This window comes from Chlorocebus sabaeus, chromosome 23, assembly GCF_047675955.1.
Source record: "Chlorocebus sabaeus isolate Y175 chromosome 23, mChlSab1.0.hap1, whole genome shotgun sequence".
Classification (NCBI taxonomy): Eukaryota; Metazoa; Chordata; class Mammalia; order Primates; family Cercopithecidae; genus Chlorocebus; species Chlorocebus sabaeus.
Genome location: NC_132926.1, coordinates 12,099,288 through 12,243,466, shown reverse-complemented (window position 1 = coordinate 12,243,466; position 144,179 = coordinate 12,099,288). Strand labels below are relative to the sequence as shown.

The following is a 144,179-nucleotide window of genomic DNA, read 5'->3' as shown; positions in this document are numbered from 1 at the left end:
CAAACACTAAATAGTAGCTATTTTTCTTGTTGTGTTTTTGTCACTGTTAGGGAATCTCCAGTCTTATTGAAACATCTTCCATGAAAGCCTCAGAAAACCCTCCTGATAAAATTTATTTTAACTTAAGAGTTAGACCTACACCTTCCAATAGAGGAGGAGGGAATATCTCCACAATCCAAAGAAACTGTAGAGGAGTCAGTATGTCAGAGCAGTGGGCCCTGTAAACAGCATCTTGATCCTCGCCGCCCTCATTTCACCAACAGGGAAACAGCAGCTCAGAGAGGGAAAGAGCTTGGCCAAGGTCACACAGCAGGGGCCCAGACCTCCTGACTTCCCAGGTAATACAATCCTAAAGCAAAAGTGTTAAGAGTTAGCAATAGACACAATTCGGTTTTCTAGCTGTCAAACATCGGGAAGAGAAGCAGAAGGAGGTTGGAGAACACTAAGCCTAACTTGGGGCCAGTCCTTGGGGAAGACAGGAAGATGACCCTCTCTTCTACTCGCCCTTTTAGTGTCAATTTCTCAGTTCTCCTAAATGACCTATATCCTCTCCCTACTCACCCTCTAACGTTTGTTCTTAGGAAAGAACAAATTTGAGTTGCAGGGATGGTGGGCATTTTAATTTTGTTTATTACAAAGAATATGCTTGGATGGTAGAAGCTGATGCATCAAGGATCTGAGTCGGATAGCTACCCTTTAATTACTTGGTGGGGTCAATGCCTATTGGGATCTGCTCTATGCCCAGCACTATGACAAACACAGAGTGTGAAGACAATTAATTTGATCCTGCATCCTGCCGTCATAGCACAGAGTCTAATGAGGGACAGAGACTCAGGAATCCATCACTAGAGCTCATTAGATGCGAATGATTATGGAGGTGTGTTTACAGTACCAGAGGAAGGCGGTGCAGGAGTGAGGCCTTCTACCTCGGGGGAGGTGAGATCATAGAGGAAGGGAATCAAGGAGAGACGAAATGTGGGATGGTATTGAGGAGGGGATGAGGGACAAGAAATGACCTAATGGGTACAATGTATGCTGTTTGGGTGATGGTTACAACTAAAGGCCCAGACTTTACCACTATACAAAATATCCAAGTGAAAAAACTGCACTTCTACCCCTTAAATCTACAAAATTTTAAAATATATGTATTTTTAAGAGATAGGAAATGACACAAGTGGAACCTCAAATGATCAGAAGTGTGGCCCCACTTTGGGAAGCCAAGGCGGGTGGATCACCTGAGGTCAGGAGTTCGAGACCAGCCTGCCCAACATGGTGAAACCCCATCTTTACTAAAAATACAAAAATTAGCTGGGTGTGGTTGCAAGTGCCTGTAATCCCAGCTACTCGGGAGGCTGAGGCAGGAGAATTGCTTGAACCTGGGAGGCAGAAGTTGCAGTGAGCTGAGATCATGCCACTGAACTCCAGCCTGGGCGACGGAGCAAGACTCCATCTCAAAAAAAAAAAAAAAAAAAAAAAGAAAAGAAAAGAAAAGAAAAAAAAAAAAGAAGTGTGGCCCTTCCTGCCAAGTGGAAGGACCAAAGGGAAGTTCTCTCCAGGCAGAAGGAGAGCAGGAGCAAAGGTGAGAGGTGCAACGCTTGGGATACAGCTAGGGAAGAGGGAGGCCTAAGTGTGGGGACGGCAATGGGGAGACTGTGCTCAGGGGGCCCTTGGAGGCGACCCTGATTCCCTTACCCTCTCTGACCCATGCCCACCATCAGGTAGGTGGAGAAAACATTATGGTAGCCACTGTGGCCTTAGGGGGCCTAGGGCTGAGCTGAGAAGACGTTTTAGAAATGGAAGTCTGTAACAAAAGTTCAGGTGTGGTAACGAGCATGGGGCAGGTGAGAGATGCAGAGCTTAAAATTTGGAGAAAGGGCTTGCCCTCAGTCTTCCTCCCCTACTTCCTCTCTCCCTTCTACTGTCATTCCTTGCTTTCTTTCTCATTCATGCCCTCATTCATTCATTCATTCATTCATTCATTCATTCATGTGGCAAATATTTAGTGAGCACCACTGTGTTCCAGGCATCCGGCAGGGCTTTGAGTGGCAAACAAACAAGACATGGTCCCTGTCCTATCAATTTGGGCAGACAGGTGAGAAATAACACAACACTGACACACGTGAGGGGTGGTTAAGACTTTCTACCTCAGCTCCCTGGACCTGGAAGTTCCTAGAAGGCAAGGGTGGGTGTGTGACAAGGCCCTATCTGTACCTTAACCCAGGCCTGCCCCTTTTCCCAGCACAGTGGTTCAGGTGTGGACTCTGGAGATGAAGGGCCTGGGTTCAAATCTTGGCCCAATCACTAGCAGGTGTGGTCGACCACTCTGAGGCCCTGTTCCTTCACTTATAAAATGGGAATGATTTCATATGAACCTCATGGAATTGTGAGCACTAAACAGACGATGCCAGTCAAATGGTGGCTGTGGCTACAGGGTGAGTATGAGGGCTTTTTCTGGAGTGCTGAGGGTATTCTGCCTTTTGATCTGGGTGCTAATTACACAGGTGTGCTTGGGGTGTGAGCATTCATTGAGCTGCACATTTACGATATGCACACTTCTCTGAAAGTATGTTATACTTCAATGACAAGTTTTGAAAGTCTTCGTCCAATGCCTCTTGTTGAGTTCTGCTAACAACAATGAATGCTAATGATTGTCAGGGTCCTGTGGTCTTGCTCCCAAGAGATGCTGAACCAGAATGTTCTGAGTCCAGGAGCTTGCTGCTCTCTGGAGCTCTGGAAGGGCAGATTATAATGGGGAAACTGAGACATTGAGAGCCAGAGGCTCAAGGTCATGGGGCTCAATAAGAGCCAAGTCACCCAGAGCCCAGCAGCACCCTCCCCTTTTACCCCCTCCCCTCCCCTTCGCTGCCTGTCAGCAGCCAGCAGGGGTGTGGGGGCCCATTAAATCCTAGGCAAATGGGCTCTGGGCGCGTGCAGTCCTCAGGTCCCAGGACAGCTCAAACAGGCCTGGACTGCCTGGTGCCCCATGGCAGCTGCCCCCTGGCCTCTAAATGATGGTGTGGAGCACTTGGCTGTTTGCAGGGTAAACAGGAGGGCTGGAGCAACGGGAGGCGGGTGTGCTCCGCTGCCAAAGCAAAACAGAGTCAGTGCAGGGCTCCCGCACACCCTGGGGGGCCACTGAGGGCCTGCGGTTGCTATCAGGGTGAACACCAGTTGTCATTAGAAGGGGAGGCTTTGCTTCAACCACCTCCAGCAAGTTCTTGCACAGTTCATCCTGGCAGCCTCTGGCCTGGGTGAGATAGCAGGGTAAGGTTAACCCTTGCCTCCCCAGCACAGAAAGGAAGTAACAGGCCTGCAGAAAGCACCGAGAGCCTCAGGCTGCCTCAACCTCTGTCCCTGCAGTACCTGGTACAGTTCTTGGCTTCCTGACCAGGAGGCAGCATGGGGAGATAAATACACACAAAGCCAAAATGCATGGGTTCAAGTCTGGGCTCTCCTGTTCATATTTGTATGACCTGCAGCCAGCTATCTAACCTTATTCCTAATTGCAGCCGCTGTGAATATTGAACACTCAGCAACTTAAATAGCTAAACAGCTCAAGTAGGTGAGTATTGTCTTGGGGGCAGCCCCTAGCCAGTTCCCAATGAATGTCATAATGTGGGCCTAACGCTGCCAGATTTGTAGATTTCTCAGGAGACACACAAAACCTAGATTCCTATGTACAATCTCCTCATTTGTGAATGTCGGCAGCTAACCAGAAAACACCCTGTGGCCTATAAAAAACAAGTCTGGCAGTTGGGTTTGACCAGTGTCCCTAGTTGTGGACCACAGATCTAATCGCATCCTCAGCTTGTTAATGAGAAGACTGAGGACCAGGAAGGAAAAGTGATTTGGCCAGCCTGGCGCAGTACTGACTGCCAAGACACCAAAACACCCATTGTGGGTTAGGGCATCATGTATGTACACAGCAGCTCCTTCTCAAGGTAGGCTGTATAATCCCCATGAAAACTCAGAGGGGTTGAGCGATTTGCCAAAGGTCACCCACTGGCAAGTTCCTAGCTCTGGATTCAAATTCCAGGATAAGTCACACTGTCTCCCTAGCACCGAAAAAACTGGAACCCACACCTGTTTCCTGCCCCGTGAGGATGGCACTGCTGTCACGAGACCCACTCTGCCACACCGTGGAGGGCAGCCACTGCTCCTGCCTGCTCACCTGAACTGTCTCCCAAATGCCCAAAGAGGACACCTTAATGCTTGCAGGACAGTGAGCTGGAATGTCAGGCTGTCTTTCTTAGAAAAGTCTTTATTATTAAGCAATATATAAATATTTTATCATTATAAAAAATCAAGCGACAGAAAAGGTAAAGAATTTGTCTCCTCTAATTCCACTCCCTTCTTAGGTACAATACTATTGTTAGTGGTAATGCTACCTCCTTATAGACCCCCCATTTTTTTTTTTTTTTTTTTTTGGAGTTTTGCTCTTATTGCCAAGGCTGGAGTGCAATGGCACAATCTTGGCTCACTGCAGCCTCCACCTCCCAGGTTCAAGCGATTCTCCGTCAGCCTACCAAGTAGCTTGGATTACAGAGGCGCCCACCATCACACCCAGCTAATACTTTTTTTTTGTATTTTTAGTAGAGATGGGGTTTCACCATGTTGGCCAGGCTGGTCTCAGACTTGTGGCCTCAGGTGATCTGCCCATCTCAGCGCCCCAAAGTGCTGGGATTACAGGTGTGAGCCACCGCACATGGTCCCTTATAGACCCTTTCTTTGGAACGTTCTCAAAGTTGCTCCAGGAGCTGGCTGAGGGCCTGGGCTGGTCTGAGACACAGTGGGGCTGAGCTGGCCATCACTGGGCAAGACAAGTCCTCTGGCCAAGAGCATTTCCCAAGAGGCCAATGACCATAGAAGACCTTCAAGGGGTTGCAAGAGCTGCGTAGATAACACCCGAGCATCAGGGAGGAGGAAGATGTCCAAGGCGGTGCTTCCCATTGTGGCTAGGTCAGAACTACCAGCCCTAGGCAGAGGGAGGTGTCTCTAGTTCTTTCTCAGTTCTTCAGGTAGTATCAAGCTGAAAAGTCTTGAGAGCTGCTAGGATGTCTCAATACCTCTGCAACACTTGCTCTCTCATTTTAACAAGCAGAAGGCAGGCCTGCTAAGTCTTAGCACTTCTGCAAGCCACAATGCCCAGCTATAAGTGAGTGACTTGGTTCTGTTTCTATCATCTTCATTTTACAGTAGCCTTCTATTTATGGCAAACCGTGCTGGTTGTCCACTTATAACTGGTGATGGAGATTTCCTCTTAGAAATAAAGTTTGAGGGTTTCTTCAGTTTAAATTAAAATAGTAAATAAATAATGTTTCAGTTGATTGATAGAAAGGACAAAAATCATTCTGTTGGAAAGGAAATGGCTGGATTCTGGCACCCGCTGTCTTAGATGAGGACGGCCTTCTTAACAAAGCCCTGAAAGAGGTTGTCCAGCCACCCTGGAGGCATGCAGCATCCCGCCTGAGCTGCACAGTGACCGGACTTATGAGGAATAAACAGCAGCAAGCCCAGGAAAATGTGAAACCAAAATGCCCTGTGAAGACCCAGAGAGGACCAGAGTCACTCCTGGAAGCTCCGTAAAGTCGGTCAGGGCAAACTCGAGGACACAGAGTGAGTCTCTCAGCCTCTCTCTTCAGGACTCTGTTGTTTCTGAGCAAGGCCTGGGGACTGACATAGGTCTGGTGTACTGCAAAGAGCCCTGGACCAGAGTTCCAAGACCTCAGTTCCAGGGTCAGGGCTGTTGTAATGAACAGCTCTGTCCTCCTGGGGGTTGAAAGGGCAGGTGGTACAGTTAAGACTGTGTGGGTTCAAAATCCTTCTCTTCACTTTCTGAGTTTGTTTCTTTCCTCAAATTACTTATCTTCTTGCGCCTCAATTTCCTCATTTATAAAATGGGAATAATAATGGTTCTCATCCTTGTGTCCTTGTGAAGATTAATTGAAAAAAATCATTTGAAATACTCAGCAAAGGGACAGCAAGGAGCAAAGCTAAGACTCAACGGATATAAGCCGTCATAACTATGTTAACGATGATCATGAGTGTTTTCTAAACAGAAGTCTGCTTATATAAGGGGACTTTGGAAGCTTTCTACTTTGTCTTGATGTTCATGGCCCTCATTTGCATCCAGCTCAGCTTTTGGCTATGGAACCTTAGGCAAGATGATCATAAACTCTTTAAGCCCTAGTGGCCTTGTTCATAAAAAGAAGTGAATTGAATCCCTGCAGGACTGTTTTTGTATTCAGTGCACTGGTGTGTGTGAAGACACCCAGCATGTTGCCAGGCACACAGAGATGTCTAACTTGATACTTTTCTCTCCTCCTCCCCGCAAACACACACACACACACACACACACACACACACACACACACACACTCTCTTATTTTGATCTTGGCCTGAGGCTGACAAGCCCAGATTACTGATCAGTGACAATTTCGGCTTTATCAGCTCCACTCAGGGGTATTTGCATACTGGTAGAGAATCTGGAACAGGAAAACACCTCCTGTCTCAAAAGAGTGAATTGCAAATGGTAGGATTATCAGATTTCATTCATTTACTCATTTCATTCACTGAGGACTTGTTTGTGCAGTGGCCTTCTAACAACTTCATTTCATTACAAAAAAAAAAAAATGATGCATGTGTTTAGAAAAAAGTGAACAATTCAAAGACAAAAAATACATTGAATAGACTCTTTTTTTTTTTTTTTTTTTTGAGACAGAGTCTTGCTCTGTTGCCCAGATGGGAGTGCAGTGGCATGATCTCTGCTCGCTGCAAGCTCTGCCTCCCAGGTTCATGCTATTCTCCTGCCTCAGCCTCCCAAATAGCTGGGACTATAGGTGCCCGCCACCACACCAGGCTAATTTTTTGTGTTTTTAGTAGAGATGGGGTTTCACTGTGTTACCCAGGATGGTCTTGATCTCCTGACCTCGTGATCCACCCACCTTGACCTCCCAAAGTGCTGGGATTACAGGCGTGAGCCACCACGCCCGGCCTCAATAGACTCTTAAACCTCATTTCTCCCATTCGTCTCTTCCTTTTGTACCCACTCAGAGATAAGCAAGGTTGACACTTGGTGTGAATCACTCTGTACTTCTCTTTAGGGTCATGGAAAGATGTATGTCCACACATAGGAGAGGAGGGAACAAAACATGGTTTGCTTTTTCTTAAAAGATCATACTATAAATATATATATATATATATATATATATATTTCTTTGTATGCTTTTTCACTGAATGCATCATGCCCATCTCTCCAGACCAATTTTAAAAACCTCATTTTTATAGCTGCTTAGTCCGATAGAGTAGAGTGCCATAGTGTATTCAGTTTATTCAGACTCTCCCTTATTGAGACACATTCGTCTTGGGGAGATTTTCCAGTTCCCTCTTGACAAATACAATCAATGCAGCAATTATCATCGACGTGCATATGCATTCTTACAAGCTTTCATTTTTTTTCTGGTTAGAGTCCCCAAGGTGCCATTTCAAGCCAAAATGTCAGTACCACTTGTACCCTTATTTGAGGAGTCAGAGACTTGTTGCCTACAATGTAACAACATTCTAGGGAGCCTGGAGGTTTGTCAGGAGGATGGAGGAGCACACATCGACTAAGTGCCAAGCACCCTGCCTCTAAGGATTATCTCATCAAATCCTCCCCTTAACCCTGAAATTTAGGGAACAGGGATGGGAAGTGCCCATTATACAGGTACAGTGGAAATGTAGGCTCAGAGAGAGGAAAGCATTTGCCCAAACTGGGGGATTGTGAGAGTTCAGCCTGACTCCGTGGAGCTGAAGAGCCATCGCCGTCTCACAGTCGCTGCTGTGGGTTGAGCCATATGCTGATGATGTCTTGTGTGGGAAGACCGGCACAATTTCAAAAATGAGAGGTGCCTGGTGTCAGGGCAAGTAGATGGCGTTGCAGGGCCACCCCTGCTCAGGAATGGTCAGTGTTATTAATGGTGCTGTCTTTTTTTCTCCCTGTTACTAATCCATCAACATTCTGGCTAAATGGCACCTTTAACCAATGAAGGAATTTGCTTGTCTGGAACTCTGAGAGGCGCTCATAAGTCTTCTTTCCTTCTCTCCTCTCTTTGCAAGCTGGGGAGCACACTGATGCCTGTAGACAAGCTGCATGAACCGGCTGAAATCTTAGGTGGTGAAAACACTGGACAGAAGGCGGTGAGAACTTTGGCTTTTCTCAATCAATAGAGGCCCCTCTCTCAATCAATAGAGGCCTGACGGAGGGGCCTCTATTGAATGAAAATTCAACGAGTTCTGGGCCGTGGGGCCTGGGAAGAAACTTCTGACTTCTAGTCATTCAAATAACTAATTTGAATAGTGAAGAGGTGAGACAGATTAGAGATGGAACGGGATGGGGAGACACAATGGGGGAGAGAGAGAGAGAGAGAGCTCGCGCACAGGGATCATTCAAATAGACTACTTGAGCCTAATTTGACTAGCAGGATCCAGAGACAGTGCAGAGAATCCCACTGAACTGATCACAATTTCTGAAAGCCAGAAGCACTCAGCAGTTGTCCCAAGTAATTACTGATGTTCATACTGCATATTTGGGTTCCTGGAGCTCCTTTCTCCCACGTGATTTCACAGAGTCCTTGCAAACTGCCCTTGCAGCCAGAAGCAGGAGACCCGTTTTACAAATAAGGAAACTATGGTTGAAAATCCAAGGGCAAAGGGAAGCAGAATTGGAAGGCCCAGCATCTGATAGGCTGAATGAGTCTGAAGACAGAATTACCAGGGATCCCCAAACCCAGCCCTTCTCCTCCCACTCCCAGCCCCTTTCCTGCCAAAGCGTTCAAGGTACAACAGCCATGTGGACTCTGGTCTGATCGGGGGACTGAGCCATCTCTGGAAGAGGCCAGGGTGGAGGAGAAAACAGAAGGCTTAGTTCTCCTGTCTTACCAGTTTTGTTTTGTTTTTTAAGTTTTACGTGTTTCAGTGTTCAACAAGTGCCAGGATACAAGGGGCAGGGTCCGTGACAGGCACCGCTCTTGAAGGCCGGGGGTATCCCAGTTTCTTTCCTAGACCGTGGGCCAGGTGCCAGCCCTGCTGCCCTCTCCAGTTCCACACCCAGTTACTTGGGAGTGAAACTCCCAGGCTTTAGAACCAGACGGCCCTGGGTTCTGATCTGCCTCAGGTCTGGCAGCTGTGTGCCCTTGTACATGTTACTTCACCTCTCTGAGCCAGTGCAGTCCATCGTCATAAGAAGCAGGTGCAGGAGTATTGTGAAGGGGAAAACGCAGAGAGCAATATCTGTGGAGCACTTAGCTCAGGGCCTAGCAAGGAGTAATCAATACACAGTCCTGATATTCCCTCATGGCCCTTTTATTGGATTTTTTTTGTCACCAGCACAGTTATTAGATGGGAGCCTGTACAGAAATCCTCTGAACTGCTGGCCAAAAAGACAGAAATTCTGACTCAGGGACTTGGGGAGGGTCTAGAATAGGGCACCCAGTGGGCCCCAAGGTGAGCAGAGGCCAGAGGGGTCCACGCACAGGCCTAAGAAATGTCCTGGGCTCTGCGTGGCCCTTAGTGGCTTGGGAAATACTCTTTCAGCCAGATTCCATCTGGCATGACACCGCGCCCCGCCACTCCCCAGGCTGCACTGGGCTCCCCCACTCCCTGAAGGTCTGGAAACGCATCCCACTCAATCCCCTGTGTCGCCTGGCCATGTTCAGCCTCTATGTGCCAAACGGAAATAGTGGGGAAAGGGGGTTGCAAGGGAGGCGGCCAAGCATCCTAATTCAGTGTCCCTCTGGTTCCTTCTCTTTCAAAGCCGAGCCCTGGCCTCAGCTCCCAGCACAGGCAGCCTGGGACCCAGCACGCCAGCCCCTCCCCAGGCTCCCTGGATCGCCTTTGGATGCACCTGCTTCCCCGCCTGAAGCCAGCTCAGCCCAGTGTCTGCAGCCAGCCTGGGGTTTCCAGAGCTCATGCTGCCCCCTTGAGGTCAGCTCCTGCAACTTTTCTTCTTAGTGTGGGACAGTCCCAGAGGGAAGAGGGTCAAAAGGCTGGGAATGGCTTTGCCCCTGCACATGGCACCTCTGGCCAACACGCACCCAGAGCCCAGCTAAAGCCCACCTGGGTGGCAGTGTGTGCAAGCAAAAAGATCTATCTATTCGAGTGGCTCTGCCCCTCCCTTTGACCTCCCTATCTGTAAAATGGGAACCATGATGATACCGCCCCCACACAGCCTTTGAGAAAACTGGCTGATGACTTGACTAGTAGGAGATAATCATCACTGTGATGATCATGGCTGCCATATTGAGTACTCCCTGTGAGCCAGGCACTGTGCTTTGCATATATTATCTCATTAAATCCTCTCAAAAAACAAACTTCTGAAGGAGGAACTACTAGTGTCCTCATTTCACACACGAGAACACTGAAACTCAAAGAGAGCTGGTGACTTGTCCAGAGTGACACACTAATGCAGAGGACAGCCAGGTTTTCAGCCCAGGTCTGTGGGACACCAGACCCTGTCCTTCACTGACCATAGTGTCCTGCCTCCTGGAGTTCAGATTACTTCCCGCATCTCTCTCCCATCTCTCTCCCATGCTTCTCTTCCATCTTTTCTCCGTTCTCTGTTGCCTTCAACTGATTTGCTTGTCACAGTCTCCAGGTCACTGTCCAGCACCACTGTCCTGGATGGCAGAGCCCCAAGTCTTTGCATGAGGAAGCAAGCTATTAGCCAGACTGTGAAGTGGGGAACAGTGATGCCCAGAAGGCTGCTCTGGCCCTGGATGCTGGTGCAAGAGATGCCTAAAGTCACAGCTTAGTCTCAGTGCAATACAGACTCTGGGTGAGGCAGACATAGAATATTTCAGGTATGGAGTCGAGGGGGCTCTTGGAGGACCACCTGGAAAGTAGCAAGGATGACAGCTCCCAATTATTATGCACTTACTGTCTTCCAAGCATCGGACAATGTCGGCGTTCATTGAATCCTCTGAAGTAGCACTGAGGTCGGTTGTACTGGCCCCACTGGACAGGTGAGAAAGCCAAGGCTTGAAGAGATGAAAACCCTTGCCCAAAATCACATAGCTCTTCAGTAAAAGAATCTGAGTTTCAGACCAGATGGGGGTCTGCCTGGCATGCAAACCCATCTATCATATTGCCTCATGTGTCGTGCAACCCACCCTTCCCACTGTGGGATGCTTGGGTCCTGGTTTAGTGAACAGTCACTGTGCACAATGTTAAGGGGTCCAGTGGGCCCTGGCCAAGTGCTCCCAGGATGGCTGAGATCCACCTGAATCTTACCTTCACCCTCTATAGCTTCTCAGCCCCCTCAACCTCTCAGAGGAGGCCCACTCTTTCAGGATGCTCGGAGGAAGTCAAGGACCCTAGGTTCCAAATGTGTCTACAAGTGCTCTTTTGACCTCAACAACTTGCAGAGACTGAGAAAATTGTATAGTATAGCTCAGTGGCTCAGATGCCCCAGCCCTGCAACTTCCTATTGAGATGACCTTCTCTGAACACTGGTCCCTACCTTTGTGGAATGAGGATAATGGTATAACCTCCAAGGGTTGTTGGGAAGGTCAAATGAGCTAAGCCCAGTCACATGCTTTCTCAGCAGAACACTTGACAGGTGGTTGGGGCTCAGTCAAGGGCAGCTATCATTAGAACCATCAATTCCCTGACCATCTCACACTGATCCAAAGCTTCCATTTGTCTTTAAGATAAAATGGGGAAAAACAATTTGTGACTGATGAATACAGACAACTTAATAATTACCCTTTCAAAACAAAGGGTGTTTGGGGCAAAATAGTAAATGAAGTCCTTGGTGCCACTGGGAATAAAAATGGGAAAATTCCAAAATGGGGATTTCTGCTCAGAAGTACTTGGGCCTTAGTGAGTGAGGATCTCTTAGGTCTTAATAAATGAGGTGTCCAAGGGAGTAAGGAACCAGAATCTCACTAAATGGTCGTTCTGAAATTGTCCTTGAGTCTGCAGGAGGTCACAGGAAAAGAACATGGTGTTTTGCTATTTTAAAAGTGTGGTTATGGAAAGGTCTCCATTGACGGGTTCCCAGAACTCTGTTCTTTACTCTGAACTCGGAATACGGAGGCAGATGACTTGGAATTAGCCTTGTTCCTCCTTCTCCATTTCCTTGTTCTGGCAACAGTGCCTCAGTCTGTCCCTGGAGTTGGGTGCTACAGCAGTGAAGAGCTCTAACCTGGGAGTCAGGAGCCCTGGGTAACAGCTCTGGCTTTGCGGCCAGCCGCCTGTCACCTGGGCAGATCAGATCACCTCTCTAGACCTCCATCTGCTCTCCAGTAAAATGAGGAAGTTAAATTAGATGGTTAAGTTATGGATGTCCTGACATTCTTGGATTTCTCTTTAGTAAATATTAAACTGTTGCTTTTTCTTCCTGGCCACAAAGAACTCAAGTGTCTCTGAATTATTTTTACAGCCTCTTTGCTTAGTCCAGGGCCTATTACAGTGGAAAGGACCTGGCATTCTGGCCCCAAGTTGGCTATTTACTAACTGAGGGAATGTGCAAAGGCATGCCCCAGTGAGCCCATTTCTCCATCTTGAAATGTGGCCCAATGTTCCTATCATAGAGCTTTTGGGAATGACAATATATATAAGGCATCTAACACACAGTAGATACACAGGGATCTTCTGTTGAATAGGCCCACATAGAGGTGGTTTTAACTTAACTAGTGGCTTCCAAAATGAAATGCTGTTCCTGTTCCGCCAGTGACTTGGGACACATTTATCCCCATTAACGCTCCAGTTCCCAGCAAAGGACATGCTTCGTCGCACCAGTCAGCACACCCGGAAATAAGGAGCTCTGTTATTGTCCCTAATGGGGTTGGAAATAGCTACAGATTTAAGCCTATGGATGCAAAACACTGGCTTGATCTGGAAACTAGGGGCTGACTTTCTTTATCCATGAAGAGAATTTTCAGAGCAGTCAGTTGTTCTCGAAAAAATCACCCCAATTTTTCCAATGCTGGAAAACCAGACAGGCCCCTTCTCTCTTGCCCCACAACTTAGAATCCAAGAGGGTCCAAGATGGAAGGCAGCATAGAGAACTCTAGTTCAACCCCTCACCTGACAGGAACAGAAACTAAAGGTCCAGGAGAGAAAGGGTAGCACAGGCAGTTAAGTCAAGACGGGGTGAAATTAAGTGATGAAGTTGACCATCAATGTACCACATTGTATTTTCTGCTCTGCACAGCACCTTCACACACACAGGCCCCCTTAATGATCCTTTGAGGTAGATATCAGTGTCTCCATTTGACAGAGAAGGAAATCAAAGTTCATAGTGCTAGAGGGATTCCTCCATGATCACCTAGCCTTGCCCCCTCATCACCGTGGCCGATCCAGAACTTCTCCCTGTGGCTGTTGGAAGCATCAGTACGACTCTGAACAGAAGCAGATGTGCTTGGGTTTGCTGGACCCAGAGGTTTAACTTGTGGGGTTTGGAGAGAAGGGCTGCTGTGTGTGTCATGGTGATTGTTGAGTGTGGGGACACAGTCACTCCCACACCCTGGGTCAGATAAGATGGAGTATGCCACCTCCAAAGTCAGTTATGTGTCAGACTCATAACCAGTGTCAGACTATCAAGACATGTGGCCCCTGCCCTCAGGAAGCTGATGGCTTGCCTTAAGAGACAGAGGTAACCCCTATGAGCCACTCAGAAAATAGTATCATTCAGCAATAAATAGGAGCAGACTACTGATACACACTGCACAGATGACGCTCAAAACCCCATGTCGAGTGGTAGAAGCCAAGCACAAAAGAATGCCTACCATATGATTCCATTCATACAACGCTGCAGAAAAGACAAACCCAGTCTATAAGAACAGAAAGCAGATCCATGGCTGTCTGAGGGTGGGGACAGACTGAGAAGAGGCACCACGGAGCCTCTTCAGGTGATGGAAATGTTCAGTACTTGACTGTGGTGGTGGTGGTGGTTACACAAACATAGACATTTTTAATAAGTTTCTAAAAATTCATTGATTGGTACATCTAACATGGGTGTGTTTATTATACATAAATTAGACCACAATAAAGCTGATTTTGAGAAAACACACAGTCCTGACTCTCATGAAGCTCTCATTCTGGTGGAGAATACAGATATTAATACAGCCACTGTGTAAATAAATGCAAACTAATTATAACTGGGATGAGAGTTATGAAGGACATCTCGTGGAGTTTGAGAGTGTAATAAGGACTTGGTCAATTCAGATTGATCAGGAACGTTCTCTCGAGGGGTAACTTTAACCTGAAGCAGGCATGAACCAGGGAAGATGACTTGGGCCATGGGAACAGCATTTGCTAAGGGCCTGTGGCTGAAGGGGATTCTGTCAGAACCATTGAAAGAAGGGGCAATGAGGATGGAGTAGAAGGAGGAGAGTGGGGATGGAAGGGGATGCTTCCCCGGAGATGAGCAGGGGTAATGCATATAGAGATTCTTAGGCCCAGATGAAAGTCTGCATTTTTCTTGAGAGATGAAAGTCCACTGAAGTGTTTGAAGGGGTGGTGGTAAGGGAAACGAGTAGCGAAGTTGTTGGGACAACACCATGGAGTTAGTACTCACCTCTCCCTTGTTCTGGCTATAAGGTTCCTGAGATGAAAACCGAGCCTCACTGACTTGTGTAGCCCCCGAAGAAATTTCAGCAGCACTGAATATAAAGTGATGCCCAAGAACTGTTCTGAATGAGCAAATGAATGGATGAATTATCTGAGGTTCCAAATATGTGCTTATCCAAAGTCATCTGGTAAGTGATAAACTTAGATGAATTTAATTCTTCTCTCCAAACTGAAGACGTGATAACACAATAACATATTGGGCAATATGGAGATACGGGCCTGTTATTCTCTGTGACCCATGAACTGCTGACCACACAGGGGACCCACTGCCAGGGAGCCAGTCAGAGTTCATCTCTTCCCCTGGCCCTTACCCTTACAGCATGTCCCTCAGCTACTCAGCCAAGACCCTCTGGGGGCCATCCTACCTGCCTAGTGGCCTTATTGTACCAAGTCTCCTCTACACACACTTGAGATCCAGGTGTTGCCACCCACCAAGCTCGCTGAATGCACAATGTGCCTTCTCACGCCTCTCTGCGGGTTCTTCCCTCTCCCTAAATTCACCTTCCTTTCTCAGATCCACTGGGAAACCACTGACCATGGCCTTGAAGACCCAACTCAAGTATCTGCCTTTTTGGAAGCCTTTTCTTTCTGCCTCACCCCATTAGCTACTACCTCATACCTGCCTCAGGTGCTGTACTTGCAACCTGATCCATTTACCTGTGTTCCTTCTTGTTCAAACACACAACCTTCTAGCACTCTTATCTGCACTGTTTTCTTCTCTGTACTCCTATTTCCTAGCTTGAGGCAGGATGAGGTGGTATGGGATGGGTTATGGTTGAGTTTAGGTTGATCCTTTAAAAAGATAGATGACCACAGGGACAGGGAGAAACACTTTTACACTGCTGGTGGGAATGTAAACTAGTACAACCACTATGGAAAACAGTGTGGAGATTCCTTAAAGAACTAAAAGTAGAACTCCCATTTGATCCAGCAATCCCACTACTGGGTATCCACTCAGAGGAAAATGCATGATCATACAAAAAAGATACTTGCACATGGATGTTTAGAGCAGCACAATTCGCAATTGGAAAAGTGTGGAACCAGCTGGCATACCCATCAATCAATGAGTGGGTAAAGAAATTGTGGCATGTATATATATATATACACCATGGAATACATCTCAGCCACAAAAAGGAATGAAATAATGGCCTTTGCAGCAACCTTGGGTGGAATTGGAGACCATGATTCTAAGTGGGAGGGGAATGAAAGATAAAACACTACACAATGGGTAGAGTGTACACTGCTCAGGTGATGGGTGCACCAAAGTCTCAGAAATCACCACTGAAGAACTTATTCATGGAACCAAACACCACCTGTCCCCCATAATCTATTGAAATTTTTAAAAAAGAAAAAATATATTAACTCTTTTCAAGGAGGTAACATTTCTGAATGATATGGAAGTCCGTAAACAGAATTTTCCCTCTGTTTGGGCCTCCACTGGTTGTGAATCAGTTTCCCCAGACTTTTAGCCCAAACCCTGGGCAGTTGGCTCACACCTCTTGGTTTTCATACTGAGATCCTTGGGGCTCTTCCCCACATGCTGCCGCTTCCCTGCGCTTTGTCCTCTGTTCATGACCTTCTACCCTCCAGCCAGGAAGAACCAGCACCCTCTGTGTAAGGAGGCGAATCCTGTCACATTCCCAGTGCAGAAATCTGCAGTAAGAGGTACATACTGGCTTGACTTCACGTTCCAATCTGAGGAAGCCTAATTGTGAAGGCGCTTTTTGGTTGTTTTAAATCTAACGTTGACTATGGAAAGCATAGGATTTTTTGCTTTTACACACTGCAGAAGTTTGGACAAAGTTGCAAAATCCTACAAGAAGGGATATTTTCTTCTTCCTCTCGTGTCCTTTGAAACAGATTCATTTCTCCTTTCATCTTTTAATGAAAATTTAGCTTTTCTTTCTGGCAAGACCTTAGGGTGAGGTTTAGAACAAATTTCAGTTAGGCAGAGAGAGTAAATGCAGTGTCTGGTTGTGGTATAATCATTGGCTTTGGAATTAGATTAATGTGGTTTCCAATCCCAGCTCTGGCATATCTGTGAAAGCGTGACTTGCAGATAGGTGACCACAAACACCACAGCCATAACGACGATAACGTGCCTCATGCTGAGGTTGGACTATTTGCAAAGCACCTAGCTCAGCCCCTTTAGGCTCAAGCTTCATTTAATCCTCACAACGACCCCAAGAGGTAGTTTATGTTTACAGAAGAGGTAGGTAACTGAGGCTCAGGCCCAATATGGTTAAGAAATGGAAATGAGTTTCCCTCCAGGCGAGGTGGCTTTGAAGCTGGAGCTCCCAGCCACTCTGACATATTGTTGTGTAATTATTGCTATTACTCTTGACAGACTAACCTCTCAGATAAGACCTTGCTACTTATATAATGCAGAACCTTCTCTTCCCAACTGGACTGTGATTTCTTTGATTAAAGTGTTTGCATCTCCTTCATCTCTGTATTTCTTATCCCCCCAATCCCAGTGGAAAGTGATTTGTACATTCTAGAGGTTCATGAAATATCAATTGACTGACATAAGTGGGCTTTGGAGAGCCCCCAGCTTTGGTTTTGCAACAACAGACCTCTCTTTCCCTGTCTACTTGTCTTTTAAAAAATCGTCTTACATATGATTGACCCTTTATAAAGATAAACATATCAAATGCAGAACATTCAGAAACTCTAATGAAGAAAAAAATGATTTATAATTTCACTACCAAAAGGTATCATTTTGTCTGATGTCCTTCCAATCTGCCTGTGCAGAGATTTATGTTATTGCTCTTTACAAATGTGTATTTTTTACAGTAAAAATAGTACATTTGCACATCAGGAATGGGGAGAAAATCTGAAAAATAATACAAGTTACTCAGAATATCACAACCAAGAGTTAGCTGTTGTTAACATTCTGACACACATGGACTTCACTTCATGTTCCAATGTCAGGGAGCCTGATTATGAAGGTGTTTGTTCAGTTATTTTCAGTTTAAAGTTGAATATGGACAGTATAGGATTTTTTATTTATTCTTAATGGCCGCATGATATTCCACTGTGTGACTGAACCAAAAATTATTTATCCAGTTCCAAGCTGTTGGGCATGCAAGTTGTTTTCAATCCGTCGCTTTATACATATCAGTGAAATAAACATCCCTGCTGTTGCTGCTGAAGGATTCTCTGGTCACGGACCATGGGTAGAGGTAACTGGAGTGGGCCCACATGGCTCTCGGACTCCACAATCTGAGTTTCATCTGCCTTCCACTGTTGTTCTTTTCAGTAGGGGTCTGCCTGCGTCACCTGTGCATCTGAGCCCATCCAATGCACTGGATTCATCTGGAGGATGAATAGGTTTCCGGCAAGGAACTGACTTTGTGGGTTCCCCTAGGAATCTCCTGCAACTTTTCTAGTGTGTTGGCTTCTGATTTCTCCTGTAGGTAGACACACAGAAATAGAGGGCAAAAGATAGAAAAAGAGACTTTTAAAAACTAATTTATGCACATAAAAAACATTCCAACAGTTTAGAGAGAGCAAAAAAGAAAAGTCATCTCTCTCTCTCTTCCTCAGATGCCTTATTCCCTTCCTAGAGGCAGCTGTTGCCCACAGTTTCTCCTGTTTTCTTCCAGAATAGTCTGCAGTCACCTCTCTATCCACTCACACAATCATCTCTATCCACCTATTCATTTGTTCGGTTATCTTTTTTTGATTTATGTATGTAACTAGCTATTGATCCACCCAGTCATCCATCTGTAGAAAAATCAGGAATGTTTAAATGAGTAGTTATCACAAATACAGCATTTCAGAGGGGGCTTTAGAAGGTAGGAGTGTGGGTCCCCAGCTCACCACCAACCCACTTTGTAACTTTGGCCAAGAGGCTCTGCTGCTCTCAGCCTGTCTCCTCCGGTGTAAAATGAGGCCGACAACACTCCCGGGGACGGTGAATGTGCCCTGGAAAGTGGAGACATGGAGTGGATGGAAAGGCCTGGAAAGGCCCGTGGAGGGTGCTGCTCTCCGCTCAGGCCTGCAGTGAGGGAAGACCCAGCGTGCTTTTTCACCCAAATGAGGGGAGCAGAAGAGGGCAGAGGGAAGCGAGGAAGGTGAGGGAGTGCCACCCTGGCTCCCCTACCGCCTGGTGGAAAGGACAGGGTGATGTTTCATAAACATTACCTCAAGTGTTTTCAGGGAGATAAGGTGTTTAGTAAACGATGTTGGAGGAGGACCTGGCCTGGAGAGTCATCCGCATGACCACCACCAGGACACACGGCTGCCTGTGCTGCCTGCTTGGACTGGCTTCAGGGGCCTCCAGCTCAGCTTGCCCAAAATACAGGAACCAGCAAGTGGAGCTGGCTCTATTTAGTGTAAATAGAGGCAAATACTCTCATGCTGAAGGACAAAGAGGTTGTGCAGGAAGAGGGCTGGCGGCCTCCTCTGGTCACGAGTCAAGGTCTATGGGCACCGGGAGCCCAGCACTTCCATGTGGGGTTCAACTCTCTGGAGCTGGGGTTTGCCTCAGGGGTTCCATGTAGCACAACCCCACAGGGAGGCATTGACATAAAACACCATGGGAGTGGTGCCCCTGGAGTTGTGTAGCGGGGTGCCTGGTGCAGGCACAAGGAAGTGGTCACTATTTGCTTACAGGGCCGACCATCTAGGATCCAAGGAAACCTGAACTGGCCACCAAGTCCGCTACCGTCCACCATTTACCCTCCTGTCAACCACAGGAGGGCCCTTGGCTGCATCAGGTTGGCACTGGGCAGTAATGGTGTATTCTTCCTTATCAGAGCAAGACTTCCCTCCATTCCCACACAGTCGAGTCAAGGGTGGCAGCAGCACAAGATGCTTTCCCTGAGCCAGTCCTCTCTGGACCCTTGCCAGGGAGCAGAAATGTCACAAATGTACCAATCTGAGCTCAATGAGGAATGTCTTTGCTAACTCTCAGGGCCCCTAGGCATGGACAATGGACCAGACCCCAACCTATTTTCTTTTTCAATTAATGTTTCCGACACATTAATAAATGAGGAAATTCTAATACAGATTTGCAAAAATTGTGATACAATTGAAACTCTTGCATTTAACAATTTAATGCTTTCAACATACACTCACCCAAACACACTGACTCGGCAATGATATCGAGTCTGAATTGGAAAGCCTTCATGAATATCAGGCCCAGGGCAAATTTCTCTCTGGCTCTACTCTGTCAAAGGAAATGAGAATTTAGCTTAGTAAGTGGTGCTGTCCTCCTCACTGGAGGCATGTAAGCAGAATGGATACCACTGAGGGAATCACTGCATAGGCCTGAAGCTGTCAGGGAAATGTGAACTGCAGGACATCGCCAGCACCAAGGTATATTTGGTTCCAAATCTAGTTGTAGAGAGGTCCTGGCTGGGCACGACAGGTCATGCCTGTAATCCCAGTACTTTGGGAGGCGGAGACGGGTGGATCACCTGAGGTCAGGAGTTCAAAACCAGCCTGGCCAACATGGTGAAACCCTGTCTCTACTGAAAATACAGAAAATTAGCTGAGCATGGTGGTGCACTCCTGTAATCCCCCTACTCAGGAGGCTGAGGCAGGAGAATCGCTTGAACCCTGGAGGAGGTGGTTGCAGTGAGCCGAGATTGTGCCATTGCACTCCAGCCTAGATAATAACAGCAAGACTCCATCTGAAAAAAAAAAAAAAACAAAAAAATCCTTCCTGCTGAGCCGAGCTGACTTGGCTGTGAGCAGAGGCAGAGTCTGGGAGGCACCCCACCCTGAGCAGCTTTCCTGGAACTGCATAGTGTTTGATGAAATGGATTGAAAACTCAATTTCCAGCTCAGTGCCAATTTGGGGTCAAATGATATATTTCACTTTTGTCAACGAGCTTTGTTTTTCTGACCCTCAGTTTCCTCATCTGCAAAATGGGAATGATACTTCCTGACTTGCGGGGCTGTGGTAAAAACTAAATAAGATAGTGTATGTCTGGACCAACTCAGTCAGCATCAGACACACAGTTAGCACTCACATATGGGGCGTAAGAGGTGCGAGGCACCCCCTGAACTAAAACACTAAATCAAAAAACAGATATGAAGCTGGGCATGGTGGCCCACGCCTGCAATCCCAGCTTCTCAGGAGACAGAAGCAGGAGGATCCTTTGAGCCCAGGAGCTTGAGTTCAGCCTGGGCAACATAGAGAGACTCCATCTCTAAAATAAAATAAAATAAAGTAAAATAAAATAAAATAAAATAAAATAAAATAAAATAATTAAAGAAAAACAGATATGAGGAGGAGCTCTTTCTGGCTTTCCCTCCTGATTCCAATTCCACAGCTCTGGAATCTGCACCTGGCAGGCCCTTTAGCTCTGAACTCAAATGCCTGGCCTTATTCTGGCAGTGTTAGAAGCACAGGCTTGGGTTCTGGGGGATGAATACAGGTAAGTGACCTCCCCTGGGATTTCACTGTGCTTCTGAGCACATACAGATAGACAGATAGTATCCTTATAATAATAACTATTATTTATGTGGCTCTTATTATTTGCTAGTTACTTTCTGTGTGCCCTTAAGCAAGGTACTTAACCTCTCTGAGCCTCAGATTCCTTATCTAGAAATCAGAGAAAATAATAATGCTTATTCAGAGTGATTGTGAAAATGAAATTAGCTCATACATGTAAAACAGAACAGTGCTTGATGCACAGTAAATTCAAAATGTAAATATAATTAACACTGTAAATGCATTGAAACAATATAAAATTAGTTGTTATTTGCCAGGCACTGTGCTATACACATATGCGTGATTCTCAGAACAACCTTCAAGGTATCTACTATTATTATAATTCTCATACAACAGTGGAATAAACTGAAAAGTGAAGTAAATGTTGCCCTAGACCACTTGGCCAATAATTGGCACATCCAAAATTCAAAATTGATTGGCTCATTCCAAAACCAAGCTCCTAATTGTTATGTGCTTATTAGTGTGGAAGTAAGAGATTGTCAAATATTACTTCACACCCCCACTTCATTAGTTAAAAAATAGACAACCATAACCGCAATGATGCCAACAATTACAAAACTCATCTCCACAGGACCCCTGTCAAGCTACAAGCAGATGGCATCGATCCTGACTTTGCTGCCATGAAATTCCCTCAAGAGAACCCCACATCAGGGGTCCTGAGTTTGCAGACAGTCATTAGAGACATCCTTGCTTGGGAAACAGCTGCCTTCCACCCTGATTTCACAGCTGGGGAAACGGGGCCTGGAGAGGAGACTCATCTGATCCCCTCCGTTTTATGCCACTCCTTCCTCTTGCCCATGACACCACACCATGGAGCTTTGCCTCTCGGGGCCTATTCATCTCAAATCCTTTTTCTGATTAGCTCACTGTGCTGCCTGCCACCGAGGTTCTCAGCAGAGCACTCATGGGGCCTTGGCTATTTAAAAATTCTGTTAATTCGAGAAGTCTCTGCCACTGCCCCTGCCAGCACCAGCTCACCCATGTTTGGCTTTTGCATTCTGTGCTTCCTAATCCCATTTCTGGGGCTTAATTATGATTACACAGCTTTATTATGTAGAATTGATTTTAAGTAATGGCCCTAATTAAGAGTGAATTTTAATTAAGCTTAATTCAGAGCCTGCCTCCGATTGCCAAAGATTTGCAGCCTGAGAAGAGGAAAGGCTGCCCGTGCACAAAACTCACACGTGACTTTGCTCTTCAAGCTGCTGGGATGTTGCCGCCAGATGGGTTTATACTATTTTCTGGCCTCAGGGTGCATTTCTTCACCAGGGTGCAGGGGATATCAGCTCTAGTCCATCTTCCTTTCCATCCAGAAGCAAACTTGGAGCCCTGGCAATAAAAAAAACAGAAGTGGGGAGCCTGCAGCTTTGGGATGAATATCAATCACACCACCCACCCTGTTGTAGAAAACGAAGCTCATTTGCTTTCTTCCACCTGCTCATGAAACCCGTTCCGCAGGTGAGAAAACCAAAGCTCAAGAAGGCCAGGACACACAAGGTCAGTGAGGGCAGCGGGAGGATTGGAAATCAGCTCTGCTCCCAATGCCTGTGCCCACTCTGTTCCAACACAGCCTTCTGGTAAGTGGCAATCATCTCTGACTTTGGCAGGAACCAACCTCCTTGAATTTCCTGCCTGATCACCTAAGCCAACTGCTTCCCCAACTTTAGAGGCTCATATGCTGTGAAGGTGGGTCTTTTATGTAAAAGTGAAAAAAATCTCAAATCAACTTGTTTCCAAATGAAAATTTTATCCTACCTTTAAAACTGCTATAAAGCAAAAGTTGTCATAAAAATGTTAAAAAAGAAATAAAACAATGTGATGAAATCCAAATTGGAAACTATTACCTTCTAAAGCCCTAAGAGTAAGGCTTGATCTGTCTGTCTTTAAAAAACAGAGATGAGAAGGTAGTTCGACACAACAGCACCAGACTGAGACTTTGTCCCTGATATAATCGGAAAGACCGAAAAGGAGTTGGAAAGACAATCATTGTGTCACTCTGTGATACAGTGTTATTTAAAGTCGTGTCCAGGTGCCAGTTAAAATCGACTCTCCTTTGTCCAACACTTTCAGGGACACTGATCCAAACCAATTTAGCACAGGGTTCCGGGGACCTCTGAGTAATAACGCCTCTCAGCTGCCCTACAGAGGACAAGATTCTGGACAGAAATCCAGCTCCCCTAACCCACAGCCCTAGCCCAAGGACAAGATATGGGCATTCCTTTGGTGTTTCAAATAAAAACACAGTGAAATCAATATGTTCTCCAAGACCGGCTGGTGGAGGCTGTTCATCTGTGGAGGAGGGGCCTGGCCATCCGGTTCCTGAATGCCTTTGCCGCACTAGAATGTTTTATGATTCTGAAGTTCCCACCTTAGAAAATCACCCACTAAGAAGCCAAGCTCTGAAAACGTTTTGATTTTTCTAGAGGGAAATGGAAAGTGAAAAATGGAATTCAATTACCTTGAAAATAAAAGGGGCAATTTCACTCACAAATGTTATACTTAAAAGCTCAATATGAAACAGGCATTCAAATAAGTCTCAGGCTAAGTTAAAAGAAAAAGGGGAAAAAGAGAAAATCATGTATTAATCCTCTTCCCTCTACTCCTGCTGACCGAGTCTTCCTTAGACTCAAAAAAAGTTAGATGGACTTAAAACGCTATTAAATAAGCATGTTATGACTTTAATAACCCAAGCCACAGAAGTTTTCTATTAAAAGTTGGGTATTTAGAAGACCCATTTGGTTAACCTAACCAGTCTAGTGACACAGAAACCACCACGTGCGGGGAGCTCTTCTGAGCAGAGCTGAAGCAGAGACTCCCTACTTTTCTCTTAGGGATTTGGGGGTAAAGTTACCATCAGACCCTTCAGTTCAGCTGAAAACCCTGAGATACCCAATACACTCCCATTTTCTACATCTAGGAAACTTCACTGAAAGAGAGGAAAAGATAATAGCCTTGATTGAAATAGAAAGGAGTTACAGAAGCTGACACCAAACAGCACAACAGACATCATCATCCATCATAGCCACGATGCGCCCATTCTTTCTTTATGTCTTCATTCCTGCTAGGTCAAGGCAAGCCGTAGAAGTGGTTTTGTGACCACCATGATGGTTTCCCAAGGCAAATTTAGACAGCATATTTTCTCCTGCCACAAAAAAACTACAGCCAGACTCTCCAGTGGCTGAATTCCTATTCTGCAAGTTACCAGCTGTGGAACTCTGTGCCTCAGTTTCCCCATCTGTAAAACGGAGATAACAGTAGCATCTACCTCATAAGATTGCTGTAAATATTAAATGAGATAGCACTTAGCACAATGCATGGCACATAGGAAGCGCTTGGTGGCCGATTAATGGTAAATACTAACCCTGGCTCGAGCTTACTGACGTGGTTTATCTTAGCAGCTCCTGACTTGCCTGTTGAGAAAAAATGCTCCTACACTCAGAAGTATTCGGAAAACCTACAGCAAGGTGGTGAGAGACTCGACTCTCCAAACCTCTGAGGTGCTTTTCTGTCCTCATTCCAGTTTTCTGCCCATCACATTGGCCAAAGAGCTCTAGCCAGAGCTGAAGCCAGTGCTGATCACTTTCCTGAAAACCTGGCTGGCGGAGATGAGACCGAATGTAGCACAGGGAAGAGGTGTGTGTTCAGACCTCTTCCTCTTGGAAATCCATTTTGACTGTAGATCCAAAGAAAATTCTTCCAGGCTTCTTGTGCACATGCCAAAACCTGCACACATGTATGCATTTCTTCCTCTCTGTGCATCTGTCTTGCACATCTGGGCAAAAACCACTCTCTGCAGGTAGCATCTTGTGCATGTAGCTGTCTGGCCCTATGATAAAATGCATTGTTTCTCTCTGAGTGAAGCTTAATGCACCTCAACCTAGGGATTTATACTAAGCAATAAAATCCACAGGATAGAGAAATGCAAATAGATTGTAGAATATAATATTATCATTGTCAACATAAAAGACTTTTATTTACTGCCCCCCAAAAGAAAATACACCATAGTGTCATTTGTTTCAGGGCATGCAAAAAAGGTTTCAACAACTAACAGGGCATGTTTCTGAGCAAAATATACCCCGTATATAATGTTGGAACACATATTGTCAGTGGTCACTCGTGTGTCTGTGTTCTTGCAAACAAACCTGTGGAACTGAGTCATGGAAGGTCACTTCCAGCCTCCTCTCTGAGCCACTCGGCACCTACCTAGCTCTGTTCACAAACAAACCAGACAATCTAGAGTTATTTGAAGGGAGAGGCCCTCTGAGGCAGGCCATACTCCATCAGCACATCTTAGAATGAGGCGTTTGAGCGGTTGCTGACTTGGCTTCCTGAGGCACTAAACAGAGTTGTGGTGGAGGTTGATTAAATGGATGGTCTATGCTGCTTTAGGCAAAGGGAAAACTTAAAGAGAAGATGTAGCAGAGCACACGGGAGGCAACAACTCCATCTTTTCTCTAGGAGGTATCCCTACAACTCCCCCTAAATGCTCAAGGTTGTTCCACCACCGCTTTTGTTGCACAGGATATTGACAACTTACAAGACCAATTATTTTTACTGATTGGTTTGAATGATAAGTCTGTTGTTTTGTGTAGGGGTTTGGCTGTGATATCTGATCCAGTCCCAGCAATTGTTTCATTTCTGTCTATGAGGGCAAGATCTAAGTTTGTAAGGCTTAAAACAGCCATAATTACCTGAATGACATTTTATGTGAAAAATATATTCTAACTGGTTCTCCCAATAGCCCCAGGAAATATACCCTAGGTATTACCATGGCTAATTTACAGGTGAGGAAAAAGAGGCTTCAGAGAGGTGAAATGCATTGTCCATGATCACCCAACCTGTAGGAGGGTGGCTCCAGAGGCCTTGGTCCTGAGCCCGAGCCTGTCCTGCTTAAGCTTACATCAGGGAAGCCCTTATGTGGCCCCTGCTGGGTGCTCTGTCATGGGGACATCTCACAGGCTTGGTAGGTTTTATCACTCCTGCTTTACGGATGAGGAAACTGATACTTAAAAGAGGAAAAGTGTCTGCCCAAGTCACACAGATGTACATAGCTTGACTGGATTTGAACCTAAGTCCTGACTCCACCTGCTGTAGGGTATAAAGGAGAGCTTGAAGGTGTCATGGTTATCCCTTTTACAGACCACCACATACCCTATCACTGAGTGAGTTTTATAAGTTTCAGCAACCACATCAGTAATCTCATTTTGCATCCACAAATTTCTATTTTGTCCTTGCAGCTCCCTTGGACAGGGACTGTCCCACGTGTTTGAAAAGATGGTTCAGAAAGGAGCCTTTGGCAATCCCCAGGGCTTCTGCACCCAAGATGGACTGGACGGATCATGACAACCAGCTGCAATCAAAGAAGGAAAACAGCAAACCATATCCTAGAGTGGAAGCTGTTTTCTTGTTTTCAGAGATCAAATGTCACCACCCCCCATATTCAGTCCTAATGCATCCTCCACAGACATACTCTTGAGCTTTCACAATCCACCCTTCAAGTCATGATGGGGCTCAAGGCCTTCACTGGGCTTCATTATCACAGAGCACACAGGGAGAAGAGGATTCATTTATTGAAGCAACAGATATTGGTGCCCAGTGAAATTGATGACCACCATGACCTAGGCTGGGCATTCAGTGGAGAGTAACATGGACATCTTCCCTGACATCTGGGGCTTACAGATAATGGAGCAAACAGAAAAGAATCAGATAAACAGATAGGCCAGACCAGAGAGTGCTAAGCAGACATTAAAACAAGGAGGTCAACATTAGATGTAGAGCCCAGGGAAGGCTTCCTTGAACAGGCGACACTGAGCTGAGGCCTGACTGGCCCTGGAAAGACCTTAGGACACATTCCAGGAGGGAGGGTGCTGAGCCCTGGAGAGCTCTGTTTTGGGCAGTCACTCTCATCAGAGTTTCCATGATGACACAAAGGTCACATGGATGCCCAGAGTCTAATTTCAATCAACAATGAATCATGGCCACCCTGGGAACACCAGCACCCCACTCCCCAGACCTCTACCACACCCACCACACCTACAAGGGCAGTTTGTTTGACCAACAGAGAAAAGATTATTCCAAAATACACTTGGTAAAAACATCCATGGGGAGGGTGAAGTTTCTGGTTTCCCCTTTAAAGGGATCTTTGGATGTTCAGAGCTTCTCACAGGATAGCACCTCCTGTAAGGGTTTTGCTGCTGGAGTTAATGTTCACAAAGTGTGTATTTCTCTTTTGAGAATTTTGTATGAAAGGGACACTGATAAGGGAAATGGAGGCCTTATTGCTAAGAAACTAGTCAGCATTTGCAAGAGGAAGGGGAACTAGCACTGACTGCACACTTCCATGCACCAACGTTGAGCAAGATGCCTTATCTGGTTTATCTCCTTCAATCCCAGGAAGAAGGTATTAAAAGTCCCACTTTTATAACCTAGGACATTAGGTCTCTGAGAGGCAAAGCAACTTTCACAAGGTTATACAGCAAATAAGTGACAGAACCAGAGCCAATTTATTACATGAATCGAATGTGGTGATTACTTACTAGGTTCCAGGCACCTTGCTCGGTTCCTTCGGATCGTGCATGATTTCACTGACTTCTCACCACATTTCATTATATTACTATACCCATCTAGCAGATGGAAAGACTGAGGTCCAGGGAGGTAAAGTAGCTTGCCTGAGGTTTTTCAGCTCCGAGGTGATAAAGCCAGGATTGAAACCCAAATAAGTCTGATGCCCTCTTTTTCCAGAGAGGCTGATGTCAAGAGAGGGAACGATGGAAATGTTCCATGTTAAAGGAGATTAATGAGACATGACTACCAAATGCAAAGCCTGATCATAGACTGGAAACTGTACTAAATGGGAAAATGCTATAAAAGATATTTTGCAGTCAACTGACAAAATTGGAATGTAAATCGTAGGTCAGATAACAGGAGTTGTATCAGTTTTGCATTTAGGCTGTTGATAACCCTACTGTGATTATGTGAGAGAATATCTTTCTCTCTAGGAAGCTCATAGCATTCAGGGATGAAAGACTATGGTGTATGCAACTTCTTCATGTGTCTCAGAAAAAGAAATTGTGTGTATGCACATCTGTGTGTGCCAAGAGAGAAAGAACAGATGGGGTAAAATGTTAACATTAACAATAGATTAATCTAATGGATATGCTTACTTTTTTGTAAGTTTGAAATTATTTGCAAATAAAAATGTTTAAAAGAGAAGGAGAAAGAGAGAGAGAATTGCCAGCTGTTGTATGAGCTTCTAGGTATTTCCTGAGTCCTACTTCAAGGTTGGTTCAATTCCGTGTCCTAATTCTTCCCTTCTGTATGAAGTTTCACCATCACTCATTCAATCTTTCACATGTACCTGTCCAGTTTTTGTTTGTTTGCTTGTTTGTTTGTTTTTTGAGTGCAGTGGTGTGATCTTGGCTCACTGCAACCTCCACTTCCCAGGCTCAAGTGATTCTCCTGCCTCAGCCTCCTGAGTAGCTGGGATTACAGACATGTGCCACCACACCCGGCTAATTTTTTTGTAATTTTAGTAAAGACGGGGTTTCACCGTGTTAGCCAGGATGGTCTTGATCTCCTGACTTCGTGATCCGCCTGCCTTGGTCTTCCAAAGTGCTGGGATTACAAGCGTGAGCCACAGCACCTGGCCACCTGTCCAGTTTTTAAATGCATATGCCATTAGAGTTATTTGTCATGCAGATCATGAGGAGATGGAGCTTGAAGTGTTTTTATTAATTGCTGACTGAGACCCTATTGCTGAGCAAATCTGCTTAATGAAGAGAGAAGAGTATTTGTGGCATGAAGTGACGCCAAGTGCAAGGTATCCCTAAGAAAGCTGCTCAGTGGCCATGGCATAGCACAGAAAGTCACTGGGTACTAAAATGTGTCATTAATAGAGCTGTGGCGAGGAGGAAGGGGGAAACAGAGAAAACGAGATAGCAGACTATTATGAACAACCTTCACCTCTCAAGTCATGTAGGGCTGGTCCAAACATCCTTCTAATGGGTAGTAGTTCACATCTTTTTTTTTTTTTTTTTGGTCTCCTCTGACTAGGTATCATGTCTCTGAAATATGAACATACAGCCTTAAAAATGAATAGCAAATGTTGCTCCAATGGTTACTAAACCCGTTATCACACTGTATTTGTCTTTGGGTTAATCTTGGCGGTTCTAGAAAAAGAAATAAGCATAGATGAGAAATAACTGTATACCTCTATAGAAGCAAAAATTATAAATAAGAATAACATCTAATATTGATAAAGATGATTTTACATGTTAAGAATCAGACTGAAATTTTTAATTGTACTCATTATGGAGGAAATGGAATAAAATGAGTAATGGCTAGGTGTGGTGGCTCATGCCTGTAATTTCAGCACTTTGGGAGGCCAAAGTGGGCAGATCACCTGAGGTCAGTTCGAGACCAGCCTGGCCAACATGGTGAAACCCCATCTCTACTAAAAATACAAAAATTAGCCAGGCATGATGGCAGCCGCCTGTAATCCCAGCTATTCGGGAGTCTGAGGCAGGAGAATCAGTTGAACCTGGGAGGTGGAGATTGCATGCCACTGTACTCCAGCCTGGGTAACAGAGCGAGACTTCATCTCAAAAATTAAATAAATAAATAAATAAATAAATAAATAAATAAATAAAGTAATAAAGTAATAATTTTGTGTAGATGAACTAACAAAAATCAAAGGTAATGATAACCCATAGCATTGTGGAGGTGCATTCCTTCAGTGCTCATGGCAGGTGAATAAATAAGAGCTTCTGGGATGGCAACTGGTGATATGTCTTAGGAAAAATGTTCACAGTGTTCAGCATAATGGTAATATTTCCTAGAATTAGCCTAAGTAATTCATCCGAAAAGAGCAAACAATTAAATACATGAAAATGTGCATGCTAGTATTCTTTACGTTCTTTAAAAATCTGGAAAATAGCCTAAATGTCCAAAAATAAGACAAAAGTAAATTATGGCATGGACAGTTGATGGGGTGTTAAAATAACAACTACAGTGAATATACTTGCTATGAACTGAGTTATTTTCCCCTCAAAATTCATATGTGGAAGTCCTGATCCTCACTGTGTCTGTATCTGGAGTAAGGAAGTAATTCAGCTTACATGAGTCCATGGAGTGGAGTCCTGATTCCATAAGATCCATGACCTTATAAGAAGAGACACTGGACAGCTTGTACTCTCTCTCTCTCCACCACGTGAGGACACAGCAGGCAGCTGGCCATCTGAAAGCCAGGAAGAGCTTTCACATGGCCTGCCTCATAAGAAATTGAGTTGATGTTGGTCTTCCCAGCCTCCAGAACTGTGAGGAAATACATTTCTGTTGTTTAAGCCACCTAGCCTGTGATACATTGTTATGGCAGGCTAAACAGAATAATAGAATGCTCTTATGCTTAAATGTTAAGCGAAAAATAAAAAATCTTAACACAAAGTGGTATTTGTGATGTGCTTACAACAATAGTAGGAAATGGAAATTCAGGTTTCCTGACTTGCTCTTTTCACGATATGAATGTCAGGTATAGTGACTGCCTGAAGAGTGATCAAAGTTCTCAGGCTCACCATCATTGACTGAGTGTCAAGTGCCAGGCACCGTGGAAAGTACTTTATGCACACTGTCTCACCTGATGGGCCCAAATACCCTAAGGGGTAGGCATGTCACCATTTTAGACCCTCTAACCCTGGACACAGAGAGGGTTGTCATTGGCCCCAAGTTCCTCAGTAAATAGATAACTAAGCCCAGGTTGGAACTGGTACTTGTCTGAGTCCAAAGCCTGAAGTCTTCAATTCTATGAAAGTACAATATTTCAAACAAGTAAACAGTTTGTCTTTGCAGCAGAAAAATCAACCAGATAGAAATGGCTATTGCAGTTTGCATTTTTCCCAAGATGCCCACCCAATTTCCTAATCTTTATTCAATGTCCCACGCACTGTTCTCATGTGCAAGGGCAGTAACCTTATTTTCTGGTGAAGCATCTTTAGAAAGGCATCGTTGATGGTTCTCTGCCTTGGGGCATCAGCTGGCTTTTGAGCAACCACAGGAAATTTAGAAGTCATTTTCAACAGAGCAAGTGCTGTCACTAACATCATCAAGCATTCTGACTTTCTCAGGGTGACCTCCTTAACAAATGGTCTGTCCCACCATCAGACCACAGCGCCTCCTAAGTGGGTTGGAAAAGACTGACTTCTGTGGCATACAGCTCCTGATAATTCCAAAAATCGTAGAATGATCTTTGGAAGGCTTCCCCCACCCCACCAGAAATCCGGTGTTGTATAAACTCTCCCACAGCATATAAAGCTCCAGAATAAGCTAGTCTTTAACTCTCCAGCTTCAGCTCTGGCTGCTCCCACCCCATCCCCAATTCAGATTGTACTACATTTCTTATATTTCTCTGAAAGTGTCTCATATTATCTCACTTTTGGGGTAAGTAATTTTCCCTATTCCCAGAATGCCCCTTGTCCTAACTCCAGTTTTTCCTGATAAATTCTAGTGTGTCCCTTTTTGTCCCAACCTAGATGCCACTTCGTCTAGGATGCCTTCCCTGAATTTTAAGCCGCTTCCTCCAGGAAGCCTTCACCGAATCCTAAGCTAAGTTAGAAAGTCAGTGGGCTTTCCAGTCACCGAGGTGTTAGCTTTGTCTGGGTTTTTCTTGATCTCCTTATAATGGCACGTCACTCTCCCTTATAAGCTCTTTGTAGTCCACAAAGCAGGGTCTATATCTTATTTCCCCACCTTTTTTCATGAGTGAATGAAGGAAAGAGCACCAAGGAATAATCTTAAGCTGAATTGTGCTGGCTTCTGCAACACATATGCTGAAATTAAACTGAATTTCCACATGAAAGCCTAACGAATGAGAGTTTTGATCTGAGCTCATGAGTCTGTAACGTGAGAGGCAGTTTAGAAAATTAATTCAGATCCCAGTCAAACAGACCTAGTTTCAAACCCAAGAACTGCAACTCTCTGTGACTTTAAGCAAGTGACCTAGCCTCTTTATGCTTCAGTTTCCACATCTGTAAAATACAGCTAAGCTTTATTTATTTCCTAAGCTGGCTCCATAGTGTTATTTTGAGGATGAAACAACATTAGACACATGGAGCTCTTAGCACCGTCGCTGGCCCTGGTCAACACTGGATAAATGTTTACCATAATGATTAGGATTTGCTATGTTATTGTAATTATTAAAGCCATATTTTAAAAAGCAAAATAATCGAGCATAGATGTTCAGAGGGCTGCTGCCATAGAAACCTGGCTAAACACACAAAGTATAATTGGCTCTTCAGCCAGATGTTGCATGTACCACAGCATCTGTGGGTCCTCAAACAGAATCTACGTCTACAAATAAGATTTTTGTTTCCTTTGTCAAGATCAACCCTGATAAGGGAAAAAATAAAGCATATCATTTCAAATTCCTGGTTCCCTAGTGTTCAGAATATAACAGGTGTATTTTGCTAAATCTGGTAGGAAACATTGAGTGAGGCAAGGTCATTCTTGGGTCTTGAAATTAACTTTTTGCAGGTCTCAGTTACATCCGGTACCGTGGGCATCAACGTCGCAGTGGGAGAGGCCCAGGGATGCAGAGGAAATGTGGCGTAGTGGTCAGACACACAGATTTCACACCCCAGAACCACAGCTGACTAGTTGTACCACCTTGGCAAATTACTTTACCTCTATTTACCTCAGTTTCATCACCTGTAAAATGGGACTAATAAGCGTATCTACCTCAGAGGTTTTATAAGAGAATTGAGTTAGCATTTGCAAAATAGAAGAGAAAACTGTTACGCGTTTGTGAAATAAAGTAAATAATAGAACTGTGAGGCCAACTCAAACAACAGAGAAAAATTATAGATTGTCACTTCAGAGCCTTGGGGATTATCGATGTGTGTATTTATTTCTGTATTTTTGTTTCAAAAGTATCTGTTCAGAAGGGCAAGAAGGAGGCAGGAAGAAAATCCTTTTTATTCTGCCTGTGTCATCGGCAATTCCTGTGGGGAAGAAATCAATGAGAATTTGATAAACAGTTTGCAACCCTCTCTGACAAATCTCAAAAATTGATTCCGCTAAGATTCCTTGACTTTCAAGTCCTCTATAAAAAAAGACAAAAATAAACCCAAGCTTTTCTCTGAGGTAGAAGATGAAATTGTATTATTTCCAACAACAGTAATACTTTTTAAAAAGGTAGACTGGTTACATTTGCGCCAAAGCAACTTGATTTTATGAGAAGTTGTTCAAATGCAGAATATGGTAGCAGCACTCAAAATTAACAGCAACAAGTACCATGCATTTACATGATGCTTTAAAGATTTCAAAACTTATGTGTATATCTTGGTTGCCTCCCACATATGTGCCATCCCTCTTGTATTGCAGAATAAAAAGCAAGTGGCCTAGAATTAGGTAAGTTACATCATTCTGCACAAGCTTCTATTCATAAGCAAATGATTTCATGTTTTCAGGCCTCAGTTTCCCTGTCTATAGAACAGACAAGGTAGGGGTAATATTCCTGCCATTCTGGTGTATTGTAAGTATTCTGTGAGTTAACTATGTAAAGCCCCTCGCATGGCGAGTAGCACATATTTTTAGTATTATTGCCTCACATGATAGATTCTAAAGATTAGATTATGAGACTAGAGTGTGAAAACTAAGTTACATGAAAGTGCTTTGAAAATATCACACTGAAGGAATTTATTTTAAATGGGATTCACATATTAAGGAACGATTGTTTAATTTTTACATATGATAATGATAATAAGGTTCTCTTTTGAAAAGAGGCCCTTTCAGATTGCAGCCTCTAAATGTCATTAAAACAAACCAAGCCTGCCTGGGAAAAACGGCGAATTCCAGGTCTAGGGCAGGAAATGTGCCATCTTGTCACACCAGACAGCAAAGGAGCCATCAAGGCCACCAGGGCTGTGACAAAAGGACTCAGAAGACAGCCTGGAGAGACTCCTACCGACCAAAAATAGGACAATGTGAGCCTTAATAGAGATAATAACTGCAAAGAATTGAAAAATAACAACTATGCTCAAATCCATGAGTATAAATGATATGGGGAAAATCAAGTATTTATTCTACTCCTTCCGTATAAACTGCTCCTCTGCATAATCAAACAGTTAAATAGGAGATGTTGCTTTGTATGAGAGGATTCCAGTTAACAAATGCAGAAGGAATAGTAGAATATCACCATTTTGTACACAGCTAATGAATTAATGGATCTAGTCGATGATCATCTATGTCTGTTCATGTCACCATAGAGAGACAGTTGGTGCCTATGAAGCAGGCTTTCTCTTCAAAAGAACAAAACATAGACTCTTGTCAAGCTTCTAGATCTAATTGTCAAATTACAGAAAATGCAAGAAACAAAGGATTATGTCAAACACCACCACACAGATACAGGGAGAAAAATTAAGAATCTATGGCCAGGCATGGTGCACACACCTGTAGACCCAGTTACTCAGGAGGCTGAGCTGGGAGGATTGCTTAAGCCCAGGGATTTGAGGCTGCAATGAAACACGATTGAGCCTCTACACTCCAGCTTGGGCAGCAGAGTGAGACCTTGTCTCAAAAAAAAAAAAAAAAAAAGAAAGAAACTACAAGACATTTGTCTACTACAAGACATTTGACTCAGTTTCTTCAATTAAAAAAATTGGAAGAGAAAAAGAAAGGAAGAAATTTATAGATTAAAAGAGATAAAAAATATATCAAACATTCAGAATTTATGTACCTTATTTGGATGCCAGTTGAAGCAATCTGGTTTTTGTTTTTTGTTTTCTGTTTTTAAGAAAAAAGACAGGGAAATTTGAATACTGACTGGATATTTAATATTAAAGAAACTACTCTTAATTTTTTAGAGTGAAAATGGTATTGGCTTTTGAAATTTTAATTCAGGTGAAATTCACAAAACATAAAATTAACCATTTAAAAATAAACAATTCTGTGGCATTTAGTACATTCAAAATGACATGCAACCACCACATCTATCTAGTTTTAAAACATTTTCATCACCTTAATCGGAAACCTTAAGGTGCAATGTACACTACTTGGATAACAGGTGCACTAAAGTCTCAGAATTTAACACTATATAATTAATCCATGTAACAAAGAAAACGCTTGTACCCCAAAAGCTATTGAGTATTTTTTTTTTTAAAAAGAAAACCCCATATCCCTTAAACGATTTATCCCTATTCCCCTCCCTACTTCCCCTGGCAAGCACCAATCTGCATTCTGTCTCTAGGATTTACCTATTTTGAATATTTCATTTGTGTGGATCATACAACATACGACCTTTGTGTCTGGCTTCTTTCATTTAGCATGTTTATGAGATTTATCCATGTTGTAGCGTGTATCAGTACTTCACTTTTCTTCATGACTGAACATCCCATTGTATGTGTGTGCCACAATTAGTTTATTTATTCATTTCTTGATGGACATATGAGTTGCTCCAATCTTTTAGCTATTGTGAATAATGCTGTTATGAATATGAATATGTGTGTGTATGTACTTGAATACCTGTTTTCCATTGTTTTGGATATATACCTGGATGTAGAATTGCTTGGTAATTCTACATTTAACCTTCTAAGAAACCACCAAACTGCTTTCCTCAGGAGTTGTTCCATTTTCCATTCCCATCAGCAGTGTACAAAGATTTCCATTTTTCTTATTGTAACCATCTTGCGTGTGTGAGGTGATACCTCAGTGTGGTTTTGATTTGCATTTCCCTGATGACTAATAATGTTGAGCATCTTTTCATGTATTTGTTGGCCATTTTTGTATCTTCTTTGGATAAATGATCATTCAAGTCCTTTGCCCATTCTTAAAACTGGATTGTTTGTCTTTTTATTATTGAGTTGCCAGAGTTCTTTACATATTCTATATGCAAGACTCATTAGATATAGGATTTGCAAATATTATCTCCCATTCTGTAAGTTGTCTTTTCACTTTCTTGAAGATCTTTGACACACAAACATCTTTAATTTCTCAATTTATTTATTTATTTATTTTTGCTCATATTTTTGATGTCATATCTATAAGTCATTGCCAAAGCCAAGGTAATGGAATTTACCCATATGCTTTCTTCCATTAAATAGTATTGGTTCTTATTTTTGTGTCGTTAATCCATTTTGAATTAAATTTTTGGTATATGGTGTGAGGTTGGGGTCCAATTTTATTATTTTGCAAATGAATTATTTAATTTTCAGAGTCTTTATCTTCTAAGGAGACATAAGGATATTTACAAACTGAAATGTCTAGAATTTGTTTCAAAATAATCTGTGAAAGAAAAGAATTGAATATAGATAAAATAAAATTGCCCATCAAGTGATTATTGTTGAAGTCAGATAATGAGTAGATGGAGGTTCATTTCAGTAGTATATATACTTCTCTATAAATTTTTAAATGTTCCTATTAATGATAACAATAAGAGCTTTATACATAAGAGCTTTATATTTTAGAGAGATGAATTGAAATATTTACAGATTAAAATATATGATGTCTGAAATTTATTTCAAAACAATTGAGGGAGTTGGGGAGGATATAAATGAAAGAAGATTGGTCATGAGTTGATACTTATTGAAGCTGTATGATGGTATATGTAGGTTCATCATACTGATCTTTTTGATTTTGAGTATATTTGAAAGTTTTCCATAATAAAGTTTTTTAAACATAATACATAATTAACTGCCTAAGATTTTACTTGGTAAGAATGAGAATCTTTCCAAATGAAAGTAAGAGGAGACAAGCTATAGAACAGTATTGGCAGCTGATGTTTATTATTCTCAAGAGCCAGCCAACATCACCACTGGATAAAATGAATATAATAGGTAAGCATGTTTAAGTAATTCTTCTGGAATAGGAAAGTAGGCAACATTTGAATGGGTCTTGAAGGATGAGCATAGGTTTTCATCAAGATAGGAGAGGAAAGGTGGTCTAGTTACAAGTTCTGGAGAGGTGAAAAGGTTAGAATACTTGAGAGGAATGAGAAGTTGAGTGTAAGAGGAGTCCCAGCAATTAGGCATTGAAAATTAGGGGTAGTCTGATTCTCACGAAAAGGATGGATTTTCAAGTAAGCCAGAGTTACAAGAAAATTGATGATCCATAGGCTGACGTAGCCTTTGGCCTGTTAGTGTGTGTGTGTGTGTGTTTTAATTATTATGTGTTTTAATTGACCCAACACCAAAAGAAAAAAAAATGCAGGAGACTTTACTTCAGAATCTGAATGTCTAAATTTCTTGAAAAATTGGAAAATAGAGCAACACAGAGTCTGCATCTGCAAAAATTGACCCAAGCTGAAGGGTGGTGGACATCTTTAGATGGGCTAGGTCTCCTTTAATTCATCCAGCTCTCCTAGCCTCTATCCCATGCCCCACAGCAGGCCCAGTAATGGGGCTATTAATCACCATTGTTTCGCTGGAGGGTTTTTTTGGATAATAAAGGAATGTTTACCTACAACTCTATCAATAGTGAGAAAATGAATTGTAGACACAGAAGTCTGAGTGTCTCAATAAAATATTTGAGAGAGCACATTCCTCTGTGGCAGTAAAGACAGCTCTATTTCCATCTGTTTAATATACAGAGTGTAGCAGTATGGGACAAATACAACTTAAGATGCCAAAGTAACAACAAAAACAGCAACAGCAACAATAAGAATAATAACACTAAACTAACTAGTACCTACTGAGCACCTGCATGCATAAAATGCTCTCCTACTGCCTTTCAGGTATTGCATCATTTCCTCCTTACAAAGACACTCTATCCCCATTTTACAAAGAAGGGAACTGGCCCAAGGTCATATTGTTAATATACTCCCAGCCAGGAGGTTATGATTCAAGGCAGTCAGACTCCAGAGCTCCAGGCCACCATGCCAAACAGTGACAAGAAAGTGATAACTATGTTTGTTTATGAATAGGAGGTAAAAGGAGTTCCACCCATTGAAGGCAATGGCATTGTGTTACTCCTTTTTATATTGAAGACTCCTCCCCAGTATCTAGCATGGTGCCTTGTACATAGTGGGTATCCAATAAATACACGTTTAATAAATTAATTGACTAGATGTTGTTATCTGATCGCCTTAAAGTTTTCTTTCTTCAGAGTAAACAGCTCTTGAACATTTAACATACCTCACTTCTCAGAGCTAACTCCAATGCACCTAGGGCTAGAGCTAGGTGGAGGCAACAGAGACACCCAGGTTGTAGCATGTGAAAAGGACAGTAGGTCTCAGGTGCCCAACTTGCACTTGCAGGAGCCCAAGAGTGAGGTCCTCCTTATATTTTGCACACTGAGTACCTCTCTTGCTCTACCCTAATCCCTGCCCAGTAAGGCATTTCTCTTTTGCATCTTCCTGTACTCGTACTCCAGATGTGATCAAACCAGAGTGGACTATGGGAAGGGCTGCCATCATCCATGCACTGAACACTATACTCCTGTTAATTCTGCCTAGGGTTTCACTTCTAATTTACTAGCAGCTCCTCTCTCCACCTTAGGCCAGTCTGTCAAGCTGATTTCTTAAGACTGGGAGCAGGATTTCATATTTAATCTTGATCTTGTTTCTTTCAACAACGACTAAAATTGAGTATCATCTTTTTTTAAGGTCCTTATTGATTATTCAGCATAGAGGTTATTTTCCCAATCCTCGTTTTCATTCACTTACTCATTCATCAATGCCCATTCCCTGAGCACTTGTTCTGAGGCTTAGGGCACAGAAATGAATGACTTGGTCTCTGTCCTTGAGGATCTGTGGGATGGTCCAGTGTAAGAGACAGGCTGATAAATAGTTGACAATTGCACAAGGGACTGAGTGTAGAGAAAAATGTCAGTACTGAGGGCATAGAGGGGCACCTAAACCAGACCAGAGGACCAGGGAAGGCTTCTGGAGGAGGTACCAAGGATTTGGAGGTCAGAGAGGGATGACCAAATATTGTGCATCATTAAACCTGATAAATGAGATTCTATGTCTCTCTCTAAGTTATTAATAATCATAGGGACAGAGCCAAAGCTAAGTCTTGTAGCAACCAGGAAAACATTCCCACCTGAGAAAGAAAGTTACCCTGATGAAGAGCAGACATGCTTTAGAAAGCTGCTGCTAGCTTATAGGGGGTCTTTGTGCATTTTTTAATGCACCTGTGGGCAGAGGAATTAGAAAAAGGCAGCCGGAAGCAGCCTCAGCACTCCTCCTCCTCTCCTTCCTCCCTCCCCCGCAGTGTAGCCTGGTGAGAGAAGCAGAATTCAAATGCATTTGAAGGGTTCCTTGAGGTATTAGGGTTGTGTTTCTTTGCTTCTCTCCTTTCATCTATAAATATGGACAACTTCCCTTTATGCTGTAATGCATGAGAGGGTAAGTGACTAGCCCACAATCCAAAAACCAGCCAAAGACAAAAAGAATATTCACGGTTCCAAACGCTGGAGTGTTAGTCAACAGATTTCTGTTCAGTACTTACACAGTTCCTGCCACAAGAAACTTACTGCCCTTCAGGCTTCCAAGTGAACTGAGCTCTCAAATGCTGCATCGGAGCTACTGGGAGCTGCTGCAAGTTGGCTGCCTCTTTATTAAGGAAACAGCGTCCCCTGCTGTCACTCCTGACTACATACAGATTTACTTTATATATTATCTGAGCTGTGTCAAGATTGGATTGACACCCCTTCACTACACCTCTGGAAAGAAGTCCACCCGGGCCACTGTTCATTTCTTTTGTTTGTTCAACCTATTTGAAATGAAATTGGTATTGAGAATTTGGGGATACCATCTGACACATTCTTATCATTATTACTAATAATAACAACAATTAGCAATTAGCAAACCAGGTATTACGTCAACCACTTACATGCATTATTTTATTCAAATTTCTCAACCATAAAAATTACAATATCCATTTTCCATAAAATGGAAAGTTAAGAAACTGGAAACATTGATCCTTTGGCACAATTACTTTTATTGAATAATGTAATATTTATTCACACAACACACCTGTATTGGGCACCTGCTGCATTTCAGGCTCTAGAGGCACAAGGATGAATGAGGCATTGCCTTTGTCTTTGTAAAGTCATAACAGAGAAAGGAGGGAGAACAAGAGGAGAAAAAAACTAATGTTAATTAGACATCTAGTCTGTGGCACTACACCTGGTGTTTATAATTGGGCAATTTCATCTCATTCTCCAACAATCCTGGGAGGTACGTTTTTATACACCCATTTTACAGGTGAGAAAAACTAAAACTCAGAGGGTTCAAATGACTTGCTTAAGATTACACAGCTGGTTGGCAGAGCAACTGGAAGTTAAACTCAGCTCTCCTTGATAGCAAAGCCACACTTTTTGAGAGGATATATTGGAAGAAATTATTACAAAAAAGAAAAAGGTTTATTGAGGCCCCAGAGGGGGTCAAGAAGATGAAATAAGCAATTCGATATAGAAGCAGTCAGGTAATTCACTACAACAGTTGCTGATTTGGGTGTTTTGTCAGTTACTCATTTCCTCAGTCATCAAAGGAGTCTAAAACATGTTTGTTAAGCACCTACTATGAGTTAGATATGGAAACCAGGGAGATGGTAATGACCAAGCTGGTATAATGACACCTGTCTTCATACAGCCTACAATCAGGAGGATAAGAGGTTCCAGCATTTGACAGTGGAACTCCCAGCAACCTCTCAGATTGGGTGCAAGTGCTGAGAAGAAAGGTATAGCAGGGTGCTACAGGAGTGCAAGGTGTGCCTTAAGTCAGATGAGGGTGTGTTTGGAGGACCTGGCCTAGTAAGTCGCATTTGAGCTGCCCTAGAAGGCTGGGGAGCACCAAGTAGCACTTTCTCTCTAAACAGAAAAGGGATGGAAGAGCTGCCCAGCAGAAGAGGTAGCAGGCACGAAGGTTCACGTCAGGGAGCTGTCGGGAGCAGGGATGTTGGGCAAAGGAGACATGGGGAGGAAAGTGAAGCCGGGCAGTGGTCATGGGCAATCAAGCAAAGCTAAGAATATGGAACTTTAGCCTTGGAGCAGCATTTCCTAAACTAGCTGTGGGGAAGCACAAACTCTGCTTTTTAAAAATGGATGCATAATATTTGTACATATTGACACGGGACATGTGATATTTTGTTACATGCACAGGATGTGCAATGATCAAGCCAGAGTATTTAGGATATCTGTCACCACAAGCATTTATCATTTCTATGCGTTGGGAACAATCCAAGTCCTCTCCTCCAGCTACTTTCAAGTGCGCAATACATTGCTGTTAACTATAGTCACCCTACTCTATTGTCAAATGTTATAACTTATTCCTTCTATCTAACTGTATGTTTCTACCCAGTAACCAACCTCTCTTCATCCCCCCGCTTGTACCCAAATCCTTTCCAGGATAGTTCTCTGGTAACCGTTTTTCTATTCTGTACCTCCCTGAGATCAACTTTGTAAGCTCTTACATATGAGTGAGAACATGCGATATTTGTCTTTTTGGACCTGGCTTATTTCACTTAACATAATAACCTCCAGTTCCATCCATGTTGCTGCAAATGACATGATTTCACTCTTTTTATGGCAAAATGGTAGTCCATTGGAAAAATATACTGCATTTTCTGTATCCAATCGTCTGTTGATGGACACTTATGTTGATTTCATGTCTTTGCTATTGTGAACAAGTACTGCAATAAACAGAGGGGTGCAGTATCCCTTTGATATACTAATTTTTGTATAACAATAATATACAAAATTGTTTACTTTGTTTCTCTGTCCCCATACATACCAACAGTTTTGTAAAATAAATAAAATGTGAATTAGTATAAAAATAAAATAAACAAAACATATGAAATAATAGCACAAATTTATGATTACTGGATTCCACAGTCATAAAATCACTCCGTCAAATTGCTATTACTGTACTTCTTTCATTGTGGACAGAGTTTGCAAACTGGCACCTGCCAAGGACCACACTTTGAGGGGCAAGTATTTGAGAACCTCAGTGAGCCACCGACTGTATCTGTGTCTGGAAGAATACGTGGCATTCAGCCAGGAGACAAGGGGAAAAGAGCAGGCAAGGAGGGCACTGAAGGCAAAAGCAGAGCCACGTGAAGCAAGCTGGTGTGTTTGGTGACTGGTAGATGGCTGGCTGGGTAGGCTGGAGAGGTGCGAGAGAGAGGCTGGCAAGCAGGCTGTGTCTTGGAGGCCTTTTCAGCTATGATGAAGACTGAGCAGCAAGAACAGTACCAAACAGGCCCTAAATGTCGAAAGCACCTGCCGGGATCATTGCTCTCTTGTGAGTGTTTTGAAAGCAGCCAGGGGCTGTTCCGCCTGCAAAAACTGCTCTGTTTTGCCCATCTGATTGCCAACCTCAGCACACCTATTCCAAAAAAGGAAAGAAAAAAAAAGAGAGAGAGAGAGAGAAGAAAGAGAAAGAGAGAAAGGAAGGGAAGAGAAGAAAGTGGGAGGAAATGGGAGAGGAGGGGACACCAAACAAATGGAGGCCAGAGTTCCTCCTGAATAGCCTTTGACACATTATTTGGATGAACCCATGGGTGGGGTTTTGTTTCTTTTGTCAGGCAAATGGAAGTTTCACTCAGTTCCTCAAAAAGTGCCCAGCCAGGTAGAGAGCATCTGTCTGAGATGGGTTCCCCTTCCTGGAAGCCACAGCACCACCCAACCCCCACACTAGCTGGATGCAAATTCTTGGCTGAAACAAATGTGAGTTCAGCAAGATGATCACTGTGGTCCTGACCGTCATCATTGTTGCAGTGGAAATTATCCAGGAAAAATCCAGAAAAAGAAATAGCATCCAGGGTCCAAGGATGTACAGCTGAAATTATAACCTTTGCTCTCACCCTGAAAAGAGCTTTGGAAGGGACTGTTCAGTTGAGGCAGCCACCAACCTTACATTCAGTTGCAATGAGTCATTTCACAGCTTTGCAGTAAGTTGTCACAGCTGGGATGTGAATGTGGCCATCCGGACTTTAGAGGAAAATCTTTGGTAATCAACCAGTGAGCTTCTAGATCCTCTTGAAGCTCATATTCTGGAGGACAGAAAGGCAATAAAAAGCAAATATATAATAAATGAAACACTTCCTGATTGTGGTAAGTTAGGAAGAAAATAAATGGGGTGACAAATCAGGGAATACTGGAGGAGTGACTCAGTCAGGGTCCCAGCAGAAAAGAGAGGGCACGCTCAAATTGGGTAATTTATTAAAGAGACAATTTACCAGGGTGTGGGCAAGACTGGATAAAGGAGAAAGCTATGGGGACGCCCCCATCCCTGACCCCAAGGCTAAAAACAGTAGGGCACCATTGCTGTCTCTAGGCCTGAAAGGGGCACAGGGAGAAAACTATTCCCAGAAGACGTAACAAGAGGAAATTGGAGGGCTGTTCCACAGGAGCCACAGCCATCAGCAGGGAGGGAGTAGGAGTAACACATGCGACCAAACATTAGAGATGTCATGCTTCCCCCAGGTTGCCCACCTGATGCTGCACTTCCAGCGTGGATTTCTCTGCATACACAGCTTGACAAAGCCAGGTTAGGGAGACGAGATGGCCCAGTTCAAACTAGAAGTGGTTGAAGATTTCACTGCCATTTCACATTAAACGGGCACTCTTCAAGTGCAGTTGCTTTTGCAGATACTCCTGGGACTTGGCTGAATGAAAAGGGGCGATTTGCATACCAGAACAGCTAAGCACAAATGAATTCTCTTCCATCTTCCTTGTCAGGCTGCAGGGAGTTATGCTCTAGACCTGGAGAAATGACCTTGGGCAAGCCATTTAATATTTTCAGGCCTCAGTTTCCTCATGTGTAAAAAGAGAGCATGAGGCTTAGTGATTTCTAGGTACCAAATCATGCTGTGTAGAGGAAGAAGCATTTTGAAGCAGGGGGAGGTGAGTTCAAATCCTCTATACCACAGCTGGCTGGCCAACCCTGGGAACACCACATCTTTGGGTCTTAGCTCCCTTACCTACCAATGTAAGTGATAATGTCTATCCAGACCAATCACAGCATTTAGACAATGCATGTTAAATCCCTTGTATTTTGTGCAGAGTCAGATCTCCACACGTGTGTATCCATTTGCTACAAGGCAATGTAACATAAAGGTCAAGAGAACAGGCTCTGAGTGAAGTACACGTCATGGGCTTGAAACCAACCGCCTTTACCACTTTCTACTCAGGGACCTTGGGCAAGTCACTTAATATCTCTAAGCCCCCACTGCTTCATCTATAAGACCAAGGGAAAATGCTGCCTGAACCCATAAGGTTGTTGCCAGAATCAAATTAAATAATACATATTGAGCACTTAGAACATCTTCCTTTAGTTACGATATTCTGCAGCTGTAATATAACATTACAAGGAGCTTTCCAGAATGTTCTCTGATTTTTTTAGTACTTATAATGCAACAAAGTTACCCGGGGTTGGTTAAATATGGTGTTGCCAGAATTTTCACTATAATGGCATTGCACCCAGAAGCCCCTAGCCTAACCTTGCTTTGCCCTGGGTGGCCGACATCCAAGATGGCAGACTGACAGCGGCTGAGGAAGAGCACCGGAAGGAAAGATCTGTGCAATCAAAGGCGTACTGACCCCAACTCTCCGCCTCCCAATATATTGCCTTAACTGCTTTTTTAGCCCCCTAGTGTGACTTGGTGTGAAGCACAAGCAATTCAAGTGATTAAGAAGGGAGTTGCTAATTTAAATGAATAGCTTTGGCAAAATGAGCTCCCCCGAAGAGCTCTGAGGGAGATAATGGTGCCTTGTATTTGGAGACTAGAGACAGGATGGTTGTTTATGGTGCTCTAGGGCCAAGCATTGCTATAGCAACAAATGACTTAGCAACTGTACTGAACACACTGTTTCTTTGAAAGAGTTTACATAATAGGGATTACTCGAGTTCTTTCTGGGAAGGATAACATAAGTATTTTTTCTCCCCTTTTCTTAAACCTAAGAACATTTGGAGGAAAAATCCTTTTTCAAAAGCTGTACAACAAAAGGGGAAAAATGACTGAAGGTTTTGAACTAAAATGTTAGCAGTTACATTCCTTGAGTGGAGAGATTACCGGTAATGTTTCTGTTTTTCTTTTTGAGTGCTTTCTGAGTCTTCCGTGATGGTTTTGGTTTTGTCACTAGGAGAAATTTCCATTTAAAGAAACAAATTGACCAGCCTGGGCAACATGGGAAAGCTTCCTCCCTATACAAATTTTAAAACTAAAAGAACTATCTGGGCATGGTGGTGCGCACCTGTGGTCCCAGTTACTTGGAAGGCTGAGGCACTTGAACCCAGGAGGTTGAGACTTCAGTGGGCTGTGATGACACCACTGTACTCCAGACTTCAGTGGGCTGTGATGACACCACTGACAGAGTGAGACCCCATTGCAAAATATGTAATAATAATAATAAATTAACTATGATAAAATATAAGCCTAGAAATGTGAAGAGGGTGCTTGTGACCCAATAAGGACGGGGCCTGGCCTTGGTGGAGGAATGGCCCATGGGGAATTTGCAATACTGTGGTGGGCTCCTGGCGTTTGCTGGTTTTCTGCTGGCTTTGACTATGGGAAAGCACCCCAAAGGTTAATGAGTGGCATGGCCAGTTGGCACCTGGCTGATGTGAGAATTTGAATCCTGCTGCCCTTGGGATGGGGGAAGGGAGGGAGTCCCACCACTGCCCACTCTCCCATTTCACCACCACTTGACCCTGTAGCACCTATGGAGCAACTTGGGAAATCAACATCCTGTTAGTTTGTGACAAGTGGGTCTAGGATAATGGAAAAGAACAGGCAGCAGTTAATGGAAGACGTGAGGGTTTGTCCAGGGAGCTCATGGCTTTGGAAGAAAATAAGAGTTGAGAGACAGCCAGGATCTTTATCTTTACGTTGTGAATTTGGTAATTCATGAAGATCTTAAGATGCATTTCTCTAAAATACTTTTTCTAGTGATTAATGTAATTGTTTCGTGATTGGGAATTGAGGGAGCAAAGGAATTTCAGGGGGGAAATAATCTGAGCAAAACTTTCAGCATGTATTTCTTGAGTTCCTTCCACATACAATGCATTCATTTGAAGGAATTAATTCACAGTTGTGCAATCATAATATGACAAACTATGTTCATAAACAACATAATACATATCATGGTTAAAAACCACAGGCTTGGGATCAGACTTGCCTCTGAATCCAGTACTGCAATAGCCAGCTGTGTGATCTTCAACCACTTACTCAAGCTTATAGAAATAGGCAGTGCAGCTGGGATTTGAACCCATGCATATATTATCCCAGAGGCCTGGATCCTTAAGTCAAACAGTTTCGGAATGGAAAGATTTGTGGCTTTCTGGGGTGTCCACAGTCTCCTCTGCTCCATCTATGTGATCTGTCTTGTACCAGCTGCAGTTCTGGCAGGGGAGTGTTCTGCCTGCAGCCTTGTGCACCTGAGAACCTAGGCATAGGGACACTTTGTGTATTTAGGCTCTCCCACCTGTCTCAATTTCTATTTTTGTCAGAGCCATGAATTAAGCTGGAAACAGATCCAATTTATTAGTTCCATTCCTGCTCCATGATTGTGCCCAGAGGCTTATAGACACACACTGTAAATCACAAAGAATAATAATAATAATAAAGAGCTCTCTGTTGAAAGCTGCCTTAAGGGACATCTGTCAGCTTGTTGAGGACCCCCAGAGAGCGAAGTTTCTCTTTCCTCATTCTAGAATAAACCACAAGAAGAGGAGTCAGTAAGTGAGGGGAACTTTAAGGTCAAGTGGAGACAAATTCCCAGCCCCATCCACTTTCTTGGCTAGCCATAAAAATTCTTATCCTTCTTTTCTACAAAAACAGAGAATTCATATATTAATGTGCCAAGCCCTTTGCACAGATCAAATGCAATCCTCCCAACAGCCCTATTAACTAAATACAGCTACTCAAATTATCCTCATTTTATGCATGAGGACCCTGAAGAGTTACAGAGGATAAGTAACTCTAGGATGCACAGCTCATTAATTGAGGAGCTAGGATTTAGATCCAGAGCCTCATGATTCTAAAACCAGTTTTCTTTGTTTTGTTTTGCCACACTAGGCTTCTAGAAACTTCCAGTTCCTTCTTAAAAGTCCTTTTTGGGCATTCCAGCCAAAAATCCCAAAACTGTGGTCTGGGTACAAGAGAGAATTAGGCCAGTGAGAAAAATTTAAACACACCCTGCCCTCTAAATGTCTGTCTTCTTTAGGAGACTGGTGAAAGTTTCTCAGTCACTCAGTAAATAATCTCACTGTAAACCAGGCACTGAACTAAGCACTTGCAGAACAGAGGCAAACTAGACCCAACTGCAGGCCTCAACAAGCTCAGTCTAGTGGGAGAGACAGATTGGAAAACAAACATGGCAGACCTTTCAGGGTAGTCTCAAGAATGGAGGGGATAGATGAAAAGATGCAGGGAGAAGAGTTTCTAAGCAAATGTCCTTGCAACCCTAGAAACAATATGGAGGAGTAGAAGGCTATGAAAGGAAAATAAGATCTCAGGACCCCCAATACAAAGTGCCAAAGGGAAAGGGTTCATCCTGGAATCTGTGTCATGAACAAAACAAAAAACAAAAACAAAAAGACAAACACAAAAAGACCTGCCTTTGCTTGTGTTCCTAAACTGATAGCTACAGATAGAAGGTCGCGTGTCTCCACAGGAGGCCTTCCTCTCCCTGACAATGTAAATTAACAGCTTATCTTCCTGGGTATGGGACAGGAGGAGACTAGAAATTGTCCCCACTCCCCACCCCAAGACAAATGTGCATTTGACCGCTTCCTCTACTTCATGTTTACTTTATCTTATGTAAAGTGCAGATTTGCTGAGCATGAGACAAACATGTAATTGACTAATTCCCTCTACCTCCTCCTTTTCACTACAACATGTGGAATGTGACCATACCTCCCTCTATTTTTTCTTTCCCCTTTCTCGTCCTACCCACTTTCCCCTTTAAATATCAAAGCCCTCAGATTTCTCTTTGGAAGAAATAGGGCCGCAGATCTGACTGTGGCTTGTGTCTCTTTTTCCCCGTTGTGTCCTCAGCCTTGGCAAAATAAACCTCTGAAGTATTGAGAACTGATTGAGATCTGTCTCAGATATTTTTTGGTTTATAAGGCATAAGGTCCAGTCATTTCCCAGCTGAATAATCTGAAGTCCAACCCTGAGCCTTTCTGAGTCTCAATTTTCTTAGGCATACAATGGGAATACGAATTGTTTCCAAGGCTCTCACAATTAAATGAGATCATATAGGCCATGCTTAGCATCCCATTCTTCCATCACGAGGTGTCACCCGTCACGGAGTCCATGCTGATTCTACTTTTAAACATTTCTCTAATGTCATTTCTATCTCTTCTGCCAACATGTTAAACAAGGCCCCATCGTCTTCCCCATGGACGACTGCAGTACACTCCCAACTGGACTTCTCATATCTATTCTTTCCTCCCGTCCAATCTGTTCTCTATCGTGAAGCCAGGGTCACCTTTTTAAACCCGAATTATGAGCATATCACCCACTACCATTCCCATTCGTCACCTGCTTAATACCCTTCAGTGGCTTTCTGCAGGCCTCAGGAGAGAGAACATAACCCTATACATAGCCCCCGGGGTTGTGCCCTAGGGTGGTTGGTGCCAGCTCCCTCTCCAGCCTCATCTCACCCTGGGCTCCCCCTCACTCCCTCTCCAGCCTCATCTTGCCCTGGGCTCCCCCTCACTCCCTCTCCAGCCTCGTCTCACCCTGGGCTCCGCCTCACTCCCTCTCCAGCCTCATCTCACCCTGGGCTCCCCCTCACTCCCTCTCCAGCCTCATCTTGCCCTGGGCTCCCCCTCACTCCCTCTCCAGCCTCATCTCGCCCTGGGCTCCGCCTCACTCCCTCTCCAGCCTCATCTCACCCTGGGCTCCCCCTCACTCCCTCTCCAGCCTCATCTTGCCCTGGGCTCCCCCTCACTCCCTCTCCAGCCTCATCTTGCCCTGGGCTCCCCATCGCTCCCTGCATCCCTGCCTTGATGACATTCTTTCAAGCTCTCCTGTCTGCCAGGATGCCTCCTGACACGAGGGCCTGAAACACACTGTTCCCTCTGCCTATCATGTCTTTCCTTCTCATCTCAGCCCAAATGTTCCCTTTCCAGGGAAGCCCTCCCTGAAAGCTGCCCCAGCCATGTCACTGTCCCCACTGGGACATCCTTCCTTCCTTGATAGCGTCTAATTGAATCGTCACTTAATATGCATTTGTGTGATGTGTGGATTCCAGGCTGTCTCCTTCACCAGACCATGAACTCCATAGCTCACCACTACATGCCTCAAACTTAGCATGGTGTCTGATACACAAGAGATGCTCAAGAAAGGTTTATTGTATAAATATTAAATGCATGGCACTTGGGAAGTTTATAAAATTGTGACTTCTTTTTCCCTTATCTAGGGCTTCTTATACATGAAAGTTAAAAAAAATGTTTTTGTTTGGTGGTTGTTTTAATGAAACAGATGATTTGTGAAAGTCTCCAACAGTGCAGATCCCTAGGATTTTCCTTTCTGCAAAAGATGGTCAGCAGAGGGCCCCATAGGAGCAATTACTGAAGTCAGGTCAGAGGAAACAGCAGCTGCTGAAAGCCGATCCTGTGCCCAAATCTCTGTCAGTCCTTGAGCAGCTTGGAGAGAACATCACCACCACGGAACCCTGGCCCACTATGTCCAAAAACCATTTGATCTGGCCTCAAGAAACAGGCGTTCATAAGGCAGGAGATCAGAGCCCTGCCTAGACTGTTTTAATGCAAATCCCTGCTTGCTTCTTGAGTTGTCAGTTTCACGCTTAAGAATTTGTAGTCAAGAGCTCGCACAGTTGGGTAGAATCAGGCATGAGCGTTAGGGGAGATTTGCTTTCTTTGGGGGCCACTTTTCGTTTTCCAGTCAGTAGTTTTATTTCCATTTTAATTTTCCGAGCATCTGCCCCCCAGCAACTGCCCGTGGTTTGGAATTCATGGCTCTGTTGTGTGTTTATGCACTACGCTTGCTTGTAATTGACAAATTTAAATTCTGGTCATATTTCATTTATTACCCAGACCCAGGGAAAAATCCTAGGCGAAAACCTAATTACAGCAAAAGTGCCACAAGGTAATTGCTGTGAAGGAACTCCTGCAGCAACAGGGCTGAATATTTCATCCACCCATAAAATGATTATGCTGACAAGATTCTGAAAAATAATAAAATCTGTTTAATAAAAAAGAAGCAAAATATCAGTGTTTTTACACACAAAGTATTAAAACATCCTTCATTTTGGACAGATCCTAAGTCATTTGGTTTTTTATTCAAATGATGATCCACAGCCGAGATAGTTCTTTTATCAGAAACCAGGGTTGGGTAATCCCTCCCACATGGGGCTGTGTGGAAGCTTCCAGGCCTGCAATGGCCTTCTGGAACAGTACTGAGTCGGCTTGCCACTGCTCTGTTGGATCTCTGGTCTGTGCCACAGAATCAGAAAGCAGACGGGATGAAAGGAGAATGCCTTTAGTTTGGACTGCTCTCACTCCCCCACATTCTCCCTGGCCACTATGGGGGTTGTCTGTCCCTCTCTCAGAGGACCTAGAAGGCATGCAGGTGTGACTTCTGCCCTCAGAGTTTTGTTGAGTCCATCAGGGTGTCTGGGGGTAATTTGCATCTGGGTGTCTCCAACTGTCCAGGATACCACTATAGCAGGGCCCACTGCATTCATTCAGCTACTGAACAAGGATGCATGGAGCACTCACCATGTGCCAGGAATTGTGTCAGGCACAGTGAACTAGACCCTTGGTTCCTGCCTTGACAGGAACTATATTATAGTGAAAGAGCCAGGTCAAAACCAAAACCAAAAAGTAAACAGAAACATAAATAAAGCATAACAAATTATATCAAGTATTGCATGGAAACACAGAAGGGGCTGGGAGAGAGGATGGGGCGATATCAGAGTAAGGCCTCTCTAAACCCTAAAGTAAAACAAGGAGCCATCATGGCAGGCTCAGAAGGAAACAGATGCCAAACAACTGCCGGCCTGTGCCAGGCCTGAGAGGAGAGTGAGGGGAAGGCAGTCTGGAGCTGTAGGGCCTTACGGACCAGGGTCAGGAGTGTGGTGTTTATTCTATTACTGGAAACCCCTGAGAGGCTTTAAAGCAGGGAAAAGACACAATTCCGTTTACGTTTTAAAAAGCTTCCCACTAGAGGCTGAAGCATGGAGAGTGGCTCTTAGGAACAAGGGTGGTAGGTGGTAGGAGCAGACAGGAAGGATGTTATTGCAACCCAGGGCAGGACCAGAGCAGTGGGAGTAGAGGCAGGAGTAGAGAGGGTTTTTGAGTATGGAAATTGACACACAAAAACATAAATATTTTACAAATCATCGAACATCTCAGATCTTAGCGCTAGACTTTCCATTATGATGGCAAGTGAAACTAGAGACCAAAAAATAAAATAAAGTAAAATACGGTCAGGTGTGGTGGCTCATGCCTGTAATCCCAGCACTTTGGGAGGCCAAGGCAGGTGAATCACTTGCGGTCAGGAGTTTGAGACCAGCCTGGCCAACATGGTGAAACCCTGTCTCTACTAAAAAAAAAAAAACTTAGGCGGGCATGGTGGCGCATACCCGTAATGCCAGCTACTCCGGAGGCTGAGGCAGGAGAATTGCTTGAACACAGGTGGCTGAGGTTGCAGTGAGCCGAGATTGCACCACTGCACTCCAGCCTGGGCAACAGAGCTAGACTCTGTCTTAAATAAATAAATAAATAAATAAATAAAATTACTAGGAAATAGAAGAAATAAAGACCTAAATTAGAAAGAACTTGAAACTGGGATGACCATCTCCTTCTTCTCACTTTAGAGAATATAGACATTGAGTCTTCATATTCTGCTGGGCTGGGGGTGGGGGGGTGTTCTATCCCAAACATTTTTTCCTAATTAAGCGGTTTTTCTTGATGACTGAAAATTATATAAATACTTATAGAAAAAAAAAACCCACTTGAATTCTGGCATCAGTAACTAAAATACATTTCAATGTGTATTTTAACGGTCCCGTTGTTTGAGACTTGTGTAAGATGCCCAGTGAAGCTGTCAGCCAGGATTTCTCAAACATGATCCAAAGACCTCCTAGGTTAACATAGAAGGAGTTGGGAGGGCAGGGGATTAAAAAATGCAGATTCAGGGAGCCTCACCTTAGATTCACTAAAGCTGAGTCTTTGAGGTGGGCCCCAGAATCTGCATTTTCACAAGCTCCCTAAGTTGTGTGCTGCAGAGTCTGAGAAGCTCTGCTTTAAAGGGATTGATGTATCATGCTGAGAAATGACCTGAGAGGTTAAAATATAGAGAAAGAGATGGGGCTAAAATTATGACTAGGCTAAACAAATAATCACAAAGAAATAAAATCACCCTCAAATCTCATTCTCATTAATGTTAACAATCATTGTAAACATTTTGGTAGATACGCTTCCAGATTTGCTTTTATGCACATATGCATTCTTTTTTTCATAACAAAACGTGAGTACACCCTTATATTCTATAGGAATTGACTTCATGAACACAATATGTCTTTTGATAAAGATGCTCATTCTTCATTGCCTGGATGCTGATGAGGGCACAGTGTGGGGGTGTGGGGCAATGCCCAGAGGGAAATGACATCCACCAGGATCTATGTCCTTAATAATCAGAGGAGGTATTATGGGGGAATGGATGCCTGACATGAGAGAATTAGAAACATATTTTATTTTGGAACAGACAGGTATTCTCTGATTGGTGGATCTCTGGAAATTAACACAAATTGTATCATAAATATGCCTTGCCAGATGAAGGCATCTTCTAAAAAGCCAAGCACAAAGAGTTTTTAGACAAAAAGGCATAGCAAGCAACTGTCAAAACACAGTGCCATGTTGAATACTGTCAGCTTCCTTCCATCTGCTGTCTCAAAACCTAGCTTCTCTCTTGCATTCCAGGGACGCTGACGGAGGAGGAGAGCCAGATTCCGGCACAGTAAGTGTATCTGTTTTATTACTTTGGACATCACGGTGGAAAACTTCAACATTCTCTTGGCTTTCATATCTACTGAATCTACAAAATTTCACACTGTTTGCTTTTCTTTCTTCAGAACTGAAGTGTTTGGGGTAGAGAGTTGCCAAATTTAGCAAATAAAAATACAGGATTTCCCATTAAATTTGAATCTTAGATCAACAACGAATACATTTTGAGTATAAGTGGGGGCCATATAACATTCAGGACACACTTATACTAAAACAGTATCTGTTGTTTCTCTGGAACTCAAATTTAACTGGGTGTTCTATATTACATCTCATGACCCTATTCAGAGGGAAATATTGATACAGAACTGTAATTTCTTAATTAGAAGTGAAAACGCTCCAGTTAACCTAGGAGCAATGTGGATGCTCATTAATGATATCCTTTTGTGTTTCAGAAGTGTTTCTCCTAAAGAAAAAGAAAATGGATAATAAGAAAATGGATAATAAAACATCAGCTACTCAAAGAAGACAGTGGGCAGGGACTCCAGCTTTTAGTTCACACCAGGGTAGCAGAGGTCAGCGTGCTTCTTGTTTGCCTTAAGTGATTGACTTTGGGGAACACAATAGTTGTTCGGATACACAGGAATCTGCTTAAACTTTCAAATGCTGGTCATGCTCCCCAGGTAATGATCCAACACGTGCTTATGTTGCTGCCTCCCAAATTAGTGCACACAGGGGTTGTACAAAGTCAGGTTCAAAAGGGGGTTGATGCTCCAGCAGGGAGCCAGTCCCTAGACACAGAGGCCAGCACTCTTAATTGATAATGAACAGACAGGAGGAAAATGGGAACCCTGAGATCTAGTGGAAGAAGTGAGATAATTTACTCTATTTGTTTTCCTGGAAATGAAGACTTTATGTCAAGAATCTGTAATAAAATTAGCAGAGGTGCACACACGCAACTCCATAAAATGCTTGATCACCTTGCTGGTCTGCAGCACCTTTTTCTCTTCATGGGAGCATTTACCAGTTTTTAATCCTTTTGTTTGATTAACATTAGAATCAACAACTGCAACCTGTGTTGGGTTCCAGTATAGTGTTGTATTTGCAAACTTATTAAGGAAGATAGATTTTTTTTTTAGGACCTTAGCTGTAACAGTCTCTAGCCCTGAGTAGCAAACCATACTTTTAAGCTTTCATTTTATTAGGGCGGAAAAAAAACCCAAAGAGACAAAATCTATAGTTATTTAAGGAGAGAAAACACTGCAATAAGTAGTCATCACTGCTCCAAGACAGTCTTATAGAGAGAAATACATTATTAAATCTATCTTTATCTGAGTTTTTTAATCTCTTTTTTCCCCCTTAGAACTCTTATTTAAAAGGAACACAAAGTTGATTTTTATTTGTGAATAACTAATGGCTTAATGATGATATATTCCAAATAGCAGTAGTTTGCATGTATTCATAAGAAGCAGTCAGCACTTTGGATGGATCCAAGACCTTTAGATTCTGCCAAAAAAAATCCTGTGGATTCTAATTCACAGGTAGTAGAGCTATGATAGCTCCTGCAAACACTCAATGAACCCAAAAATGAGTTCAGTGTGCTTGGGACAACGGGATGCTCCAACCTGCCAACCCTAGTGCCCATCACTTGATTGTTAGGATTCTCAGTCTTAATGCTATCTCCACCCACCTACTTCTCCTAAACATCTTATTTTCTCCTGCAGTTATCCACAGGGAGTTTCTAAAAGTGAAGAAGTTTTTACTTCTTCATCATCAAAATAAATGAGGGGGAGAAAGGATATATCCTGTAAGCTTTCTGTCAAGCTAGTCTTTTTCTGAAGTTAAGACCCTCCTCCTTTTATTTTCTTCCCTCTGTTTTGATGTTAAATTATCCTTGCTTTTATTACACAACGAGGACAGTTCTTTTTGCTTGGTTTTATATTATTAATGTCCTTAATTTAGGAAATAAATGTTGCTTTACCCTATGTTGGTTCTCCCCATATTTGTATTCCTCTTCTAACTCTTTCAGTCATTCTAATTATATCAAGAAGAAAGTCTTGGTTTGTGCTAGACTGTCTTTAACACTTCTCTAACACTTAACAAGAACCCATTTTAACAAAAAAGATCAGGCTGCAGAAAACACTGTATCTGGCTGCGAGCATATATACATGATTTAAAATATGCCTTATTTTCACTGTCTTTATTTTTCCAATGACTTTATGAGTTTTGTCAGTTTGTTTGTTTTAAGACGGAGTCCCACTCTGTTGCCTGGGCTAGAGTGCAGTGGTGCGATCTCGGCTCACTGCAACCTCCGCCTCCCGGGTTCAAGCGATTCTCCTGCCTTAGCCTCCCGAGTAGCTGGGATTACAGGCTGCTGCCACTACACCCAGCTAATTTTTTGTATTTTTAGTAGAGACGAGGTTTCACCATGTTGGCTAGGCTGGTCTCAAACTCCTGACCTCGTGATACACCCGCCTCAGCCTCCCAAAGTGCTGGGATTACAGACGTGAGCCACCATGCCTCGCCTGACTTTGTGTTGTATTCTATTTAACATTAGTGATATAAATATTTTTAAGTAGATTTAAATTTTAAAAATAAGTAGATTTAAAATATGAAGGTAATAATATAGCTTCGTATTTTATGAAGCTGATTATCATTAAAAACTTCTTCACTTTTAGAAACTCCCTGTAGATAACCACAGGAGAAAATAAGGTGTTTAGGAGAAGGTAATAATAATATGAATGCCATAAGCACAGAATCTTAACAGTGGCCCAGCAGTGAGTACAATTTAGGAACTACTGGTTTAGCCCATCACTCTCATAAGAAAACAAATGAGGAAACGGAGACTCAGAATAAGGAAGATATTCTTTTCTAAGATCATACAACTGGTTATCATTAAGCTCTGTTCTACTCTGTCCCTCCTCATCTAGGTAATTGCATTCGACAACAAATTCTGCAGTGTTAAAGTGAAGGAAATTGGATATAAAATACCCAACAATTGTGATGTGGGCTTTCAGGAAGGTGATGGTTCCAGAGGCTGGTGTGTACTATAGGGGAGGCATAGACACAGCAAACACTTGTCGTATAGCACCTTGTACTGAAGGCCTAAACTCCTCAATTTCCCAGAGCACGAAGAAAAATCTTTGGGCCTGCCTCAAAGGTTGCAGTGGCAGAGATTTCCTCTGGAGTCAAGCAAAAGACGGCTTGAATCCCAGCTTCTCGGCTTAGCAAAAAAACCACCTTCCATCTCTTTATTCATGCTACTCTTTACTATTATCATTCCTATAAAATGTTATAGGAATAATAATAGCTAACAGTTCTGGGCGCTTGTTATCTGCCAAGCACCTCTGATGCATTATCTAACTTAACCCTCAAACTAATACTGGAAGGCAGTTATTATCGTTCCACACGATAGGTGAGGACATCTGCACTCTGAATGGTTAATCGCTTATCTGCATTTATACAACTAAGCAGGTGATAGAATAGGATTCAAACCCAAGCGGCTTTATTCCAGAGTCCGCACTTAACGCTACCGCTATCTTGTGCAACTTAAATGCAGATAAGGGTTGCAAAGGCCTGGCACATAGCGGGCAGGGAAAGTCAGTGTTTTTTCCGCCCAAGTGGCAGCGCGAGTCAGTTGTAACGCGATATCCAGAACCTTCTCCGTAGAGGCCTTGCCTGGGACTACAACTCCCAGGATGCCGCAGGCGGAGAAGCTGGCCAATCGGGGGCGCCTCTTCGCCTTCCCAGTCGGCTCCCTGCTCCTGTCAGAACCTCGGTGACGGTTGGCTGGGTGGGTAGTGCCGGCTGCTCTGTCTTGAAGGATCCCGATCTGGTTTGGGAGGGTGAAGACCGCTGAAATTTCCAGGCTGCCCGAAGCTCTATCTTCCACCACCCAACGGGTGGGCAGTGGGCCAGGCTGGCCTCGGAGCCTCTCCCTGGGTGTCGGTTGGGCAGAGAAGGGGGCGGCTGGCTGGCTGGGCCGGGCGGCTGGTGTCTCTCCCTAGGCCGGGGTCGCCCTGAGGGCATTTTACGTTGCCCTAATCCTGTCCACTTGGCAAGAAACTTAGCAAGCCCCTAAGCTTCATTCCAAATCCTGTGTGGGAGGGCGAGGACTGTGGAAACTTCCAGGTGCCTCAGACTCCATCTTTGGCCGTTGAGCGGGTGGTTGGGCTGCTCACGGCCCCAAAGATCTGGGGGGTCTTCATGGGCGGTTGGGTCGCTGAGGGCCCCAAAGATCTGGGGCTCCTCCCGGGTGTCGGTTGGGCCAAGGTGGAGGCTGGGCTTTCGGAGTAGAACCTGCGGTGCTAACGATGGCTCCGCAGGGCTGAGGGCCTGGGCGGCGTCCTGTGGCCCGGAGATGGCGCTTTAGTGGTATCAGGCCTTGAGTCGGGGCATCCTGGCTTCTGACCCCCCATTCCTTCGGCCCCTACAGTCTGGTCTCCGCTTCCCCACTCCCGGTGGATTGCTGTTGGAGCCGCCTCTCCTTTCTGGGTAGTGGCCTGGCCGAGCTCCCTGGGAAGGGCTTGACCTAACCCTGTCCTGCCTCCAGTCGAGTCCCAGCCACATGCTGCTGTGCCCTCACCCCAGCCACCCGCTGGGCACTCGCGGGCCCTGGAGAACCGGACCCCAGAGTGGAGAGAGGCCACTGTCTTGGGATCTACAACCATTTAGTTTCTAGTTTACTCTTTTTGGAAAACTTTTTCCTCGTTTTTGAAGTTCTTTAATTCCACCACTCCACCCCATGTTAAAATATCATCTTTTTCCTTCCAACTTGACTCTTGGTTTGGCATGCCCAGGGAAGATAACTGACATCCCGGAGAATAGGGTCTTGGGGGTAGATGCAAAGCACATTTTACTAATGTCTGGGAAACAAAATTAGTTCTTTTACAGTGGCTCTGTAATGAGAGAAATTGGAGAAATTCTCCCTGCTCAGGAAAAGGTAGAGGCAAGGACTGACTTAAAGGTTAGTTTGTTTTCATTATTTTGGAGAAGCGAGTTGACCCACAAATGCCTACCTTTCACACTGCTGGAGTTGTGTATGGTAATTGAGATCAAGTTTTTCAAGTCGTTTTGAGAGATTGAACAGCTTAAGACTAGTTTCTAGTGAACCACCTCTCTGTATGTTTGTATCTGACACAATTGGTTATATACAGGTACTGTATAACATAGTAATGCATTGATTTATACATTTCAGTTAACCAAAATCAAAATGTCTGTTACCCTAACTCCCAAAACCAAACTAGCCATTTGCCACCCTCTTAGTGGATTATAATTGAGTTACCCTCTTAACGAATTATAATCAAATTCTTTTTGAGTTTCAATGTGTACTTAAATCATATGTGGGCCCTGTTATTCAAAAGTAAGTTAGAAAAAGACGTGGACTTACATAAACAAAATTAGAGAAGATCTTAACACAAATGCTAAATTGTAAGGTAGTTTATAAGGGCTGAGACTTTCTGAAGAGGGGACGTATTTATTTCTATTGTAAGCCCTCTCTCGTGGATATGGTTTGATTGAGGAATCCTACGAATTCCAGTTGGAGTTTTCAGTTGGAAAAATATTACCTAACACATTGATGCCTTTTGATGTTAGATTTCTACCATTTATAAAGATTTGTTTCATAATTATTTCTGAAATAACGGATTTATAGAAATACTGAAAATGTAAATATTTTAAAAGTACACATAAATACTGATTTATACATTGTTTCTGTTTTTCTTTTAAAATTAGATGGGTAAGAAGAGTGCTACTGATCATAAGCTAAATGTGGACAAAGTAATTAAAAATATTAACACAATTTCTTTGGAGTTGAAGAAGATAAAAGGTAAGTATTGAATCACTAAAATGTTTGCATGTCATTGTTATAAAATAAATGGTAGAGCCAATTTATGTTTCTGCGGGGGTATAAATAAATTTTGCCCACTAATTAGGATTTCTCTATTTCTTAAGAAATGTTTTCAGTGTAAGTGAACTAGATCTCTAAAGATGAATTATGTTCGACTTTGGAGTTAGCAGACCTGAATTCCCATCCCTGACACTAACAAGCTTATCAGGTTATCTAACCTCTGTAAATTTTACTTCCCTTCCTTCCCTTCAACACACCATTATAAGACTATGTCACATTCAGCAAAATTCATTGTCTTTATGAATTCTTACTAAGCCCCTAAGGTTCATCCCAAATTAAAAATATAAATTGGATTCTGTGACTTAAAGCTTCTTCATTTTAAACAGATTCATATACTAGGATTAGACCTTATAGGTCATGATGTTTAGTCGCTCACCTCACAGACATATTCTGTTATTTTATCCCAAGAAAACTTATGTGATTGAATATTTATTTATTTATTTATTTTTGAGATGGAGTCTCGCTCAGGCTGGAGTACAGTGGCACCATCTCAGCTCACTGCAAGCTCTGCCTTCCAGGTTCACGCCATTCTCCTGCCTCAGCCTCCTGAGTAGCTGGGACTACAGGCGCCCGCCACCACACCCAGCTAATTTTTTGTATTTTCAGTAGAGACGGGGTTTCACTGTGTTAGTCAGGATGGTCTCGATCTCCTGACCTGGTGATCTGCCTGCCTCAGCCTCCGAAAGTGCTGGGATTATAGGGGTGAGCCACCGCACCCGGCCGTGATTGAATATTTCTAGGTATTATCTATCCCTGACCAAACATTTCTTATTCTGGGGAACTTCCTGTCTCACTAGTCAATCCATTCCATTTTAAACAATTCCTTCTCACGGGCTAGCTGAAATCTGTTCTCCTATTGCTTTCACCTGAGAGTCCTGTTTCTAACCATGAAAACTACACTGAATATGTAGTTATTCTTTTTAAAACAACTCTTGGGTATTTAAAGATAGCTTGTGTCGGTTATGAGGCCTACATCTGTAAATAACAAAAAACTAACCTGACTTATACAATAAGGAAAAACAAGAAGATCCAAGGTAGCCCAGCCCTAAAGTTAATTAAGAGGTTTAAAGATTTTGTCAGGGACCAGGCTCTTTCCATCTTTCTGCTCTGTCATGTTCACTCTATCACTCCTCATGGTCATTACCTTCAGAGGTGGTGATATATAGACAGTCTCTTTTTATAAGTCTTTTCCCAGATCCCTCCAGCACATTTCCCTTTCATTGGCCAGATTTGCATCATATGCTGATGCTTACAGCAGCCACAGCTAAGGGGACTGGGATTGCCAAGACCAGTTTGGACCAGTCAGAACTTACTACAGGAGCTGGGGAAAGGAACACCTCAAACAAAATCAAGCTGTGACACCAAGAAGAAGAGGGCGTGGCCGTTAGTTAGGCACCAAATAGTGAGTGCCTATTATGCTTTTTCCATGTATTCTCCCTAGGACAGCATTTCCGGGACTTTGATCTGAGAACCCTGCCGTTTCAAGAGATGTTAATAGATGGTGTACAGTAGAACAGAGTCCATGTTCTTATAGCCAAATAAGTTTGGGAAGTGCTTTATGCTATGTATTTCACAAATTTGCAGTGCATATTAAGAAATCTGACTACCTTTAATTCATCATTTCTCAAAACCAGCCTCAACACCACAGTGAAGATTCTCCCTCTAAAATGTCAATCTGCAGAAAACCCTCACTGACTCACCATTGTCCTTAGGATAAAATCTAAACATCTTAGAATGGACTATATGACCTGCTCAGATCAGGCCCCTCTTTTCCTCTCTAGTCTCTCACTCTGTTCTTCCTGCATGTTCTGTGCTCTAGCCATACTGAACTATTTGCATATCCACAAGTGCTTTTCTGTATCTACTTGAACACATACTTGTCCTTCTGAAATCCCATTGCTATACCCCATCTCCAACACACCAGGTTAACTACTAGTAGTCAAGGTCACTTACATTGGAAAACTTTTTTTGAGCCAGCATGTTATCCTTTCTGCCCTTTGCTATCACCTGTTATACTATTTTATAATTGCATATTTCCTTACTTTTCTTATCCCTGCTCAACTGTAAGCTCCTTACGGGTATTTCTAGTACTTAACACCGTGGCTCGATTGATTAGATTCTTGAAAAATGTTTATTAAATGAATAAATGGTTCTGGATGCTTGAACTCATTTAAAACAGTTAAGCTTTAGATTCCCCCCAAACTCTAATTGTTCTAGTTTGGAGAATAATCTTTCCTGAAATAAAATGTAATAACTATGAGAGATGTTTTCTTGAGACATTGTATGGTAGGTCAGGCAGTTAGGCTCTGAGGGACCTGTAGAGCTACACTAGGAAGGTAGACTTCTGGTAAATGTAGAGGATTAAATGAACACTCTGTGCACCCTCACTTCATCCCCTAAATAATAATGTCAGCAGCCAACCCTTACAGCATTTACCATAATCCAGGACTCTTCTAAGAACTCTGCATAAATGAACTGTCTTCATAATAATCGTATAAGGTAGGAACTGTTGCCATTGGCATTTACAGATGTGTAAATAGAGAGATTTAACTTTTTCAAGGTCAAGCAACTAGTCAGTGATAGACCTGAGATTTAAATTTAACTGATTTTTAAAGAGACAAAAATCCACAAGTAAAGAGATTCCAATAAGAGATAACAAAACAAAAGGCAAATGGAGAAGCAAATAGACAAGTCTGAACCCCAAAGTCCGAAAATCTGAACCCTAAGCTGGCTGGGTAAAGCCAAAAATAGCCCCTATGACTCAATTCATGGTGGCACCAGAATCTTCTGAAAGTAGGGGTGAAATTTGAATAATAACAGAAGGACTAGTTAAATATATAAGAATTGTAGATCCCTGAGGTCTCTTCTGCCCTCTGCATAGCTGGGCAGCTATCCCTTCACTGTGATAAAAGACTTGAGGTTAAAACAAGGCTATCTACCCTGGAGTCACTAGTCATAGGTTGAGGGAAAGTACTATACTGTAAAGAAGGATATTGAAACAAAGTTTACATACCAAATTACAAGACTCCCAGGATTTTTTTTTCTTCTTTGGGCTACCAAAATACTGGCAGCCAGATTTATACCCTCCAAGTAGATTTTTCTCTCAGGAATCTGACCAGTCCAAGGTAAAAGATCTAAAGATACTAATAGCAGAGGTTCTCCCAACAAAATAACCCAGCCAGATCATCCCACATTATTGAGTACCACAGGTGCAGAACTTCCAATTGTCTTTTTAGTATCACAGTCTTAAATATGGGCAACTAAGACACAACAGATATTTGAGAAGCACATCTTATATGAAAAGCAGAGAAAAAATCAACAGATTCAATGAGGAAGAAACAGAAATAATGAGGGGAGATGAAAACTTCAAGAAATTATTAATATTCAGAGAGGAGAGAAGATACTGTATCCATGAAAAAGGAACCAGATACTATAAAAAATATTCAGAGAACAAGAAGGAGCTCTTGGAAATTAAAAGTGTGACTGTAGAAATGAAAAACTTGATAGGTTGAAAGGTAAAATGAAGAAATTCCTCTGGAGTGTAAACAAAACAGAGATGGAAAGTGTTGATGATGGGGAGGAGAAGGATTAGATAAGTGAAGGGAGTCCAACATCCAACAAATAAGGGTGTTAGAAAGAGAGAACATAGACAATGAATGACGGGCAATTCATTAAGGAAATAGAGAAAATTTTCCAGGGCTGAAGGGCATGAGTTTCTACAATGAGAGAGTCCACCACAGTGGATGAAAATAAGCTCATACCAAGGCAGAGTGTTGTGAAATTTCAGTCTACTGAGAGAACAAAAAGATCTGTAAAGCTTCTGAAAACAAAACAATCATTTGAAAGTTCTCATATGACTCCAGCTTCACTGGAACCTAGAAAGCAATGCAGCAGTGCCTTTGGAAATCTGAAAAAATGAGATTTCCAATCTAGATTTCCATAGCGAGTCAACCTTCTAATTAAGGATTAGTGTAGAGGAATTTTCAGACATATAATTTTATTCCAATAGTTACTGAGCCTATGTGTCACCAAACAAGGGAACAGATCAAAAAGAGACACAGGAATTTGGGGGAAAGGGCACTCCACAGAATGGAGGGATAAAAGGAGTCTCAAGGATATTGGTGAAGGGAGTTCCCAAGATACCAACTGTACAGCAGTGCTAATAAGCAATCAGTTCAGATTGGAGCAAATCAGAAGGCTCCAGGAGAGGAGAGACATTTAACAATAGCATAGCTAAGGTGTTGAATAACCCAAGAGCAAATTTACTCAGTTGGGGGACATTTCTGATAATGCAGCAATATTATTTCTGATATTGCAGCAATGAAAAAACACATTAACTCTGGTGGGTTGCGTGCAGGAAGGAAAAATGTCATATGACAAGACTCAGCTGTGAAGAGTATTTGTATAATTAACATTTAAACATTAGATAATTGAGCTAAGCAAAAATTTTTCCTGAAGTATATTGGGAGAGAAGAGGGTGTGTGAAAGAGCTGTCTCTTAATCTTCTGTGTCAGAGGCAGGTAACACTGAAAATTGAAAAAAAAAAAAATCGCAAAAAATTTAGAGATACGGAGGTAAACACCATTGCACCCCTCCCCCCAATAACAATACTCAAAACAGACACACTGAAATGACCAAAGCAACAAAAGCAAAATGAGCTTAAAAAACAAAACAAAAAAAAATTGAAATTGGTTGCTTCTGGGAGATTGGAACTGCAATTTTTTGTAATGTGCCTTAGACTTGTCTGATTCTTGGTACTATATGCATGTATAACATAGGTAAAAATAAGTTAAAACCATACAAATCAAATTTGTATAAATCAAGTTGCAGTTTAGTAATATAGCTGAGAAGTTGGGCTAAAGAGCACACTTTTAGTAAGTTTTTATGTCATGCTTATTTTCTAATACATAAATCTTATTTTAAGTCAGAATGAGACACACTTAAATTGTGGTTTTATCACTAATCACTTGGGAAAAACTAAATTAGGAACTAGGAAGAAATAGCTACTTAAAGCAATAGTAGTTTTTTTAATGACATATGTGCTACAATATAATATCTCCTGTTTTGTTTTACAGAGCTCTCCCAGTTATTGCTTTGTGACCTTATCCTACATTTTAATCATCCCGTCAAGACTGAGAACTTAACAGAAGCAGAAAGAAAACAACCCCCTCTTTGAAGAGTCTAAAATATCAGATATATCCCTCGTTTCTAACAGTTTTTCTGCTGATTTCTTATTTGTTACGAGTTTCTGTTTTTATTGTTGAAGTAACAAATACTTGGGAGAGTTGAGTTTACTAATTTGTATATGTATAATTTAAAACAAAATAAAAATAATGTTGTAAACAAGCAGTTCATGTTCTTGAAGGCTGTTTAATGTTTTGAAGAATGGCTTAACTTACTTTAGTAATGGCAAGCGTATGACATAGGAAATTGGCCGTGGGTCACTGCTTATCCTTTAGCTTATGCTTGATTTTGGCTCAGGTTGAAAGAGAGCTACTAAATTATTAATTGATGGTATGAGTGCTATTAGTCAGAACTCTCCTGGTAGTGAACGCCAAGCACAATTCAACCAGCTGAAGCATTATATTGAGTCATGTGACTTGGAAGCCCATGGTTGGAATAGATTTCAGGGATCCCACTAATTTGTTTATCCTTTTACTGTGTTTTTGTGTGTTGGCTTCATTCTCTTCTATTGTAGACTGGTTCTTCCAGATAATTGGTAAATCGGAATAGTTGCAGGGCAGCAGGCAGCTCCAAGAGTACAGCATCGCCTTTTGTGAACCCCAGATAAAAGAGAGATCTTGGCCGGGCGCAGCGGCTCCTGCCTGTAATCCCAGTGCTTTGGGAGGCCGAGGTGGGTGGATCACAAGGTCAGGGGTTCAAGACCAGCCTGACCAGCATGGTGAAACCCCATCTTTACTAAAAATACAAAAATTAGCTGGGCGTGGTGGCAGGCTCCTGTAGTCCCAGCTACTCAGGAGGCTGAGGCAGGAAAATTGCTTGAACCCGGGAGGCGGAGGTTGCAGTGAGCCGAGATCATGCCACTGCACTCCAGCCTGGGTGACAGAGCGAGACTCCGTCTCAAAAAAAAAAAAAAAAGAGATCTTGTCTCAGGCTTCATGTTTAATATTCCAGAGAGTGACCCTGACTGACCCAGCTTTAGTAAGCTATTTATCACTGAGCAGAGTTCTGAGCACCTGTGATTGATGCACCTGGGGTCATATACAGGCCTGTGGCCAAAAGAGGCAAGGCCCGGCAAAAAGGAGTTGCCAGTGCTTGAACAGAGAGAGAATGCTAGTCATGAAAACATTAGCTTCCCAATACTGATTTCAGTCATAGCCGTGGAATAGAACATCTTAATCCTAATGGCCCTTTCCACTAAGAGACTTAAAATGAGCTTTGGTTTGTTTTATAAACATGATTCACTACCAAATAGTTGCTTTGAAATCGATCAGGTCCTTCATTTTAGATATTTTTGAATCGTAAGGATAGAATACGGTGAAGCAAGACAAGTTGAGCTTACTCGATACTAGAACCTGTGGTGTATGCTATCCTTATTACCTTGCACCTAGCTCACTTGTTTACCACAGAAGAGCCACTAAGTAAACACTTGCTGAATAGCCTATTGTATAGACATGTAAATGAATGCAGAGTTTTCAGCCTTAGAACTCCCAAGTTTTGGACCCTAACTGAGAACTTCTGGTTATTAAGGATGAGATTTTGTGAAACATCATTTTCACCAGTTAAAAGTCTCTACATTCCGCATACTCCTTATCTTAACATATCATCAGTTTTAAAATGGTGACTTCTTAGATTCCTTCCAATACCCCTTTTATTAGCTCATGAAAATGAAGATGCAAGATACTCTTTTCCATTTCAAAAACTTGCAGATTAAGCAGAGATACCAAAAACTGTTGCTAATAAAAGTTGTGCAATAACAACCAAGGTCCCAAAGGGAAAAACTTGAAGAACAACTGATTGTCACTATTTGGCTGAATACCAGTTTTTTAATCTGGCTGAATGCCTATATTTTTTGTTAAGTGAGATTTGTAAACTGAAGGAAAGAGTTTAATTACTTCAAAGCACTTATACAACCTGTTTGGGAAGGATGAGGAGAAGGGACTTTATGGCAGAGCTGTCAGGGGGATAACAAGAGATAGAAGAGCCATATCTAATAAGAAAGTCTGATCAGATTTATCTAAAGTGTTGCTCCCTCATCCTCCCAGGGAGCCTTTGGTAAAATCTATGTCCCTGGACAATGCTTTTGGGGTTGAGAGAAGGTTGGTGGGGAGGTGTAATGGTTAGTGTGGGTGTGGAGATGTGAAGAAACGCCAATTTAACCCCAGATGTATTCATTAAACATAGACCCACGATACACCAAAGTCTCATCCCTAATTTAAAATGTTTTGGTATTTGTAGTTTAAATTTTCTTTAAGACGAAAATATAACAGTATGGACTAAAAGTCAATAAAGTTGTTTTAGGAAACCAAAAAAGTAAAGCAAAAGACTATTTTAATCCCAGAAGTTATCTCAACATGCATTTATCTTTTCATAAAAAATTACATAAAAATCCCCCCAGGAAAAAAATACCAAATAAGTAAGAGTGAAATTATATTTTTGAAGCCTCTTAAATTATTGCTGCTGAGAAAATGAGGTTTAGTAATTTTCAAATTACATATATAAAACTAATGAATGCCTCTGACTGACAGAGGTTTGGCTGTAAGAAAATCAGTTTTATGTGATACCAATAACTATTACTGTTTCAGTGTTTTAAAACTTGCCCCAAATTGTTTCTGTAGCTGTGTAAACTATTGTATTTTGAAATGGGCATTAAAAAAACTTTTAAAAAATGAATTATTACTGTGCACTAGTAGACTTCAAGTGTGAACATGACTTATGCACTTTACAAACACTGAAGAAGAATAAATAAATTATGGGATATTTGACAGTCTTCATTTCAAACACTGTTTTTAAAGGGAAGGATAAAACCTTTGTGTTCATGGGGAGGGGTTCAGTTCAGTCCTAAGTGTTTGTCCATTGACCAAGGCTGGTTGATCTCGTGTTGGCAACAGAGGCAGGAGGATGGTTCATTTGCTCGGCTATAACTTGCTATGGGTACCCTGCTGCATGCGTTAATGTGCACTGGTATCTGGAACCTCGGTTTTTCCCATCAATGAGCAGAAGTGGCATTTTCCTGAAGTAGTCAATAATATCTGACACAGACAGAAAGTCCTGAAAGAGTCAAGATAGGGAGATGAGTCAACATTGGAATGAAAAGCAGGAACTTCACCTTCAGTTTTTTATCTGCATAATATATCCTGCCTCTTCAAGTGATGAGGATTGTGGGAAAAAATGTAAATGTGGCAATTAGTTTAATGATTTCTGCTATAGAACTTTGAAAAAAAATTTCCCATAAACATCCAACAAACTATAGATAAAAGATAAAATATGGGCCGGGTGCGGTGATTCACGCTGGTAATCCCAGCACTTTGGGAGGCCAAGGCGGTGGATCACCTGCGGTCAGGAGTTTGAGACAAGCCCGACCAACATGGTGAAACCCTGTCTCTACTAGAAAATACAAAAATATTAGCTGGGCTTGCTGGCGTGCGCCTGTAATCCCAGCTGCTTGGGAGGCTGAGGCAGGAGAATTGCTTGAACCTGGGAGGCAGAGGTTGCAGTGAGCCAAAATTGCACCATTGCAGCACTCCAGGCTGGGGGACAAGAAGGAAACTTCATCTCAAAAAAAAAAAAAAAGATAAAATATGTGTGCATGTGTGTGTGTGTATATACATATATATATATATGTAATTTGAAAAGCATATATTTTTAACTTCATATGAAGGGGTCATGTACATAGTCACGATTACAATATTCTTGCCTTGGGTTGCTGTTTTTGGTTTTGGTTTTGGTTTCTGTGTCTCGTTTCACCCCTAGTCGTTAACAGTGTTAGGAAGTATAAGGACTCAGGAGGTCAGACACAGTTCATGGCGTCTAGAGGTGGGATATGCAGCATGGCACGGGGGTTCCTTCCTAATCTCTGCTGTGTCCTCACTGCCACCTTCACACTCATAAGGGCTCAGCAGGCAAGTCTTTGCAGCCATAGCCTGGATCGCCCCAGCCTTGATTGCTTGCTAGAAAGGGAAAAGCCTAATTCATTTTTCTAGACATGGGTCACAACTCACCTAGGAACCCTAACAGGATAATGCACTTCCTTTAAGACTAATCTGCTAGGTGCCTGCCTCCATGGGAGCTGCAATGAGTGGTTGGCCTGAACTTGAGTGTTTCCACACTGTACCAAGATACATCTTGAAGGGCAAATACCTCTGCTTCTATAGGGTCTGTGCAGCTCTATCCACTGCCAACCAGTGATTCAAACATTTGACCACAAGCATGCATTTTTTTTTGTATTCATTATCATTATCATAACAGAAGTATGTGAAGCAGAAGTTGCGGGTAAGCTGTTTCTCATTCTGGACATGTTTGATTCAGCTGGTCCTCCTCTTGGAACTTTGAACTTAGAATTTGTTTGGGGCATTACCTTCAGTTGTTAGTTTCCTCTGCAAAAAACTAGCCCTGAGGGTTTTTTTCCATCAGTTCTGATTATCACTCAAAAAGTGACGGCATGAGAATCTAAACCTTCGCCTAACCGAGAAGAATTTCTTTGGCAATCTGGCCATCTTCACAAGCTCAAAGCTCCATTTTGTTAAGAAATGAGCCAAGTATTTGAATAATCGCCCCAGCAAATATTCTAATTTTTCCTCTTTTCCAGGTGGTGCCAACTTAAAATGCAACCTACATTAAAATTATGTCACAGAGGTGAATAATAGCAGGAACTTGCCTTTGACACCATCTAAATAGGTTTTTTTAGTTAACATACTTTTTCTTGCTTTTGAAAATTATACATATGATTATTTGGAATAAAAGATATACAAGAAAGAATCCTATGGCAGAAGTAACCATTGTAAAGATTTTGCTTTATTTCTCTTCCAATAAATGAAGGGCTTCTCACTAATGTGATTTAATTCTAAATTTGCCATACAGCATGGACTCCCAAAGATTGCTCCATGAAGGCATGCAGAGTGGCATAAAAAAAGACTTTGGGAAAATGTTGAAATTTGAAATCCTTACCTCTTTCCCTCGGAGTCCAGTTCCCAACAAGTAAACTTGACTTTCCTTCTGATAACGGATCTGGATGTTGTAAACTTTATCTTTGTACAACACCATGAGGACATATGGATTGGTTATTGTTTTTTTAGAGCTGTCTCTAACCAGAAATGTGCCATCCTAAAAAGATAAATTCCTGTTATTATGGGAGCGGTAAAAGTCAATATTTTTGTTGCTTGCAAGAATAGTAGACAAGCCTCCAGGGATCTGACAAACATGTCAGTTGCACTTTGCAGCTTCTTGAGTGCAAAACCTGTCATTCAACGAACATTCAGTTCTCCAAACAGCTACAGATCCCATGTGTCATGAGTTATTTTGTTATTAAGAAAGGCAACAGAGATTGTATCAGAGAAATTTCCAAGTCAATCTCGTTAAAGTCTCTTATAAAAATGGAATCTTTTGTTCAGTAATAAATAATGGGTGGTTGAGTGGATAAAAGGCCAGGAGAAACAAAAACTTTATTGGTTAACTCAAGATATATCTTCCTACTATTCCTGTGAGTTAATTCCCTAACCTTTCTCTTCCACATCTGAAGTCAGAAAAGACCCAAATACCATGAAATTCACCCTCTTAAAACCTTGTGATCCCTAGATAGTCTTTCCTTCATCAGACACTTGAACAAAATTGAATGCAGATGTTTTCTTTTCTTTGTTCTGGTATTTGCTAAACTGTTTTGATTGTCCTGTACTTTAAATGTCCATTCAATAAATTATTGCTACATAATATTAGTGCTATAAAGATCTAATATTAAAATAGAATTAATTGGTAAGGACTCCTTTAAACTACTCCCTTCTCCTCATACCAAATCAGGATACCTTTAAATAGCCATGAGTTGGCAATAATGGCTTTCCTTTGTTCCTTTTATGGCAAGTTAATTGAGCCTGTCAGAACATCTCTGCTAAACAAACATACTTCTGGATCAGTGATTCACAGTCTTGGCTTCAAATCAGAATTACCTGGGAAGTTTTGAAGACTCCCAGAGCTGACACAGCACCCCAGAATAATTAGAATCTCAAGGCGAGACTCAGGAATCGGGATTTTTCAAAAGTTCTCCAGGTGATTTAAATGTGCAGCTACTACTGAGAACTACTGGTGTAGAGTTTAAAAGTGAAAGATGAAAGAGTTTTGCTTTCCCATTTCCGATAAATAAATTTAAGGTAAAGTGTCGGCACTGGCTACGGGAAATATGTTCAAGACTTTATGTATTAAAGGACTAGCTAGAAACGTCTAGGGCAAAAAGCAAAAAGTTGCTGCCGTCTCTTTAATATCGGTCCTTTCACATCAACAAGGATGGCACATCTGTGTTAAGAGGAAGATAGAACTGGTACAATGTTGGAACTTTGGGGGAAAGAGAGCCTCCTTCTGACACCGTGTGATTCATATGACAAGACAAACTCTTTCATTAATCAAATCTCCTAAGATTCTGCCAGCCGAATGACTGCCTTGAGATTCTTCTGCCAGCCTAATGATTCCCGAGCCTAGGAATCCCTGCTATGGGTGCTGGTAGTTGTGAAGCTGGCACTAATGGGTCTCCTAGGTATCACAGTTAGCAATAGCACTTAGCAGAATTACTAGCCTGTAATGGGTACTCAGGACAAGTCAGTTCCCTTCTCTGTCATTAATATTTATAACTATGTTAAAATAAACTATAGCACAATACCTGGTTTATCTTTCTAAGAGCAGCTTCTGCCTCTGGTCGGGTAATATAAGAAACGTACCACTCTTCATTTAATGAATTCTGAAAATGTAAATTTTTAGAAACTGAATAAATTTTACAGTTACAGATGTAAGTGAAAAGAAAAGCTTCTGAGTAATCACTTCCATAAATCACCACCTCAATTCCAGGAGGTTTGAAACATTTGTTTTCGTAATTTGCATTCAGAGTCATTTAGTTGAGGCTAAATAGAAGACATTTTGTGTGAACTGCTTTTTATCATGACGCTGGTTGCAAAAATACCTGTGAATAAGTGTTCCTTACAGTATGGAACCTCTAATCAGGAAAGATGCAGATACAGTAATTTCTTTAGTTTAGCATAATAACCTGCTTGATAAAAAAACTGGTTTATTGAGCAGTTAAGTGATGAATCAAGGTCATAAACATAAAAAACAGGATTATTTTTCTTGTTGTTTAATGCAAAACACACGTTTGCCATTGAAAGAGTCTGAAAGAATGCCAAGGAAAAAGAACATATTGTTCATCTGGATCTTCTCCTTTAACTTTTTTTTCGAATAAATGAAATAAAACAAATGGAAGATAAAAGTATAGAAGAACATTCAATGGGAGTTTCTGGTGATTCTTTTACCAGGGAAAAAGCAAACAAACAAAAATAAAAACATATACTCTCTTACCTCTTCTTCCGCGGGGGATGGGGGCCGAGGTTTGTTTGGAAGTGGCAAGGGGAAGTTTCTGCCTTCGGCTCTGATAGGTGGTCTGTTGCTAGGGCCTTCAAAAGTATAGAATTCTGAAAGTTAATTTACTGTAAGCTATTGTTTACTGCTATCAAAACACATTCCCCGCCCCCACAAAAAAAAATACCCTTGCGATTGGTCCTACAGTTAGCATTTTAAGAAACCAGGGCTTCAAAAATAATTTTCTTCTGTTTGAAACCATGGAGGCTACTCAGGCATTATTCTGTAATCATGCCAGTAAAACTTTGAGAAGAGAACCTCAACTTGGAGTGATTTTCTAAATGTGCATGTTACATAATATAAAGTGACTAGATCCCTTTACTGAAAAATTCACAACTGTTTTAATGAGTGTGAACATCAAAATGAATGCTCAAGAGACATATCTTTCATAGATTCTTATAATATCAGCATAGGCAGAATGGATTCCCAACAGCTGATGTAGGGACAGGCAGTAATGAAGATAATTATGTTCTTAATATTTCCACAAAAAGAAATGTAAGTGACCCAAGAGAAGATGAAATTACCTTGAGAATATTGCTAGCTTTTAGAATCAAAGATTGCTACCTGCTGTTCTAACTAAACAGGTAGAACTGTTCAACTCACATAGAAGGCTCTACAGATCAGGAAGTTTGTGTTGGGCACCTATTAATTACCCAGCGCTTATGTCTCATCTTCTCTAAAACTCTTTTTTCTCATTTACAATTCCTTGAAACTTTAGGAAAAAGTTTCCAAATCTCAGGAAAGGTTTAGTTGTGTTTATTGCGGTTGCCCAGGGTATTTTCTGTGTGCCAGGCTGTGGTTAAAGACAGAAAAATTCTGTGAGTCGAATGTTCTCTTAATTATTCATTCATCATTCATTCATACCTTCAACAAATATGTATTCAGTACAACTCTGTCCAGATCTTGAGTAAGGTACTGTGTGTACATTTTTTAAATCCTCACAGCAACATTACAAGGTAGGTATTGTCTTCATTTTGCATATGGGGAAATACAGGCTCAGAGGCTAAGCAAATCATGTGCTATCAGTGGCAAAGCCAAAACTTAAACCTGTGGTTACCAAATGTTACTGTGCATGAGTCAGAATCACTGGGCGACTTTCAAGCACCTAGGGCCCAGAAATCTGCATGTTAGCAAGTACTTCTGGTGGTTCTACACCAGGGATTGTCACTATGTCTACCTTGTTACACCACTGAGGAGAGGAGAGTCACCTGGAAGGGCTAAAGCCTCCTGAGCCATATCGTCAAGATTATTTATGATGGTCCTTCCTTGTTTCTAAACAAGTCTCCTGAGCTATGTCACCAGGATTATTTAAGATGCTCCTTCCCTGTTTCTAAACAAGCTGGCCCAGAGCTGCCAGTACCTTCCTTCTTCAAGTTCCCAGTGCCTAGACAGACCTTCCCCATCCCACTTTTTTTGTAGTCAAACACTTGCACTTTTATAATGCTTGTTGAATGAATGAAACCTAACAATACAGGAGAGTAACAGAACCAAGGCCCGCATTGCATGGCTGTTCTACAGTTAAGAAATGATTCTCTTTCTGCCTCTGTACCTGCAGGTCAGTGTCATAGAGTTATAATTCACAACAGAGAAGCACACACACTGTTTTATTGTAGTCGCCTACTACCCTTAATATCTAGACTCTCAAGGGAGTCATCACAGATTTTTGGACAATGCACAACACAACTTTTACCCTTCTGATGTTGGAGCAACCAGTGGAGAAGACTGAGGACCAGGTGTCCTGGCAGTCTTAGGGGAAAAGGGATCAATTTGGATGAAGCTAATGTTCCAAAAATAATTAACTATTTGCATTAATAAGCTCCATCTCAGACTCATAAAACTGGAGATCTGTGGAACTTGCTTTGGAAAATGCTGTTGTGATGTGTCTGGAACTCAGATGGCTACAGAGGTAAGAAGGTAACACAAATGTGTGTTTGCAAAACACAGTGAGTTTTGGGGATTGTGAAAAATTAGGGGTTGGGTGGGAAACTGTGAAAATCATGTGGTGAACGTGGACACCATAACCTCAAATGCTTAGAAACTGTTGAAAACTTAGTGAGTGCCACTGGTGTCAGCAGTGGGATCTCGCCCCTCTATGGAATGATGCATCCAACTGAATACCTTAGATGTGCTCTTGATTCTCAGGCTGTCAATTCAAATTTACTAATACAGTTTTCTACTGAATGCACACTGGCCTGTGCACACATTGCACATGGAACATGACTGCAAAAAAAAGTGGCTTTTTTTTTTTGTTGTTGTTGTTGTTGAGACGGAGTCTTGCTCTGTCTCCCAGGCTGGAGTGCAGTGGTGCAATCTCGGCTCACTGCAAGCTCCGCCTCCTGGGTTCATGCCATTCTCCTGCCTCAGTCTCCCGGGCAGCTGGGACTACAGGTGCCCAACACCACTCCCGGCTAATTTTTTGTATTTTTAGTAGAGACAGCGTTTCACCGCGTTAGCCAGGATGGTCTTGATCTCCCGACCTCGTGATGATCCACCCACCTCGGCCTCCCAAAGTGCTGGGATTACAGGCGTGCACCACTGCACCTGGCCAAAAAGTGGTTTTTTTTGTTGTTGTTCTTCACAGCATTTAAAAAAAAAATTTAAGACAACATTTAAACATTAAATAATTTCACTTTTCCTGAGAAAAAATTGGAAAATCTGGCAATGCTAAGCCAGTTTCCTGGAATGGTAAAGATCTACTTACTAGAGTTGGGTAACTTTCCACAGTCATTTGATGCTCATTCAACAAGCATTTTTAAAGTGCCTACCAAGTGCCTGTCACTTGCAAGTCTTTAAGGATAAAAAACACAAATTAGTCCTGCCCCAGCCTTTCAAAGTGGTTCATGAACCAGCAGTCACAGTGTCGCATGGAATACGTTAGAAATTCAGGAACTCAGGCCTCATCCCAGACCTCCTGAATTAGAATCTGCAATCCCGGGTGATTTGTATGCACGTTCAAGTTGCAGAACATCCTAAGCCAATACTTATCCTGGACATCCAGAGGTGGTATTATTAAAAACACAGGTCCCTGACTTCACTCCAGACTTACTGAATCAGCATCTGTGAGGTTAAGTTCTCTTAGTCTGTATTTTGAACATGCTCCCAACTCACAACCATGGACAGATTAATCATGGAAATCTAAAACTGCAGAGAAAGCCAAGCACGATTCTGAGATCTGTAGGGAAACAGCAGCCGGAGGAGTAGTTCTGCACGAGAAGATTGGGGATGAGGGCTGATTTCCTGGTGAAGTGCGTGTAGGTGTGTCCATGTGTGTATGTGTGTATGCATATGCATGTGTGTGCATGTATTGTGTATGTGTGTATATGTGTGTGTTTGTGTATATGTGTGTGTACATGTATATATGTGTATGTGTGTATGTGTGTGTGTGTGCATGTATATGTGCATGTGTGTATGGGCGTGTATATATATGTGTGTGTGTGTGTGTTGTGTTTTAGGTACTATCCTATCAGTCTGACAGCCCTTGACACATGGCAGACACTGAATTAAACATTGAATGAGGAAATCAGATGCTTTTTGGAAGCAACAAAACCCTTGTCAAAAGCTTTTGGGACAGGTTAGGGATCCAGTCATAAAGGCGTGATGGCTGAAGCAGGTCACAAAAGCCCAGGGTACAAACCTTGAGAGAAGTATGGCGGCAGGGAGGCACTCTGTGGAAAACTGCTGTTACTGAAGAGACAGAAAAAGAACAAAATTTATTTGGATTGGGATGATGGGGCCAGATAGGGGAGCTTGGTTAGGGAAGCCAGACTGCAAAAGCTTCTTGATCTGGTATCACTTCCCCTGCTGCCCCCAAAACCATGGGGACTGGGCACAGGGACAGAACTTCACCACATCTCACTGTGGACCATGCCAAAGTCTAACAAGTTTTATAAAGTAGAACAACAACAACATTCAACTGTGTAAAGGGCACTTAAAAGTTACTTTAAACATTGGCTGCAACTTGAGCTCTTTGAGTTGGGCGAATACAGAAGTCCTCTTCTCAGAGGACTTTCCTTTTGCTAGGAAATTATATTAATAGGCATGTCTTTGGTGAGCAGTGAATCCCCAGGCTTAGGGTCTGCAAGGAGAGAGCAGGCCAGGTGAGAAGGGAAGTGCATGCCAGGTGGGCTCTGCAGCAGAGGGTGATAGTATTTGCAGGGCTGGGGTGGGGAGGCGGGCCCAGGGGGGCCCTGAAATGCTGTCTGTTCCCTCCACTCTGAGCAGCAACTCCTGCACCCATCAGTCCAGGCCTTTGGGAAAAGCCTGCTCTGCACGGCAACCTTGCGCACATGGGATTTTGTGCGAATGAAGGATGGGGTTCGGGCTAGCGTGGAGGAAAGCGGCAGGAGAGTCAGCAGACAGGGCAGCAGGGGCCAGGGGGAAGAGAGAGAAGAGCAGTGGAAACTCAGGGGCAGAGGGTCCCAGGGCAGAGGAAACATTGTGAGAATCCTGCTAGGAGTTGGCAGGGGTGGATGAGCCTTGTCGGTGGTTGAGTTTTCTACAATTTTAGGGAAGGGTCTTGACTTCTCTCCTTGAATATTAAGAGAGAAGGTGAGCCCACAGGGCTGGAGGACTTGGGGAACACCACAGGCTGTCCCTGGGCTTGTTTGGGGATAATGACTGGACCTTTCTCCTGTTCATGCCTCTGCCCCTGGGCAGCCTCATACCAGCCCTGAGAAACACAGCTGCTACTGAGAAAACAGGGGGACAGAGACTGCAATGAATTCTTAGCACCAGCCAAGCAGAAGGCGCATTTTCTCAGTCTCCCCAGCCAAGATGCAGATGAACTTCAAGTACTTAGACCAACTGGGTTTCTTAATCCTTGTTGTTTCTTTGAACTCATAAAGTGAAAATATTCTTTGTTTTCTACCAAAAGGCCCATTCTATCTGGAGGGATCAAGGAGGAAGTCAATTCCTCACCCCTCTCATCTCAAGCAGACTCAGAGGACACTGGTGGATTAACACACCCTTCTAAATGCTCAGCTGGGTTTTATGTCTTAAGACCCAAAATGTTCAGACCCTACTATCAACCTGATCATTTCCTTCTTTCTCAATCCACCTGGCATTACTTCAGTACTGGATGGACCTAAACATTATATTCAGCTAGAATTCCACGACAGAGCCACAAACCTTTCTGAGAATGCTCCATGCATGTGAGAGGACGGGAGAGAGTTCATGGGGCTTGGCTTAGCAGATCTCGAAGGGAAAGTGTTGGAGCTCATAGGAAGTAGTGCTGGCTGGGGCAAAGGCCTCTGATGCACTGTGCAGAGGTAGAAAACAATGAATATGATTGTCAGGCCCCAGCTCTCACTAAGAAACATTCCATAACTGCCCCCAGTTAGAAACAGCTAATATAAAGAGGACACAAAAATCCGGCAGATCACATCCAATTAGGCAGTAGTAGGATGGAACCTTGCTCTCAAGGTGTTTCTAGATGACTTAACCAGCACAGAATCCATTTACAAAGGGGTGCAGATCTAGATAATACTCTAAAATACACATTTATTTTGTTTTTCACTTTTGAAATGTTAACTTGGCAGAAAATTATCAGCTGGAAACCTTATAAATTTCAGAAGTGATTTACAAATTTTGTTTTATGAAAGTCAAAATTTTATGCTATCTCATTCATTGGCAGTTACTGATTTTTTACCCAAGTGTGTTAGAAGACATAAATGTGAGAAATTTTTCCATCAAATCATGCATGCGATTTTACATTTTCTGATACGATTAAGTAATCTGCACCGTTACACATGAATTTCGTCTTCTTTGGTAATCCAACCAAGTAATTCCATTTTACTATAGTTATGCGGTATGCCAATTGACATAAGTCTACTTAATACTAATTTAAGACTTATAATTGATTCTATGGGGTTCCTGTACTAAACAATTCTGTCTGAATGCCTGAGCAGGAAAATGAAAGAATGAGTTATAAGCTGTAAGAATGTGTTTCTGAACGTACCATCATCTTCATCCTGGGAAGGGAAAGGAAAAAAAAGATATTAAGCTATCATCAAAATACAATTCTTAAAATAAAAACTGCATTTCTCCATCAAATAAGTATCTGCTTCTGTCTTTGGCAGTTATACATCCTTATAATAAATATACTGTGGAGAATAATAGAACTTGCTAAGTGGTTTATAATTTCTTAATACGATCATCTAAGGGCATTCCAGTACGAGACTCTTCTCATATACTTAGCATGAAATAAATTCTGAGGTGCCTAAAAGGGTCCAAAGATATAATAATATTGACAATATCTACAATGTGTCCAAAAGATTCATACACAAGATTTCATTCAGTTCCCGTGGTGACCCTCCAAAAATCTAACATCCTCATTTTACAAAAGCATGATGCTAAGGAAGAATTCTTAGCTTGCCAGGAGTTACAGAGATGGATTCAACCCCAAATATGTCCGACCAAAGTTCAGCCTTCTTTTTGGCTCTCTTTTGCAATGGCCACTCTTCTTAAGAGCAATAAGACCTTATTTATACGGTGGCTTACAAGGTTTATCTACAATCCTCACCATTTTTATCTTCAGAGCAACCTTGGGAAATTAGACAAGGGAGGGACTATTTAATCTTCTACTCAGATAAGAAATGAGGTTCAAAGAGAAAAAATGATGTTGCCACCAACTAGTAGCCCAAAAGGGCTAACTTGAACTTGTTTAGTTAGGCCAGATCTGTAGTGATGAAATAGCATCTTTCTCAAAGTGTTATTAAAAGGATTAAATTAGTTACCACTTGTGCCTGGCTTATGTTAAGTGCTCTTTAATAAAAGTTTGCCATCAACAATCCTACCACACACTGAGAGAAGGCAAAAAAGGCCACAGTCAAAATCATTCATCTCAGTTGGCCAACTGGGAGTCCCAGCAAAGAGCTGCATAAATATATGCACATGGGCTCACAAACCCCACACGACAAAATCACTCTTTAATACTATTGCAAGTATTTCCCCTCTGGTTCCAGAAAATACAAATCCCAGATTCTCCTGAGCACAAGTGTCAATCCTTCCAGAGCCCGGGAACCTGGAATGTGATGTTATCCTCACTGTCCAGCCTTACCTCCGCCTTGTCCCTATCTCTCCAGCCAAGCTACTGTTCTCACCATCTGCAGCCTCCGTGGGCACTGGTATCCACCTGCTCAGGACACTCCTGAGGGGAATCCCCATGGGCTTTCTTTAAGAATGACTCCATGTCCTTCCTATCATTCAATGACCAGCATAAATCTCACCTCATCTAGGAAGTCACTGCTGGCTCCTTGAGCCACATGGGACACTTTCTTCCCTCAGCCCCACAGAGCATCCCATGACTGCATGCTGTCTGGCATGTGGGGTTGTGGGTGCGCCTGTCTCCGTAAGATCTCAGCACTTCATTGGAAGAAGCGCAGTGTCTAGCACAGAGCTGCAAAAATAGCAGGCACTTTTGGGCTGAGCCCTTGAATGAGAGCAGGGGTCTGATGGCCTTCAGAGGACTTATGGTGAAGAGAAACTCAGCAGATCTGGGCTCAGATCCTGGCTCTTTATAAGCACGCAATTTGCAAAGAGTATCTTATTCCTTCTGAGCCTCAATTTCCTCTCCATAAAAGAGAAAAGATGTTTCCTTATAGGTTCATTATACTCATATGTAAAGTGAGTAATATCAAACTCTTCTGGTTTTTCTGGGATGAAGGCAGTTCTTGGGACATGGGGCTTTTCAGTGCTAAAACTGAGAGCATTTCGTGCAAATAAGGGACGGCTGGTCATATTTAAGTAGCATGGCAATGTGCATGTGATAGGCATTCAAAAAATGCTATTTCCCCTCTTTTTCAGGTTGCGGAAGTATTGAAAAGGAAGACAGTAGCCTTGGAAATTTAGGCATGGCCCTAACCTCTGGGCATCCCTTACTTTATCCTCTTCTTTTCCTTGCGCCCTCTAATTACCCAACCCCTGGTAATGGGGCTGCAGTTAACCCAGCCATGCTGGGAGCTCTTAGAGAGACATGAGCTAAACAACACAGCATGATGGACTCCAGACAATGACCAAGGCCCAAAGACAGAGGCACCAGCCCTTAAGAGTGCCCTGGGTGCAGGACCAGATCCAGGTGCTGGACCAAGGCCGAGGTGGAGGGAGTCCCAACCTCCTCAGAGCCTACGAGGCTTTTCCCTGTATCAAGCACTTACAAACTGACATTTTGTACTTACATTCTCTCTTCTTTCTGCTCCCCATCCATGCCTGAAATGAATTAGGGCAAAGAGAAAGAACTGAGTGTGAAGAGTTTCCAAGAGCCAGCCGTAGAGTACAGTTTTGCTACATTGAATAATGAGAAATCGAACCCACTGAGCCCAGGGAAGATGGGAAGCAACAAACCCCCAAGGAGCAGGGGAGAGGGGCTGGAAAGGACATCCGGTTACTCAACGTTCTGTCGTCATTGCAAGCTGAGCTAGGTGAACCTTTATTCTGCGTAACCAATGCAGCAGATAATTATGTGTGTGTATATATATAATATATATATATATATGGTTTAGTCAACAAACTAACTCTTCAGTAGCTATTAAATTTCACTAAGCTGTTGTTTCTCCCAAGAAATGAAAACATTTTCAGTAATATTCTCCCTTGCTGTTGTTTTAAAACAGCCCTCTCAGGGCCCGCCTAGGTGTAAAGAGAAGACAATTAGAAAATGTTGCTGCTTTGGGACTACTCCAGAAGGGGCTTGGTACGCTTTGCCCAGACGAATGAGCTAGTCAAAGAGATTTGCGGACAGCTGCCTTAGGGCTGCAACAGGCATCGGCACTGCCTGGGCTGATCATGTCCTCTCTGGGGAGATGGGGGAGAGCGGGACAATTTGTTGCTTCATATATCATCATCTCAACCTGTGTTTATTTAAAATTTTGGAACTTTGTTCCTTATGAGTTTGTTGCATTTATTTTGGTTTTTAAAAAATATTACACTAAAATGTTATCAAACTCCATTACTGAGGAGATTTTTGGCACACACTTTAGCCCTGGTCCTAATTTAATCCTCACAACAGCCAAGCAAGGGCGATAGTTTTGACCCCTGATTCACAAATGAGATGGAAGCCTTGGTTATATCCTTTGCAAGAAGCAAGGTTGGCCTTAACCCCAGGTACGTGTGCGCCATTTGGTAAATAGGCTGAAAACTACTTCATAGCAAAGTTAAAAATACTAAGGCAGAGCTCAGTATTCTGTAATTATAAAATGTGGTTGAGCAGCAAGGAAGGCACTTGCAGTGACCTAAAAACCTCCCCCAGTCATTTCCTCTCTGCTACCTGTATTGAAAAATAAAGTGGTGAGTACAGTTCCTAGGCACTGTGAAGGCTTTGCTATGACGAAGTAGGAAAAGTCAATGAAATAGTTCACTGGAATCTCTAAAAACAGCAGTCATCCCACGCCCTTGATTAGATGTCACTCTACTCTTTTCTCAGTAGAGTCCATTTCCTTCAAAAAGACCCTGATCCTTCATAGCCAACCTGTGAAGCCTGAACATCTCTCAAGCCACAGCAAAAAAAAGGCCCACCCCGCCCCAGAGCACCGTGGAGCCCAGGAGCACCAAGGAGCCTCAGTTCCCACTGCAGAGTCAGCACAGGACAGCCTGTCTGTCGGCCACTCTGAATGACAAGCTCAAGCAACACCAGACAGTTACTTTGGTACAGGTGGCTTCTTCCCCGGCAGGGGGCTGCTTCTTTCATGTCTTTCCGTGGTCGGTGGTAAAGGAGGCTTTTGAACCTTGGGTAAATGCTCCCCGAGAGGCCTGTGGAGTTCAGGAAAAGGATGTGTGAGAAACAAACTTTGCCAAGGCAGAGTTCTACAGAGTGTCCCGTGTACCCTCCTGTAGATGCAACGGTCTTACCTTCCCGCTGGAATCGAGGGCTGCAAGACAGGAGGGAAGACGTATGAGTGTCCAAGCACTTTTCAAATAATAAGGACAAGATGCGAAAAAAACAAGCAAAACCAAAAATCAAGGTCACAGCTTACCTTGTCAGAAAACGGTGGTTTCTTTCCTGTAAATGACAGACAGCAGATGGGCCATGAATTCAGAACTTCATAAGCATGAGGTTTAAAAACAGTTTGATGAAACTATGAGTCTGAACCCTTTTGGGGATTGATGGGGTTTAAGCATCAAAGCATTTTGGGGGTTGATGGGATTTAAGCAGAAACTTCAGACAGGGAACGGTCCCTGACAGAGCACCAAAGTTTATAAGCTCAGAGAAATTAAATGGCTTGACCATTTACATTTAAGGTCACACAGCTTTGTGTACATACCAGTAGTATTGAAAAAATCAACATTTTCTTTTATATAACTAATGATCAAAAGGATTCATGTTTTCTTTGGGATTTTATGCCTCTTTAATTGGTCAAAGTATTTCTTCTGCAGCTAAGTTTTATTTTCATATCTGAAATAAACCCACTTGCCACGGAGAGGTTAATTTTTATCCAGTTCTGTAAAACACTTGAAATTAAATGAAACACTCCACTTAGTTTCTGAAAAACTTTTAACTTGGGGAGAGCATTTCAGGAGATTCTCCTGGTATGCTGCAAATCTTTTCTGTCTGCTTGGTTTTTGTTGGTATTTGTTTGTTTTGCTTTTCTTCTAGCACAGATGATATTCAGGCTCCCTGAAGAAATGCCAGGTGTACTTGATAATTCTGCATCACAAAGTTATTCAAAGCAATTTAATTTGTATTCTATCTGAAGTCCCCTAGAATAAATATGTCCTTTGTCTTCAATGTGATAAAGGTATTACTAACAGAATTCAACCAGGTCTAGAAGCAAATCCTATATGACCATGAGCAAGTTATTTAAGGTTTTTGAGTCCCAACGTTATCATCTCTAAAATGAAAATTATAGATTAAAACTCTATAGGTTTGCCATAAGAATCGGGTGACAATTTGTATGCAGGATCAGGCACTTGATTGTGAAAGCTGATCATACAAACTGGGAATTTTATCACATCCAAGGAAAACAGCCGAGAAGCCAGAGGGAAAAGCACTCAGGACACATATCATTGCTCCGGAAATGTGATTCTGTGCGAGGTTGGCTGCTGAAACTGCCTGCTGTAACCTGAAACCACTTTTATCTAGAAGTTGCTGAAATAATCTGCTGCCACTTGAAGATTAATTTGCCCTCTGCCATCGCTCACCAATCAAAACTTGCCAGCCCCCCAGAACCAATGAACTTTCTCTCTTTTTTTCTCTTTATTTAGACGGAGTCTCGCTCTGTCGCCCAGGCTGGAGTGCAGTGGCACGATCTCGGCTCACTGCAAGCTCCGCCTCCCGGGTTCACGCCATTCTCCTGCGTCAGCCTCCCGAGTAGCTGGCACCCAGGAAACTTAGATTCATATTCTTTGGCCTGAGTAAGTATGTTAAAATTTGCCAATTTTTGCATATCCTCTGAGCATGTTAAAAGTCTCATGTGGAGTGTAAACATTTTAAGAAGACAGTAATCCTTCCAAAACATCACAGAAAAGGGACTAATTCAAGGGTAAAACAGAAATTGTCAGAAAAGTGTGTCTTTTAAAAATGTTTTTAAATATAGAGAAAAAGAATCTTTTAAAATAATAACTTTTGTGTCAGGAGGTGATTGTGAAGGATTTGATGTCAGTGTTCCACTTTTCTGATGTCTTGGCTCATGGTAGTGAGCAGGGTTGGAATCTGAAGTCAAATCTGTCTTCATTTCCATGTAATTACACAGCTCTCTATAGCAGACGATTCCAAGCCAAAACAGCCAGCACAGCTTTGCATGACTCAGCAGAGCTGGGATGTACTTCGGGGAAAGAGCAGTGAGCAGCAGCCTCAAATCCAAGAACTGAAAGTCATTTTGCTGACAGACAAAAAGGGATTGAGGCCACAGAAAGCTAAACGCCTGGCTCAGAGCACAGCCAAGAAAGGGGTGGGGGGCAGCTGGGATTCTGAGCTCCTTTCCGTTCAGTTGCAGAGTTCTTTCCTCAGACTCATGTAGTTCATAGCAAGTTAAAACCCAGGGTCCTCAACTGCAGCATGATATGGTGGAAAAGAGCCACCACTTAGAAGTCAGAAAGACAAGGGTTCAAATTTAGGCTAATTATTCAACTTCTTTGACCCTTAATTTTATCTGAGAAGTGAGGATAAAAATGCATGTCCTTTGTTGAGTTGGTGTGAGGATTAGAGATACTGTAGGTGTATTCGCAGTATGTAGAGCACTTGCCCCATAGTAGTTGCTCAATAAATGGTAGCTAAGTTTTAGAATTGAAATGAAAATAGCTCCCCATGAAGGTAACTGCAATCCAAGAATATTCCGTGTAAATTGTGAAGAAAAAGGACTGTGGTATACCCAAGTTTGGTCAATTGTGTACCTAAAACCAAAACATCCCTGACATTTGAATAGCACCGTAGGGATTTTATGAAGCATTTTCTATGTACAGAACATCCACCTTACAGATTAGGAGATTGAGCCCTGAAAAACTAACATCCCAGTGGTCTGTGAGCTACTAAGTAGCAGCCAAGGCAGCAGATACCAGCTCCCCTAACCCCTTGTCTCAGTTCAGGTCCTCTCTCTGTACCCCAAAGCCTCTTGGCTGAAGGACAATGGGATTTCTGTACACAGATCACACACATCACATAGAGAAGCAGCACCACCCCCAGGAGCAGAGAGCAGGAGCTTTCTAATGAGGCAAATCTGGGTTTAGGTCTCTACTCCCATCACTTGGTGGCTGTGTGATCTTGGGAAGGTACCTCTTTGTGTTTCAGTTTCCTCATCTGTAAAATGAGGATGATTCTACTAGTCTCCATTTCCTAGTATTGTGGCCATTGTTAAATGAGATGGTGCATGTGAAACGCATGCAGGAAGCACTTTATAACAGCTTATCATTATTACTATGCATTAAATGTGAATCATACCCACCTAGTGTGAACGGTTCTCTGTCAAACGGAGCTAATGAACGATCTAAGGGAGGTTTGGTGCTTCTGTCTATTGAAGGAGCAGGGACTGGAAGGGGAAAAGGCTGACATCAATGAAAAGAAGAAAGCAGTCGGCTGGGGATGGGGTGGGGCTAGGGGAGTGCCTGGTGGGAACAGGGCAAGAGAGAGCAGCCCTTGTACTCACGCTTTGCCGTTTTGTGGTTTCTGCTTCTGCTGGGTTCTTCATGGTTGGTCTGGGGTGGTGGTAGTGGCTGCATAAAGATCCAAACGTTAGGAAGCATTTCCAATACATCAGCAAGACCTGGCACTCCCAAAACCTGTCTGGATCTGCTCACTTTTCCTTATCTTCATGTTCTGCCTAAAAACATCCATGACCATTTCTTCCCTGAACTACTGCAGTAGCCTCCTATCTGAGCTCCCTGTTCTAGACTCTGCCACGCAAGCTCTTTTCTGCAGGCAGGGGAGTGAGCATGTCACTTTCCTGATAAGACTTCCACTGGCTCCTACCACATTAGAAACAAAATTAAAACTCGTTAATGTCCTGCAAGGCCCTGCCTGAGCTGGCCCATGTCTGCTCTCTCAACTCTTTCCTGTGATCACTTCTCAGTACCCATGGGGTCTCCACCTTAGAATCTTCTTGCAGTTCTTGGAAAATCTCAAGGTCATGCCCTCTTTGGCATCCCTACACTTGTTTCCCTCTGCCTAGAATGTTCTTCTCCCAGCTTTTCCCACAACTGGCTCATTCTGTCCCAGCTCCTTGTCACCTCCCCCCTCCACACTATCATGTTACCTGGTCTTCTGTCCCCCCAACCACACATAACTACTCAAATGATCTCTTTCAGACATCTGTCTACTGTCTGACGACCTGTCTCCCCCTAGCCCTAGTTGAGCTTTAAGAAAGCAGAGACCTCATTTATCTTGTGTCCACTTTATCCCCAATGCCTGGAACTCTGCTTGGCACATAGTGGCTGCTCAGTCAATATTTGCTGATTAAATAAGTGAATCCTGCATCTCAAAAGAAGGTCTTCAAATGTCAAAAGTAATATGCACTTGTGGATAAACTTGTGAAGAGAACACATTCATAACTATCAATGCATTAGTCTGAGCATCTCAGGGTCACTCTGGGAACTTATCAGATTCACAAGAGCTAGGCTGTATGCTTGAAGAAAGAGAAAACGGGGTTTGCTACCTCTGTCTCCTCCGGTCGGAAGGCACCTGTCCCTGGAATTTCAGGTGTCGGCCAGAAGGTGGCGCAAGTCTTTTTGCAGGCGAGAGGAAGGCTCGGTACCCACGCAACACCAGTAGGTGCCACGGGCTTAATTCAGTTCTCTTTGGGTTTATTTTACAGTTTTCACTTCTCTCAAATAGTGGGAAGTAAACAAAAACCACCAGTATTTGACCCCAAAAAAGAAACACTTGTGAGTGCTTGGGTATGCATTTCCCCAGCTGAGGGAAAACATTATAATCTTTTCTTACAAAATTAGAATGAGATAAAGATGTTTATAGTTTTATTTTTCTCTCTGGCGGAGGAAATAACTGCAGTGGACACCAAGTAAAAGAACGGGAGGAGGCCTACCGAGTGGTTCCGGCCGGCGGGCGGGGGCGGGAGGGCGGCCATCGGTCTCTGCGGGGGCACAGGAGGCTGCTGGGGGGTTTTCCCAGAGGGGGGCCGGTCTGTGGAAACACAAGGTTATTAAAGTGAAATGGGAGTGTCAGCCAAGCTCAGGGGTCTCCAGGAACAGATATGCAGCTCGGGGCACCGGGGGTGCTTGATCCTCGACCCCTAGGCCCACACCAGTGCCAGCAGGAGCCCCAGCCACGGGGAGACCCAGCCTGGATCTCACCCACCCTTCCCTGCCCGTTTTTTCTATCCTAGTTTGTGTCACTTTCCTTATACGCAGGCTCGGCTCTCTTTGCACTTCATAGGAATAGATATTTATCCGAGATTTTGCCAATCAAGAAAGCCTCTTTGCAATTAGCTCAGCCAAAACTGGAAGGGAGGATTTTCAGACAATTTTGTAAAGAAGTATACATACACATGTCTCTGTATGCAGACACACAAATATACACATGTGCACACATGCACGCACACACACGCATGTATATGCACACACCTACACACACAGAGACACGCGAGCACAAGAGACACACACACAGGCCAAAAATCTCACAGGCACACCCAGTTGCCTGTGCAGGGTGAAGTCAGCTCTCACTGCCATAGGGATCCTGTTCTGTCTGCACTTCCTTCCCCTCTCCAGTGTCCTGGGCTGTCTCCTCCCTGACACTTCCTCCTTTTGCTCATCTCTTCCCATAAAGGGAGGAGCTGGTCACCAACTTCTCTTACCAGACCACAGACTCTTAAGTGGAAGCTAGATTTGCCTTGAACAGAAACTCACATTATCTGGGCAGAAACTCACATTATCCAGATCTCCAGGGAAGTGTCTCTAGGCCGGGTTTGACAGGCTGGCAATTTCCTACCCCTTTGACAGGGAAAGCCCAGGACAAGACCATCAAGCAAGAGGGGTGAGTGGGTAGGGCCTCCTTACGCTTTGTGTGTGCCCTGGGTGCCTCTCTTGCCTGACTCTGGTCCCAGCCTTGGAGAGGTGCAGTTCTTCCACAGGGAAGCGGGTAGGAGCAAGGCCCAGCCTGATCTAATCCCACCCCACTCCACACGCACTGGCCATCTCGCAGCTTCTCTAATAGGCTGTGCTCCTTTGAGCCTCAGGGCCTTTGCACGGCCATTTCTGCTGCTTCAAATGTTCTTCCTTACCACATCCATTTCCACTTGGCCAACTTGTATTCATCCTTTAATCTTGGTTTAATATCACAGCTTAAAGATTACACCCTCAGGCAAACACTCCAGCCTCATCTCCTGCACTTGTCTTCCTGTCTCTGTGTCACAATTTCACTAAGTAACCTCATGGCTCATCTGTCGGAGGCTGCCTCACCCGCCGGACTGTCAGTCCCTTGATGAGGGCTGTCTTATTCACTCTGTCTTAATGACTGGCACACACAAGGCGCTCAACAACTGACTTATCCATTGCTTCTCCGGACCTCCACTTCCCTATATATGAAATAGACTTGATCATGGTTGTCCTTGTTATACAGATGTTTAAAAACCACCATGAGACATTGAGATAGCATTTTGTGAAAGGGCTTTAACATGGAAATAGGTTATACCACATAAAGGATTAAATGGTATTCGTTTTCTGTGGTACCGATCTTCCATTTTCAGCTTACTCCCTGAAAGTATATTACGCACGTATATATTTGTTGATTTTCTGTCAACACCACTACTAGAATGTAAGCCTGAGGAGGCAAGGGCTGTGTCTTCTTTCCTGATCATTTCTAAGCACTGAGAATGGGACCTGGGCTCCCAGCAGATCAACGATGTTTGTTGAATGAACAAATGGAGAGAGAAGTGGGCCAAAAGGACAGATAGATAAGAAAAATCGTAAATACTGTCTATTTTTTTTAAAGTTACCGTCAAACCCTACTCAATATCTTCATGTTTATTCTAGCATAATAATGCCATGTAACTGTAACTTGGTCAAAAGACGGGGAGGAACAGGAAAGTACTCTTGGAGTACCTGAGTAAACTGCATAATGAGTTGAAACTGCCAAACAGCCTTAGGTGGTAGTTCAATGCTGATGGCAGCCACCGCAGGCAAGAACTGGTTGCAGTATTAGTAGTCCTCACAGCAAACCTATGTGGTCTGTACATTTATTACCCTATTTCACAGATGAGGAAATTGAGGCCCAGAGAGGCAGAGTTACTCGAACAAAGCCACATAGCTGTTGAGAAGCTGAGCAGGTATCGGCACCCAGAGCTTTCTGCTACACGGGCAAGCTGGGGCATCGGCCTTCCGTGCAGCAGTGGGGAGCTTGGCTTTGGGCTGCTGGGGCCGGAAAATCCAGAAATGGGCCCTTACCGATGTACATGGAGTTGGAGTTGGGAAACGGCTTGGCAGGCAGGATGGAGTTCTGCAGAGCCTCCTCGTCATTGGAGGGTGGCGGCTCATAGTCGGCGTCGTCTTCCACGGGTGCCTCTTCCTCCTCATTGGGAGACTCATAGTCTCCGTCATCCTCCCCGTCCTGGTCATCATTGGGACTTTCATAGTCATCTTCTTCCTGCCAACGCAGTGATAGGGACAGCACAGTTTGTAGAGGCTACGCAGCCCTCGATGTGCCTGTGCCCACTCTCTCCCTGCCAAGCCTCATCACAGTATAACCCGGGCCAGGCAGCCTGAAGACAGTTACTCCCATTTTACGGATGAGGAATCTGAGGTCAGGGAGCACCGTATCACAGGGGCAGCCAGCCATGGACTTGAGACCTGGTGAAGGTCTTCAGACAACCATTTTACACAACGCCTTTTTGCACCACAGAGAAAAAGAGAAGAAAGGAGAAGGATGCTGGAATAGAGGGTACTGGAATAGACTCTGTCTTGAGTTAACACATTTTTTGCTCCAGGCATCATTAAGAGAAAGACTAAAGGCCTGGAGCATTTGTGATGATGTTAGTTAATTGCCACTTCTGTTCAAGTGTGCCTGTGCTCAGAAAATGTCCTCTCATTATAACCTAGCGCAGCATTGGAGGCCTAGCTAATGGGGAAAACAGATAAACAAAGCCTGTTAAGTGGAAGGCAGATTAGGTTGTGTCTAGGAGGGGACGGTCAGAGGCTGTGCTATTCTTTTTGCTGAGAGTTGAGTGTATCAACACATCCATTATTCATGAAATCTGACACTGAGTGTGAAGCTGCTCTCTTGGAAAGAATCTCTAAATTTTAGATTTTTTATTGTATTTAATTTTTGCTTCTTCCTGGGTCTCAGGGAAAGTAAGCCCGAGGTGCTGGGTGCTTTTGCCTTTGAAGCAGTCTATGAAGGTGAATGAGCATTGGAATGACTTCCCAAGCAGAGGCAGCAGCATCAGCAACAGTGATGAGCGCTCGTCATGGTCATGCCAAACCCCAGGGCGCGAGTCAATGAGCCCAGACCTCAACACTGAAGGGCAGTGTGGGAAAAAGCAATGGGAAGTGGCCACTTTTTGAGGAAAGAGATGTTCCAATGTCCTAGAAATCCTGACAGCTTTGGGTGGTCTCAGGCAGACTGTCTTTAAGTTGTTCTGTTGAAAGATTCCTGTGTTTGTTTTTGACTTGAGGAATATTAAAAACATCAACAATAGAGTGGCAAAGTGAGCACTGGATGCCTTCCCACCTCCAAAAAATGACTTTGTCCTGCCCTGTCAGTGTTCTGATTACTTAGGAGCAGGAGCCCCGGAGGAATGCTGCTTCCGATCAAGAGCCTCAGCATAGAGGTCTGCAGGCATGTGGCCTCCCTCTAGCCGCTGCGGACCCCTCCCTCACCCTGTCTGCCCTAGGCCCGTCATTCCTAACTTTACACCAGCTCTTTACCCTATCAACCATTCTCAAATGACAGTTTTCCTCTCTGCTTCTAGAACAATCATTTTCTCCCAATCATTTGGCTTCTAAATTTGTATGCATGGTGTTGTTGCTAATTACATTCTGCCATATGTGTGTTAAAGTAAATTAAAATGGAGACCAGGCTTGAAGAATCCCTGAGCAGACAAAACCAGTTGGGTCTCATCAATGACCTAAATCTTACTTGATTTGCAAGCATAAGCAAAAGTTAACTTGGGTTATTTCTTGTCAATGTTTATATTAAAGAAAAACAGAACTTAAGCTTGACCAATCAGAAGTAGCCAGCAAACTTATAATTATATAACTAGGAGCTTTCCAGCAAGATAGACTAAATGAGATTGGTTATAACTATAATCCATCAAATATTTTCTTTCTTTCTTTCTTTCTTTCTTTCTTTCTTTCTTTCTTTCTTTCTTTCTTTCTTTCTTTTTTTTTTTTTTTTTTTTAGATGGAGTCTCACTCTGTTGCCAGGCTGGAGTAGTGCAGTGGTGCAATCTCAGCTCACTGCAACCTCCACCTCCCGGATTCAAGTGATTCTCCTGCCTCAGCCTCCCGAGTAGCTGGGATTACAGGCACACACCACCACGCCCAGCTAATTTTTGTATTTTTAATAGAGACGGGGTTTCCCCATGTTGGCCAGGATGGTCTCGATCTCTTGACCTTGTGATCCGCCAACCTTGGCCTCCCAAAGTGCTGGGATTACAAGTGTAATCCTGGCCCAAATATTCTCTTTGTATTATATCCATATTCACTTTATAAATGCTTATTCCTCATCCTTCTTCAGCAAAGCCTCCTTCTGGTTTGGTGCTGCCTGATTCATGAATCACTATTTGCTCAAATAAACTCCTTAAAAAAAAAAAATTGCATTATGCCTCAGTTTATCTTTTTAAAATGGAGTATCCATACTGTGAAATGCTCAGGATTGGGTCCTTTATCTCCACTCCTTTCCCTGTATGTCCTTGCAAAGAGCTGGGCACATGATGGAGCTGCCAAGCTCTGTAGCCACTGGTGAATGGAAGCCCTCAGTTTACAGAGAGGATCGAAGACTAGCCTCAGGCACAGCACAAGAGAGGCTGCACGGCAAGGATTCCGCCTCTGTGAGTAAACAGAAGCTTTCAGCGGAAACTCTGGGCTGTTTTCCCTTTGTACCAAAGAAATCTGTGAGATTCCTTCATTCTCAGGTAGAAAGCACAAACTTAGCTAAAACTTTTTTTTTTACCAGAATCCCAATAGGACAAGGGACATTTTGTTTGTTTCTGTTTTTTGTTTTTTGTTTTTTTTTTTTTTTTTTTTTTTTTTAGACACAGTCTCGCTCTGTCGCCTGGGCTGGAGTACAGTGACGTGATCTCGGCTCACTGCAAGCTCCACCTCCCAGGTTCACACCATTCTCCTGCCTCAGCCTCCTGAGTAGCTGGGACTACAGGCACCCGCCACCACGTCCAGCTAATTTTTTTGTATTTTTAGTAGAGACAGGGTTTCACCGTGTTAGTCAGGATGGTCTCGATCTCCTGATCTTGTGATCCACCCACCTCGGCCTCCCAAAATGCTGGGATTACAGGCGTGATCCACCGCGCCCGGCCTGTTTTTGCTTTCTAAAGGCACTAGAGGCAGCCTCTTACCAGAAGGACCACATAACTGAGGGTCTGGTTACCTGGGTCCTAGGTCTGCCTCTAACTAGCTTTGTGTTCTACACAAGTCACGTTCTGCTCTCCTGTGGGCTTAGTTGCCTCATCTGTAAAATGAACAGATTGGGTTACAGTCCACAATAGAGTTCTTAGCCTGAGACTGCTTCGTGGCTGGTGACTGTGTATATAGGTTCCTGGAGAGGGACCGTACAATCCATCGGACTCTCAGAGTGGGCACTGTGACCTTGCAATGTAAAAACCAACTGGATCGCACCCTTTTGAGGTCTTTTCCGGGCTAACAGTCGGTTCTGAAGTTCTTCTCCCTCCGTGCCACCAATGGGGACTTAAGTCCATGAGAAAAGCTACTTGAGGGTAGATTTCTAGGAGTGTCCATTTTTGGAGATGGGGATTGTGAGTGGGGGGTGGTAGCAGTGGGTAAAATGCAGTCAGCAAAGTACAGCCTAGGGCCACGTGCAGCCCACCCTCTGTGTTTGTAAATGAAGGTTTATGGGCACAAAGTCAAGCCTATTTGTTTGCTCATTGTCTGTGGCTGCTTTTGTGCTCCCGTAGCAGAGTTGAGTAGCTGAGACAGAGGCTGCATGGCTCCCAAAGCCAAAACTATTTCCTGTCTGGCCCTATGCAGAGCACCTTTTCTGGGCCCTGGGTGGGTGTGCTGGCACCATGTTAGAGCCCCACTCCACTTGGCTCCATGCTGGGTCCATATCACAAAGCCGCCCTGGACACTGCTGTAAAGGTGCAAGAACAGCCCACACCATACTCACAAAGGACGACCAGCCCCCATTGTCCTCTTCGTGGCTTTCTGTGGAAGGAGATGACACCACCGTCAGCACTGAAGAAAGCCGCCGCTTGAAGGAAAGTCAAAGCTTCCCCATTTGATGCCTTCCCTCACCAATGCCCCTTCCCCAGCCTCCACCTACCTTCCACAGCCCTGGGGGTTGAGCCACTTACTGTCAGCTCCAGAGACCCTGCCCAAGGTGCTCATTCTACCTGAGGATGAGCAATGGTTCTCAACCTTTCACATGTGTAACAGTGATTTAGGAAGTGCTTTAAGACCTGTAGTTACCTGAGGGCCTGTGCCTACTGCTTCTGACTCAGCAGGACAGGCCGGGCCCCAGGAATCTGCATTGCAACACTTGTGCGATTGAACAGTTGAAAAGCTGCTTTACTGTAATCCCAGCACTTCGGGAGGCTGAGGTGGGCGGTCACGAGGTCAGGAGATCGAGACCATCCTGGCTAACGTGGTGAAACCCCGTCTCTATCAAAAATACAAAAAATTAGCCGGGCGTGGTAGTGGGTGCCTATAGTCCCGGCTACTCGGGAGTCTGAGGCAGGAGAATGGCGTGAACCCGGGAGGTGGAGCTTGCAGTCAGGCGAGATCGCGCCACTGCACTCCAGCCTGGGCGACGGAGCGAGACTCTGTCTCAAAAAAAAAAAAAAAAAAAAAAAACACAAGCTGCTTTAAAGACTCAGATGCAGGGGCACTAGCTCAGCTCAGGTGCTCACTCAGAGGCGGGGTCCCTCTGTTTTCCTCTACAGAGCCCCCAGAGTTCCTCAGTGTGTCTCTGAAGATGGTCCCAGCAGAACAGGGGCCATAAGCCAGGTGCCCTGCAGAGCGACATCTCCTCCCCTCCATCTAGACCCAAACCATTTTCTGGGTAAGAAATGGCTGACAGACAAGTCAGTAAGGTCGCCTGAATGAACTCAAGGAGCCCCCGGAGCCAGAAAGGCAAGAAAACTGAAATACCTATCACCAACTAAAGCAATCACCTCTCAGCCCTGATAGCTTTACCTGTCTCTTCAGGAAACCGCTGGACTTGGGGTCTGCAAAGGCAAATAGCATTGCGTTAACGGTCCTGTTGATTTAAGGCGATCTCCCTTGTTCCTCAATCTGGCCCAGCGAGAGGGAGCCCCAGTGGAGGACATGTCTCACTGCTCAAGAGGGGCTTGTGTCCTTGCTGCTCAGCAACTGGGCTAGGATACCCTGAAAATTCTGGAAATCACCAAGCCACATCAGTGACCTGACTGGAAGCTCATGACTGTCTGATGCTCTAGAGGGAAGTTCCCCTGATGTCCCAGACCCAGGGACAGGATGCAGGGCAGGGGAGGAAACCCCTCCCTCTCCTTGGACACCATCTTCCAGACCCCTGGGATTCAGGGGACCAATGCAGGTCAAAAAGTAAGGCAAAAACAGTTCTGTGCCTCCCTTTTAAGGTTCAACTTGGGATTGAAAAATCTTGCGTTTCCTTACACCAGCCCCACTCACTTGCGTGTGAAGATGCTCCTCCTCTCTTCGTTCTTGTTGATTTCTTGACTTAACTTACTGAGAATCCTGCAAGATAGAGAGACAGATGAAGAGACAAAACCACCTTCTCTCAGTCTCAACCTTCCCCCTGACCCTTGATGTCCCCTGGTCTATAGAAACTTGGGGCACCAGGGCCAACTTCAGCCAGCCTCTTTGTCACCTCTGCAGGGACCCTCTGCTCCCCACTTCCTCCTAGAATTTGCCACCTTATTCTCCAGGCCAGACCTTCCTCCTGCCCAGGAAGCCTTCTTTCCTCCTTGCTGATCTGTGTCTGGCTGAGCCTTCCAAGTCCAGCTCAGAGCTCCCCCTTAAAGACTTGTCAGCTCACACCTGGCTTTCCCTCTGAAAATCAGGAGCCTTAGGATCTGGATACAATAGCTGTGTATTTTCTTGTCTTACTATTCCTGGGGCTGAGGTCCCCTGGCTCTGCATGACCTGGCAGTGCTGTCTTGTTCCCAAGAATCTTCAGACCATCATCTAGACCCACAGGAATCAGCTGCTCCTTGGAGATTTCTTATCACAACCTCTAGTGGACTGTTCTGTGGCCTGCCATCTCCTTCCATCTTCCCCTCCCAGACTCCCACTCGGTGATGCGGATTCTTATAAAAGCTTGGGGAGGTATTCTGTATAATGGCAGGGGCTGCAGAATGAGAGACTCCCTGAATCACTCATGTCCCTGAGACCAGCTTTGACGAAGACACTTGAAGATATTCTTAGTCCCCAGGTTCCTTCATGTCAGAACTAGCAAATCCCCAAATCCCAGGATAGAGTTGGGGGAGCTGGGGCAGGAGGGCTCTGCTGTCCGAACTGTATCTCCAGCATGCCCCAGCAACAAGCATCCATTCCAGTCTCTCAAACATCCAGAACTTGAGACTCCAGCCCCATTGGTCACTGATGAGACCAACGAGACCCTTGGTAGTCAACAGGCTTAGTGTTTCCTCAAGATTTGGGGCAACTGGAAGGACCCTCAGATTATCAGTCCAATTTCATTTTACAGAGGAGGTGGCAGAGGCCCAGACAAAGAAGGGACTAGCGGATCATGAAGTCAAGAGATCAAGATCATCCTGGCCAACATGGTGAAACCCTGTCTCTACTAAAAATACAAAAAAAGCTGGGGCATGGTGGTGCGTGCCTGTGGTCCCAGCTACTTGGGAGGCTGAGGCAGGAGAATCACTTGAACCCAGGAGGTGGAGGTTGCAGTGAGCCGAGATCATACCACTGCACTCCAGCCTGGGCGACAGAGGGAGACTCCATATTTTTTTTTTTTTAAAAAAGGGACTAGCTTGAAGCCACACAGTAGTTAGTGGTAAAGACCACCCTTCTTCCCACAACTCACACCAGCACCAAAAGCTAGCCTTTCTAATTTCCAAGCCAGCGCCCTTTCAACGCACACACCCCTGTGTCAGTTCCCTTTCTGCTGCAAGCTCTCTGGAGGCAGACACTGTTGAGTCCCTGGCCTGCCTATGAGAGCGGCTCATGTTCTCTACTCTTTCTGCTTAACGACCATCTCAAAGTAACGAGTTTAGCCTAAAATAAACTTGCTAAGTTAGCAAAGGAAGTCCTTAGCAGCCACCATTTCTTGATTCCTCCATCACCTCCCCTGCCCCTCAACTCCCCCATTTCTCCCAATAAATGGGATCCAGGCTGGGCGCAGTGGCTCATGACTATAATCCTAGCACTTTGGGAGGCTGAGGTGAGCAGATCACTGAGGTCAGGAGTTCGAGACCAGCCTGGCCAACACGGTGAAACCCCGTCTCTACTAAAAATACTAAAATTAGTCAGGCATGCTGCATGCCTGTAATCCCAGCTACTCAGGAGGCTGAGGCAGGAGAACCACTTGAACCTGGGAGTCAGAGGTGGCAGTGAGCCGAGATCACGCCACTGTACTCTAGCCTGGGTACAAGAGCAAAACTTCGTCTCAAAAAAAAAAAAAAAAAGAAATGGGATCCAAACCTCCTACCTCATTAGAATAATAGGATAAACAAATTTTGATCAACACATTGGGTACTTAAGAGGAAAAAGAAGGAGAAAGGGAAAGGTTTGCTCTCTGTAATAATATTGTTGACAACTCCAGGCTTCTGTGACTGCGCAGAGAGAGAGAGGTTTTAAGAGCAGCAGTGGGGCCTTCCCAGTCGCCTCCTGACCATGCTGTCAGAGTGCTTGTGACATGGTTCTTTTTGGTTCCTTTAAGTGGTTGTTTCAAGCAGGCAATGGGCATGTGGGATGGAAGGACTCCTACAGAGCGGGCGAGGGAGCCCCGTTAGTGTTTTGTGTCCTGGCCATGTCAGGCAGTGCTGGCTGCAGCAGCCACTCCCATTCTGTCACCTGTTTATTCAACAATGTGCACTGAGGGCCTTCTAAGTGCTGGGAACTTAGAAGTGCTCAGGGTGCGTCAATGAACAAAACAGACAGATCCCTGCTAGTGGAGAGGAAGCTTTAAGGAGGGGAAATGTGATGCATACGCACCGTGCACAGGCAGCGTGGGGGGCTGGGGAGGGGGATGGGAGTGCAGGGGTGGGGTGCGGTTGCCATTTAAAATGATCGGGCCTCACCGAAGAGGTGACATTTCAGTAATGACTTGAGCGAGGTGGGACTGAAGCTCACCTCAACGCCCTCCTCCTACAGAGCTTGACGGCGCTCTGACCAGCTCACAGCGCTGCTTTGGATCTTGAAAGAACCTCCTGCTCTCTGTGGTGTTGCCTCTCACCAGTATCTCTACAGCCAGGCTGGAGGCTGCTGGGGCTCGAACTGGGTGAGGAAGGAAATGCCAAACCGCAGGCCTCAGCAGAGGAGCAGCAAAGAGCTGAGCGGGGGGTGGGCAGAACTGGGCCTGCCAGTTGGCTTGCAGCAAAGTGTGGGCTCCCAGGGTTCTCCTGCTTTAATGGGCTACAGGAAGCACCTTCCAAGCCTATGGGACCACTGCCAGGGACTGGTGGACGGGGCAACAGTGATGGTGGGCATAGCAGGGAGGTGGTTGCTATGGCTATCACTAGGTGCGAACCTTCAAGTTACACCCTACCCCCAGAGGACCAAGTGACAGTGAGTGGAGGGAGGTGACTCATTCTCCCTTCACCCCATAAACCCCACGCCTCACTCAGGACCACAGCAAGAAGTGACGGGGGCTGGGCAGCCATAGACAGTAGTCCTCTCTGCTTGCCTTCGTTTAAGGAACTAGCTGGCCCTGGAAATGGGCTAAACCTCCCCCCAGGAAGCCAGCCCATTGTAGGAAGGTGGCATTCTACAATGACCTGGGTTCCAGCCCAGCTGCATCCCTAACTTGCAGCGTGGTGGGTGCCAGTCTTCATCTTCTCAGTCTGAGGGCTCTCCTGGTAATGTACAAGGTACAGGGGCTGCAGGCACAGACAGTCTAACTGCAATGTCTGGCCCCAAGGGTGGCGCCCACTGTGTGACCTCAGACAAGGCAGCTGCACTCACCTGGCCCCGGATTCCTTATCAGCACAATACAGGGGTTAAACCTGATTAGTGAATCCCTGATGGGCCTGATCATCATGATTACCTAGCTCTACCCGTTACAAACACTGATCACCAGGCCCAGCCAAACCTACCTGAACAGACTCTCCGGGGAGAAGCCTGAGGCTCAGTGACATCAACCAGCCCCCAGGTGATTTTTATAATGATCCAGAAAGCTTGTGAAATAAATCCTGTTATTCTTGACACTGATGAAATTGTTCGTTTGCTTGTTTTAAAGAGGAGAAGAAGGAAAGGCAGGAGAAGGAACTTGGTGATTCTAAAGGGAGTGAAGTAGGGGCGTGGGGGTATGCGAGGCCTTAGCTGGCCTTTGACATAGCTGTTTAATTCTCCCCCATGCTTGAACAACTGTGAAGGAAGACCTACTAGTGGGTCTAGAAATCAACTTTGCTGATGACATAAGAAGAAACTATACAAGAAACGAAGGCTGGCAGGCAGGTGGAAAAGAAGGGAGAGAGGGAGGGTGGAAGGGAAGGGAAGGGAACAGAAGGAAAGGAAAGGGAAGGAGAGGGGTACAGAATAGAAAATATCAGCGCACAAAGCATCTATTGTCCCATGAAAATTCCATCTTCGTTTCCTCTACTGTGGCACGTGTAGCTGTGTACTGGCTTATGGATATAGAGCGCTTTCTTGCCACAGCTTTGGCCAACTTCTGACCTTCTTTTATAGGGCCCTCCCACAGGAGGAGCCTTGTTCCCTGGGCTCAGATTTCAGACTGCCTGCTGCTCCCTCCCAGGACAAGGCTTCCAGGCCCTGGGTAGGGCAGACGCCTCTTCCTCAGCGCTGTTCTCGCTGTTCTCGCAGTGGGACCCTGGAACTCTCCTTCTTTTCCCCACCCCTCCTCCCTGCACACATTCCCACGCTCAATCCCGCTCTCACTCTGCATTCCAATCCTTCTTCCAAGGAACAAAATGTTCTTTCCGTCTTTAAAGATCGTCCCTTGAACCAAGAGCTAAACCTTCTAAATTCTATCCTTGTTACCTGAGAAGCCAGAGGCAGCCAGATGTTTTAAGACTCAGGAAGGAGCCTTTCACCATCACCTGAGGCCTAGGTTGACAGTGTAAGAGTAGGACATAATAATTTGAGGACACAGGGTGTTCTCCCTACTTGTCACCCATGTCCCACTGCAGTTTTACATGGAGTGTTTTCCTGGTGCCTCATGGTCATTTTCCTGGTATACAAGTATAATTATTCTCATTTTTACAAATAAAAAAGGCAGGGCTGGCCAGCTGCGTTGGCTCATGCCTGTAATCCCAGCACTTTGGGAGGCCGAGGCGGGTGGGTCACCTGAGGTCAGGAGTTCGAGACCAGCCTGGCCAACGTGGCAAAAGCCCATCTCTACTAAAAATATAAAAATTAGCTGGGCATGGTGATTAATCCCAGCTACTCAGGAGGCTGAGGCAGGAGAATCACTTGAACCCAGGAGGTGGAGGTTGCAGTGAGCCAAGATTGCGCCACTGCACTCCAGCCTGGGCAACAAGAGTGAAACTCCAACTCAAAAAAAAAGGGCGAGGCTCTGAGGGACGCATCTGTCAAAAGGCACATGACCAGCATTTATGGGGAGAGGAGGCTTCACTTTGAGTGCTGTGGGCTTGCACTGGAAGAGAAGGAGCAACAGCCGAAGGAGGCACCTTTCCTGTGGGAGGGCCCTTGAGGACTGACAAGACCTGGGTCCCTGGACAGCAATTAGCCACTGAATGGGACAGGGGAGGATCATGTTGGAGAGAGGCCCTGTCACTCTTTTGGTTTTGCTGAGGGCTGGCCATACTCTTTTTTTTTTTTTTTTTTTTTTTTTTTTTTTGAGACAGAGTCTTGCTCTGTTGCCCAGACTGGAGTGCAGTGGTGCGATTTTGGCTCACTGCAAGCTCTGCCTCCTGGGTTCACGCCATTCTCCTGCCTCAGCCTCCTGAGTAGCTGGGACTACAGGCACCCACCACCACACCTGTCTTTTTTTTTTTTTTTTTTTTTGTATTTTTAGTAGAGATGGGGTTTCACCGTGTTAGCCAGGCTGGTCTTGATCTCCTGACCTCATGATCTGCCCTCCTCGGCCTCCCAAAGTGCTAGGATTACAGGCATTTGAGTGGCCACATTCTTTAACAGGCACAAGAATATTCATTTCGCCTCTGTGTCCCTTCCTCCACACCTTTCCTGTCTTCTCTGTCTCTGGTAGGGAAAGAGGCACAAAGGAGATACCTCAGTAGGTTGTTTCTGCCATTAGACTCACAGCCTTTCAGGAAGACAGACAAATACTTCTGCATTATTTCTCAGCTTGAATCTTAAGTTTTCCCAACCTAATTGCACTATTGGTAATGGCTACAGGGAGAACCAGCAGAAAGAGTATTATCCAATACCTATCTGTTGCCTCCACCGCCCACCCCATCACTCTCCTCTCCTTAATTTTAAAGTTACACTGTGGATTTAAATACAAAACGTGTAACATCCGCTCCTTTAATGAACTCCAAAAAGGCACCAGTAGATTTGAATGTGTATTCATGTATTCTATTGATTTAACCAGACTGTTGTCAGCTGTACCATGAGGGTCAACCTAGGCCCTATAAAGGGAGCCTTCTTTTTTTTTCTTTAAAAATCCTCCACCTTTACAATGTTGGAGGTGTCTTGGGATCAACCATGTCCTGAGAGTGACAGTATTTTCAGGCTGAGAGAACCTTCCTCACCACAACTTACCTTCTTAAAAATCTATTTAATACTTATATTGTAAGCGTCAGGGAAGGAAATGGAGACATTCAGAGGAGTGTAATATTGTTTTGGTTTTCTGTACACGAACACGATTTCTTTTCCAAAGGCCTTTGGGGTAATGTTCAAGACAAATAAACCTGTGTACAAGGGCTGGAATGAATAAAGTATTGAATACCTGTAAGTATCAAGGACAGCACTAGGCAATTTATGTTTGCTGCCTCCTTCAATGTTCCCCACTCCTTAGAAGTTAGCTCTTTTCCCTTCTACAGACAAGGAAGTTGAGGCTGATTGCTTAAATGACTTCTCCGAGGTCCTACAGCTGGTGGGAGGCAAAGTCAGCTTCAGAGCCTGGATCTCCCTCACTCCAAAACCCTATGTCCTCTCTATTCTTTAATCTCTCCTCTCCAGAAAGACAGAAGAGTTAAAAAACTAAAATTGCTCTAATTGGGATTTTACATAAAGCAAGAATAGCCAACACTTATTCAGTGCATATTGTTATTTTCCCATTATTTCCCCTAATTTTCCCATTAACCCTCTGAGGTAGGTGCTATCATTATTCGCATTATACAGATGAGGAAACTGAGGCTCGGAGAGCTGAGCTAACTTGCCCTCAAGTCTCATGGCCTGTGAATGGAAGGATTGGATTTCAAGCACCTGACCTCAGAGCCTGAGCTTTTTCTCACTAAGCTCTCCTATCTGCCTGTTTATACCCAAAATAATAGCACTTAAAATTGGTGGGCTTGTATAGTCTCTGTAACTGATTCTTTCCTTTTATAGTTTAGGAAGCTGAGGGTGGTCGAGGGATGTGTCCCAGGTCACATAAGTCGTTGGAAGTAGAGCTGGAATTGGTCCTTGTTACACATTTCTGCCAAGAGGGACAGTGAGTCTCTAAGTCACCTCATTAGGGCAGCCTGGACCTTCCCTTGATATCTTCTCCATTGTTCTCCATATTAACCTTTCATGTTCTATGGGCAGGCAGGCCTCATAGTCTTTCTAGGGTGCACATTCAAACACATTGGAGGAGGGGATTCCCTCACAGGCCAAGTTTTTGTTTCAGTTTTCAGAGAGCTAAAGAAATATCCCACCCCAGTCCATTCGCAACGTGTTTATAATTCTCCCGTTCACGCTAACCAGAAGCCATTTCCCACCCCTACCACCTTCTCCAGGCTCTCAAAAAAGCCAGAAGACATCAGCTGAGCTTAGCCTTAAGGTGAAAAAGGATCTTCCAAGTTGAAAGTGACTTCTTTATCTCTGTCCTTCCACCGTTCTGATTAAATCTCTTCCATCCTCCCATCTTCATAGCTACAGCGCTAAGGGAGGTTCTTAGCTCATTGGCAGGATCTTGGTCACTACCAACTAACTTGGTCCCATGTCCCCAGCTGGGCTGTCCTCCAAATCATCACTTACATGTCCTGGACAGAGATAAGACACAAATTTACCTTGATGCTTACTTCACACCAACACTGTGAACACTGGCTCCTGAGAACTGCTCACAGGACCTTTATAAATTGTGTCCTGAGAACGGCTCACAGGACCTTTATAAATTGTGTCCTGAGAACGGCTCACGGGACCTTTATAAATTGTGGCACACCGCCCCCAACCAGTCAGTTCAGTCTCTTTGCTTTCCACTCCCCCAGGTATATGCCCCAGCTGCTCTGCCCCACTGGCTGTTCCACCAGGCACACTGGGTGGTGCCTCTGTAATATGTTCCCATTTCTAGAATGTCCTACAATCCATCCTTCCTATTTCAAGATTTAACTTAGGGTCCCTTCCTCCCTTGTCTGCCCTGAATACTCTGGGGAAAATTACTCCTGCCTTCCTACTAGCGCTTGAACTTGTGCATGCATGCACCATTGCACTGTTGTAATTGTAGCATGATTGCTTTGCTTGTCTATCTGACCTCCCTTTAGAAAGTGAGTGTCCTGAGGATGACGATTCTGTCCCATATCTTTGTAGCCTGAGTAATTTTAATAAAGGCCTGATACATTGTAGTTATCTAATAGCAGTTCACTAAATGAATAAAGTATTATGAAACTATTAATCTTGTATAGGGACCACAAGATGCAAACTCAAATGCCCTCAAGGGCCACATACATACATAGACCTACATAGTTACCATTTCTAGCATTCTTCATTCCTATGTACACATCCAGGTTAATATCTGGTGTCACTTCCTTTCCACTTGAAGGACTTTTAAAAAGCACCTACAGTTTAAAAGGCAGTACAGTTCAGATTTTGTGTGTCTGGAAAAGTCTTTATTTCGTCTTCATTTTTGAAAGATATTTTTGCCTAGTATTGAACTCTAGGTTGACAATATTTTTCTTTGGCTATTTTACTTTCGAGAAAGCTGCTGTGATCCTTACATTTGTTCCTTTGTATGTAATATGTCTTTTTTTTTTTCTGACTGCTTTTAAGATTTTCTTTTTATCATTAGTTTGGAGCAATTTGATTATGATGTACTTCAGAGCTAGTTTTCTTCCTGTTTCTTACGTTTGGGGTTTGTTGAGCCTCTTGGATCTGTGGGTTTATAATTTGCATCCAGTTTGCAACATTTTTAGCCATTATGTCTTCAAGTGTTTTATTTCTGTCTCTCCTACTCTGCTCACATTAACATTCTTTCCTCTCCTTTGGGGACTTTAGACATATATTTGGCTCTTTGAAATTGTCCCAAAATTCCTTGATTTTTTTTTTTTTTTTTTTTTTTTTTTGACGGAGTTTTGCCCTGTCACCCAGGCTGTAGTACAGTGGCGCAATCTCAGTTTACTGCAGCCTCCACCTCCCAGGTTCAAGTGATTCTCTTGCCTCAGCCTCTTGAGTAGCTGAGACGACAGGCACCTGTCACCACACCTGGTGAATTTTTGTATTTTTAGTAGAGATGGGGTTTTGCCATATTGGCCAGGCTGGTCTCAAAATCCTGACCTCAGGTGATCTGTCCACCTCAACCTCCCAAAGTGCTGGGATTATAGGCGTGAGCCACCACACTCAGCCCCTTGATGCTCTTTTCAGTGTTTTGTTTTAGTTTTTTTTCTCTGTGTGCTTCAATTTGGACAATTTCTATTACTGTATCTTCATGTTTACTACTATTTTCTTTTGCAATGTCTAATCTGCTGTTAATTCCAAGCAGTGTATTTCTAATCTCAGATTTTATAGTTTACATTTGTAGAAGTTCTGTTTGGGTTATTGTTTTGTATTTTTTTAATTTCCTATGCCCAAATTTAACTTTTAGAACACATGAAATACACTCAACATTCTCTTTATCTGCTGATTTTAATCTCTGTGTCAGTTATGGGTCAGTTTTGATGTTTTAGTTTTTCTCCTCATTGTGGGTTATATTTTCCTGCTCATTTGTATGCTTGTTAGTCTCTGATTAGATGCCTAATATCATACATTTAATTTGTTGGGTAGTGAATATTTTTGCATTCCTATAAATAGTTTTAAGTTTTGTTCTGAGATGTAGTTAAGTTACTTAGAAGCAGTTTGTTTCTTTTGGGTCTTGCTTTTAAGGTTTTCTAGCCAGGATCAGAACAATTTTTAGATTAGGGCTAATTATCCCCCACTACTAAGGCAAGATCCTTCTAGGCATGCTACCCAGTGACTGTGAATCTCCAGGTTTTCCAGCCAGGCTGGAAAGGCACCATTTCCATCCCTGTGAGTGGCTACTGTTTCCTCCAGTACTGTTGGGTAGTTCTTTTGCCACCTACAGGTAGTCTCTTCTTTCATGCATGGACTGATCTGTGCTCTGCTAAAGAGGGGCCCCTCTGAAGTTCTCCAGAATGCTGTCGCTATGCAGCTCTCTCCTCGCTGACACCTGTTGAATGAACTCCAGGCTCCTGGACTCTGCTGCCTCCTCAACTCAAGTCGTCCACCAGACCCAGCACTGTGTTCCCTGCTCCCTGTGCCATGGCCTGGAGATTCTCAAAGCAGCAAGCAACCAGAGGCTTCACCGCCTTTGTTTTCCATCCCTTGGTGTCTGGTGCCCAATGTCTTGAAAATTGCTCTTTCATGTATTTTGCCTGGTTATTTGGTTATTTCAGGTGGGAAAGTAAATCTGATCCCTGTTGCTTCATCTTTTTCGAAAGCCAAAGTTCCCATGATATGAAATAAATGGTTGATGCACCTTAGGATGATCCCTCAGGGAATGATGGGACCCTGGTGAACTGGGGAGCACAAATCCCAACTAAACAGGCAGCAGACATCAGATCCGGCTGACTATTGCCACAGTAGAATATATACCCTCAATTGCCACATCTTTCACTTGTTTCTAAAGAGGCTGGATTTTGTGAAACTTTTCCTGATTTCAAAGCACAGTGGTCACCAAACTTAACACACCTGCAGCCTGGGACTGGCCCTCCAGCCACCAATTCTGATACCTGTGGGCAAAGATCCCTGTTTTGCAAAGAACTATGGTTTATCTCTACAACATCACATTTCTGCAATCATAGAAATGTTCCATATCTGTACTCTCCAGCATAGTAGTCACCAGCTATACATAGCTATTAAAATGTGGCTAGTGCCTCAGGGGAATGAATTTTAAATTTAATTTAAATTGAAGTAGCCACATGTGGTTAGAGGATATCCTTAGAAAGCTCAAGCCATCTTCAACAACATGTGTCCCTGGAGATAGACAGCACCAAAGGCAAATCCCTATTCCTCTCTTTTCCTTCCCCCTTCCAGACAAGGGAAAGCCTATAGTCATGCTAAAAATATTCTCCTTAGTTGAGCTGCCAGCATTCTTACCTATTCATGAGATCTCCCCACCTCCTAGTCCTTTGGCCTACTCCCTTTTATTATGAGGAGCTCTGAGACCCTTAGAGTAAGAGAAGGGTCCTCGTAGAAGGTCCAGAGAAGAGAACTCAAACTGGTAACACACAGACTATATGTAGCCCTTAGGTGTGTTTACTGTGGCATTCACAATATTTAAAACATTTGAACCAATGCTTAAAAATTGAGATATATCACATGAAACCCATATTTCTAGTTATTCTTGATAAATTTGAAGATTGGACATTGTTGGGTCCACATTGGCTGGAGCTGAGGAGCTGCTGCACTCTTTGAATGGAACATATGATATCTGATTTGCCACAGTCCCCACCATTCTCTATTGTTTCACCAACAATGAGGCTTTGCGATGGTTACTTTTTTCATCATATGATAACTGTGCTATTATTTTTCTTATAATGGAGAAATATTTCATCACACAGAATGTTTACCACTGCTTTGTCCAATGATGATAAAACAAAACAAAACAACAGGGCTTTGTGTGCCAATTTTACACATTTATAGTGGGCTCCTGCAGGTATTTGAGTATGTGAGACCTTTACTAGAGGGATGAAAAATACATGGCATGACACGCATACTGCAACTTCTCATTTCAGCACCTACGGCAGACATGAATAATCAATCACAGCTCCCTTTCCTTGGGATTCTTCTCAACATAACCTCCCTGGCAGCCATTCCCAAGCACTCAGTATCGACACATAATCATGTCCATTGCCGTCATCTGATTCAGCTCTCATTTTACTGTGTGAGAAATGGCGGTCAAGAAAACTTAAGCCATCACTGAGTCAATGGTGATGCCACGATGAAACCTTGACACTGGTGCTATTTCCACAGGCCCAAGCACCCCATGAGAAGAGAGGAAATGAAAACACGGGCCAAAGTTGGGCTTGTTTTTGGCAAGAGCATCCAGGTCGCCAGCTGGGCTGGATCTGCGACTTCTGTTTTCCAGCTCTTCATGTAACTTCTGTTCCCCACATCCTGCCCTTGCCCTCATCCTTCCTACTTGCTTTCTTATTTCAAGCCAACAATGACATAGAACTGACCCAGCCCTCACTCACACTACTCCCTATTCCCACCTCTGCTCCCAGATCACCCATAGAGTTGGAGGAGTACTTACGGCACCCGGAGCTTGGGGAACTTCTGGATGTCATTTTCTGTCAGGTTCTGAAATGAAGACACATATGGTAGGCAGGTTACAACCCACAGAGAAGGCTTTGAGTAGGAGGGGAAGAGTGATATGTGAAACAATATAGGGAGCGGTGGGGACTGTGGCAAATGGAGGAGAAACCTCCCGCCCACCCACCCTCCCAAAGTGGGCAGCCTCTAGATGTTTTGCCTAAAAGCCTGTGGGCCTGGTGTTGCTGGAGCTGCTTTTTCAAAAGGAATCCTTAAATCTGGGTTTTATGTGAAATGCTCTGAGTTCCAAATGTTGACAAATAATTTTGACTTAAGCACTGTGAGAGCTAAATCTGTGAAACCAAACGACTCGTTTTATGGGTTGCATTCGGCCATGTTGTGACCTCTTCCCTACACCCCAGACCTCAGGCCCTCTCAGTCTCCACAAGGTCAGCTGCAGAGAAGCCAGCCTGGAGCACTGTGTGCCTCTTTTACCGACATCACACCCCGGAGAGCCTCTTTCACCAGGGTTATTGGTAGAATTCTTAAGATATGGGGATGCCATGCAAAGGCTTTCCTGAGGGAACTGAGAAGGGAGAGGAGAAAGAAACTCATATTTGTCAAGAACTAACCCTGGGCCTCTGCCTCTTAACACCTTAGTGATCAACTCTGTGATGCAGGAGTTACCAGCATTCTCATTCCGCAAGTGAGAAAGCCGAGGCTCAGGGATATGAAGGGGATTTCCACTTGTGGGAAATGAGCTGGGGCTAGAATTCCACTCTAGGACATCCACAGTCTATTTTCTTCCTGCAAACCTCCATCCTACCATGTCTGATCCTTTTGAGGGCCCCCGTGCCCCATGTTGGAGAGGAAGATCGGGGGAAAGGTGAAAGGAGGCATCTGGGAGGGAGGAGGAGAGGAGAGCACGTCAGAACTGGGAACAGAAAAGAGACTGGGCATGCTTTCCATAGAACCAATGATGAGCTGACAAAGGGCTCCACCACCATTCTAATTAAGGCCGGAAGGCTGGGTAGTTAGGGTGGGAGCTCTGGAATCAGATGGGCTGGGTTTGAATTTTGGTTCATTCACTTAGCAGCTGTCTCATTTAGGGCATGCACTTTGCCTCTCTGAGCCTCAGTTTCCTTGTTTGTAAAATGGGGACCATAACAATAATAATGATACCCACTTGTCAGGGTTGAGAGGACTGAGTGGGATGATGTATGTAATGTGTTTTGGCACAGTGCCTGGCACAGTGTGTGACGGAGAAATGGAGGAGTAAGAAGAGGAATTTCTACCCCTGGTGGGGAAGCAGCAGGGGTCTGGGTGAGTCTTAGAGTTTAGTGTTTTTGCTTCTTTTCCTTGTCTGTTCTGGGAGCTGCCTGTCAGGTTTTCTGACCCATGGAAAGATCTGGGCACTATTCTTTGATCAGCTGGCACAGAGGTTGGGGCTAGGGCATCTTAGCAACATGTTCACTGGACCCATCTGATCCAGCTCATAGGCATGATTTCTGATTTGGACGCAGATCAGACCACCTGAGGCAGGGTTGGGGCTGGTGAAGGGAGTCAGCCAGAAGTCCTGAGGGCATCAGGCTTTTGGCCAAGCTTCTTAACTCCTCTTTCTTTCTTTCTTTCTTTCTTTCTTTCTTTCTTTCTTTCTTTCTTTCTTTCTTTCTTTCTTTCTTTCTTTCTTTCTTTCTTCCTTCCTTCCTTCCTTCCTTCCTTCCTTCCTTCCTTCCTTCCTTCCTTTCCTTCCTTCCTTCCTTTTCTTTTCTTTCTTTTTTTCATCACTGAGCAGCAGCATCTCCCTGCTTCTGAACTACCCCCACTCAGGAAGGTACCAAGACTCATGTTTTGAGTGTGGTGTGAGGAGTTGAAGCCTTCCTAAGGGCTGCCAGAGGGGCGGCAGCTGAGCCCTGAGCAGCTGGCCACCAGCTTCTGCTCTGCTGAGAGGAGGGCGTAAGCTGAGGGAATTTCAGGAAGATTGTGGAGGAGGAGGTGGATGTGAGCCTGGCTGGAGACACATAGGAGCAGAGTGTTAGGAAAGAGGAAGACATTCAGAACAGGGACAAGAACTGTAAGGAAAGATGAGAGATGTTGAAACAGAATTTTTGGAGAGTTTTGCTATGTGATGTAACCCCCTCTTCCACCTCTTCCAAAAGCCTTCAGCAAACTCTGGGTTATTTGCATGATGATTTTGGAGTTAAGATTTGTGGCTTTGTGGGAGTATGATTATATGCTGTGGGTGTTGAGAAGAGGGGTACATAAAGAGGAAAGCCACAAACTGGGCCCTGGTGGGAGAGGCAATGTGGCAGACATGGCTGCTTGCCTACCCAATACCCACTCTCCCTTTGTTTTCCTACTGACAGGACCTGGATTTCATTCAGGGCAGTAAATGTGCTTGTTCAAAATATTTAACTCCCCAGACTCCCTTGCAGAGGGTGGAGGTCACATGACTCTGCTGTGGACAGTAAGATACAACCACAGTCTGCTGGATGGAGCTCCTGGAAAAGTTACTACTTTCCTGGAAAAAAGGGAGCATGCATTTACCGTTCACCATACACCTTCTCCTCTTTGCCTTTCTCCCCTCCTCCCTGCCTTTCTCTCATATCTCCCTGGAGATATGATGCCTAGAGGTGAAGTGGCCAACTCATAACCGTTAGGACAGAAGCCACAGGCTTTTCCATAGGTTAGATGAAGGCTGGGTTCTTGATGACTTCCTTCACCATTGCCAAGCACCCCCCCTATACATTTATTATTACTTGAAACAGACTGACCCTTATTTGGTTAGGCCACTGTGGTCAGGTTTCCGCAACATGGGTCACATGCCTTCCCAACTGACACAGGTCTCAAGCGCCTTTTCTTTTTATACCTTGTAGAAGCATAGCTTCTACCAGATAAGGATCTATCCTTTTCAGTGGAAAACAAAAATGGCAAGGAAATAAAGAAAGAAGGGAGAGAGAGAGAGACAGAGAGAGAGAAAGAAAGAAAGAAAGAAAGAAAGAAAGAAAGAAAGAAGAAAAGAAAAGAAAGAAAAGGAAGGAAGGAAAGAAGAAAGAAAGAGAAAGAAAAGAAAGAAAGAAAAGAAACAAAAGGAAGGAAAGAAAGAAGAAAGAAGGAAAGAGGAAGAGATGGAGAGAGAGAAGGAAGGAAGGAAAGAAAGAGAGAGGGAGAAGAAAGAAGAAAGGGAAGGAAAGGAAAGGGAAAAGAGGGAAGAGGAGAGGGCAGGACAAGGGAGGGGAGGGAGGGAGGAAGGAAGGAAAGAAGGAAGGAAGGAAGGAAGGAAGGAAGGAAGGAAGGAAGGAAGGAAGGAAGGAAGGAAGTTAGGAAAATAACTAGGGCCTTTCACTTTTGCCTTCAATAGCAGAGTGGCCCTGGAATTACAGAGCTGGAAAGGGTGATAGATGAGTAATTAGAGCTTAGATCAAGCATCCCCAATTGTATCCAGCACACTTGTGGTGGAGGGTGGGTTTCAGCAGAAGCTGCCTTTACATCTCCCAGTTGCTGGGACAGGCACTGGATTCTGCTTCCTTTCTTCTGGTCCCTATCACCCTACTTTCCACTTCCTCCTCTTCATACAATGAACAGAATGTGCCACATTGTCTGAAGAACTGATAGAGGACTGATTGGAGCAGAGGAAACATAGCTGCCTAGATACTATCTCTCAAACAACCCTGTTCTACCAGGCCTGACACTCCCACTGGGACTGTTGTGGGGAATCACAGAGCTGGGAGGGGTCATCACCCACTATGACCCAGTCCACTGTGCTCAGTCAACAGGGTAGGAAGCAAGGCAGGCTGAGAGAGGGCAAGTGCTTGCTCAGGGTGACCCTGAGGAAGACCCTGTGCCCGAGGCAACAGGGCCTCGCAGGCACCATCTGCAAAGATGTCTTCCTCCCTTTCCGTTCAACTGTGATAAGTCTCTGTTCTCAGTGCTAATAGCACCAGAATGAAATATTTGGGTTTAGCAGTAATTTGCAAGAATAGCACTAAAACTCCAGGAATTCTACTGACTCAAATCTCACTACGAATAAAAAAATATTGTTAAAAACTCAAATGGTATTAGACTAAATTAAGTGTATACTTTAGTTCAATTACGAGGTCTGTGACATAGAACAAATCATATCACAGCTCTGCATGTGTTTCCTAATCTGCAAACGAGGTAGTTGGAAACCTTTCTGAACATACGTTTCTGCTATAAAACAAGTTTCTAGAAGGCAGAAATCGCATCTTAACCATCTCTCTATCCTCACTACCTATAATGCTCTCCAGTATGTAAAAGCAGCTCAGGAAACTGCTTGTCAAGTGAACCAATAGGCAAATGAATGAATGATTTAGGTGGACAGTGAGTAAATATGTCTTACATGGCACCTGGAAGCAAAACTCAGACCAATAGGAGCACAGGTTAGTTTCAGCATAAGACTTGAGAGCTGCCTAGAAAGGGCCAGATGACTGTGGGTAGTGGCGAGCTCACCATCACTGAAGGAATTCAAGAAGATGTTGGTAGCAGAGATGTAATAGAAGAAATGGATTGGTGTTCTCTGGGGGCAAGCTGGAGCTGTGATCTCTCTGGTCTCGTCCAAATGGCCTGAAGTCTCATGGTCAAGTTCCCTTACTGACAATGTCTTACAGGGAGACACAACTTAGCTTATTGTCCTCACTCTGAATTTAAATTAGGAACATCTACCCCCATGAGACCCTTGAAGTCTTGTTTTCAAAGAGTCAAGAAAAGTTCCCAGAAAGGATGATTTGATGCAGTCAGGGTCTTTCTTAACCCGTGGGCAAAGGTGTCATTTCAGGGAAAATGTTCAAACCACCTCCCCGACCACAACCTAGCACCTCTGTCCCCACCATTAAAGTTGCATCATTTTCCCTTTAATGGCTTAGTCTTTAATATGCATCTGCACCTTGGTCTTAGACTTCAAGCTTTTTGAAGTATAATACAGTGGAGACAGCCATATCACATGTGTGTTTGATACAATATCAGCTTTATGAATCTGGCAGTGAGAAAGAAGGAAGTAATTGAAACAATGAGGGTGATGCCATCCTTTATTTCACTCATGAGTATGTGCTCCACAGTGAGAAATGGGAGGTGAGAAGCTTCTGTTCACCCATATGATCCTTCTTCCCCTTGGGCTGCTCAAAGGATGGATGGCATTTAACTAGATTTTCCAGATTATTTTTTTACTATACTTGGATTCCTCTTTAAAGTGGAAGTGGAAGATCAGAGAAGGGTTCTGGATGGTAGGATCCTGAGAGGTGGTGAGAGAGGGGGCCCTACCAAATTTCTGGAGAAGGCAAAGGGCTGTGTGGGGATCCTAAAGACAGGTGTTGACCATGGGTGTCCCCGGGGAAAGAGTAGGCCAGTTGGCCCTGCAGCCGTGGGGAAAGGTGCCGAACAGTCTTGGTTTCAGTGTGTTGGACTAGCCAGAGCTTACCAAGAAGCGAGCCCCATCGATGTGGTACTTCTTCACTGCCTTCTCACAGTCCTTATAGTTGAGCTGCAAAGAGAAGAGGAAGGTGTTGTCAGTGACGGGCAGGCTCATACCATTGGTTCCTCTCCCTTGTCTGCCCCAGAAACTTAGCACTTTGCGGTACTTGTGGCTAGCCAGGCTCCCCACTGCCCTCCCTTGGCTAACAGAGGGCCCAGTCCCCACCTCAGCCTCGCTTTCACTACCCCCTTGGGACTGCCTGAAATGGAGAAATTGCCTTGCTCTAAGGCTTCGGGGCCAACCCTTCCAGAAAGACTGCCTTCAAGGCATGCAGAGCTCTGCCCTATGCTCCTCAGGAAGGTAGAGAGGGGCTGAAAGAAGAAAAGAAATACCATCCATTGTCTCGATGCCCAGAGACAACCTTAGTGTTTCTTTCAATGCTTTCTTCCTAGCATGTTTCTAAACATAATTGAGGTTATGATTTAGATTCAATCTCATTATCCTGACTTTTTTTTCTCTTAAATTACCTGAAAGGATAATATAAACACTGCCTAGTGTTATGCAAACTCAATTTAAACAATATTTTAATGACCACAACATTATTTAATCATTCCCTTATTGCTGGATGTTTATTTACCAAACTGCTATTTCAATAATGATAATAAAAATGGCTAACAATTATCAAAAGCTTTCTGTATGGCAGGCACTGGTCCAAGTGGTTAAGCTAGTCTTCAATCATTTTACCCTCACATTTTGCAGATGGGGAATGAGAGACACAGACAGCAAGTAACTTGCATGAGGTCCATGGATTTTAGGTGACAGGTTTCAGAACAGGCTTTAATGTCTCTTTCAGAAATATTCCCCTTTTAATATCAGTATAACTTATATATGGTAAGTAAAATGAGCAAATGAAAACGCAGCTTCATTTGTTTGCAGTACATCATCCCAATCAAAATAGAGACCATCATGGATGCTGTTTTGCAAAACTTTTTCCTCCCTCTTTGAGATAAATTGTTTAAGTCAGAATCTCAGAACAGAGTTATATAGTATCCATATGAATGAGCATTTTTAAGACCTTGGTTATTTTCCTAAACCAATCAGCAATCATATGAAATGCTGGTTTCAACTTGTCCTCAACAGCATAAATGTTCACATTTGAAGTATCTCTCAGCTTGCTGCTTTGAAGTGGAGCATTTAAGGTTAAATGTTTCTCCTTGAGGATCCCAGGTTCTCCTCACAAGGCGGGGCCTCATGGTTTGTGGCAGCCTTCTTTTGGAGCACATTTTAAACCATCTTTTTATCTTATAGCTGACAAATCCAAAGAATAAATACAATTGTTGTGACGTCTTAGCTTGGAAGGGCAGGATGAATATCACACTCAGAAAGCTGACTTAAAAGTTGATATTGAAAGCACGTCGCGTCTACAGAGCCCTGGTATCCCTTTTATCTACAGGCAGTGGGGGATAAGTGGTTCTCAGAAAAGTCAACTGCCTTTAATTCATCATTCTCACTGTTATCATTATCAGATAAACCAGATGATTTTGAAGAGTGATAACTTTGTGTCTAGATCAGCAGACAGTCCTGCAGACTGGGACCCAGGCATTTGATTCTGCTCCAGCAAGATCTGGGCTTGTGGACCTCAAATCTGTATTTTTAAGAAGCATAAAGTGGTCCAGAAAAGTTACCTGGATTTGTAGTAAGGAAGCCTGAGGCCTCTAGAGGCAAAGAGGCTGGTCTAAGGTCACACAGTGTGCTGGGATACCAGCTGGGACCCCACCTGGGATTAGGACTCATAGCTCTGAGCCAGTGCCTCTCCACTGCATAACCCAAAGATGTTCTCCTGCAAGTCGAAAGGAATTGGACAGATTGAACAAATATACAACATGGTCTCAGTCCTCAGGAGCTTATATTCCAGACACAGGATGAGATACACATGTCAGAGACAAGAAGACACAAAATCCCACCAGCCTGCATTGGTGTCCCCAGCTAGGAGCCAGTTAATAGAGAAGGAAAAAGGGCAGATGGAACATGCATTAGGACCCATCTGTCTGCTGGGTGCCTTACACCCATCATTTCCTTTAATCCTCACAACCAGCCCATGGAGTTAGTTACTGTTCATATCTCTATTTCACTGATGAGGAAGTTGAGGCACAGAGAAGCAAAGCAACTATGGGAAAGTCACCAAGCTAGCAGGTGGCAGAGCCAGGGCAAGGTGTGTCTGACTCCAGAGCTGACTCGGGAAGTGTCTCCAAGGGAGGCATCTCCAGGAAAGGCCTGACCCCACTACTTGGGTAGAGTTTGCATCTGCAGATCAATCCTTTACATGTCATGATTGATGGCTGAGATCCATTCCTAAACAACTCTGTGGTCCATTTATTTGGTATTTTCTTTCAGGGGGCTGAGGTACTCAGAATCTGAAGGGTTTTTATCCAAGTCTGTGGAGAGACTAGGACTTCCAGGATCACAGATTCACCTCAGCTCCTAGTTTCTCCCCTCAGTCCACTTATGCCAGAAGAAGGAACCTGCTTGGATGCCGTAGATTTGTCCTGGGTTCTGAGATATCCAGGAAGAAAACTCTCCCTTCTCCCAGCTCAGGCACAGATGTCTTCCGATAACATCCCTGAGACATGGTCCATCTCCCTGTACTGACGGGAGTTTTAGGGATCAATTCTCTGTTGCTCAATTGGATTGTGTAATTCTCCTGGTCACACCTGAAGGTCAGGCCTGTCTGTGCCTCTCAGCCCATCTCAAGTCTTTCTCTTCATAATTCTCAATTCCTTTCTTTTTCCTTTACCAAGGTAACATGCCACTTTATTCCCTCTTGGCAAGTTTTACCTTGTTGCCCTATCTTATTTGGTCTATATTTGAGAAAGATATTTAGAAACAACCTTAAAACCTTAAAAAACCAGTTGTGCAACAATATTTGCTGAAACCTAAGTTTATTATGACCTTGCAGAAGGAAAATAACAGAAATGAAAGCACTAAATGTAGTTAAAAAAAAAAACAACAACAAAAAAACAGGATCTGTGAGCTGCACCTTTACTATACCACACCTAGTTTAACATGTTCACATTTTCTTCTTCAGGTTGGGGTAGAACAGCTGTGACTATAAATGCCTTGGAACTGCATAGACTCCAGGTTTGGCTATATGTCCTAGGGAACCTCGTCTACCCGCTTGAATCTCAATTTCCCCAGGAAAAACAGGAAGCTGAGTTAGATGACTTCTACCATCTTAGCTTTACCATCTCATCTTTATGACAGTCTGGAATGTCAACAGAATCTGATGCCAGCCTGCAGGGATGAGGGTGTTAGAAACTTAAATGTCTCTCACAAGGCATCTTCCCGCATGGTCAGGGTAGAGGGACCCTAACTAAGTCACGTGGCTTGAGATCTGCCCAAGCAGATGTGTTGTCCCCTTCTGCCAATGACCAAGCACAGGGATCCTTCAATCTTTCCTCTAAGCCCAGAAGACAGGCCAGCAACATTCTGGTCCCAGCACTGCCACAAGCCTCTTCCCCTCTAGGGGCCTCAGTTTTCATAGCTATAAATTGGGGCTTATATCAGTTTTCTGGCCTGCTTCACAAGACTCTCATAAAGCTCCAAGGAGACTCTGCCCCAAGCAGGAGCTTGAGGACCCCCCTCAGGGTTGTGAGCAGTGAAAGCCTAAATGCCGTGTCTGGCACCTGCTCATCTTAGTCCTCTAACCAGCCCTCCCACCCTGCCTATTCTTTCTCCCGCCTCCAAGACGCCATGTCACCCCTTTCTAGTAAGGAGCGTTGATCTCATTAGCAGTTGCAACAGTTCTCTGCATCTCAGAGCATGGACTTTAAAACCAGATAGGTGTGACTTGAAACTTGCCTCTATCACATGTGGTCCCTAGGGCTTCGGACCATTTCAGTTCCCTGAGCTGACTTTACAGCTGAGTCAAGGGGATAACAATGCTGACCTCACAGGAGAGTAGGGAGCGTTAAATGGGACGGTGCCTGTGAAACACTGAATTCAAACCCTAGCACATAATAGGCACATACTCATTTGAGGGCTCCTGCTCACATCCTTCTCTCCCGAACTCATTGCCAGGAAAACTCAGCGGTCTATATGGCGCTCACTCAAACAGTAAAGTTGCCATAGGGTTCCACTGCTATCTTATACACCTCCCACATTCTGCCCCAATTCCATTGTCAAGCCTCAGTTCAGCCCACCAAGGGCACTATCATCATGACCACTCACACAAAAGCAAGGCTCACCTTCTTGAAATAGTCAGCAAGGCTGTCAGGGTCCCAGCCCAGGACCTCTGAGCGAAAGGGCACATTCCTCAGTGCCATGGCTGCTCTCCCAGGAGGAAGCTCACAAGCTGAGCATGAGCGCTGCACCCATGGGCAGAGAAGCTCAAATCCAGAGCTCGGAGGCGTTCTTGGCTCTTCCAACTCCCTGCTACCCTGTGGAACACCCTTGTTGGAGCCGATGTCTTTTCTGCCACAGCCAGATCCCAGAAAGCAACGACTTCCTCTGCGAACAAATATGGTCTCTTCTCAGAAAACGACTCAGCTAGTTTCCTTTACCACTTCCTCTGCTGGGCTCTAAATAAGTAAACAAGGAAGCCCAGCTCTGGGGGCTCGAGATGCAGAGACAGCCCCAGAGTTGGTAATTCCCCACTGACTCCAGTCATTCCAACCCAGTAGGAGAGGCAATGAAGGGGTCTTAAACTCCGATGTGAGTCCGAGTATTTTTCCTTTAAACTCTGGGCACCCATATGTCTACACTGCATTCTTGCTCAGCTGGGGCTTTGCAGACCAAAATCTATGCTGATGGTTGACCTGAAATACAATTTCCCACATCAGTGAATTGCTGGAGTGTGGTCTTTTAATGCTTTCCAACTACCTTCCCCTCCCACCATCAAAGATTGGGATTCTTTCAGCTGCCTATTTACAGTTGTCATGAGAGGGTCCTCAAGGAGTGAGTGAGTCAGACACCCAGGGCTGAACAAAGTGCTGCACTGTGCAGACAGGGCTCAGTTTCTTATGTGACTATTTCTGTGCTATGCAACCTTAGGCAAGGACTTAAAAGCTGGGAATCTCAGTTTCCAAATCTGTATAATAGGAAAACAGTGATACTTCATATACACATAAAACTTAGATGCATTTAACTAGACAAACCTAAAAAGAAAAATTAAAAAGAAAAAAAAAACTTAACGATTGCTATTGATACTGTCATATATTCCATTCACTATTGTTTCCACAGTATATTTTATTCACTATTGATTCTGCCATATATTCTAGCCAAAGAGCACATTCCCTGGAGATAGGAGGTGAGAATCTGCTGTTTTCTTAGTTTCAGACATTGTTTATTTCTCATAATTGAACAACTTATTGGCAGAGGGTGAGTTCAGTGTGTAAAAGCAACTATATTTGTGCAATAATGCAACCTCTAAACATAAGTTACTACTTCATCTAATGCTACACACACACGCGCACGCACACACGCACACACACACACACACAGAGTCATCTGTTCCAAGGCTGTTGCCCTTACTAAGTGATGCTATGTTGGTCCTTGAGGTGGTGCCTCCCTGAGGGTTTTCAAGCATAGCTTTGGCCATGCACAGTTTCTGTCATACACACTCTGAGGAGCCCCGCAGTCACTGTAATGCTCCGGCCTCACAAGCTGGTAGGCAGCTTAAATGAAATACACATTTTACTCCAGGCCCAGCACCAGCTCATCAATGTGAGCTGGTGTTAGCCTCACCTTAGAAGGTGCTGAGGGCATCAGTGAAGGTAGCCCAGGCCATTTGGTCCTTGCAGGGCCTCACACCTAAGAGCTCTTTCCCTTTCTTTCTTTCTTTCTTTCTTTCTTTCTTTCTTTCTTTCTTTCTTTCTTTCTTTCTTTCTTTCTTTCTTCCTTCCTTCCTTCCTTCCTCCCTCCCTCCCTCCCTCCCTCCCTCCCTCCCTTCCTTCCTTCCTTCCTTCCTTCCTTTCTTTCTTTTCCTTCTTTCCTCTTTTTTTTTTTTTTTCTTTTGAGACAGAGTTTCGCTCTTGTTGCCTGGGCTGGAGTACAATGGTGCCATCTCGGCTCACCGCAACTACTGCCTCCCAGTTTCAAGCGATTCTCTTTCCTCAGCCTCCTGAGTGGCTGGGATTACAGGCATGTACCACCACACCCAGCTACTTTTGTATTTTTAGTAGAGACGGGGTTTATCCCAGTTGGTTGGGCTGGCCTCGAACTCCCAACCTTAGGTGACCCGCCCGCTTCAGCCTTCCAAAGTGCTGGGATTACAGGCGTGAGCCATTGCTCCTGGGCTGCATCTAAGAGCTCTTGGTAGCTGATCATTCTGTATAAAGCACAGCCCTGCTGTACAAAAGCTCCGTCATGGGTGAGAGGTCACCTGGTCTTTCAAATCACTAGCATAGAAGTGAACAATAAAAAGCCATTTGAAGAGAAAGAGAGAGAGAAATCACTTTGAAGTAGAGTAAACACAGAAGATGTCATGGAATTAACTGGGATTTAAGCAGGGCTGTGGAGGATGGAGTGAAAGGGAGGGCATTCCTGACCTGGATCAATCAATCTCTCTCTCTCTCTATCTCTCAAAACACATGCCACCTATGAAAAGGAACATTCCAGATCATCCTTAAAAGTAGAAGCAATTTTACTTTATTTTCATTTCTTCTTTTTATTTGCTTTTGTTTTTTTGTTTAAAGATGGGGTCTCCCTCTATTGCCCAACCTGGAATGCAGTGGCACAATTATAGCTTACTGTAGCCTCGAACTCCTGGGATCAAGAGATCCTCTCACCTCAGCCTCTCAAGTAGCTGGGAGTACAGGCATGCACCACCACACTTGGCTGATTTTTTTATTTTTACTCTTTTGTGGAGATGGAATCTTGCTTTGTTTTCCCGGCTGGTCTTGAACTCTTGGTCTCAAGCGACCCTCCCATCTTGGCATTACAAAGCGCTGGGATTATAAGTGTAAGCCACCAAGACTGGCCTAATTTTTTAAATGATGTTCACCCCACTCAGGATAAGAAAAATCTACAGAAAAGCAGTTGTAATGAAGGTATCGCTAAATATTAGGCTCTTTTAGAAAGAATTATCTAATTAATGTGGCCAAGATGGAGGATCCATGGAGCTCATTTGGAAGACAGACAAAGCAGCTAAGAAACCTGGATGACAATCATGGCAACTTTGAGAAACATAAGAGACATGATGGCTTGAGCTCTTCCTATGTGCCAGAGAGCACAAGCTAAGAACTTCTTCCTGACTGTCTTAATTGTTGGCACTATTATTGCTCCTACTCTGCAGAAGAGAAAATTGAGGCTCCAAGAGGTGAACTACTTGCCCTCTGAATCCAGCAAGTAGGGGGTGCATCCAGGACTCTTCCAAAGTTGATCTGAGTCCAGAGCCACTGTCCTTGGCCATTTGCCACCTTGAGGCTCTGAGATGTTACAGAAACCGCCCAAAGTAGACTTGGGATTCAAACCCAGTCTATCTCCAGAACCTGAGCAGTTTCTTCTCTCTGGCCTCTGGTGAGGAGAAAGAGAGGTTGTCAATCTGAACAAGCTCAGTAAAGGGTGCAGCACTCTGCACGAGGTGGGCATTTGGTGTCCCCTCCCCACAGAACCACAAGCCCATTCCTCAGAAAGGGCAGCTGGTGCAAGGGGAAGCATGTTGCTTCAGGCCTGGAGCCTTTCCATTTCCCCAGGTCTTGCTGATTTCTCAACACTCACGAGTTTCACATCTCCTGTCTCTGGCTGGAGGGTTCCTGAAGTTCCGGAGACTGGGCTAGTTAGCCCCCAAGAGAGACTCAGGAGACCAGAAGAACCAGTGTGACCCTGTGCAGGCTCAGCTGCAGGCCCCTCACCTCCAAAATGGGGTGGCCATGACAGCAGCCTCTGGGTACAGCCCCCGACAGAGGGGCTGCCATGACCGTGGAGGCCAGGGGCAGCAGTTGGATGTATAGCATCTGTCTGTTGGCTTCAAGCATGAAGCAGAGCAGAGGGTGGGGATCCAGTAGCGCACAGTAATTTGAAGCAATGGTGGGGATACCCTCGCCCATGTCTCTCTCCCTCCCCACAACCAGGTGGAGAACTCGGCACTTATGAAGGAACAAGGTTACAGAGGCCTTGTTAGGCTTTGCGATGCATACCTCAAGATTTGGGAAAAGGCAAACAATCTCTGAGCAGAATAAAAACAACTTTCTGGGGGCTGGGCACAGTGGGTCATGCCTGGGAGTCATGTGGTAGGTCAATCCCAGCACTTTGGGAGGCCAAGGCGAGCAGATAATCTGAGGTCAGGAGTTCGAGACTGGCCTGACCAATATGGTGAAACCCTGTCTCTACTAAAAATACAAAAATTAGCCTGGTGTGGTGGCGTGAGCACCTACAGTCGCAGCTACTAGGGAGGCTGAGACAGAAATGATTGAACCCGGGAGGTGGAGGTTGCAGCGAGCTGAGATGGCGCCACTGCACTCCAGCCTGGGTGACACAGCAAGACTCCCTCTCAAAAAAAAAAAAAAGACACCTCTGCTCCTACACCGAAGCAGGGCTCCTGGGATAGGAGTGGTTTTTCTTTTTCTTGGTTCTTTGTTTTTGTTTGTTTTTTTTGTTTGTTTGTTTTTTTTTTTTTTTTTTTTTTTTTTTTTTTGAGACAGAGTCTTACTCTGTCATCCAGGCTAGAGTACAATGGTATCCTCTCCGCCCACTGCAACCTCCACCTCCCGGATCCAAGCAATTCTCCTGCCTCAGCCTTCCGAGTAGTTGGGACGACAGGTGCATGCCACCACGCCCAGCTAATTTTTTGTATTTTTAGTAGAGATGGGGTTTCACCTTGTTGCCCAGGCTGGTCTCGAACTCCTGAGCTCAGGCAATCCACCCGCTTTGACCTCCCGAAGTACTAGGATTACAAGTGTGAGCCACCGTGTCCGGTCAAGGGATAGGAATCTTTACTGCACAACCAGCGGAGGCTGTGGACAAGAAAGCAGTACCTGCAGGGAGGGCTGTGTCAGATTGTGAGAACTCAGGAAGGAACAGTGGATGTGGTAGCAGCAAACTGCAGCCCAGAGCATCGCCTGAATCTCCTCCCCACCCCACCTGCCACGTCCAGACTCCCAGCTCCCTCCCTTTCCATCTGACCCACAGCAGAATCAGGTGGGCAGATAACTGCCTTCCTTCACAGCTAATTCTAGAGGTGAGAGAAATGCACAATTTCTTAGAAAAGACTTGGAAGTTGCAGCTTCTGTGTGTGGGGTTGGGGAAAGAGTCTGGGGAGCTGATGCTTAGGGGATGGGGAGAATGGAAAGCAGGGACTTTACAGACAAGAATGTGCTGACCTTCTTAGGAGAGGAACACAAGAAGTTAGAACGTGGGTGGGAGGAAGTGCTTATTTGAATCTGACTTGGACAGAGGGTCCTGACCATGGGAGAGAGAATAAGGTGGTGGCATGTGGCCCAGAGAGGATGCTGACGTGGGACAGACACCGCAGGCAATCGGAGGATGCCCTCGCCCGTGTCCACCCAGCCTCATTCCCACCAACTTTTTAACATCTCAGATTTATCACCAGAGGCTGAAGTGCCTTGCCGTTGGAACTTTCTGGAGGGCCTGCATGGGAGCAAAGGCTGCAGTTGTCATCCTCACAGGGAGAGGGGGCAGTTTTCCCTCCATCCTTAAGGCAGGCAGTGGGAGCACCCTCCATGCCTGGGATCCTTGTGGATGGCAAAGGGCTCCACTACGTGGGAGAGTCCGGTGGAGCAAGCAGAGCCAGGAAGGGGTCCTGACTGCTCTGCTGGACACTCCAGCAGCCATACAGGAAGGCACAGAACTCAGCAAGCCGGCCTTAGAAAGAGTGTGCAGGCAGGGGAAGACCTGCCTCCCATGCAAGGCATCCTCCATGCAGAGCGCCAGCGCTCACAGCACGTGGGCGGGAGGCTGGGGAGGGGGCCGCGCAGCAATCCCATAGGAGCCCTCCTGCAGGCCACATTCCGCTCTACCTGGACAGTCACTGAGCTCCCTGCCCCCAAGCCTGGACACAGCTCTGACCTCCCCCACCCTGGGAGATGGCACGGGGAAAACATGAGCCCGCCGTCCTGTGCAAGGCAACGAAAAGCAATATTTTCCACTTCCTTCCAGTTGACAATTTCATTCTTTTAAAAAAACTCTTTCATCCCCTTTCTCTGTGTCTCTTGCTCGGCTATTTTAGTTGAGGTGCCTCAGAAGTTCAAAGGTGGGTAGGAGGAAGTACTTATTTGGACTTCCTGTCAAACCTCCCCTCCCTGGCTGCCCTATTTTTGATTTTGGCAGCCTGAACCCAGAGAGCTTTGCTGTGAAGGGAAACTCCCCAAGTGCCAGCAAAGGGGGTGGAGTGGGGGCTGGGGGCCGGACAGGGGGTAACAGGCTTCTCAACTTAATAGAAAAATCCTTGTCTTCTTCCTTGGCGAGCTGGAAGAAGGCAAGGTTTCTGGGGGGTGGGAAGGGGTGCCAGAAAATAAAGCAAATGAAATTTATCTCCAGTCAGCAAAGCCACCTGTGACCGACTTCAGTTCCTTCTCCACAAGGAAGAGCTGTGGGTCCAGAAAGTGCAAGCACGTCCCTAAGATGAAGTGGCTTGCAGCAAATGAGAACAGCATAGATGAGAGGTTCAGAGTAGGTTTGAGAAGTGGGCGCATTCTGATTGCACGTAATTTGTCTACCAACCCTTCCACAAGGCTTCAAGGGCTTGGCAAAAAGAGAGCGTAGGTCCATGTGTGTATGACGTCACATAGCCCTCGTAGCTGCTGTTTGTGAAACGGGGGTAGAGTCGTACCTACACTTTATAGATTGAAAAGAAAGGCTTGGGGAGACCAAATGCTTTTTCAAGGCCTCACAGTTCATCAGAGGTAAAATGTGAGCTTTGAAACCAGATCTGTCTGACATTAAGATTTTCCACCAAAAGATACACTTTTCAAGGATAGAAATGTTACGAAATGAATTATCGATATTTTAGAGCAGGTCTTTTCAACCATATTTATTAGGAAAGACAGGATATTTTGCTTTTGAGTTCTTCTAAAATGATGATCCTTGGTTTGCATACATTTTTCTCTAATTAAAAATAATTAAGCCTAGCATTCTAATGCTCTATGAGTTTTGTATATCAGTTGTATCCTGCATGTAGAAAGACACCTGCTAAGGGCTGCAGAGCTTGGCTGGGTCAGGCTGAGTTACAGGTGGGAGGTGGAGGTGGTGGAGGAAAAGAGTAAAATAAGGGAGGAAAATGACCACAAGCTTCCATTCATTCCAGCCTGGGACCTCAGGGAAGCCTGAATTCTCCTGCTATGAACCTGGAGCTGCCTGGCTCCTCCGCGTTCCAAGCCTGCTCTTAGAACTGTCCTTTTGAGTATGCGAATGCCTCTATATCCTTCCAACAAGTAACTTTGTTGCTCAGGTTGCACAGAGTTAGGTTCTGTTGCTTGCAACCAAAACCCCAACTCTTCCACATACATAGACCATTCTTTAATTTGTCTAAACAGTCTCAAGGGGGAAAAGGAGGTAAGCTGGAGTAAGGAAGAGTCAAGGACTGGCAGATGAGGAGGTCCTAGGCTTGTATTCTACTCAAGCAATGCCATCAGCTGAGTGTCCAACCTTGAGCCCCTTTTAAAGTTTCCTCATCTTTAAAATGGATTGATAAAATTTAACATCCCACTTCACATGCTTTTGCTGACACACGAAGTTGCTCGTGTTACATGTCTGTCCTGTGTCTGACATATCTGACATGGAGATGCTACAAGTTCATTTCCATCCCCCAGACAATTTCTAGAGCTTCCTTTTAGTCCATGCTCCTCTCAGTGGCAGATTAATTTTTAGTTCGCCTCTCTTTGAAGACCCAAGCAAAAGAAACAAATTATCTTTTTTGTATTTTTAGTAGAGATGGGTCATACAAAAGTTAGCTGGGTGTGGTGGCACACGCCTGTAGTCCCAGCTACTCGGGAGGCTGAGGCAGGAGAATCGCTTGAACCTGGGAGGCGGAGGTTGTGGTGAGCTGTGATTGCACCACTGCACTCCAGCCTGGGCAACAGATCAAGACTCCGTCTCAAAAAAATAAAACAAATAAAATAAAAATAATCTGATATCAAGAATTTATTCTGAAAAGCTTTCATGGAATATCAGAGGGTGATGGTACATGTGATCTGCCAAACTAGGGTGTTTTTGGAAGTGGAAGGGATGCTGCTTGTGATATGTTGGGATGGCAGGCAGACTTTGGGGCTGCCCCTGGCAATGGAAACATATGGGATCCCCAGTCACAGAGTTCTCACCCCATTATACTGATGCCTTGGTCTCTTTTCCTCCTGCAGAGTTTCATCTGCTCCACTAAAGCAGAATTTCCTACTCCTTACTTGTTGCGACAAATAGTGACTCTATTTGCATTTAGCAGAAAATTGGAATACTTTTTATCACAGGCAGAAACCCCAAACGTAACTCAGGTGGGGATAGTTTGAACACGTGCCAATAGCTTATGTTCCCTGAGCCCAGCCCCTATTCATTCCCAGCTGTTTCATGAGGCCTCTTCAGATCATTGGCTTATCCTGCCCTTACTGGAACTGGAAGGTCCACTTTGTCTTTAAACCAAGGAGGCTCCATAGGCTCATAGCTCTAAATTTCATGTGTGACTTGCCAACAGAAGCGCCAGATTCTTACCAACAGACTTCCCCTGTTTCATCCCCCTCAGCCCTGCCATTGTTCTTTGCTATCTAACGTAGATTTTAGGCCATCTTACCAGGGTCTTGTGTCCCTGACGGTCAGGCTTGTGATTTAGGAAGTCTGTCCTAAACAACTCAAGGCCAGAATTTCACAAAACTGCAGCGTCCCCTTATGGAGGGCCTTTGTTCCTGTTCTGGAGGCTTCCTGTGTGAACCTGGATTCTCAGAGGGACTCAAGTCCATTCTGGAGATTTGGCAGAACGATCCTCTGGGTCTAGCTTTTCTTCCCAAGTCCAACTCCTCAAAAGTTTCAAACCGCAGATATTTTTTTTTCCTTCTAGAGACAGAACCTACAGGAGCCAAAGCGCAGACTCTGGAATCAGAATAACATGTTTGAATCCCAACTCTCTTACACTCCAGCTGTGTGACCTGGTGCAACTTACTTAACTTCTCTGTGCCACAGTTGCCATGGGGATATGGGAAAAGCTAAACAATAGCATGAATCTCATTGAGTGGCTGTGAGGATTCAGTGAAATAGAATTAGAAGCATGGATCACAGCCCCTGGCGCACTATAGATGGTGTCCTTACTGGCAGTTTTCACTAATATAAACATATCTGACTCATTCATGCCTCCCCAGGGACTGGCCCTGAGTGACAGTCGGTTCTCCACTGCTGTGCATGCCTGGGTTAGAGAAAACCCTGAGCTCCCCTCTCCTGTATCACATGTAGGTGTGCACCAGTGGCATGCAGTACTCTGTACTATTTCCGATGTAAACAGATAGCAAAAGTGTAGAGTTGGGTTTTCCTAATAATTTCAAGGAGGTGCTGCAGGCTCAAAGGGTGATAAGGCCAGGGGTAAATGCAAATGAATGAAGCGCGTCTGATGGGATAACTGACCGCCTGATGCAACCTACTCTGGGGATCGTGTGAGGGTGCAGTAAGGCAGGGCGGGGCCTGAGCCAAACGGAGGCCCTCAATCCAAGTGCATCGTCGCCATACTGTAATGGCACATACTGTAATGGGGCACACTAGGCAAGAATGTGGGTCCTGTGTTGTCAGATTTTTGTTTAAGAAAAGGTAGAAAGCTAGATATTATGTTTAAAAAAAATCGAAAAGAAAAATGTGGGCAACTGTGGTAGGCAGAATAATGACCCCCAAAGATGTACACATCTTCACTCTGGAATCTGAATACGTTAAGTTACATGGAAAAGAGGAATGAAGGTTGCGGATGGATTTGAGGTTGCTAATCAGCTGGCCTTAAAACAGGGAGACAAGCCTAGAATATCTGGGTGGGTGCAGTGTAATCACAAGGACCCTTAAAAGTGGAAGAGGAGAGGTGGGAGAAGGAGGCATCAGAGGGAGATGTGACTATGGAAGTCAGGCACAGAGATGCAACATTGCTGATGTTGAAGATGAAGGCATGGAGCCATAAGCCAAGGAACGTGAGCGGCTTCTAGAACTAGGGAAAGCGAGGAAAGGGATTCTTTCCTGGAAACTTCAGAAAGGAACACGGCTTTTGATTTTAGCCCAGTGAGAACTGTCGCAGATTTTTGACCTCTGGAACTGTAAGGTAATAAATTAGTGTTGTTTTAAAGTTACTAAATTTGTGGTAATGTGTTACAGCAGCAATAGAAAATGAATACATCAACTATCTTAAAAAAAAAAAAAAAAGGACAAACCAACCACATTTGTTGGCTGTAGAGCCTCTGACAGCCTCTTGTGACTGAGAATCACTGAATGACAGGTACTATTTTTAAGGTGGAAGGACCTGAAAATCAGCACCCCGGCCTGTATGACCTAGTCAGTGGCAAGATCACATAGCTGTGACTCATACTGGACAGGCTGAGTCCTAGAACAGCACTCACATGGCTCTCCAGCCATCGAGGGAAGGCAAATGGAGGTGAAGTAATATTGGTAAGTTCCTGCCAACAGAGTTCACGTCATAAGCACGTAAAACTTACATAAACACAACTGCACGTGGTTAGAGGGAGAACGAAATAGGAGCTTAAGTAGTGAGGGCTGTTTTGCCTGCTGTTCTATTCAAGAAACAAAGGAATGCCCCAGAGTAAGCTCAAGAAGGCCAGCTGTAGGTGCTTCCTGTTGACCTAAACCCTGTCCAAGCGTAACTCCCTTCCAGACATGGGCGTGAATGGTGCCGGGCCCTTTACCTGCCATTGCCGTCAACTCCATGGCCTGCTTCCCAGATGGATGCTCCTGTTTCGCAAGCCAGTTGCATTTCTTTTTCTTTTCTTTTCCTTTTTCTTTATTATTATTATTATTATTTTGGCACATGTAATTTCTGAAGCATTGCTCAGTTTCCCCAGGAAGCTCTGCACTGAGTAGGACAAGAACAAGTACGCCTTCATTGAGCACTACCTGTGTCACCGGTGTTCTGGGCCTTGGCGCCTGGATTGCTTTACACACACAGGATGCTCATCAAGACTGCGGCATGTCTAGAGTTGAATCTCTGGCAAATGGAACCAGATACTTGTCATTGTGGAGGGACAAAGGCCTTTAAAGGGACTTAGCTCCAAAGTGGCAGCCCCTGGGTGTCTTCTAGCTAGGGGCGTTCCGTTTGGACCACAGTGCTCCTTGCTGTTCCCACTCCCCAAAAATCACCTTGAAAGCATTTAGCTGGGACATCTTCTCTTCTGTTCACCATACCCTCAATCTTGTATCACCCCACTTCACTGAGCTACAGTTCTCCCCAAGCCCTTGAGAGAGGGTTTGAGTTTGTAAGAGTTTATCCTTACCCAAGTGCCACATTTAACTCATTTCACTTATTCGTTCATTCATAATATATTTATTGAACACCTACTATGTGCTAAAGAATGTAATGGGATTCAGGAGTGAACAAACAAAGTCATCAGTCTCATGGAGACTAATAATGATAATATTATAATAATGGTGATGATGACAGTGATTAATAAGTATTGAGTATTCACTTTGTGTCAGGGGTGTTTCCCTTACTGTAAAATGAGGAAACGAATGCACAGGCCAGTTTCATCCTTATGTGGCAGACAGAAATTAACAAAGGAGCAAATAAGAGGTGCTAAGGCTCTTATGTACAATTTGGTAGCCACTAGCCTGGCTATTTAAATCTAAAGTCACGGAAATGCAATAAAATTCAAAATTCAGTTCCTTGGTCACACACATTTCAAGTGCTCAACAGTTATATGTGGCCAGTGGCAGTCACTTCGGGCAGTGCAGACACAGAACATGTTTGTCATTGCAAAGTTCTACTGGGCAGCCCTGGTCTAGAGTGTCGTGGCTCATAATGGAAGCTCCAGGGTTTGAATCCTGATCTGACACTCACCAGATGGGCAAACTTCAGCAAATTTCTTAACCTGTCTCTATCTTTGGTTATTGATCTATAAAATGTGGTCAATAACAATACAATTCTCAAGGAGTTTGGGAGAAGATGAATTGATTCTAGGACGTTTAGAACAGTGTCCATCACATAATAAACATCTGATCCATTGATTATATCTACTATTATAAATATATAAAATGATGGGAGGTCGTGATAAATGCTGTAAGGAAAAATAAAGCCAGGTGAGTGGTTGGATGTGACAGGGTCTTGCTTAGACAAGACAGTCAAGGGTGTCCTCTTGAGAGGGTGGTGTCGGAATGAAGTCAGGAAGCCAGACCTGTGGATAACTGGGGGAAGAACATCCAGGCAGAGGCCGTGAGCAAAGGCCCCAAGGCCAGGGCTTGCTTGGCATGTCCCAGGTACAGCAGAGGCCAGTGTAGCTGAGAAGGAGCAAGTGAGGGAGAGAGAAGGAAGATGGGCTTGGAGAGATGCTAGAGGACCATGGTGAGGACTTGCACTGCATTGAATGTGGTGGGAGCACCTGGCGGGTTTTGAGCAGGGATGTGATGGGGTCTGACTTATATTTTAGAGTCACCCTGGCTGGCCATGTGGGGCTAGAAGACTCCAGAGGAGGAGGTGGAGGCTGGGAGGTCTGATAGAAGGCTGCTGCAGCCAGCAGGCCAGTGGAGACACCAAAAGAAGGGGCAGTGGGCAGGCTTTGCATTCAGGGCAGCTCTCACACTGGCTGTCCCATCTGCCTGCGGCAGGCTTTGCCCAGATGTCCCCCTGGCTCACTCCCTCACCTCCTTATGTCTTGACTCGGAGGTCACCCTATCGGATTAGGCTGCCTGACCCCTTCTCTGCTTTCTGTTTTCTCCTTATTGCAAATGAACCTGCAACTTATCTCACTGGTTGTGTTTGCTGTGCGCATGAGGGCTCACATAAGGGTGTGCTTTGGTCCACTTTATTCATTGCCTGATCACCAGCACTGACAGCTGTACCTGGCACAAATTGGGTGCTTGAGAAATATGCTTGAATCAAGGAATCAATAAATGAATGTTATAGAGAAAGTAGGAGAACAGATTTTAATTGAGAAAACTGAAGCCCAGAGATGGGAAGTCACTGGCCCAATTTCACACAGCAGCAAATGCAGAACCGGTCCTGGAACCTCAGCCTCCCAGCCCTGGCCCTGTCCTCTCCTGTGCTTCTCACCACTTTATGTAAGGTTTTTCTTTATTTGTGGAGCTCTCAGTGAGCATTTTTCTCTCTGTGCTCAGGTGGCATTTTCCCTTGAACCAGCTGTTGTCTTCACCCTCTTGCCATTTTCTCCAGGATATGTTCTTCTGTTCAACCGAATGTTCTCTTTTTCTGCAGGTCTGGCCCAACTGCAATATCCAGAGACTTATCTGTGTCATATGAAAGAAAAGGAGCAGGAAGCCAAGATGCCCAGCCTGGCTTCTACATCAGGCTGGTCTGCATAGTCAGATGCAAGGACACTGATATATGCCTGGGGGTAATGAGGGCAGTGGGGTGAGGCAGCTAAGCCAAGATAAGCCTCCTCTCCACCAAACATAGGTGCTACTGAGCAATGATGGCGGCCATGCTGTTTGCTCTGGTACTTGCCCAGGGAATGCTCTGAGAAACCTCACTAAATCTGCCCTCTAGAGTAGAGCAGCCTGGGAGCTCAGGCTTCCTTTTCCTCTGTGTGATAGGTTGGTAGTCCTTAGAGCCAGCCATTTCATCCTGCTCCTTCTGTCCTCCCCTTTCTGACCAATAAAGGTGGTGTGCTTCTCCAGCCTCCTGCTGCCCAGTCAGCAGGGTGGGCTCTCACTCCATCCTGCCTCTGGCATGACAGCACAATTCCCCTCATTCTTTATAATCATTATAAAATAAAACAACTACCTTTTAGAATACTTATTTCATATGAGACACTTTGCAAACCCCACAGTCCTGCATATCCCATTTGACAAATCAGGATGCTGGGCTTACAGGTTACCCCAAGGGTGGAGCTGGGCTCAATCCTAAGATTGTCTGCAGCTGATTCCGAAGCTTGTTTTCTTTTCCCCCATACACAATCAGTCATTCATTCATTCAGTAATTTTTAAATTGAGGCATACTCTATACCAGCAACTGTTCTAAGCATTGGATTATGGTGATGAATGAAGCAGACAGGGTCCTTCCCACAAAGAACTAACTCTACTCAAGCAGTAGGAGAAAAAGCAATGAACAGGAAACAAATGCACAAATCAAGTGATGGATGGGACAACTGCTGTGGCCCCATTGAAACAAGCCCAGAGTGGGCCCAGTGTAGGGGCTTCTCCATTGACTGGTTGGGAACTGAGTGGCAATAGGTTGCTGCATGCTGATGGGTGCCAAATACAGCCATAAGGAAACGCTCCCCTGGGAGGGAGGTGGGATCCAGGTTAGGAAAGAGCCTTGGATTGAGGCAGAGTGTCAGGAGGTGGGGAGGTGCGAGGCGGACCCTGGAGAAAATCCCTGAGTGGTGCAGATATCTTGAATCTCTGAGTGGCTCAGAGTCTTTCTGAAAATGCAGAAATCCGCATATGCCACTTAGGGGCATCTTCATTCATCTCCAGCTCTCCTTTATTAAGTCATGTATACCATCTCCTCTCTTATGCTTAATGTCAAGCCACTCTTCAATCCTTGTCCCTTCTTTCCCTCTATGCCTGCCTGTGGCTTACTCCTGCTGACACCAAAGCCTGAGGAGGATGAAAGAACAATTCCAGCAGAGAGAGATATCTGTAGCAGCAACGACCTCTGGCTTCTCCTGGGGACTTTGCCAAGCCACACCTCTCTCTCGCCCTCCGCTGTCCCTCTGCAGCTGGTTCTCCCTCCCCCTACACCCTCTCCACCCCTACCCACAGTCTCCTACCCAGATTCTCCATGTCTGCCCAGTCACCTTCAGATTGGAGACTTGGTCAGACCTGATGTCTGGCTTTGAGTTTGCTTACCCTCCCTCCCCTGGGCTCCTGGATTCCTCCTGGCTCTTCTCAGATTCTATCTGGTCACCTGACCAGGGTTCTGGGGCCCTACAATCAGACTCAGGGCCCTCAGACCCTATTGAGCTGGTAAGTGATGGCAGAATCACCCTTATTCATGAGCCACGAATGGTAGACTGTGAAAAGGCATCTTCCAGCATTATCCTGTACCTTCTATGAGATTGTGCCAACGACCCCTCCCTAATTCTCTTCTCTACCAATGCTGAGCATTATGTTCCTTGGAAAACTTCTCAGAACCTCCAAATATGGGTGAAGGGTCCCTCCTAAGTGCTTCCACGGTGTGCTGCACTTACCCTTCATACAGCACCATCTACACGTGGCCATCCCGCTGCTCAGCTCTCCCACTAGAATATGATCTCCTCAAAGGCAGGTCAACATGGTATCTCCATGATTAACAGGGTGCCTGGCACAAATGAATGAATGAGGCCGCTGCAGCCCTCCTACCACTACCAGGGACCCTGGGAAAGCAGAAGACATGTTCATTTCCTTTTCTGACTATCAAGGGTATGGGAATCCTTCCAGATTGGGTGACTCTTCAGCTTCCTCTTGGGGATCTGTTGGTGCAGCAAGGGTTGGAGAATCAGAAGCGCATGTGTTGAGAGCACCCTAGGATTGCTCAGTGGCAAGCAGGGAAACCAGACTCCCTGTGACATCATCACTTTGGGGCATGTATGGCCTGGGGATTTCTGCATTTCCAGGAAGACTCTAAGACAGCCCTGTTTAGGATGTAATGAATCACACTGGCACTGCCTGGGGCTCCGAACTGCAGCAGAAGGCTGAGGTCTGTGAGACAACCAGAAGAGGTGGGTGGGGGGAAGATGGTTTCATATAGATGCACCATCCAAATCCCTTCAAGTTGTCTGTGACCATCATTTCTTTCTTTGAACAAAGTTATGGATTTTTTTCTACTTGTAAAAGTAAAACAGAGTCATTATGGAAACATAAATAAAATACAGGCAAGAAAAAGAATAATGAAAATTAGACACTTAAAATGTTGGTATTTCCTTTCTTCAAGTAAAAAAATCTTTCTCACTGTCAAAATGAGAGTACCATCTTCATAGAATTCTTTATAACCTCTGTTAGAGGAAAACTTCAAATTTCCAAATTAAATTTAACAGAGTGTATTTGAGCAAAGAATGATTCATGAATCCACAGCACTCAGAACCAGAAGAGGTTCCGGGAGCCCAGCAGCATGAGCACTGAGCTTTTATAGGCTGAACATGGAAACAAAGCAGAGAAATCACCTGATTGGCTACAGCTAGGCATCGGCCTTATTTGGGCCTGGTGCGATGAATTGACTGTCCATGATTGGCTGAATCTCAGCTGTTTGTGATTGGCTGAAACCAGGTATTTGTTACAAAAAGTATTCTCCTAAGTTTCAGTTTGTTTATGTACTAAGTTAGGGTGTACTTTGTTACGGAGAAACTCAAAGTACGGAGGCTTCCTGCTTGTTTAATTTAATACCTTTTTGTGGTTTTTAAAATCCGTTTTCATATATGCAACATATTATGAACAGCTTTCCATGTGGCTGAATGTCATCCCACAGCAGCTTTGAAATGGCTGCAGGGTGCTCTATTGCCTGCAGGTACTAGAATTTATTTCAGTAATTCCCTATGGTTTAGATTGGTTCCAAATTTCATTATTATAACCCAGAAATGAGCATTGTTTTAGCTGACGCACAGCCATGATTACTTCTCTAGGATAAATTGCCAGATGTCAGTTTGCCAGCTCAAGGATATGAACTGCTATAATTTTGCTACATCTCACTCCACTGTTCTCTACACAGTTTTCATTTTGGCTCCTGCCAGTTGGCCATGAGGGTATGTGTTGTCATTTTGTGACATCTCCTCATGTCACAGCTGCCTTAGTGTCCTCTTAACCTGTTTTCCATGAAATGATGGATGGCAGGCCATGGAATTGGCTCCTTTACCCACCTGAGAGAAGCCCCAGAGACACCTCAATAAATCTGGCTCATACCAGGGATGGTCAGTGTGAGCATCAGTAGAACAGAACAATGCATGATTAAAGAAGTCCCATGCTGATCCTATTATACACAGCACAGAGATTAATATAGTCTGGGATCACATAGACCTTGGTTTGAATGCTGACCTTGACTTGGGCAAGATCTTGCTGAACCTCGGTTTTCTCAGCTGTGAAATGGAATCATGCTGTCCCATCCTGATGAGGTTTATTGAAAGTTAAATGAAAAACTCAGCACAGAGCAGGTACCCCATGGGCCCTCAGGACACAGTAGCCAGAATTGCTACTAAATAGTCACAGTAATTTGAGCCAATATAACAAACCTTTTGTTTAATTGGGGCACTTAAGAGACCTGTTAAACTGCTAAGAATGAATTCTAGCCAGTGTAACAATTATGCTAAGGGGAAGAGATCCCCATATGAGTCAATTTCCTTAAATGTTTACTATATTCTATGTTTCATAATTCAGTGTTTCTTAACATTCCCTGTGAAATTTTATTTGGTGTAACAGGGCCTATTTTCACAGAGCTTGTCCTACCAAACCTTCTCCATGGCAAGGGAAAGGCAAACCCAGGCTTAGCCACCAGGGCAGAGGCTCCATGGCTGGTGAGCTCAGGGAAAACACAAATCCTTGGGGTTCACTGAGTCCCCCGGCTCAGATCTCCAGGCCACCCTGGGGATCCCAGGTGTCTGTACCGTTAACAGACTCCTCAGGTAATTCTTAAGCTGGCTGGGCCTAAAACTGCAAGCTGGTATTGGACATGCCAGAGGGTAACCATAAATGGGATATTTGGAGATTTCTAGGAAGAAGAATGACATTTTATCTCATTCTATTCCATTCCGTTCCATTTCGTTCATGTTAAAAATATTAACCAAAGCATCATTTCTACTGTATATCCAGAAGAGAACATAGTCTTAGGTCTTTTAATAAGATTAACTTTCAGTTGCAAACCTTCTGCTGTGACCTTATATTTCTCTTTCCACCATAGACCAGCCCCTGAGGGGGCCACGAAGTCAGATTTGTGGTTCATGGTATTGCTGGGGCAGCACAGCCCAGAATTCTACTTCCTTCCCTGGGGACACATTTATTCTGGTAGATGTGCTGTTTTCCACGTAAATGTCCTTTGGCAATAAAAGAGTTGCCTCCAACAGCAGGCCACAGGGCTGGCTTTGTCTGCAGAAGCCACGTGTTCATGACTGGCAGCTTGGTCTGGAAAAGAGGGAGCTTTCAAAACACAGTTCTATGCTGACTCTTTGGAGTCCTCCCAGGAAGATAACTCATATTGCATTGTATGCTTAAGTTAGAGCACCTATTTTTCTCTCTCCTTCAATGTTTCTGTATATCTTCCCAGTTCATGAAATTAATTATTTGGGTACAATAATTGTACAAAGGCACTTTGGCAGACACTTTGGATAAATTATTTCTCATTGTCACTGCAACTCTCACTGAAAGGTCAGTCTAGGGGTCAGCTGCTACTTTTGGTGATCAGGCATCACCCGCTCCTTCCTCTCAGTACATTATGACAGTGGCAAGTGAACATTACCTGTGGACCCCAAAGGAGTTCATTTCCTTGGAGCCAGTCATTCCTCTGTTGATCTGGTCCATCAGGCACTCTGTCCCAGAACATTAAGCTTTGAGCATGTGAAGGTGTGGGCTCCACTGGGAGCTTGGCAGCCAGCACCCATCTGTGTATCACTTGGTTCCTGCAGTGAGAACCTGTGGTGTGAGTTCTGCAGCCTGGCCCTCTGAGATCCCATGGCTGCTGACCATTTTCCGCTTTCCAAGACTGTACATATTCCCGGCAATTCTGTCAGCCCTTGGCCCTCGAAGGTGTTCAATACATTCCTTTTTTTTTTTTTTTTTTTTTTTTTGAGACAGAGTCTTGCTCTGTCACCCAGCCTGGAGTGTAGTAGTGCCATCTCAGCTGACTACAACCTCCACCTCCCGGGTTCTGGCAATTCTCCTTCCTCAGTCTCCCAAGTAGCTGAGATTATAGGCACACGCAGCCACATCTGGTTGTTGTTGTTGTTGTTGTTGTTGTTGTTGTTTTAGTAGAGATGCAGTTTTGCCTTGTTGGCCAGGCTGGTCTTGAACTCCTGATCTCAAGTGATTCACCCACTACAGTCTCCTAAAGTGCTGGGTTTGTAGGCATGAGCCACTGTGCTGGGCCCCATTTGTTGTTTAAGGAAGAGTCTGTTTCTGCTGTTTGTAACTAAGGACCTGGTCTGATCTCTAGGAATGATTGACCCCAGTTTGCAGATAAAGAAGTTAAGCTTGGGGTTAGAGCTTTTGAGTAAAAACTCCTTTCCTAGAGAACTCAGGTATCCAGGAATACTGTGTCAAGGCGGGGCTGGACCAGGTCTGTAACCCTGATATCCAAAAAAGGGACGATTTCTCCTCTTTGGTTTGGTTTTCTCACTGAGGCCTGCACACCAGTTTATTTCCTGACTTGTGCATTCAGCATGGCCAAATCCAGGTCAACAAAGAATGGCAGCTTGTTCCTGAGTACAGTTCCACCAGGTATGGCACACAAAGTGATATGAGTTAGAACGCAGATGAATATAGATGTTTTACAAATGTAAGTCTGTGTCACACACACACACATACGTACAAACGAAAGTACAAACACACACATAAATAAACAAAAGTAACTGTGGCTCATCTTAGTGTGAACGAAACCAGAATGGTGATGAATGGAGGTCTGAAATGGGAGAGTCCCTCACAGAGTAGGAAGAACCCTGAGGAAAATCTCAGCAGATTCTTGTCCCAGATGTGTCAATGCAAAGGACGCATCTTCTTGGTACCATCTCTTTGGCTGAGATGAATCATCTTTAGGCTTTCACTTGCTATTGGTTGTCCACCCTTTATCTGCAAGTATGAGTGAAACCAAGCCTGGACGAAGGAGATAGGCTCTTTGCCCAGTGTCTAACGGGCAAGTGATGGGGGCAAGCTGAGTTTTTTCTGATTATTGAGAGGGAAGTCCTGGGAAGCCCATAAAATATAAAATCAAGAGTTATGGCAAATGTTAACCCAAAGGCGTAGGCAAGAGTGTGTTTCCAGGTGAAGCATTCCCTCCAGGTGTTGCAGAGGTTCAGATCAGAGTCACCTTCTGTCTGTTCACTGTTTGCTTCCAACGTTCATTGAGATTACTTGAACACAGGAAGGGGAACATCACACACTGGGTCCTATTGTGGGGGAGGGGATGGGGGAAGGGATAGCATTAGGAGATCTACCTAATGTAAATGATGAGTTAATGGACGCAGCATACCAACATGGCACATGTATACATATGTAACAAACCTGCACGTTGTGCACATGTACCCTAGAACTTAAAGTATAATTAAAAAAAAAAAAAAGAAAACTCCTTATTGCTCACCTACCAGGTGCCAGACACTGCTCTGAACTGGCACTTCAGGGTGGACAAGTACCTAGTGTCTGTCCTCCAAAGCAAGAGAGATGGGTAATCTGTCCCATTTAGTTGACTGGTGTGGATGCAATGGTACTGGTTAGCATATGAGCCAAAAGAGCAGGGGATGATCCTGACCTTACTGTGTATGCAGGGTAAATGGGATTGCAGAAGAAATGGTGGGGCGTGTGGGAGTTAGGGAGGCCTTGTTTAAGCCAAGCAGGGATTTGCAAGCCTTCCCCATTTACTAGCTATTTGTTCTTTGGAGAAATTACATAATTTAACCATGCTTTTGTTTCTTTATCTGTACATGGGAATAATAAGATCTTCATAGATTAAACTAGATAACCTATTACAAAGGAAAGGGCTTAATAATATCCCATTGACTATATATACCACGCTTTCTTTATTCTTCCATCAGTGGACATTTAGGTTGTTTCCACCTCTTGGCTGTTGTTTCCACCTCTTGGCTAATGACACGGGAGTCCAGATTATTCAGCCTTAAAAAAGAAAGAAAATCCAGTCGTGGGTGACAACATGTATCAACCTTGAGGATATTGTGCTAAGGAAATAAGCCAGTCACAGAAGGACAAATATTGCATGATTCCATATATAGGAGGTACTTAGAGTAGTCAGGCTCATAGAAGCAGGAAGTAGAATGGTGGTTGCCAAGGGCTGAGGAGGGAGAAAGGGAAGTTGCTGTTCAATGGGTACAGAGTTTCGGTTACGGAAGATGAAAAAGTTCCAGAGATCACCTAGACAACAAAGTGCCTACAGCCAACAATACTGTCCTGTGCAGTCAAAAATTTATTAAGAGGTAGATTGTATGTTATCACCTTTTCACAATAAAAAAGAGAAAGAACTTGAGCAGATATGAATAGTTACACTTGTAGTAAATGTATAAAAACATAGGAAGAGGGCTGCCTTCCAATTTTTGGCAAGGATTTTTTTCCAGAACGGGAAGCAGAGTAATGGAATTGGGAAGGGAAAGATCCTGATGCATCTATAAATTTTATTTCTTAAAACAAAAGGGATCTGAAGCAAATGGCAAAATGTTGCCTTTGTTGAATCAGAATAAGGTACACATTGGGATTTACCACCTTTATTATGTTTGAAATATTTAATAATAACAATCAAGAAGAAGACAGTGCTCAGCAAAGCAGCTTAGCATAGAGAAGGGCTCAAAATGTGGCGACTGAACAATACAAACTAAAACACAGAGCCCGTGCAGAAGTCCAGAGCTAGAGAGAAAGTGCAGGTTTCTAGGAAAGCTCAGGCATCCGTGAGGCTGGAGGGAGTATGTGGGATCACAAGCTGAGGTTGGGAAGAAAGCCAGGGCAGATCACAAAGAGCTCCCATAAGCTGAGGTGCACCCTGCTAAGGCTAGCTTTAAGCCTGCAGCCTCACACCGCCGGTCTAGCATGGAATAAAATGAAGTCTCAGCTCCAAAGCCCATGCTACCATCAGGGGAGTCAAATGTGGCTCCAAGTCCACAGAGCCCCATCACCTGGGAGGCTCCCTTCAAGAGAGGCTCTGCCAGATGCCAGTGAGTCTGTGTCCCGTTTCTCTCTCTGTCTTTCTGCACACCACCTAGGAATGGCCAAGACTGGCCCTCCTTGGATAAGGAAGTAGAAAGCAACTGTTTTGATTAAATGAGCAAGGACACATAACAAGATTTTTGTGTGTATAATTTGAAGGCTTGCAGAAGAAAGTTGTCCTGCTTTGCATAGGGATTACTGGGGAAGCAAGAAGGTCTGTGGTTCTGCATGTGAGGTGGTAGATTCCAGAACCAGTGCCATCCCAAAGCCTCTGGGTCAGCTATGAAGCAGCTGGGTCTGAGAACTCAAATAACAGTCACTCAGGGCTCTAACAGTTTCCCAAAACACAACTGAGAAGGGTCACAGTCCTGTCAGTTGAAGCAGAGGGTGGCGCCCAGCACTGCATCTCGGGTTGGAGCCTCATGGGCAGCTTTGAAGCGCTGTCAGCACGCCACCAACTTGAATCTGCCCTTCTCTGAGAGGTGGCAACTTCTGCGCCTCTGCCGCAACCTTCTGTTTCCTGCTCCCGCTGTGCTCCACAATCACAGCTGAGATGGGGGCTTGGGGCCCTGTGGCTCTGGTCCACTAGACTTCCAGTTCTCTGCAGCCTTACCTTCAAGAGGGGACAGGAAAATGCCTTGTCCCTGAGGTCTGTGGCCATTTTGATTGGAAATTTCCTCCACCAAGAGGGAAGATTTTGAAAGAGCTTTCTGGGAATAGGCCTGAGTTAGTAGATCTGTTCACAATTTCCCCCTGAATAATATGGGGAGTGGGTGTCTCTTCTTCTGAAGGTAACTCCAGATCCTGACACCGGTGACTGTTACATATGTTGGGGATTGTATTCACGTTGTAAGCTGCCGAGCAAATTGTCACAAATTTAAGTTGTAGCTTAGAACAACTGCTCTACTCTCACATTTTTGGAGACTAGAAGCCTGAAATCAAGGTGTTGATCATGGCAGATCACACTTTCTCTGCAGGCTCTAGGGAAGAACCGTCCCTTGCCTGTTCCTAGTTTCTAGGGATTACCTTCAATCCCAGGTGTTCCTTGGTTGGCAGGTGCACGACTCCAGTATCTTCCTCCGTCTTCAAATGACCTCCTTCCCTGCATGTTTCTGTGACTCTGTATCTTTAAATCACCTTCTCCTTATAGGCACACCAGCCACTGGAGTAAGGGCCCAGCCTAATCCAATATAACTTCATCTTAACTTGATTATATCTACAAGACCCCATTTCCCAATAAGGATATATTCACAGGTGCTGCGGAGACATGAATTTTTGGAGGACACCATTTAACCCACTACAGGGACTTCTGGCTATTGGACACAGCTAGCCAAGGACAGCATTCATGCAGCTGCTCACATCCCCTAGATTTATTGAAAAAGGACCAACTCTACTGGTCTTCCCTTCAAGACACTTATAAATGTGAGGGGACCCCTGAGCATATCATGGATAGGGGGACTCTGAAAACTGTTGCAAAGAACAGACTTACACTCTACTCTGTCTTGTGGGATTAGGAGATGTTGAGGAGTAGGGTATGACTAGTGCATTTGTGTCCTGGGGACAGATGGGAACACATTACTATACCTAAAACTGAGCAGCGGAACTCGCTTTAATTATGAAAATTGATTCATCCTCCACTTCTTCCTGAGTATGTGACTACACAGCGAGTGATGGCATGTCCAGTCTTACGTGAGGATAGGAAGAGCTTTGTGATGATGATCCAAAGTTGAACAGGACACAGTTTCTGACCTCAAGGATTTAAAGCATGGTGAAGTGAAGGAAACTAATCAGTCCAAGTGTTCACTAGTGGAATCTGAGCAGGATGTGACATTTCAATGTTACTTGGTTAAAGGGAATTCCTTGCCTTAGACTTAGCCAACTTAGGAATACAGGGTAACTTTCTTACCCTGATTAAGAGTAACCAGACAAAAAATGCATAGCTGACCCTTCACACTTAATGGTGAAAGAGTAAATGCTTTCCACCAGAGACTGGGACTAAAGGAAAGATGGCTGGTTTTACCATTCCTATTCAGCATCATACTGGGAAGTCCTTGCCAGTGCAATAAGATAAGAAAAAGAAGAGATATCCAGATTTAAAAGGAGGAAATAAAAGAGTTCTTATTCATTGACAATATAATGGTCTAGATAGAGAATCACAAGGAATTCATTTTTTGGAAAGTCCTAGAAATAATAAGTGAATATAGCAGCATCAATGGATACAAGGTCAACATACAAAAATAAATTGTGTTTCAAGTTAGGCATGAACAATTGTAAACTGGTATGAAAAATAAAAATACCATCTATAAAAGCTTCCAAGAAATGAAATGCTTAGGCAAAAATCTAACAAAAGGTGTGTAGGATCTATATGCTGAAAACTATAAAACACTGATGAAAGATCCCAAAGAATACCTAAGTAAATTGACAGACATATTGTGTAGACAAGCCGATTCTAAAGGTTTGCTTTTGCAAAGGACTTAGAGTAGCCAAAACAATTTTAGGGGAAACAAAGGGTAAACTTGAAAAAAAAATCACACTGCCTGATTTTAATATTTATTACAAAGGTATAGTAATCAAGAGAATGTGATGTTGGTGACAAATCAGACACATAGATTAGGATAACAAAGTAAAGGGTCTAGAAATATATCCACATAAATATGGTCCACTGATATTTAATGAATGTGTAAAGGCAAATCATTGAAGAAGGGTAGTTGGTCAAAAATGTGGTCAAACAATTGGTTCAAATGTTTGGTTCATTGAACTAAGTGTGAAAGTAGAACTATAAAGCTTTTAGAAGAAAACATAAGAAAAATATTTTAGGGAAGAAGTTCTTAGACACTATCCATAAAAGAAAAAAATGATACATTAGACTTCACCAACATTTTTTTAAAAATCTGCTTTATGAATACACTTGTAAGAGAACAAAGATACAAGCTACAAACTGAGAGAAAATATTTGCAAATCACATATCTGACAATGTACACAGGCAATACTGATTATAATTCTAAAAGATACTATTCTGAATGCCATAATCCCAAATGTTGAAATTCCAAAGGATCAAAATCCCTAAATTCAAAAATCCTTAATGTCTAAAATCCCAATAATCACAATCCCAAAGGATGAAAATTCCGAATGTTGAAAGCCCGAAATCCAAATTCTGGGGACGAAGTTGGTGCATTTTTAGTTGTATGCCACTTAATGTTAGTTGCATCATGTTAGGCAGAACTATTGCCTTACTATTATCTTTATTTAGAAATTAAGTATGGTTTAAGGAGATGCATATGAGTGCCAAGTTGACAAGGAATGGACTTGTGGAATTAATTTTAAGCGTCAGTTTGACTGGATTAAGGAATACCTGGAAACCAGGTACAGCATTATTTTAAGTGTGTCTGTCAGGGTGTTTCCAGAGGAGATCAGTAGTGTGTGAGTCTGAGTGAACTAGGAGGGAAGGATCTGCTCTCAGTGTTGGCGGGCACCATCTCACAGGCCAGGGACCTGAAGAGAACACATACAGAAGGTGAATTGGTCTCTCCCTGAGAGCTGGGACAGATTTTTCTTCTACTGCCTTGGACGTCAGAACTCTAGGATCACTGGTTTTTGGACTCCAGGACTTACCTCAGAAGCCACCTGCGTCCTGAAGCTTTGCACTTCTGACTATGAGTTATATCATCAGCCTCCCTGGTGTTGAGGCCTTCAGACTTGGAGTGAGCCATGCTACAGGTGTCCCAGAGTTCATCTTGCTGACAGCCTGCATTGGGACTTCTCAGTCACCATAATCATGTGAGCCAGTTCCCCTAATAAATCTCTTCTTATATATCTATATGCGTGTCCTTTTGGTTCCATCTTTCCAAAAAACCCTTACAAATATGGATTTAGTATTGGGGAAGCCAAATATCATTCCTTCTTACTGTATTCCTTAAAACACAACAGAAAAGTTCTGTGAAATTATTTCTCACAAAAAGGATGTGATAAGTTAAGTATACGAGCTATTTAATGGTGAAAGATAAAAGTTTAAAAGCTAATTATTATTAGTGCTGCAAAAGCAGAAAATTGCTTAATTGCAACAGTCAAGCAATAACCAGACTTTTAAATGGACATCATATACTTAGAAAATGTGTAGACCATAGTCACTCTCCAAATACAAGTGCAGCAAGTGTCTAGAAGATTATACAACTGAAAATGCAGGCCAAGAATACAAGAAAACTCCCCTGTCGAATTATTCAATCATGTATGGTTTCTGCTCCTTCACGCAGAGCACCAATTCCCTATGCTATGTATTTCATCTTTGCAATATTTTCAACACTGGAGGTATAAATTATGTATAGGCTTTTAGAAAATTCTAATTCGCTGTATGCATCTTTTGCAAATTTGACTTCCTGAAAGTGCCTTATTACAATTTTGACTTTGTGCGTAAGCAGTGAGTGTGCGTGTAAAAAAATCAAAACTCCCTCAACAAAGGAAGAGCTATCCTTTTGTACATGTGCATTTGTGAAAGATAAAATGTCTCCAGATCTCAGCACTTTGGGCAACTACATATGCCATGGTAATCCATTGCAGTTTTTGATCCATCTCATTAAGACTTAGGTATTTCAGATGATTGCAGGTATGAAGTGAGTAGCACACAACACCAACATTAGTGATATGTGTATATACATTTCACTTTTTGACCTATTTATTTATGAATATGGTTCATCTGCTCAGAACTCTTATAACCATGTGACTGTCATTAGTATACCTGAGTGATTATGTTTACAAAAATATGAATGTTATTATTGCCTATTTTGTTGTGTAAAGTGGCCTATGAAATTCTCTGTCATGTTTTATATGTTTTTAAATAAAGAAGCATATTTTCAGATGTAAATAATATCTAAACTTTTTTAAATTATTTTTCCCAGAATTACATTTTCAGGATTTACATATTTTAGGATTGTTAAATTCAGGATTTTAGACTTTAGAGATTCTTATCTTTGGAGATTTCAACATTTGGGATTATGACGTTCGGGGTTGTGTCTTTCAGGATAATGGCCCAGACTCATACCCAGGATATATAAATAACTTCAAAATGCCACAGTAAGAAAACAAAGACCCAAGTTAAAAATGGATAAAATACTTGACCAAACACTTCGTCAAAGAGAACCTACAGACATCACATAAGCATGTGAAGAGATGTTTGATATTATTAACCTTTAGGGAAGTGGAAATTAAAACCATAATGAAATGCTACTACATACCCTAAGTGCATTAAAAATACTGACAAAACCATGTGCTAGTGAGGATTGGAAGCAACTGGAACTCTTACATATTGCTGGTGAAAATGCAAATGGTCCACCACTCTGGAAAACAGCTTTGTAGTTTCTCTTGAAGTTAAGCATTCACTTATCATGTGAACCAGCATTCTCATTTTTAGGTAGCTATCCTTGAGAAATGAAAACGAATGTCCACACAAAAACGAGTGTGTGAATGCTTATAGCAGTTCTACTCACAATCACCAAAAACTATAAATAATTCAAATGTCTTTCTGTTGGTGAATCAATAAATGGTAGCACATCTTTACCATGGAATGCTACTCTGCAATCAAAGAGTGAACAATTGATACACTCAACACTTGGGGTGAATCTCGAAGGTATTACGCTGGGTGAACAGAGCCAGTTTCAAAGGGGTACATTTATAAGACATTCTTAAAAAAGACAAAACTATAGTGATGGAGAGCAGACCACTGATTGCCAAGGGCTAGGAGTTGGGGAGAGTACGGCTGCCAAGGATTAGAACAAGGGAGATTTTTGGGGTGACAGAACCTGTTCTGTATCCCGACTGTGGTGGTAGTTACTCAAATCTAGACATTAAAATTCATAGACCTGTACACACAAAAAAGTCAATGTTAGTATATGTTAGTTTAGAAAACAACATTTTTTAAATCCTGGAAGTAACACTATAGTGATGGTGGTCAGTCATCACTATCAGTACCTCTGAATTGAGGACAGACGACTACATGGTACAAGTAAGAGGTTAGATGATTCTTATAAAATATCTAGAACTTACATTTATCCATCCATCTAGGCATCCACCCAGCCAGCCAGGCATTATGGGTTGTTCTGACAAGCACACAACCAATTCTTCTGGAGAAGGCAATATGATGGAGGAGGAAGGTATAAGGAAAGACAAAATATGTGAAAAATATTAAGTGTGATGAGCATCAAAAAGAAATACATTGATGACTGGAAGACAGAAAAGTTTCTAAAATGGTTTCCACTTAGGCAAGAATTTACCAGACTCATATCACGTTTAACAGCTTTCAATTATTTTATGCACTGGGCTATTCCCATGCAACTATTTGCACACTGGCATAAAATATCTAATTTGGCATATTTGCAAAATGTATAGCACTATAGCTATTTTATATATATATTGTATAAAATGCAGCAATGTTGTGTCTACAGCTCTTAATTTACTTTATATGAAATACTGGAAAGTCTGATATATTCCAATGTATTGGGAAGTGAAGAATCTCAGTTTCAGGGTGTGAATGGAGTATCCCTCTGGATGGGGATAATTAGCAAAAGAGGAAACTAGGAACTGAGAATGGACATGGAAGGTCAGCAGAACAAGAGGAGGAGTGGAGGTTTCTTTCTTTTTAATTATTGCGTAAAAGCCCTGGAAGTCATGGAAGAACAGGACACAGAGGATGGCCTCTAGGCAGTGAGTGTGTGGGGCACCACCCAGTGTGTTGAACAAGGTGTCGACATGGTAAAGCTGAGACCACTAACCTTGGGAACTGGAAAGGGGCCTTGAGAAATGTCTACTCAGTTTCCAAATAATGGAATAAATACCACAGGCTTGGTATCTTTTCATGATCTAGGACTTTTTGTGTGTGATTTTGAGACTCCGATGGGGACCCAGGAGGCAGAACCCAGAAATTGTATACAACTTAAAAATAATCGAAATTTGGATTGAGGATCAGACGAGGTGCAGAAACAAAGTGCCTTAGCATATGTGTTGCTTGCAACAAAATAATATAAAT

General features: G+C 43.9%; 2 protein-coding genes and 1 long non-coding RNA gene across 3 annotated transcripts; 1 reads left to right on the top strand and 2 right to left on the bottom strand.

The window, feature by feature from the left end:
- Nucleotides 1-17,405: 17,405 nt before the first annotated feature.
- On the bottom strand, nt 17,406-24,940 carry LOC119628025 (uncharacterized). The gene is made up of 5 exons (XR_005244302.2): nt 24,541-24,940; nt 23,541-23,623; nt 22,265-22,411; nt 19,699-19,789; nt 17,406-18,026 (listed from the first exon to the last, which is right to left on the bottom strand). It is a non-coding gene; the product is annotated as an uncharacterized lncRNA (long non-coding RNA).
- A 30,807-nt stretch (nt 24,941-55,747) lies between these two features.
- Nucleotides 55,748-64,245, top strand: C23H5orf58 (chromosome 23 C5orf58 homolog). The gene is given in 5 exon segments (XM_037982128.2): nt 55,748-56,781; nt 57,871-57,954; nt 58,722-58,815; nt 63,972-64,054; nt 64,056-64,245. Coding segments are annotated over 4 exon segments (345 nt in total). The 5' UTR covers nt 55,748-56,781; nt 57,871-57,891; the 3' UTR covers nt 64,161-64,245.
- A 2,146-nt stretch (nt 64,246-66,391) lies between these two features.
- On the bottom strand, nt 66,392-115,761 carry LCP2 (lymphocyte cytosolic protein 2). The gene is made up of 21 exons (XM_008015274.3): nt 115,495-115,761; nt 111,257-111,319; nt 105,824-105,870; nt 93,703-93,768; nt 93,229-93,260; nt 92,201-92,238; nt 88,288-88,486; nt 85,932-86,029; nt 84,540-84,606; nt 84,339-84,422; nt 81,435-81,460; nt 81,310-81,329; nt 81,103-81,210; nt 79,644-79,674; nt 77,426-77,438; nt 76,597-76,726; nt 75,104-75,153; nt 71,410-71,504; nt 70,721-70,798; nt 69,025-69,180; nt 66,392-67,128 (listed from the first exon to the last, which is right to left on the bottom strand). Exons 1-21 carry the CDS (start codon nt 115,570-115,572, stop codon nt 67,006-67,008), a joined length of 1,602 nt encoding a protein of 533 aa, XP_008013465.1. The 5' UTR covers nt 115,573-115,761; the 3' UTR covers nt 66,392-67,005.
- Between the last annotated feature and the right edge of the window lie 28,418 nt (nt 115,762-144,179).

What these genes read in the sequence shown, in the direction of transcription:
- LCP2 (XM_008015274.3), bottom strand. Translation starts at nt 115,572, where the DNA reads ATGGCACTGAGGAATGTGCCCTTTCGCTCAGAGGTCCTGGGCTGGGAC. An exon ending in CATCCCCCGCGGAAGAAGAG is followed by an intron (nt 70,799 to 71,409) that starts GTAAGAGAGTAT and finishes TTACATTTTCAG; the next exon opens with AATTCATTAAATGAAGAGTG. An exon ending in CTGGACTCCGAGGGAAAGAG is followed by an intron (nt 67,129 to 69,024) that starts GTAAGGATTTCA and finishes TGACTCTTTCAG; the next exon opens with GACTTTCTGTCTGTGTCAGA.